General features: G+C 40.7%; 9 protein-coding genes across 15 annotated transcripts in view; 5 read left to right on the top strand and 4 right to left on the bottom strand.

Moving 5' to 3' along the window:
- Positions 1–4579, bottom strand: part of cul4b (cullin 4B) — a 10997-nt gene extending 6418 nt beyond the window's left edge. Inside the window, exons 1-7 of the mRNA XM_023398074.2 lie at positions 3675–4579; positions 2343–2458; positions 2113–2216; positions 1902–1971; positions 868–941; positions 616–778; positions 326–415 (exon numbers count right to left, since the gene is read on the bottom strand). Coding sequence (XP_023253842.1) covers positions 326–415; positions 616–778; positions 868–941; positions 1902–1971; positions 2113–2216; positions 2343–2458; positions 3675–4158 — 1101 coding nt within the window. The 5' untranslated portion in view covers positions 4159–4579. The remainder of the gene's footprint in view (positions 1–325; positions 416–615; positions 779–867; positions 942–1901; positions 1972–2112; positions 2217–2342; positions 2459–3674) is intronic.
- Positions 4580–5271: 692 nt separating this feature from the next.
- On the top strand, positions 5272–8364 carry mcts1 (MCTS1 re-initiation and release factor). Its single transcript, XM_023398114.2, has 6 exons — positions 5272–5455; positions 6536–6688; positions 6788–6885; positions 6968–7101; positions 7932–7999; positions 8098–8364. The coding sequence occupies exons 1-6, from the start codon at positions 5445–5447 to the stop codon at positions 8177–8179; spliced, it is 546 nt and encodes a 181-aa protein (XP_023253882.1). The 5' UTR covers positions 5272–5444; the 3' UTR covers positions 8180–8364.
- A 1444-nt stretch (positions 8365–9808) lies between these two features.
- c1galt1c1 (C1GALT1-specific chaperone 1) lies at positions 9809–13506 on the bottom strand. Of its 2 annotated transcripts, none has more exons than XM_087171720.1 (2): positions 13245–13506; positions 9809–11131 (listed from the first exon to the last, which is right to left on the bottom strand). In XM_087171720.1, exon 2 carries the CDS (start codon positions 11115–11117, stop codon positions 10161–10163), a length of 957 nt encoding a protein of 318 aa, XP_087027846.1. In that variant the 5' UTR covers positions 11118–11131; positions 13245–13506; the 3' UTR covers positions 9809–10160. The 2 variants fall into 2 exon arrangements, with proteins under 2 accessions (XP_087027846.1, XP_023253881.1); XM_023398113.2 differs by having other exon boundaries at positions 13350–13506.
- A 2999-nt stretch (positions 13507–16505) lies between these two features.
- Positions 16506–19289, top strand: urp1 (urotensin-related peptide 1). Its single transcript, XM_087171757.1, has 5 exons — positions 16506–16671; positions 16920–17045; positions 17159–17199; positions 17952–18057; positions 18981–19289. The coding sequence occupies exons 1-5, from the start codon at positions 16569–16571 to the stop codon at positions 19010–19012; spliced, it is 408 nt and encodes a 135-aa protein (XP_087027883.1). The 5' UTR covers positions 16506–16568; the 3' UTR covers positions 19013–19289.
- Positions 19290–19451: 162 nt separating this feature from the next.
- Positions 19452–24007, bottom strand: clic2 (CLIC family member 2). Its single transcript, XM_023398174.2, has 6 exons — positions 23709–24007; positions 22055–22164; positions 21343–21468; positions 21129–21229; positions 20599–20780; positions 19452–20102 (listed from the first exon to the last, which is right to left on the bottom strand). Exons 1-6 carry the CDS (start codon positions 23760–23762, stop codon positions 19941–19943), a joined length of 735 nt encoding a protein of 244 aa, XP_023253942.1. The 5' UTR covers positions 23763–24007; the 3' UTR covers positions 19452–19940.
- A 3731-nt stretch (positions 24008–27738) lies between these two features.
- On the top strand, positions 27739–33283 carry LOC111648321 (protein eva-1 homolog C). 3 transcript variants are annotated; one of them, XM_023398170.2, is made up of 8 exons: positions 27739–28029; positions 29048–29253; positions 29388–29511; positions 30377–30529; positions 30764–30907; positions 30992–31063; positions 31151–31231; positions 32381–33283. In XM_023398170.2, exons 1-8 carry the CDS (start codon positions 27933–27935, stop codon positions 32764–32766), a joined length of 1263 nt encoding a protein of 420 aa, XP_023253938.1. In that variant the 5' UTR covers positions 27739–27932; the 3' UTR covers positions 32767–33283. The 3 variants fall into 3 exon arrangements, with proteins under 3 accessions (XP_023253938.1, XP_023253939.1, XP_087027882.1); XM_087171756.1 differs by lacking the exon at positions 31151–31231 and adding an exon at positions 28173–28226 and having other exon boundaries at positions 27919–28029; XM_023398171.2 differs by lacking the exon at positions 31151–31231.
- Positions 33284–34600: 1317 nt separating this feature from the next.
- On the top strand, positions 34601–53482 carry ocrl (OCRL inositol polyphosphate-5-phosphatase). Of its 4 annotated transcripts, XM_023398016.2 has the most exons (24): positions 34601–35081; positions 35656–35735; positions 38235–38326; positions 38683–38721; positions 39093–39206; positions 40573–40770; positions 40940–41174; positions 41549–41722; positions 41845–41946; positions 42048–42162; positions 42312–42428; positions 42656–42837; positions 43200–43311; positions 43815–43924; positions 44177–44312; positions 44476–44586; positions 44782–44947; positions 45521–45756; positions 46489–46512; positions 48666–48785; positions 49768–49852; positions 50188–50315; positions 50444–50555; positions 51221–53482. In XM_023398016.2, exons 1-24 carry the CDS (start codon positions 35028–35030, stop codon positions 51343–51345), a joined length of 2967 nt encoding a protein of 988 aa, XP_023253784.1. In that variant the 5' UTR covers positions 34601–35027; the 3' UTR covers positions 51346–53482. The 4 variants fall into 4 exon arrangements, with proteins under 4 accessions (XP_023253784.1, XP_087027881.1, XP_087027879.1 ...); XM_087171755.1 differs by lacking the exon at positions 35656–35735 and having other exon boundaries at positions 34604–35033; positions 38686–38721; positions 41582–41722; XM_087171753.1 differs by lacking the exon at positions 35656–35735 and having other exon boundaries at positions 34606–35033; positions 38686–38721.
- An 81-nt stretch (positions 53483–53563) lies between these two features.
- On the top strand, positions 53564–70325 carry vimr2 (vimentin-related 2). The gene is made up of 10 exons (XM_023398019.2): positions 53564–53878; positions 54610–54754; positions 54903–55061; positions 55280–55399; positions 58089–58184; positions 60426–60557; positions 62868–62999; positions 65688–65798; positions 65950–66074; positions 69290–70325. Exons 1-10 carry the CDS (start codon positions 53769–53771, stop codon positions 69330–69332), a joined length of 1173 nt encoding a protein of 390 aa, XP_023253787.1. The 5' UTR covers positions 53564–53768; the 3' UTR covers positions 69333–70325.
- Positions 70326–90086: 19761 nt separating this feature from the next.
- The window catches only part of apln (apelin), a 22139-nt gene continuing 5679 nt past the window's right edge, over positions 90087–106546 (bottom strand). The window contains exons 2-3 of the mRNA XM_087171735.1: positions 97729–97901; positions 90087–94560 (exon numbers count right to left, since the gene is read on the bottom strand). Of these exons, the coding sequence (XP_087027861.1) occupies positions 97735–97901 (167 nt within the window). The 3' untranslated portion in view covers positions 90087–94560; positions 97729–97734. The remainder of the gene's footprint in view (positions 94561–97728; positions 97902–106546) is intronic.

The raw sequence follows: 106546 nt of genomic DNA, 5'->3' as shown, positions 1-106546 counted from the left end.
CCCAGAGTGAACCACTTAGACCAGACAACCAACTGAAGATATTCAGTTTATAATTATATATGACAAAGGAAGGCTTCACATCCTCAGGTTTAAGAGGCTGACACTAGAGAATAGTTGGAATTTCGATTGACGATTGATCGAATCAGAATAGTTGGTGATTCATTTTCTGCTGATCAACTGATCACGTAACTTACAAATTGTTTCAGCTCTAATCACCAGGTAGAACAAAATTGTCTATATTTGACCAGCTAGTCTCTGAAATGAGAAAAAAATTCCACTGACAAAAAACAAACTGTGCCCCGAGTATCAGGGGCAAATAAATCACCTCTCTCTCCTGCATCAGCCTCTGTCCCTCTGCAGCGTACAGGCGATTAGTTTCCTCCAAAAAGCGCTGCTCAAAGGAGTCTTGATAAATCTGGGGAAAGAACACGTTTCATTAAATCCATTTGTCAACAGGAAACTGACAGCTCATCACATCCCTGTGCAGCTGATAATCACCGACAACACAGCTGCCAAAACCACACTGTCCTTTGAAATCCATGTGATGTAGGCTTTCAAATGTACAAATTCATCACTTCATGTCTGGATCATTGTTAAGATAATAATCAAAGTTACCTGAAGGTCAGAGAGCATGCTCAGCAGGCTCCTCAGCAGACTGCGGTCTATCGCCTCTCCATTTCGCTCCCTCTCTATGAGCAGCAGAATCCCATCGATGGTTTTACTCTGGACCTTCAGATCACTGATGATGTAGAACCTGAACAGCTCCAGACCCATGTCCCTGCAGACCAGAGCAGCTTGTTCAACACCCACTTCAACAGAAATCAGCCTCATACTCTTGTACAACAGTTAACATCAGGGATCACTCACCAGATTGATGGCAGCATTGAATTTTGTAAAACATAGGTGCGGTCCAAAAACAAAAATATACTCCTAATCATGATCTGTGAAACAATGACAAACATTCAAAATGAGCAGAAAACACCACTGACATTCTTATTTAACTATTTTCTTTAACCAAGTTTAAGGGGCACTCGACCGATTTCACACGTCAACTTCAGTTTACACGTCAAAGGGAGAACTACTCAGCCTGGGACAATTGTTGTCTTCTGTGTCTCTGAAGGAGCTTTCTGAGAAAACAACCCTGATCTTGAAAATTCAGTTATTTAACAGAAAGCATGTGTTACAAATTGGGGGTGTGGAGCTGCTGATAGACCAAACTACAATCCCAAATTTCACACTGACATTAACATTTTTGTTTGGAGTTTTGGTGGTTTTTTTTGTGTCTTCAAGGGGAAGTTCTTGCATGTCAGTCCACGTCCTACATGTATTTCTCAACCTCTCGTTTCTTGATTATAACACACTGCTGGAGCTGCCCATGGCTACAGGTTGAAGAGGCGAGACACTTGACAATGTCTTTCTTTCTGTCCGTGATGGGGGTATCACTGTCTAACAGATACTGTTGCAATTATTCAACAGTTCAGGGTCCATCTTCTCTCCAGTCATTTCTACTCCCCATTAGTGTTATTGCATTGTTTGATGGGCAGTTTTTGCTGGGATATTCCCGAACGCATTGCACAACCTATCACACTGGCTCGTCAACATCAAAGATGACAGATGCTAGTGAGCTGCGTTATTGGAGGTGTAGGATCCAGCATGTTTTAACTGTACGAGGGATGAAAAGTCAGAATAACTCAGCTTCTGCTGCTATGAGTTTGATCTGTCTTTTATAACATGTCTCTCATAAATCCCCCAACTTTATGGAAGTGAAATAATAAACCGTTGGAATACCCCTTTAAACATGAAAAGTAAATAACAAACAAACTGCATGGAAGGTAACGTTATGTTAAAAGACTTTCAAGGGATATGGCAACTATCACCTGACTTAAGGTTATACAACATACCATTTGTCTGCAGTGATCCTGCCAGCACTTGTCAATTTTCTTGAGGAAAAGCACACTGTCCAGGGCATCCGTGAGAACAACGTTAAGGCAAAAGTGTGAATTCATTCAAGAGATCTGCTTTAAACAGTTTAGCAGTTGGCTAAACTAAATTAAATACCCGTGAAGATTCAGTGACTGGAGCTAGGGATGACACAGAAACTGTAAAGGATATTCTCTGAACTGATCAATCTGCGCCTTGATGTGGTCTTCACACACGGCCCTCAGCTGTTTGTAAAGTTTGGCAGATATCTTATGGGAGCACAGGTTCTCAACAGCCTGAGGGGACATAAAAGTGTAAACAAATTAGTGTTTCTATATCAGTGCAAGGTATGAACATGACTACACAGGAGCAGCTATCCAAAGTGAGCTTCCTCTGAGAAGTCAACAGGCCTGCAATCATACCTGGTAGAGCTCCTCTAGATTGTACTTGATTGAAGTGCTGTTCTGTATGGCCTCCACTGCTTCCTTGAGCTTCTGCCAGGTCTCCTGTGTGTAGTTCTCAGGCAACTTGGGCTTTTCTGCAAGAAAAAACAAGAACACAAAATGTTCTGACAACACTGTCAACTTCTGCAGGCATTGAATGTCTTACGGTGGACTTCTCTGGACCATCATGCTGTGTCACAAGTGTCAGCAGGGCTATTTAAAAACACCTGTGTGTGTTTCTATTTTAAGTACAGCTGGGTGATGTTGACAAAAAGTCAGATATGTGTATTAAGAATGGTACGAGTGTGTCTACCATGAGATGATTTAAATTCATCAATGAAATGCTGCCACACTGTTTATATATTGGCATCTATTCCTGAATGCATTAGAGCCAATCAATATGGCTTTCTTATTTATTTTTAAATAACAGTATTTTATCCGTATTGCCTACTCCTAATCTGTATGCTGTATTGTGTTATTAAGATGTAATGTCACCTGGATTTTTGGTTACTGTAAGATCATATATGACGATTAAAATGTAGTCTTTTGAAGACTGTGCTGGTCAGTTCAGATACAATTTTCAGAAATAATATTATTATGATGAACAAGTAAAGAGAATGAATGAATCACTGCCTCTATTTAACTACTTGGTAATCAATGACAATTTCCCCAAAATAACTCATCTGAATGTTTTGTGACAGCCTGTGAACGTTAGTTGTAGCCCGAGTGTAAATATGTTGTGACAGTTCAAATAGCTCAAAAATTATTGTCACATCATAGATGTGAAAATGATTGGTAAAAAAATATATGCAAGTTTGTCACTTTTGCCCCGATCATTTATGTTCTTTCTGATTTCTTCTTTTCTCTGTTTTATATCACTGTAAACTGAACATCTTTGATTTTTGAACTGGCAGTCAGACAAACTATGACATTAGGTGACAGGCATTTTTCACTATTTCCTGTCATTTGAGTGATAAAATGATTAATACAGAAAATAATCTGATTAATTGATAATGAAAATAACTGATAGTTGCAGCTCTAGCCCTTAGTAATAGATGGAGGGATTTATGATTCATTCACTCATCGAAGTACTTGATATTTTGGCACTGAATTGTATTGCAGCCTTTAGGGCCAAGAAAAGACCATCACAAATACCCTATTTCGTCTTATATAACGGTTTTACAATGCAATGCCAATTAAGGACACCTTCACAGAGCCTGGGGACTTGTTAGAAGTTGAAATTAAGTTGCATATTGTTGCCACTGATAGTTTTGGAGTTTGAATCACATCATCCAACAATGCATCTGCTACCTTTGAAGTTCTTGATGACTAGTTTCTTGGCAGCACCAGGTTTACTGTTGGAGAAGGTGCCGGAGCCTGCGGTTTTCGTCAGTCCGTTTGCATGGTGTCCCACGCCACCGGGCAGGAACACGGCTTTGCTTTTGTTATTAGAGCACGAAGCGGCGGCGGCGGCGGCGGCAGCAGCAGCAGCAGCAGCCTCCTCAGCCATTTTCACATCCAGTCCAATGAAATCCACTGAATCCTCAAACCTCAACTTCTTCTGAATGTGCAGCGGAGTGGGAGAGCAGGAGGAGGAGGAAGAAGAGGAATTCAGGGTCTTGGGAGGCGAGGGGGAGATCGTGTCAGTAGTGTCTTCCCTCTCTGAGCCGTTTATTTTCCTCTTCTTCGGAGATGTGATGTTACCGCTGTCGTTTTTGACATCAGTAGCCGCTGGTCTAGCCTCCTGGGTTGGCGGTGGTGGGGGGTTAGGGGAAGATAAACCTGTTGGAAACATGAAAAAACGGGAATACTAATTCTTAACAGCCAGTCTTCGGATCCGAAACTTCCAGGCTTGCCGGAGAGGGGACGAGTTCAGTGTCCGGGAGCTTTAATCTACCTTAACGCGGAGAGGTTTTACACGAGTCCTTTATCTAGTATAAAACAGACAATAAATTGCAAACTACACAGCTCTACTTGAACCTAGCCTGGTCTCTTTCTTGTTATTGCTGGCAGAAGAAGAAAGATGGTTGGCTATTGCTTCCTCTTTTTGCCTCTCTTGTCTAACCGCGTTGTGCAGTCGTTCAGTTAGAGCCGTTAATTAAAGCGGTCGTTAAAGAAAATTATTTACAGAAGAAATGTAGCTACTGCAAAAAATATCCTCACGTGATAGTAAAACATCCGTAAGTACACACGGGAAAAAAAATCGCTCATAAAAAGCTAGTTCGTGACCTCACCGGAAGTACTTTGTACAAAAGTACTTTTTGCACAAGCGTGTTTTTTTCATTCTTTTTTTAACCGACTACAGTGCTGTAACCGTCCTGGACACAAGATGGCGCCAGACTAACGCCATGTTTGATGATATTTTTTTCTGGTTACGAATTTGCCATACACGAATTAATGATGGAATTCCAGTTTTCAAAGTACTCAGATCGTTTAGGCTACTTTAGTACTAATACTACAATATAAAAAGCATCCCATTACAATTTAGTCCTGCACTCGGAATGTACCAACACCACAAAATAAAAAGGTATCTGCTCCATTTCAACTAAAAATACCTTTATTTATTATATTTACATATTAACTCAAGCACTAGATTGTATTATGACCTCCTCAAATTCAAAATATATTATCCGTTCACCTCGTAGAATATTTCTCAACTTTTTATTTTCTTATGTATCTTTTTATTTTTTTATTTTTTCTATTTTAATGCATCAATTTGATGTGTATGGAATATTTATTATTAGACTCATCATTGACTTGTTTAACTGTCTGAAAGATAAAAACTGAAATCTATGATGACTTTATTTTTTGTAAAGCTAAATATTTCAGGTACAGAGGTTACCTAGGTGACAGTCGAATTCAGCCTGACCTGCCGTGTAACGTCAAAAACTGTCGTGAAATGACACAACACTTACACTGCTGCTGGCCCTCCGCTGCAAAACAGGCGTGGAACTGCTCTAGCATTACTCAACAGATTATTTGTGTTTTGTAATTTGCTTGTGTTTATCATATCCGATCTGGTGCATTAAGTGCGGACAAGTTCATCACTATTGAGGAACACGGTAACGGCGACCACCGAGGATGTTTAAAAAGTAAGTTGCTGAGTATTTCCATGTTGTAGCATTAGCTAACTGCAGCTAGGTGGCTAACGCTAACTGATTAGACATCCTCTTTTTGAGCTTGATGGTTTGTATTCAGTCAGTGAGACAAGTTGACATGAATTATATTTCATGAAATCCCCTGTTATTGTTTTACAATTGGCTTGAGCCAGATCAAAAACTGGACGTTTCTGAACATGACAATACCGCCATAAATCCAAAAATCATAATTAAGTCGTGTCATCTTGAGACAAGTGGAAACATACGGGCACATCTCTCCACCCGCTAAGAGTAATTTCACTTTGAAAATTAGAATCACATAGCTACTTGCATTCATAATCACTCATTTTAATATGTACTATTAAGGTTTCAAAACTGTCTCCTCTGTCAGTGTGTATTGAAAATAAAATTCAGAACTATATTACAGTGGCGGAAGTATTCAGATCCTTTACTTAAGTAAAAGCATCAGGACCACACTGAAAACACTTGAGTAAAAGACCTGAGTTCAAAATTCTACTTGTGTGAAAACACAGAAATATAACCAGCAAAATGTACTTAAAATGTTCAGTGTAAGTACTTATTTTGCAAAAAGTGTTACATTATAGAGCCCTCAAGGTTGTGAAGGTGATATTTTGTCGTCTGAAATAAGATTAAAAACAGTACTTCAGGACTTCAAGAGCAAGATGACTTACAATTTCATCATTTCATTGATGACGTCAGGTAAATCCCAGCAGAGCTTTGCACTACAACCTGAGCAGGTCTGATCAGCCACACACCAGTGTGAGTGTGCAGGGCCTTTAATCCATAGTAATGTACAAGTACTCAAGTAAATGTACTACTTTCAACAACTGCAATATTAAGACTCTGGAATTCAGTTGAAATAGGGACTGTCTGTATAAGATTTAAATAGATCCATAATTGTTTAAAGGATTTATGTATTCATGTATCTGTTACCGTGGGAACAGTAAATAGGCAAATTAACATTAATTAAAGGCCCATTCACTATCTTTTTCCAGATCGCTCAGCTGTATCTCACATCTCTCATGGCCTCATTTTGCATATTGTTTGTTTCAGATTTGATGAGAAGGAAAATGTTTCGAACTGTATCCAGCTGAAAACATCAGTGATCAAAGGCATCAAAAATCAGCTGCTGGAACAGTTTCCTGACATTGAGTCATGGCTCAATCACATAATGCCAAAAAAGGACCCTGTCAAAATAGTGAGATGGTATGATGTGTTATTTAATTTTTCTCATCAGTATCTCATACACAGTGTCATTTTGTGTAGTGGATGTTTTGCATTTCTTTGTTTTTGTTCTTCCTCCAGCCATGAACACATTGAAATCCTGACAGTGAATGGAGAGCTGCTTTTCTTCAGACAGAGAGAAGGACCATTCTACCCAACACTCAGACTGTTGCATAAATGTAAGCTCCACTAAGGCCAACTTGCTGACTGTTGTATTTGAATTGTCTCACACTGATAAGAAACTCCTTTCTCTTTTCATAGATCCTTTCATTCTCCCACACCAGCAAGTAGACAAAGGGGCCATTAAATTTGTCTTAAGTGGAGCCAACATCATGTGTCCTGGGCTGACGTCACCAGGGGCTAAACTCTACACAGCTAAAGCTGACACAGTAGTTGTATCCTTTTATACATGATGCTGGGCAACTACCCAGGGGCCCCAAAAGCCACAAGTTCACTCCATATCATTTCTATCTACATAATTTGATTAATCACAAATTTGTTAGAACTTTGCACCACTGAAGTACAGTTTTGTCTTGTTAGATGGACGCTGTATGAAAATCTAGTTTCAAGACCTTCATTGTTTTAGTTTAGATTGTGGTTGTTTGTTGTAAACTAAAGAGTACTGTAAGGCTACAACCAACACTTACACCATCAAATGATTTAGTGTTTTAGATGTCAGAAAATAGTGAAATATGTTGATCATTATTCCCTGAAGCCCAAGCTAATGTTGTTATTATTTGTTGCTATTTGTTTGTATTGGCTTTTGTTTTCTATCCAACAGTCAAAAACCCAAAAATGATGTATGACAGAAAACTGACAAACTAGCAAATATTCATATTTGAAAAGCTGGTGCCAGTAAATTTTTTGACACTTTTGCTATAAAAAAAAAAAAAAACTTGTCGTTTAATTATCTGTCAATCAATTAATCATTCCAGCTGTAGTAGTACTGATGTGTTTCTGGGTTCATTGGGAAGTTTCTGGGCCCAAATCTCATGTCCTGAGGCCGTCGAGATGGTTAATCCAGCCATGCACGTTGAGGCTGTTTGATTTTTGCACTCTAGTAAATGTGTAAGATTGTTCTCTGCCATAAGAGTTTCTTTCTTTTCTATTTTTACAATACTGAAACATATAATCTTCCAACATATTTAAGAAATATTCTGACATCGCCAGTAGGTACATTTAAATTCAAATTACCAACAAGTTTGTCCTTAACAAGAGGACGCAGGCCATTATGGCAGAGGGAAAACAACATGCACTTTGCGTTGGTGTTATGAAGATGTCTGCAGAAAGCATGTAAGCCTTGTGTACATTTTACAGAAGAAAACATTTCCTGTCTTTGCGTCTGTCATGAAGATGCATGATCTTAATCTGTATCTGTCTTTTGCAAATAGAGAAAAAGTCAACAAGGGAATTGGAATCGAGAATGTTCACTATCTGAATGATGGATTGTGGCACATGAAGACGTATAAATGATGACATCAACACCCGCAACACCCACTGCCCAACCCCCCCACCCCGCCCGGAAAGTGTGGAGCTCTTGACGGTGAGGCATGTGCTGCCAGTCAACCGTTTACACCTGCGGACTTAGCTGCGTAACTTGCTGAAGGCTTTGAATCAGTTGCCATTATGCACAAATAAAAGAAAGATCTCGCTTTAAACATGATTGTCATCTGGTATTTAATGCCCATGTTATTGTGTTGCCTGTGATTATAGAATTTAAATCAAATGATAGATGTGACAAGAAAAGCTAATTCATTACTTCAGGCTTATCTTGATTATCAAGTTTTCATGCATTGAGTTAGTATATTCACCTGTGTCTTCAACAAAACGAAGGGTGTGAGCGTGTTTACACACTGACTGACAGGGTGGCATATTTTCAACTGGTTATTCTGCTCCTCTCTTTACTGAGTACAACTCAACAGTCTGGTTTCTGTCAAGTTAAATTGGCATTCACTCAGTTGGCAGTTTATTAGGTAACTGTATAATAGTTTATAATCTTGCCTGACAGCAGCAAAACGTTATTTTGCAGTATGTGTTAAGATATAAACAGTGGTGGAGGAAGTACTCAGATACTTAAGTAAAAGTAGAAATACCATAGTCTACAAATAGTCCATTACACATAAAAAGTATTCATGCAAGAACGCTCTTTCAGAGTGTAACATTTTTAATAATACGTATTATTGGATACTATAACTTAATGTAGTTTTTCAAAGTGTAGCCAATTTTAGGTACTATATACACTACTGATCAGTTTAACAGCAAAGCACTGCATCATATTTTTTAAATTGAGTGTTTTGCATGTAAAATCTTATTCTGAAAAGTACCTAGTAACTACAGCTACAGATTAATGTAGTGCAGTAAGAAGTCTCACTGAAACGTAGTGGAGTGAAAGTATGAGGTAGCATTAAATTAAAATACTGAAGGTACCTCAGAATTGTATTTATGTACTGGATGTAACAAAAAAAAGGGTTTCCAGTGTAACTAGTAACCAAGGCAGAATAGAAAATAGGGGCCCAGTGTGTGTGTGTGTGTGTATATATATATATATCTATATATATATATACACGGTATATATGAAGCGTTCAGCTTAGCAAAGCAGTCCTTTAATTGTAAAAAAAAAAAAAAGTTACCCTTCAGCAAAAATCATTCACAGTAGGCTAAAGGTAAACCTCATTAACACCTGGAAGCTACTAGCGTTCTTTCATCCTCATTCCCACCCTGCAATAGTCAGTCAGTGATTCATTTTATTTACTTTTATTACCCAAGTGTTTTTTTTCTTTTTCTTTTTCTTTTTAAAAAGGCATCATATGGTGAGTCTGAAGCCAGGTGTTTTTAAAATATCAGTGGAACAATTACACCTCCGTCCTTTTTTTTTTTTTTTATATGTGTGACAAGAAATATACGTTACTCACTCATTAATTAAGCAGTGAAGGCCAATTCGTAATATGTAGAGATAAACAAGCATTACATGACAAGAAATGCACTTAATTTAGAACTGGGTTAGAACATGTTTGATTCAATTCTCAGAGGAAAGAAAAAGTCATTCATAATGTGAAGAGGGCCGAGCAATTTGTTAAACAGTTAAATAATTTCAAAACAGTATCACTCAATAACTAATGCAGCTTTAAGACGACAAAAAGACAAACATTTAAGATACATAACAATATTACAATAACCAAAACTTCCAGGTAATCTTATGTCACAGGCTTGATATATTTCCCAGTCATATCTTCATTCAAAAGGACGGCACTTCCATCAGCTGTGTACCTACACCACAAAGAAATGTGGTGCTGATTGTGCCAAGTGCAAAAGTTACAAATATACATAAAAGTGTTGTTCCCACCCAGGATCAAGTTTTACAAACAGCATAAGAAAACCATCTCCCAATACCGAGTTTTGCCATCACAGACGCAAAATAATTAAAATGCAACATCCAGCTTGAAGGAATAAGTCTCTAGTCATTGTCTGATCCTTCAGGAGGGTAAAATGTTAACGAGTCATGAAAATCGTGCCCGTAAGGTCGGAGTCTGTAAACTCCAAACATCATGACCTGCATTTGATTTGGTGACATCCCGCTGAATGTGACAGCCAAGTCGGAGCAGCAGCCCTCCACCACATTGGTGGGGTTGTCCTTCATGCTGTCTGTTATCAGGCTGTCGACACTCTTGCTGTTGAACAGGCCCTTTCCGTGTGCATCTTCTCCGTTCTCTGCAAACACACCTGTATATTTGAGACACACGGCCAGCTGCTTGTCATCACTCAGCTTCCACAGGGCTCGTCCTCTCTCTGGACATTTGTCTTCGTCCTGAAACACGTGAACCAGCCTTTTCAGAGCTTCATAGCTTAGAACAATGCCACTATCATACGCCACATACTCAAGCTCCCCTGACTTCATAGCATTGCCCAGATAGAAGGGCTCACTGGGATCCTTTGCAAGCACCAGGTATTTGAGGTTCTCAATGATGGCAAAAGTAGTCGGTTGTGCCACAAAGAACCAGCGCAGGTCGCCGGCATTCTCATAAGCATGCTTCAGAGCTTTACGTAACCTTGCCCAGTCATCTTTTTCTTTCAGGTCTATGGCCTCGAGCGCCTTAGAGGACTCTGAGGTGTAAAACACAGCCTTGTCACAGTGTTTGCTCCAGGTGTCCATAGCTGTAGCCCAGTAAACAAGGATCTTTGGCTGTACCATGATGATGCAATAAACCCGGACTTGATTGCTCAACTCCTGCACCTGGCTGTCAGAGAGGCGATTCAACTCGTCTTTACTTGGGGCCTTGACGTGATGATGATGGTGTTGGTCCTCCGTCCTGGACTCTGTGCTGGGGCTGAAACTACCCAGGAGTGACAGCACCAAGCAGAAGAGGCCTCCCATGAGCATCCCCTTCATGAAAGAGCCTCCCTCAGACAACATTTTGGCAGCAGACACTGGAAAAATGGGAAGATACATTATTGCGGCTGTCAGGAAATTCAGTATTAACTTATTTAGAGCTGAAACAATTATTTGATTAATCTAAAATACTGGTGTTTTTGACAATCACTTAATCTTTTAAGTAATCTTTCAAGCAAAGAGGCCAAACGCTACCTAGTTTCAGCTTCTCATTGTGAAGGCTTGCTGCACTTCTATGTTTTATTTGTTTATAAGTTGGACTTTGGAGTATCATCAAACAAAATGACTTGAACTTGAAAACATAACTAACTGCCATGAAAGATTATTTTCTTCAATTATTCTGCTGATTGTTTTCTTGACTAATCTTTCAGTCTATAATATATCAAAAAATTGTCAAAAATGCTTGTTAGTTGATGCCCTTTTCCTATTTGTGGAAAAACACTACACGGCAAGGAACAAAAGGTGACTCAAAATTGAATCAGACTTTGTGTTTTATTTGGCTGGAGACAAATTTCTGTGCACTGAAAATTTATCCACTGCAACTATCAACTACTTTCACAAATAATCAATAAACTGGAATTAAAAGTATCAGAAAATTGTGAAAAATCCCCATCAAAGCCCAGGCTGACACCTTTATATTGTTTGTTTTGTTTGACCAACAGTCTAAAACCCAAAAATATTCAATATACAATCATATTAAACAGAGAAAAACAGTAAATTCTCAGATGTGAGAAACAGTAGCCAACATGTTTTCTGCATTTTTTGCTTAAAGAATAGCTTTAATATTTAATAAATTATCAGATTCATTGTCAATCAAATTATTGATTAATCACCTCAGCTCTGATCTTGATCCCAGAACCTTAAGTGACATGTTGAGATGGTTTGTTTTATTTGAGCCTCAGTCCAAAACCCAGATATCCAGTTTGCTATCATAGAAGACCTTTAAATATTCACATTTCAGAATCTGTAACTAGTGATTATTTGGCACTTTTGCTTAAAATGTGAAATAACTGAAATGATTAATCTATCATCGAAATAGTCGCAGAGTCAAATTCTGTCTGTCGACTTATTGATAAATCGACTTATTGTCTTAGCTTTAACGTAAATACTGCTTTTTGTAGTCTGCCAGATTAATACATTATTTTGTATACAGCATTGTGGTTCTGTGCTTCTTTAGATCTTTAGGTAATATTAAGCCATTAATAGTGGGTGGCACTTGTATTGTTCAACTCTATTCTCCTGAAACTTATTTCATTGCGAGTTAACCAGCTCAGAAAAGTCATTCATAAAATGTAAATCTGTTCGTCTTTTATACAAACATTGCACAAATATTGTGGGCTGGCCTTCTTATTTGATCTCATTACTACTGTGTCATGTGTTACTAAATGTCATTCAATATCAGCCAAGGAAAGTAACTAAGTACATTTACTCACGTTCTTATGTACAATTTTGATGTGCTTGTACTTTACTTTGTATTAGTATTAGTATTTCCATTTTCTGCTGTTGTATACTTCTTCTCTACATTTCAGAGGTAAATCTCGTACTTTTTATTCCACTAGATTCCTTTGATAGCTTCCGTTACCAATTACTTTGCAGATTCAGATGAACACAAAATATAAAGTAAAAATAAAAATAGCCCAATAGCCATGTCAGAAAAATGTCAAAATGTCCATCCTAATCTCCCAAAGATCAACACCATGTCTCCAAATTACTTGTTTGGTTCGATAAACATGTCCAAACGCAAAATATATAAAGTTTCCTATCATAAAAGACTACAGAACCACATTTCCTTAGAAAAAAAAAAATTAAAATGATTAATCAATTATCAAAATAGTTACTGATCACTGTCGGTTCTATCGACTAATCAATAAATCAACTTGTAATAGCCTACTACTATTCTACTTGTATGAGTATTTCTACACTGTGGTGTCGGTACGTTACTTAAAGTAAGTGACAGATGTGAGTTGCTGTTGGGCTTCGTGCAGAAAAATGCCCTGTGACAAGGTAACATTGACATTTCAGGTTGATCTGGTTTAATCCGTCTGTTTGAAGTGTTTTCGCATTTTTAATGTCGACGTTTAATTTCTGAAGGAATAACGCTGAGTTTATATAACTTCCTAAATACCAGCGATTGGGATTAAGTCGCGTTACCTGTGGCTAACCGTTAGCTTTCATCTTCTTATCGTTACGTTTCACGGCTAACTGTGGGGTCTTGTTAGCGACATAAATACAAGAAATAAAGAGTATTTACTCTACCTAGTTAGGTTAAAGCTGCCGCGTCAGGTGCTGCTCCTGCTCTGCTCGTCTTTCAGCTCCCACGTTTCCTGTTCGGTGAGGTGCTCAACGTCAGGCGAGACAATTATTAATCAACTAGGTGGGGGCATGATTCACAACACGACTACAACTTCTTCTGTTTCCTCGTATTTCTTCTTCTGCTCCTCCTCTTCTTCTTTGAGGTGTTAACGGCAGCTGGCAGCCTCGGTGTGGTGTTACTGCCCCCTCCTGGAGTAAACTCGCTCCTACAGGCCGGTTCGTCAGGGCCAGAGACTGTAGGGGCATAAAGTTGGATAATGGAATAAACTGACGCTGAATTTAATTGCACGTCTTCATTTAATGGGACAATAACACACGCAAGGCGTTAACAGCGACCAATGGAGAAAGAGCTCACAAACGTCAACATACATTTGCACTTAGCACAAGAAGGACAACAAAATTAGACAATACCCCCTAAACTGCATTTTTCATTATACAACTTGAACAACTGCAGAAGAATTATATTTCATGCACGGACCCTTGCTTCTTTGTCTACACGTTACCTCAGGGGTGCGCTGATGTATCCAGGCTTCTTTCCTTCATCCTCATCTGACGACCATACATAATTTAATACAAATGTTATTTCAGTAAATATATTCATCTTTGCAAAGTTTGTTACAATCTAAGAGAGACAAGTCCCGGTGCTATTATACCTTATATCAGCATGTCATGGATTGCCTCTCGTCCAATCAAATGAATTCAGAAACTAACTGTTGTATATAATTGTATGTTCTTGCTGAACACTAAATAAATTGTAAGGATTTTTTAAGAATGTAAAATATTGGAGATGTAGGGTTCATCTGTATCACTGGTTGACTATTCCTTCTGTGAGGATTCCTGTGATCAATCAGCCATCTTCTGCCTTGTCAACCTCAACCTCTTAGAGTAATGGAGCTAGAAACAACCTCAGTGGGCCCTTTCCTCTTTAAATACCTCCTCTGTCACGCCCATACAAATAACTATTCAGTAAACATATCCATCTGTATTTAGATCATTATTAATCAGTCACAAATTGTTTAAGACACATATAAAACAGTCTGCACAATTTGAAATCATATTTCATCCCTCTTTTCTCAACCCACTATAATTAAGATTTCACTATGAGGTTTTAAAACATGTTGTGCTCCCTAATGTGTGTTCTCTTTTGGAAAACAAGCGGTGACACAGCAGATGAACTCTTCCTGATTAAACACCACAGCTATTTTAAGAGCCTTCGCTTACAGAAATTGACCGTACTCTCTGTCCGACTGGATTTGAATAATTCACAAGGAAGTGAGGACACACAATTAAGTAATTTGCCCACATTTGTACGTATGCCATGCTCTATTATTTTCTCTAATCTTTCCTCAGATATTCACTATTGGGTATAAACAAATCAGTTCATTTAAAACTCAAGCTTTGTCATAGAGCAAAACAGTCAGTTTGAGTTGTATCAAAACTGTGTGATCTCAGTTTTTGTTTTCAGGTCAACGACAGAGGAAGTCATAATGACTTTAAATACACATTCCCCTTGACCACGATAAACACATCAATATAAATCATGAATGGAATTTTAATTGTGATAGTTTGTTATTGTTTTGTCTTACTGCCCCTCTCTAAATGACTAATGTGTTTATGTGACTGGTATGTCAGTTTTAAGGTGACTGTTTGACCTTAAAGCCAAACTCTGCTGTGCCTCTGCCTCCTCTCGTTGACTGCTCGGCGGCCAGATGAATCAAAAGTTGTTGTTTTCAACAGAGCTGTGGAGACAACCATATAAATCACCTGATGCCACGTACATTCATCTGAAGAGCATTTGTGACCTTTCATTTTGACAAAAAGCCCTTGGGCCTACAGCCTTGTTGAACAGGTAAAACTCCAGACTGCTTTTGATCTTTTATATTTTTGGAATCATTTACTCTTGACTTTGTTCTTACATTTTAAACATTTAGAAGTTAAGTGATACGTTCGTTTTTAAATCTCACATTGTAATTTTCTGTCCTCTCTTGACGCAAAAGTGCAATGTTTTGTGATCAAATTAGCTGTTTTTCAGGTAGAGGTGAATTTTGGATGTAGCACCTGCACATAATAGATGTGTGTTAAGAAAAAGCTTCCTTCCTCAGGCCGTCGGTACAATCTGACCTCCGTATATCCTCTGCCTTCTCTGCCACATCACTGAATCTTTTACACTGCCCTGCACACTGCACATTTGCACTTGTGACACTTATTAGATATTAGATGGTCCGCCATGATATTTGTTACATATCCATAGTGCCCAGATGATGTGTCCTAATGACTTTGGTGATCTTCTTACTTTTCCTCTAGCGCCACCATGAGGCTGAATTTGTGGTCACTGAAATATGGTGCATGCCCCCCTGCAGGATGACTTGCAATAACTTTGGCAAATGCTTAACTTCTCATCCAGCGCCATCATCGCATCAAAGAGCTAATTCGTCCAACACTTTGGTTTATGAGCAAATATATGTAAATGTAATGAATGAATTCCCATCATTCCCAGCTAAGCTACATTAGCATTTAGCTCAAAGCAACACAAGTGCAGCCTCACAGAGCCTCTAGCATGGCTGTAGTCTCTTAGTCTTGTATATTGAGAACAAATGGAACATCTGTACAAAGAAATGAAAGGTTCACGTTTTAACATTTTTTTAAAATCTACATACCCTCTTCCCCCCTTCACCCACCCCTCCAGCATCTTCCCCCTTATAACTGTTTGTACCTTTAGCTCAGGATTACCACAATGTGACCTGTTTGCTCTTTGGACAGTCATAATTAATGACCTCAGAGATGTTAATCGTTCAACTCAAAGTGACGCGGAAACCTACAGTGAGATACTTCCACCAGCTCTGTGATCGCAGACATGAGCAATGACACGAATTGGACATAAACCATCAGAGCTCCGCTGGACAGCCGGTGATTGCTGCTGCGGAGTAAACATTTGTTAGGCCTCTCTGTTCAAGCACAGATAGGCTCCGGCTGAATTGACAGGGTCCCCTAAATTGTGTCTATGACGCCTGATCCATCCCATCCGAACCATTAAGAAGGAGACTGGGTGTGATGATAATGTATTGATCAGGTTGTGATGGATGGCCACTGAGGGTATATAAGTGAAGTTCTCAGTCGGGCTGAGGTATAGTCCAGATCGGGTCATCTAAAGATAGAGGCACCATGCTTTCTGTAGCTCTGTTTTACCTTGTAGCTGTGATTTGTTCTGCAAGACGGACACATGCCCTACCTCTGTACCCTGATACCAACCTGGAGCCACAGCCGGGTAAGACTCTTTCTGAATAGTTTTCTCATTTTTTCTTATATATTCTTTTAATTTTACTGAAAATGTTGGTTTGCTTTAGGTGAATTATACCTTTTAAAACTGACCTCTTGTCATGGGCAACACTGGCAAATTCTTCTGATTTGCTGCATACCAGTGAGGCATGAGTTCAGCTGGGAGAGCAAACTCACTGCAGAGGTATTGACGTCCGAATGGCAGAATGATGAAAGGAAGTTGTTTTATTTCAATAGATTTCATTCAGAAATTAGTGTCAGAGGTCGAGGATGGGTCCAATACTGCCGAGGGGGAGCAGAGAGAGAATAATCTGTATCCTCTACTGATGCAGCGCAACGGAGGCCGAGACTCTTGGAACACAGGTAAAAATAATAACGAATAATAAATAGATATTCGCAGTCCAAAGACAAATGAGTCAAATATGATTTTCAAAATAATGATATTTCAACTTTTACTACTACTTTTTTTCCCACAGGGGCAAAAGGTTCAGCACAACAAGATAAGTTTGCGAACATGGTAAGGCTGATAATATGCATCTGTCCTCACCAGTGCAATATGTAATATAGCACTATATATAAAATATTATCGCACAGCAAATTAACTTAAGTAAAGTTAACTAAAGTGTTTCAAGGAAAAAAGGAAAGAAAAAAAGTAAAATCAAAAAATGAAATCATTAAAATATAAGAAATGATTGGGACAGGACAAAGAAGAAGGTAAATTCGAAGGATTGAATTGGAAGTTTATAAAACTGTTTTACTAGAGATTTAAAGGAAGTCACTGAGGTAGGAAGATGAATTTTTAACAAGAAGGCTGCTCCAGAGTTTGAGGCTTTCGCACAATTGGCAAAATCTTTTAAACCCCTTCTTAAAACTTATCCTTAAAAAAAAAACATTCTAAACTGAATAATATCATTTTATTGTTCATATTTTATCCGCTCTCCGTACTTTTAGTCGCCTGAAACTTTTCAGTTTTATTGTGCTGAATTGTTTTACGTGGATTTTCCTACGCAAAGCGTTTGTAACTGTTTTGAAAAATGTTTTATAAATAAAGTAGATATTAAATATTATTATAAATGCATCTCCTTTAGCTTTAAGCCTAGATCAGAGGGACTGGTAATACAGGTTTGTTGCAGGTACACAGGTGCTTTAAAATTAATATCTGAAAATCAGTTCTAAAATCAACTGGGAGCCAATGCAGAGAGGCTAAAATTGAGACTATGTGATCACCATACATCTACATATATTTGTTGTTGTTGTTGTTGTTTTCAGGTTGAGGACCTCAAAGAAACGGTTTTGAAGCTGGCAGCGGCCGACAAACTTCGCTCTCAGGGTTTCCTCAGATCAGAGCAGAACTTACCAAAAACAAACAAAAGAGGTGAGTGACTGATTCTTTTCTATCAAGCACAAACCACACCTGCTCCTTTTACGCTGTCACTGACGAGGGCTCAGGCATTTAGTCCTGACGTGAGATCACCTAACAATACCTGATGTGATACAGGATCTGGGCTGACGTTATTATAATGCAATGAACTAATCAAAAGGATGTTTAACTAAGGCTTGTTGTGCTTGTGCTATTTAAAGTAGGAAAGGTTATTTACACCTGAACAGGCAGAGACTGAACCAGAACATTCTACTCAAGTAGAATAAGTAAAGTATATAAATATATATATATATATATATATATATATATATATGTATATATATATACATATATATATATATATATTTATTTATTTTTTATTTTTTAAGAGAAATTGAAACCTAATGCTCACGGATGACAGGTGCAATTAAAAGTGTGTTTTAACCAATTTATTGAATGTTTATATTCTGATTATAAATGATGAACAATGGGAAGTAAAATGTTACTAAATATAAAACAGCAGAGGTACAATACCAGCACAGGATGATATGTTATAGGAGTAAAAAATAAATAATAATGTGATTAGTTTCAACAAAATCACAGATTTCCTTCAAAGGGCTTCACAATCTGCACAACATGCAGCATTTACTCTTAGACCCTTGATTTGGATAACGTTACAAAATAAACCCTTTAACAGGGAAAAGGGGAGAAAATTCATGAAGAGCAAGAGAGGAGAGATTATTCTGACAGACATGCAATAGATGCCGTGTACACAGTGTATATGGAATATACACAAGAACCAGAAGTAAAATTACAACATGGTTAAACAGATTAAAAAAAAAACATTAGGTAAATATTAAATGAATATATAAGTGCATAAAGAATGTAAGATATCCTCAGCTTTGTTCCTAATTCTTCACCCTCTGATTTCCTGAAAGCGTGTTTCTGGAAATACTGTGTGACCAACTAGAGCGCAGCAGCAGCAGCAGCAGCAGCAGCGGCAGCGGCGGCGGCGGCGGCAGCAGCAGCGGCAGCGGCAGCAGCGGCAGCGGCAGCGGCAGCAGCAGCACATCTGGTGTGATTCTTGCAGGGCCGGGGCGGAAACGCCTTCACTCTCCATCACCGTTTGTGTTTCCCACCAAACAGTATATTCATCGTCTAAACTGTATCAGCAGAAAATATATTTTTGGAGTTGTAAAATGATCTTTTTCTGTGGCTGAGAATAAAGTTGAATATCTGAAAAGTCATTTATGTGACCTGCTTTCGGTTTTGAATTTTAAGATAAATATTTATGGTTTGAGACGTAAAGAAGGACGATGAAAGTCAGGATTGTTTCTGCATTTTTTCCCACAAGGCAGCATTAAAGCACTAGTCAGCACACACCAAAACCAAGAAAAACAAAACCAAGATTATGATATTATTATTTTATTATTATTGTGACAGTGAGACAATTTAATATCATAATCATTATCAAACTGTATTTGTACAGGGTTAGATACAGAAGTGTATTTCATGTTTTACATTAAAATGAACTGTTTGTGAAGGTGCTGCTCAAACTAATAGAATCATATATATTCTAATGAGGGTGTGTTGATCATAAAAAACTTATATTTATATTTACACTATAAACAAAAATTCTGCTAAATTACATCAACAGTCAATTGCACATTTGGCCTTTTCAATGTGGCATAAAAATACCATTTATCTGTGATCGACTATCAATAAATAGTCAATACATACAACCAATAAAACATTTTGTTTTAGCATGTCCCCAAGTCTTACTACGACATCAGGTCAAGCTTTTTAAGGTGGACTAGTGTCTGATTCATTGCCACAGTTTTAGCGCCCTCTACAGATCATCATACATGGTTACACTTGGGAAAACCAGTTTAAAAAGTTTACTTCCTCTTGTTGACCACACTCAAGTAAGCCTTCTCAATTTCAATGTCTGCCGGACACGTCTGTTTGAACTCCTCTCTCTCGTAGGCGTTCTGAAGGTATCGCCACACACCTGTGAACTGGTCGGGAATGTCAAAGTCGCAGTACTTCTTGGCAGCAATCTGAAATAAATGGAAAGGAAGATCAAAATGAAGCGTTTTGAGAGCGTACCTGCAGGTACAGGAAGGTCAGAAAGTGACAGAAGTACTCAGATCATTTATCTAATTGAAAGTATCAATTCCATGATGTAAAAATACTCCATTACAAGTAAAAGTAAAATGCATATAAAATACATACTGTTCAGCATTATGTTTAATATACAAAAGCATAAAGTAGTTGTTAGTGTTTTATAAAGAAAGCTGCCTTGCCTATTAACAACCCCAAACCCTACTTTTTGTACGGAGTCAGGTTGGGAACCCCAGGTCTAATCTTTCTCTAGCTGTCGGATAAATGCAGTGGAGTACAAAGTAAAACATTTCCATCTGAAATGACAGTTTAAACAACTAACAACCAACAGTTTAAGATCCACTCTATAACCCAGCTGTACAAAAAACCCCAAACTACACTATACCAGAGAAATCCAACAAAATCAACAACACAACTGATGTGATGTCTCACCCTGATGACGTGCAGCTTGGGCAGCAGGTTGCAGTCAGCTAAGGTGAGGCGGTCGCTGTCCAGGAACTTCCTCTTGGAGACGCTGATGGTTTCCGTCGAGTTGTGGTCAATTTCCTCAGGGAGGGGGGAGTTCAGGTAATCATCCAGGCGTTTAAACTCCCGCAGCAGGTTTTTCTCATGGACTGGAGAGTCAGAAACACAGAGACACATTGAAACGTGTGGAAATTAAGTAAATTCACTCAAGTACTATGTTTAGGTATAAGTTTTACTTTACTTTACTACTTTTCACCCCGCTACATTTATTTGACATGTATCTTTAGTTACTAGTTGGGTTAATAGGTTAATCTACAAAACGGTACAAGCTGTTTAACACCCCAGCCAAAGGAAGTGGCTCAGGAACTGGACTAATTTGATTATTATTTATTATTATTTATTATTATTTATTTCTAAATCATTTCAAATTTCAACAACTTTATATACTGTTTATATACTATGACATTATGAGCTGTTATATGTTTAATGAATCTTACAGGCGTTGTTTGGGCTGTTCTTTATGAAAGCAGAGAACTTTGCAAAAATGTCAGCACCCACGTCAAAGGACTCTTTGTTCAGCGGGCTGAGATGAGGATACCTGCAGGGAGGAGAAGAAAGGAGAAGCCTGGGGGTAAACATGTGCAATGAGAATAAGCCATCATCAAATTCATACTTCTTTAATATTTGTACAATGATTAAGCCCTACAGTACCTGGGAGGGGCCAGTGTTTGTTCAAGAAACTCCTCGATTTTGATGAAGTCTGTTTTCAGGGTGCCGTTGTAGAGGAGGAAAGGAGGGTTTGTCCCTGGGGCCAGGTCCTTCAGCTCTGCTGGTTTCCTGGAGAAGACACAGAAAAAGATGGACAGAGAAAAAGGGACAAGGAGGGAGGGGGTTTGACTTGGTTATACATGTCTTCATTCAGTGCTACGATCAGACTGTTATCAAGCATGCGAATCCAGAGAGCCTGTTGGTTATCGAGGCTGTCAGAATCGAATGGGGCACTCTGGATTAATGATTTCAACGTTAGCTGTTGGTTTAGTTATAAAAACACACAGCGCTGGGAGTGGTCGCTGATTTCAGAGGCCCGCTGTGTGTGCGCTCTGAATCATTCAATTATCAGCATCCTTTCAAAGTTTCCTGATCTTATTTGCTCACCGGTAATGACCCTGAGAAAGTCACACAATAAAAGGCTCAATTAAAGAAGGTGTTTGTATGAAAGCCACATAGAGCTCTTTATATTTTTGAGTTTACAGGTTCCACCCTCTTACACCAATTGACAAGTGAGAAATGGGTTGGATTAGTGAAAAAAACTTCTCAATTTCTCCCTCGTTCCGTTTCTTAATAGAGTCCTGTGTGAAAGTCCCCACGACCAGATGCTCAGGAAGTGTTTGTGTCACAGAAGAGGGGGGGGGGGGGGGCTTACTTCCTCATGTCAACAGTGGTCACTGTAAACTTCACTCCTTTCAGCCACAAAACCATGAAGAGCCTTTGGCAGAAGGGGCAGTTCCCCACATTCTCACCATCATGTCCAGCCTGAAAAGCAAAGAAAAAGTTTTGTTAGGACATTTATCTTTATGGTCAAAACGAGCCACAAATGTCCAGCAATCACAATATCTCTCCTCGTCTCCTCTGCTGATAAACAAGTGAGTGAGAGGCATGTCGGGGATATTTAAAGGCAGTTTCCTCCATGTAGAGGAAAAGCAGGCATTGTGTTGTGGCAGAAAACAACAGACGCCAACATTCACACTTCTCCTTCAGCCAACTCAAAACCATGTCAACACTGTCTGGTTAAAGCCCCTCCTGCATTTTTACCAGACTCCAACTTTAAACCATATTGTTGTCAACATGTGGATGTTCAAGAAATAGTATGATATTTTGGGAAATGATTTACCTTCTTCGTGAGAGTTAGATGAGAAGATTGACACTGCTCTCGCTCTCACTCTATGTTTGTACAGTAAACATGAAGGTACAGTCAGCAGCTGGTTAGGTTAGCTTAGCATTAAGGGAAAATAGCTAGCCTGGCTCTGTTCAGAGATAACAAAATCTTCCTTCCAGCACTTTTAAAGCTCATTACATAACAAGTTATCTCTTGTTTGTTTGATCTGTACGAAAACCAAAACAACAACGAAACAATTTGTGCCGGAATGTTTCTTGGCTCGGAGCAGTGCCCGTATCCAACCAAGAAACAGTCCAGCACAACCAACCCCCATGAAACCACGACTTGTTGTTTTCACACTTTGGTTTTTGTACAGAATAAACAAATGTGTGTATAGGTGGATGTTGCTGTCTTCAGACACAGCCAGGCTAGCTGTTTCCCCTCGTTTCCAGTCATTATGCTAAGCTAAGCTAACAGGCTGCTGTAGCTTCCCCAAAATGTAAGTGATTGAATGTTGAATGTTGCCGTCACGAGGAGACACGATGTTCTGTCTGTGTATTTGTTTCTTAGATTCATTTGACCTCGTTTTATATGTTAGAAAAAAACACAGTGTCTGTACTGATACCCACAACTAAAACACATTTGTGTTCAGAGCATGAAAAAAAAGAACACCTGGTGTATAGTTTAGTGTTTGGATAAAAGTGGTATGATATAGCTGACTGTATCTGAATGTGTGCGTAAGTTAAGTGGGTGTGCCAGCTTCATACTTGGGGCCAGTCACCCTGCATGCTCCTCACTCCCTCTGGGTGTACGATGATAAGGTGGACTGTCTGTCTGTGGCCAGAGGTCGCTGATAAAAACATGACGTGACCCTCAGCGAGAATACAAACACTTCAACATCTGTAGCACATGGTATCTGGGGATGGCGCCCATCAAAGTGGGAGTTGTCCTCTGATTGATGCTGCTCATACAGAAACTTATTGTAGATCTCTGCCCTTTTACAATACTGATAAGTGAGAAGCAAATCCTCGTGTGACTCCTTTGTTTGCCTATATATTTTTTCTCTTAGATAACAGTGATATCTAACAATGAGCAGCACATTCTTTTGACAGTGAATTCAGGTGTAATTGGCTTTTGCCTCACAGTTCACAGTGAACTTTCTCTTGCAAGTAATTAGTGAAAATGAACAGAAATGACTGACCTTAATGAACAACTCGATGCTTGGCTCCTTGTCAGAGTTCTGCCGGAGTGCCATCTTGTCCCAAAAAAGTTTTATTCACTTCTTTTTTTTTTTTTTTTAATTCCTTGCTCCAGGCACAGCTTCTGCTTCTGTCAGCGCAGCCTTAAAATATCCACAGAGCTGAGGAGGAAACTGATAATAGTGCCCCTGAACTGCTCTGGTTTCAAGTGCCTTCGTGGTCGTGGATGTCAAGGGGAAAGTGTAACACCTCACAGCTACTGACAGGCTATCGCACTGAACATACTTTACCAGCCAGAGGAGAGGGAGGATCCAGAGAAATGGGCGGTGTACACACTCTTAAATACCCCAAGCCATGATCAATGAGACAAGAGCTCAAAATAGTAGGTCCCTCTAAAAAATTGCAATATACAGGAACTGATAAGAGGATGTAACTCAAAACACATAAATTCGGACAATTCATTTGGGCCAATTACATTCCATCCGTGTTAGATATGGAGGAAATAATAGAGGATGACTCTTCACAGAAAGGCTGTAGTTAAATACAAAACATCCCCTGTGTATCTAGGGACACTGGGAAACAGGAGCAACGACCTAATCTATTTTACTCACAGGAAAGTTGCTTTCAGTCTCACGTCTGTGTGACTTGATAAAGTACAATATATCTGCTTTGGCTACAGGAATGTTCAGAAATACCTGAACATACAAATTATTCACAGTCTTCAAAAGTGTGTTTTTACATTTGATAATGATTGATTATTTGTTTATTTTGCTGCTATTATGAAGTAAAAACAAAAAAAAGGGGTATTGTTACAGTGTGGTATTTTCTTCACCGTTGCTTAACCACAGCGAGTATTTCAATGTCATACCAGTTTCACTTTATGTCAAAGAGATTTATCCTGGTTACTTTTGCTCTTCTACCTTTATATAACCTTTATTTTAGAAACTTATACTAGCATTGTAAGTAAATTAAAATACGCACCAGTCTACATTTTTATTGACATAATGTTTGTATTTTTGTTTAATGCCATTCTTACCATATTTTTTAGTCTTTTGTAACTATTTATTTTTTATTATACATGCCTGTTTGTGTCTTTATTGTGTTTGCCTTCCCACTGAAGGAACACTGTTTCAATCCCCTGTATGCTGAGTACTTTAAATAGGAGGATGACAATAAGTTTTACCTTGACACTGACTTTGAAATGGGTAAAATTAGCTTCACCTTGACCAGCTACAACATTTAAACACTGCTTAAAGTTTCATGCATCAGTAGCAACAATCCAACAACAGAACACGTAGTAATATACTGTAACACAGAGATGGCTAATTCTGATTACTTTTACTTGTCATCCTGTAAATTTAACTGATAATATGTAAATGATTTCACTCAAGTATAACGTTGTGTTATTGCTACTTCAACTGAAGTAAAAGATCTGCATATTCCTCCCACTACAGAGCATAATGTATATTTTGCTTATTGTACGACATTTTCTACTTTACTGTAGCTACAGAGGTCGGTTGAGTCAAACTATTATTGGATATTTCAGGGGTTTTTTTGTGAGTAATGGGGTGGAGTAATGGTGGCGGGAATCCCCCCTTGAGTGTTAAGGGGCATTGAAAGGGCAGAGGTGGTAGTTTGTTTTGATTTCTAACCTGTTTTGCATGAGATACAGAACAAAGAAAGAAACTATTAAAGTCTTGTGCTTTCCAGTCAAAACCATTTGATCATTCCTTCTTTGGAATACAAACATTTTCAGAAGTGGTAATAATAATAAGCAACGGTGTGTAAAGCTGATTTGGTGAAATGAATTAATGTGACAGTTAACTTTCATCTCATGACTACGTCCTGGGCACTGAGGGCTCACTTCAGCATTGGTGCTTCTTGTAATATAGTATCATTTACAGTAAGTAGGGGAAGGGAAAATTTATGACAAATTCCCCAAACTGTGGTGTCGACTTCCCTAAAGAAATACGACCGACAGCTCTGGTAAGATTATGCAATGCATTACAAGGAATTTAGCAACAAATTACTCCAGAAGATACAAGGCTCTGAGCCACGTTCGTGCCTCATTTATCCTGAGAGGATTAGGGGAATTTATATCGCTGAGCGGGAGGATGAAAAACAAACCAATCACACTGAAATTCCAAAGAAAAACATTCAACCATGATAACAAATATACCAGAGGCAGAGAAAGCTGTAGAAAAAAAAAAACATCCTCCTCTCTCTGTTTAAATATTTATAAAATCAGGGAGGTTTTGAAACTATCCTCAGCAGAGAAAGCCAGAGCAGACAGCTTTCACTTCCTATGGGAGGTAAATGGAATTTTACTGGAGTACAAGTGGGAGTGTCACCTGCATGCACACGATTAAAACGTGGGCTTCGCCTTTTGAATGATCAGCCTCCATTATTACTTCCACTCCCCTGCTATTAGAGGGAGTGTTTCGTGGAGCTAGTGTGATAAATGACCGGGAAACTCATTTTGATTCACCACCATCAAGTGGCTGCAATCACTGATACTGTCCCGAGCTCAGCACTGTATTATGTGTCAGTGTTTGGTTGGTATGACAACAGCCATCACAAAGGTGTTGAGAAAGAGAGGATGTGTAAAAGGGAAATTAGGGTTAAAATCATAGCCTTTATAATCAACTGAAACCGAATGATTCTGGCAACACAGAGAGGATCTTTAGTAGGTGAGATTTCCTGAGTATTACTGGAAATAGCTGGCAGCTCTGGAAACACGTGTCACGACAATGATCTTTCGCTTCCTCTACTTCAGACAAAAAGATAGGAAAGCACAACGTCGTGGAGGAAGACACACATATCTCCACTGGCCACACACAGCGGCTGGAAGTGACCTCCTGGAAAAAAGAGCTTTATCTCCATAAACAGGCAACCCTCAGTGTTGACCACTCCATGACAATGAGACTTGACTTTGCCATTACACAAACACGCACACGCACACACATACACACACACACACACACACACACACACACACACACACACACACACATACACACACACACACACAAACACACACACACACACACGTAAGGTCAAGATGTTGTCCTTCAAACTGGATAAAAACATGATGGTGAGCCACTGCTGCTCTGTAATGGATTCAGTTTCTATATAGAAAACACAACTCATGTTGGGGAAATTTGGGATTGCTTATTTGCTTTCTCTCTGAGAGTGAGATGAGAGGACTGATACCACTACCTTGCCCGTGAGGTAAGTACACAGCCGGAGCTGGGAGGTGATTCGCTGGTCGCAGGGGGGAAAACAGTTCGCCCGGCTACCTGGTGGCTTAAGGCTGACGTATACACTGTGACTCTTTTAGTCAAGAAATAGCTCCGACACATACACCAACCACGTCTCACACTACAAACAGGCCCTTATCCTCAGCAGACATTTTGACACTCTCGTAACACGAAAAAGCAAACGTGTTACTATTAACATTTACAATGCCTCCGTTCAATTCAAATGTCACAGTAAGTCATGACAGTGTGACAGTGAGCCAGCATAAACAACGCCCACACCCTGAAACTGAAGCAGCTAAATGGAATTCAGCCATCAGTAATTTTAATATTTACACCTACACCATTTTCCTACTGTGACATGAAGAATACCAAATGTCATTTTTACATTTCTCTTTGTGCCCAGATTAAAAAACACAAGACACAATGTGTTAATCTGGTTTAGCGATATTCACTTTATGTGTTGTGTGTTTTGGACTTTGGACAGAGCCAGGGTAGATTTTTCCCTTGTTTCCAGTCCTCATGCTAAGCCACAGGCTGCAACAACCAAATCAAAAAAGAGTCAAATCACAGGTTGCTGCAGCCTGTGTGGTTCAAGTACGAAGATGATTTATATCGTGAGTTTAATGCCTAGTGAAGATCTATCAAAAATATTGCTTTTTAAATAAACACTGTGCTTTTATATTCACAATTTCTCCTTTGATATTTAATGAAAGTTACAAATTAAATCCAGATACATGTCTGTCAGCATCTGAGGTCATACAACATCATCAGCCAAAGCAGCACTGGAGTTCAGCTGTCAGCTCTGTTCAGTTAACTGTGATTTTTTCTTTCATCGTTAAAGGGGGCTGGCTGTTTCTTGTAAACACAATGGCACCATTGACCTACTGACCGCTCTCTCCCAGTCAGTCAATTGCACAACAACTCATTACAACCAAACCCTGGGGTCTGTCATGCGGGATATGCACGATGACAGTACCATGGAGTTTCTGCCGGTCTTTCCGTCTTCTGCCTCTCCTTCTGGCTCTGAAGATACACACCGCACATGCGGCTCCCGATTTCTCTAGTAAGTGCTTTGTTTTTGACATCAGGAAATGCTTCTGTTGGAGAAAGTAAAAATGCTGACCGGTTAATTTTCAGTTGTGTAGGAAGCTTCACAGAGACATTCAACACTCCCTAATTTATCTGCACATCCTGCTTTCCAAACAGCTGGTGCAGCTCATGCTGAGGGACCAGAATCAGGGTGAAGAGGCTGCGGAACAGGTCCTGAACTAAGATCGTCACAGAATAGGACATGATACTCCCACAGTGATAAATAAACTGCAGTTGACTTGGGTTTATATTGAGCTGTTTTGTTGTTTGGACTGTCTGACTGATAACATTATGTCGTCAACGATGATATATTCAGACAAAGCCAAAGGTAGCTTTTGTCTCAACCACTATCATGAGCATTGGAGGGTATCTCTCTATCTGACCCTGGCAGAGATCTCCATTTGTTTGTGTGGCTGCAGGCTCTGAGGAGCCTCATTGTGAGTGAGTGCCTGGTACTGCCTCACATTTGCTCCACGAGGTTTCAAACCGCCACTCACACACACACACACACACACACACACACACACAGAGCTGAGCACAGGAAGCACACATGGGAGGGGAGGCTTAGTTCAGTGTCTATGTGTCATTGTCATGGATGTTTGTATGTGTGGTCATAGTCCAAATAACGTCTTGGACAGCTACAGCCAGTCACTGAGACAACACCCAGGCGACAGCCAGGACTCAGCTGCAAGGGCTAAATAAAGCTAGTCACACTGCTGACTTGCCAACTATGAACAATGAAGGACCTCAAAATTATGCATTACTTAGTACTGATAACTGAGTCTACCAGTCATTTCAACTTTACTACCATGGAGAGAAAAGCTATTAATAAATCAAATCTCAATCAAACAGGAGTTATAAGTGGGTGACACATTAAACCACTGTGTTTGAGATTAGAAACCAACTTTTGCTTTAATTAGCATCATACTGTGGACTATACCTGCTACTAAAACTAATTTAATGAAATTAGCTTCATCTTATGTTCTCTTTAGTGTATCTTCACAGTATTCTGAAGAACCACACGGCTCATGCATGTGAAGGAGACATGCTCATCATCGAGTGTCCCTCCAGGACGTCTGTGGCAGTCCTATCAGCTTTCTATGGACGGCGTGTTCCTAATCAGCACTTGTGCCCCTCTGCGAACACCAACACAACTGTGGAGGAGGACACGGCGTGCACTTCACCAATTGCCATCGAGGTATCCAAAGCCACAGTGAGACGCATGTGAACTCAGTCTGTGTTTTAGTAAAGCGCTCTGCCTTCTTAAATTGCTGTGATGAGTGACTCACGCTGCAGATGACGGTTAGTCAACATGATTTCTTGCCTCTGCAGAAAGTGCTGTCAGAGTGTCAAGATCGCCGTTCCTGTCACATCCCTGTCCTCAGTCCAGTGTTTGGGCAGGACCCCTGTCCACTCACCAGCAAGTACCTCCTAGTCTCCTACAAGTGCAGACCAGGTAGGCCACTGAGATGTTAAATACGTGGGCAGTGATATCACCAAAGCACTAATGATGAGCGTGCCAACCTATCAGCCGGTGGTTTCGTGGTTTTGTTTATGTTGCTTAATTGACAGTATTAATCAAACAAACTGTGTGTCTTACATGTTTAAATCTATTACTGAATGTCCTTGGATATAGTTTGACAATGTTTCACACTTACTAGTTTTGTCCCAGGCTTTTAACCATGTCACACAGTCTTCAACAGATTTTGCTCAGTTGTCATGGAGATATTCTGTATCTGTAGACATGTGAGCTCAGTAGCTGTTATGATTTCTTCCATCGCACTTCTCGTTCAAGATCATGTGATATCATTGAAAGCTATTGGGAAATCCTATAAGAAGTCCTTGACTTAGTATTTTTCTTTAGACATCCACTAGTTTCTGACCATTTTAGTAAAATATAAAAAGCAAATAACAGATAGGCGAGATAAATCAATCACAGTTCAAGGGTAGGGTCCCAATTTTTAGTCTGTTTTAAAATAAGTACATTGAAATGTTGTGTTTGCCTGCTGTAATGATTCCTCGTTTTTATACTGGCCATTAAAAGAACATTTGGAAAAACAAAATCCGGAGTTACTGTTCTGTGAAAAAAAAAGTATGGCAAAGTTTAGCTGAATACAATACGAGGCCTCTGATATACACACATACCACCCAACAATAACAACTTTGATAGCAATACAAGTAGACATGATTTCCACTGTGCTGGAGCAGCAGAAACAAAATAAACAAATATAAGTAGAAAATGTTCCTGAAGTTGCACTGGTACTGTAAATCCATTTTTTATGTCCTCACTTGTAAACTCATCCGTGTCATCTGTGTTTCAGAGCACCACCGCACAAGACTCGTGTGTGAAAATGAGCGTCTGAGGCTGATGTGTAAAAATGAGACCGTCCTCGCCATCTACTCAGCCACGTTTGGACACCTTCTGCATGGCAGTCCTCACTGTCCTCACGAAGCTGGATCACAAAATGACATGGGTCTGAAACAGGGCGCTTAAGCATCATCGAGTGGAACAAATATCAATTGAATAAACATGGAGGAGAATAATAAATAATTTCTGTGGCCTGTTCATTTATTAGTATACATTAATTTGTTAAATTAATCATTCATAATGTTGCAATATTAGAGATTAGACATGAAATCAGATCATAATATTACAATATTACACTTATTTCTGCATTCTATTCATCATGCATCTCAATTTATTACAGAGTGTCTGTCACCTACGGCCCTGAGGAAGGTGTCCCGCAGGTGTCACGGCAGATCAAACTGCTCAGTCCTGGCCGATACTCAAACCTTTGGGGACCCCTGTTTCCCCGGCACCAGGAAACACCTGCGGGTGTCCTTCACGTGTGGTGAGTGACAAGGGGACGTTACTGCGTGTAACAGATGCGACATGGTTTGCTGCATTATGTAAAAGTCTCTCATTTCCTCTTCAGTTCCCCGGTATCTTCTGGAAGATGTGGGCAGAGGTTCAACCGATCCTTTCATGATTTCGGACTACACACATGGTGAGAGATAAGACTGAATGTTCACAAGTTTTATAGCAAGCAGCAGAGTTTGACTGGTGTCTGAGCCCAGACCCCTCTCACCTGCAGGTGGATGGTACACTGGCCCCACCTACAGGCCTCAAAATGTGCTCTTAACCAACTCTCTGGAGATCATTGAAAAAATTTTGGGTATGTGCACTGATGCCTGTGGACCTCCGGCTGGGGCTACATGTACAGTTCATTGTTGTAGATCATACTTTAAAGGCCCATACAGGTGTTCTTGCACATTATTTTGCACATAAATACTTTGTATTGCTGCTCATAGTTTTCTTTGGCATGCCACAGATTTTTAGGTGGATGAGTGCAATTGATCTTCTTATTGAATCCCTTTCCATTTATTACAATATAAAAACATTTGATTGCACATGACTGAAAGTTGCTTATGATATGTAAATGTTCATAGTGAACATTGAATCCTTTCATTATTGTAGCCTTGTGCATGCAGTTGAAAGCCTGATGTGATATTTACCGTATTTTTATTATATCTTAGGTAATTTTCCACTTCATAATATTGTACAGCTGTTCAGCACCAGGGTACAATGAGCCTGCATTAAAATTAGTTGAGCAATTCAAATATCTTTGAAAGCTGCGTAACTCTACTTCAAGAAAATATAACCTGCACTACAGGCTTTGCCCAATTTTTGTATAATGTTTGTTGAGAGAAGTGTCAGTGTGGGTTGTTTCAGAAAGCACAGCCTCTGTTTTTATGTGGCGGATGAACAAAACATTAAAGTTTAAGCTTGGGCTCCACCAGAACAGAACTTTACAGTTGAACTTAACCTGAAAAATACCATGCAAACAGATGGCAGATAACTGTGAGTAATGCAGGGGTTCACTGGTCCTCTGCGCCCAGTGGTATCTCACAATCCGTCAATGTGGAGACAGTATTAATGTGTGCTTCAATAACACATAAACAGTGTTTTCAACTCTATCACTCAGTACTAATAATGTAACACTTACACAATATATTAAAACAACTCAATGTTCCCTGTGAACACTTACCTATCTTCAGCTGAAGCTTTTGCAAGTTGATTTTCATAAAACACTGATAAGTGAACTCAGCAGCATGCAGACTCATCAATCCGAAATGCCAACTTACTACAAAGTACAGGATATGTGATTGTTGGCTAACACAAGGCAAAAACACCTGTATGGTATTTAAGTGGAAAGTTTGGAGCAGAAGACTGCACCTATAACAGGTGTGCTAATTTGCTGTGTGTAATACCAACATATTTTTGAGCTACTTAAACCCATGATCCTCTCTTGCCTCTCTTCCAGGTCTACCAGAGAAAGTGGCTTTGTATTTCGTCTCCGGCATCTGTGCTGGTCTGATTTTTCTGCTCTGCGTGTTTGGTCTGCGCTCCACACTAGTGAGAGATGTTAAAGATCTGGTTTCTGACCTGAACTATGAGCTGAAAGCATCTCGCAGACAGCGCAAGGAGCTCATGGAGGACCTCTACGATGATGAGATCTCAGACACGTCGTCCTTCTGTCGACTCACGCAGTCCTACCGCACAACTGACATCTTCAGTCCTTCCACGTTGACAGTAGAGATGGTTGATCGTGGAGTTGAGCAGACAAGGGATCTGCCCAATGGAGACATTTGGCCACACCGAGACTCCAGCCCTTATGCCATTCACAAGATTAAAACCTACAACAATTGACAGAAGTCATGTATTAGTGAAGCTACTTTTACAGCATGTTCTGCCATACAATTTAAGTTGCAAACTGACATTATTCTACTTAAATGAACATTTGTTTTACTTTTAAATGAACATAACTGTGCCTCCATATCTGTGTTCTGTCATTCATAAAATGTCATAAAAGATAATGAGTCAAATACATGAAGTCCTAACATACTAGGTGATTAATCATTATTGGGACTGACATCTTTACATTCATTTCAAATGTGATATTATTTTATAAAATAACACAGAGGTCTGAGCTCATATTTAGTAATGGTGTTGTACTGGACTGCACCCCCAACACACCTCACACAGTGTCACCAGGACTGAACTTTATGTGCTTTGTAAAGAGAGATGTTATGGCTGAGCTGTTGTATTGCATTGCAATAGATGCAGGTTTACCTAATAAAGTGGCCACTGAGTATACAGTTTATTGCAGTGTAAGTCCTATTAACCAATAAAGATTGTGTCAGTGGGGTGCGACTGCAGAAAACAATGCCTCTGTTTAATGTCTAGTAGTAAAACTCTGTGCACCACTCTGGATACAATCCATCTTGCTGGACAGTATCTGTCAGACAGGTGAATTCAAGGGTTATCCAGCAGTGTATGTTATAACCTAATGTTAAAACCACATTGTGGACTGTAGATCTAAGAGGAAATTGAAAAATCAACTTGTTGGGAAAACAAGCTCTGCAGAGCATATGAACTCATTTAGAGATGTGTAATTAAGAAGGGTTAACCACAGGTTGCAGAGGAGGATTTGTGACTGGGAGGCCACTTTGGAAGGATGTAACGCCTGGTCTGAACTAAAGTTAAAAATAGCTCCACCTTGAGTTGCTACAACAATAAAAAGCTGCTCACACATTGATGCGCCTGTACTAATAATGAAATTTAAAATAATATATTCGTCACAGGGCCAGTATTTGGCAAAATGAGCACTTTTACTTTTGGTATTTTAAATACATTTTTCTAATAATACTTTTGTTTTCAATTAAAAAGAATTTGAAATACAGGACTTTCACTTATAATGGAGTATTTATTACATTTTTGTATTGATACTTTTACTTAAGTGAAGAATCTGAATGTTTTGAGGCACTTATACTTTAATTGAGTATTTCTATTTTAGGACACTTTATACTTATATTCCACCGCATCTCAGATGGAAATATTGTAATTTTTACTCCACCATAATTATAGTGCAGCCAAAATTAGGTACTTTTTACATACAAAACATATTACGAGCTTATAAAATATGTTCTGTTGTTTTTATCGATTAGTCTACTCAACAGCAAATACAAGTACAGCTGAAATGATTAATTGACTGACCAAAAATGAATACTTCTATGAATTATTATTATTAATTTTTCTTAGAAATGACAAATATTTTATGATTCTAGGTTTTCAAATGTGGTAATTTGGAGGTTTGGTTGGACAAAACAAGCATTGTGACAGTGTCACTCTGGGTTCTGCGGGCATTTGTCACTCTTTACTTAAAATTAAGAAACCAAACAATCAGCTGATAAATGGAGAAAATAGTCAGGTGATGAATCCATAATGAAAACAATCATTATTTGCAGCCTTATATAAGTAGATAAATTCCACCATCAAACATATGTGTCTTAGATGAGCATGACACGCATTAGCTTGAAAGACATTGGTAATTATGAATTTACCACATGATGTTGCAGATGTTCTTTGACGGTGTTTATGGGACAGGACTGAGAAGCTGCAGCCGGTCTCTGGCCAACACTCCGAGGCAGAAGGTGGCGTTATCTTTCCTCATACCACCGTTAAAAATGAAGCCAATGAAACCGAACAGACGAATAACGCGGCAGGGTGAGGGAGGGAAGAAGTGGGCAGTCCACATACCAAACTGTCTCTGCTATCTACGGTGCTGAATCCGCCGCAAACTACCTAGCTATGTAGTCCGACCAACCTGTCTCCTGACACCGAGCTGAACTCAAGAGAAGCCGGATATTTGAAGCTTTCTGCCGGTATGGCGTACACTAACTGGGATATTTCGACTTGTGCCTGTTGAAGATTGTGACCCCATCCAACAGTACCAACAACAGCTGGCTAACAAGCTAACAAGCGTTAGCAACCAACTGCTAAACAGCTGTCACACCGGAAAGGCCGTCGCTGTCGCTGCACCGGGTGGGGATTTAACTTTCCCTGCCCATAACGTTTGGACCGAACCGACAGAAAGTCGCTATAGCCACTGATAAACTGCTATTTATTTTATGTCGGTAAGAATGGATACTTCTTTGGGAATATGCAAGGAGGAGTGCTTGGCAATATCCTTTTTGAATTAAGTTATTAGGAGTCTTTTCAGTTTGCTTTAGCCCTTTGGCTAACGTTAGCCCTCAGTTAACGTTAGCAACTCGGCTAACTTGAAATCATTTGATAACAAGATACGTGAAAGTTAGCTGTATTTTAGTATCTAACAATGAAGCTAATGTGACTTTAACAACCTGATTGTTATATAGTTACAGTTACTATTTGATTCAGCTCACTACTAACTACGCCACCATGACCACCAGTGTCTTCTAATTAAACCCACTTGTTATGAACAGTCACGTTAGCCATGATTTAATTTTAATTTAGCTACAGTAGCTGCCACTGAACTGCTTTCTCTCTTATGTCACATTTGTCACATTAATTTGCCTCCTAATTTTCAATTAGCATGGCTTCTTCTAACAGATATCATCACTTCTGAGTCTCTTCTGACTAACCACACAGATACTAACTCAAAATGATAGTTAATAGCATCTGTATGCGGATAATTAAAATAAACACCTCAGTGCTTGTGATGTGTCCAAGCGCCTTTCTCATTCTCATTCACAATAATTCCTTGATTGTGCTGCTCACACTGTGAGAGGTCAGGAGCTGAGGTCTGGCCAGAAGGAGCCCAGACTACTGTCACTAATTGAGCGCAGTGGAGAGTTTATGTAAGTATCAGAGAACCTGGTGACTGAAAATTAATGTATTTCTGTCAGGCAGTGGGTAAATCCAGTGAGATGTAAATTTTTAAATTTTTTTTCATCTGAAGCATCAGCTTCCTTCAGGTTCTGCTTTATTCTGATGAAATCTAAGTTTTCGACAGCTCTGTGTGTGTTTTGAAGTTAGTTGCTGGCTGTGATAGATCTGAAGTGTCAGCGCAGGCCTCTTTATTTGGGGACTGTTTTATATTTTCAGTAGTCTTCAAATGACATGCACCAAATAGCTGTTCTGGTATTTACTAAGAACTGAAATATTGTGTTCAACATACAAATGAACTTGTGTCATGGTAGTTTCAATAGGGTGTGAACCATGATAAGGGAACACTGAATAATAGACAAGATGATTTAGATTGTACCTTTTGATTATTGTATTTTATGGCTGGTTGTCTAGTCTTATCTAATGAATAGATTTTATAGCAAGTGGCTTTAGATAAGCATTATATTGTTGGAGGCAGTTGTTGTGGCTAAATCAAATATGTAAGGTGTATTAGTAAAATACCAAAAACTGAAACATTTAGTCTTTTTCCAGATGAAAGGGCAAGAATACCTGGCCAAATGCAGCGCCTGTGCACATGAAACAAATGTTGCATCACAGAAATTTGCTGTGTCAGGTGTCCAGTTGCTGAACTGAAAGAAATTTGTTGCTGCAGGAATCATTGAATCTTCATTGACCTCCTCTTCAGAGTCAGTTATGGGATAGTCCTGACCATGGAGCTGTAGTGGTTTAGTTCGGTGTTACATCAACAGGATTTTAACCCAGGCCCTCCAGCTGATGGGGAGGGCTCTCTACACACATCACCCTACTGCCCAATCAGATTTGCTCTCAGCTGGCAGTCATCCGTCAGTCACATGTACAAAACCTGATGCTGTTTTCATGTCAGCTCTAGCATTTTTTCATTTTTGTGAACGAGGATGTTGTGGGTGACAGCAGTGGGTATGTTAAATCATCAGTTTTAGTTCTGTTTGTAACAGGTTGTGGCGTGCACTAAAGCGAGGGAGAAAGCAATTAGTCCCACCAGTAGCCAGCTCACTACCCATTATTCAGAATTCCTCCACTTAGTCCTGGACTGTAATGAGACTCACATGGGCACACAGGCTACGAGCTCAGCTAACTGTGTTAAAACCACACACACTAAACTCAGGAGCAATCCTGACAGGGAAAATAGTCAAGAGTCATGGAACTCAGGTGATATCAGGATTTCAGTTGGTGTGCCACGGATATTATAACATATCTATCATCTTATGAATATTATGTGACATAAGTTGACTGAATTGTGTGGCACAAGACACTTTTGTCTCAGGGTGAACAAAATGATAGAAGAAGCACATTATAATACAAGAGCCCTGTAGTAGATACCAGTGTGAATCTGACAGTGTTTTGTTTTTCCTGAAACTGCCTGAAGTGGTTTTTGAACTCATTTTGCATTTTTGAGCTTGTATATTAGTGTTGTTAATTAAAGATCAGTCAGTGTTGGTGAGGATGTACTTGTACCACCTGTCATCCTTGCCATTGCAGTTTTTCCTGTGTTGGCAGTCATAACAATTTATGATTTTTGAGCAGACTTTGCAGCTAAAGTTATAAACAATAGCCTCAAGAATAAACATCAAGTTGAAGCAACATACCTGAAAGTCTCAGTTAACATGGACACCAATTCTATTTCATTTATTTTATCCACCGTCTTGTGGAAGGGATATCCTCCGTCGTTTGTTGTCATGTAGCTTACAGCATCAGAAGGGCCCTTGCTGATTCTGCGTAACTGTGAGTCCCTCTGACACATTTAGTGCAGCGGAGCTGAATCATTTCCCTCTCAACAGTAATCAGACTTACCGTGCAGTGGACGGGAAATGTGGGCAGTGCCCAGTGTGCTGCTTTGACCCTGGCTGTTAGTCAGCCATTGTTAGAGCGAAATATGACCCTGCCTACATTAACTCACATCACTGATTTGAAGCTAGTTATATCGACTATTTAATGACCCAAAGCTGAGCTCCTCTCAGTTTGCTCCAGGTTCTTACAGTGGACCAAAATTTGACTGAAACAGAACGCCTGCTAGTTCATTTTGTGCCATTGTTTGCTTATTTAACGAAAATAACTGAACTGCTAATTCGACCAAAGGAGACTTTTGCATGTGGGCATGTGCAAGATTTCTGAAAATCTTAAATTCACATTTTAATCACTTGATAATTATGATCTAATCCTAATAGTACTTCCATATTGCATCTCAAATGTTCAGTTTTTCTAATATTTTCACATTGCATGCTGGATGCATGAAACACAGTTTTAATTGCAAGAGAATGGCTGTAATGAGAGAAAAAAAGAGAAATCACTGCTGCTTCTATGTCTGTCTTTGTGTTTTTAGATGTTTTTCTTAATAGTGTTAAATGATACTAAAACATCACAGAGCTGATGTTAAGTGTTGTTAAGTGAGAGTCTATGCTGTTCTCATCCAGATTGGGTGTTTTGGCCACCCCTGAAGCTGTTGTGTCTCGTCCAGTGGCTCAGCTGTCTATACCCATCAATGGTAATTTTGAAATTGTACGAGGTAAGTGACTTTTCTTTTTCTTTTTTTTTTTTACCTGTTTCGGGTATGCTTAGTATAATCAAATATCCATGATATTTGAAGTTGCCAACAGCTACAGACTATTCTCCATTTCTGTGTTTTGGACTGCACATTCTTTGAGCCCTATGTATAGTAGTGTTACTGTTGACTCAGTGTCATTGCACAATGGTTTAAAAGTGGAAGTCCAGGGGGTATTCCCTTTGCACTTGGAAGACAAAATTTTAAAAATCAGCACATGACAACTAGAGCCTGTGTATGACACCACTGTGGTTTACTACCACAACAGACCTTCACACTGCATAGGCACTTTTTAAGTTCTCGTTCCTCTTTCGTTTCAGAAGCTGAAGAAGCTTTTCTTATTGACTTCGCAGTAGATTGTAAGTATATTTTTCTTCTCTCCATATTAGATAATTCCTCTTTCGACTTGCGTTTTCAAAAAGATTACATTTTGGTCTTTCAAGTAAGCTGGAAAAAATAAAAATGTCCTGCATTGTATCAACAAGAGAGCTAAAACATGGCTATTGCAAGACGGCCCCTATTCAACCGTACTACATTTTTAGAGCATGCCCTCAGCTAAAAGTCTTTATTTGGTAGCAGACATGGGTCCTGAGTTACCAAGGCTCACTGAAAGAATGCTGAATTGGCTCATTGTTAAATCACTTTGCTTTGTATTTGAGACAGTCTGTATTTCTAATGTGCAAAGTCTGAATGTGCCCAAGATGTTTGTGTTTTCTGTACCCCTCTAAAGCCTTTGTTAGGATACGAATTAAAGGCGAAAAAGCCCCAGAGCTGCTGTTGGAACTGCAGGATGATGATCGGACTCAGACTTTCTTCGCTCAGGTGAAGAGTGCTCAGCAGCAAGGTAAGGCTCCACTGTCTTTCAACAGACCAAAGCAATTGGATGATTAATTATTTAATCACTCATCTAACATTTATTTACAGAGAGTAGATAACACCACTCGCTGATTCCCTGTGTATTCCTGCCACATTGGTGGAAGGATTAATTTTTCTGCCATTTTTTTTAAAATCAGGTCCATCTTTAAACATTCCAGCCCACCTCTGTGAATAGAGCCAGAAGGGAGTAAAGCTCGCGTCACTATGCTTTCACTATCCCATACTCATCAGTTGAATGAGCAAACTTGCGTAACAGTTTTTTCCCCACACCAAAATAAATTACTAGATGTGGCAGTGAGTCCAGTGTGCAATGACAACATCCCTGCAAAGTAGTGAGAATCTTGTGAGAGCATTTTGAATTAGTTGATGAAAAGAAACATGATATATTGGGCAAGGGTGGTGTTTGTTTTTTTGTATTATTATTTATTTTTTTTTTTGTATGTGCTGCCTTTTTCTTTTTTTAATGGATATTTGATCTATTTATGTGTTCAATATATTCAAGATATTTGGATTTTGAGGTTAAAAGCAATTGCATAGGAAGATTTGCTTCTGTAGCATGCTGAAATAAAGGATTCATTAGTAGTAGTAGTAGCAGCAGCAGCAGTATCCAAAGACAGACATGTTGGTATGAAAAATCTTTGCTAATTAATGACCTAATTAGCTTAATTAGGAGAAAACTGACTTGTGAACCAGCTTGCTCCATACATTTGCATAGTAATGAGGTACAACAGATTTTTGATAACTTTATTTTCGTATTCCTGATGACAAACTACTAGAACATACTGTACATGCTCTTTTGTCATGGAGATCATAGCAGAACATCACTTGGCCATCCAAGTGCCTCTTGTTTATGTGTATGTAAACTGTGGCTAATAATAATATGTTTTGAATCTGGATCATTGAGGGGTACTGAGTTGTAATTACTTCTATACTGAGAACCTGTTCATCCAGTTTCACTGCAACTACTATAATTTGCTGATTCATTAGTTAATAGTAGTAACATCTTGTAGTAATAGTCGTCTTCAGTTGTGTTACCAACCTCTGCTTCCTTAATGACAACATAGCTCTTGTGGGTGTTGGCTCATTTTTATCTGAGCTCATATTTACATTGAGAGAGGTCAGCTGGAACAGGATGTGAATTTACTTAAGTAAAGTCTAAGGTTTCATAATTCATATTAGCTTCATAGTGGCTTTGTTTGTTTTTCTTGAGCAAGCTGTAGCTGTTACACAATTTAAGATAATTCCTGGGATGATGTTCCTACTGTTTGAGTGAAGTTGATTTGAGCCTGGATCATTGTGTGCTTCCCTCTAACAATGTTGTTTAATCTTCTCAGTGGAATCCAAACTCACAAAATCCAAAGCGATGGAGCCCCTTGTTCCAACAACCCCGAGAGGTCCAGTCCCCATCCCACCGCAAAGAGCAAACAAGACTGTTAACTCTGTGGGCTCTGAGGGAGTTAACCCATCCAAATCTGCCAGTGCACTGCCTCCCAAACTCAACAACATCACATCAACAAATCAGACTAACACAGGTAATATACAGATACTGTGTTTCCAGGAAAATCAATCAGTTAAGAAAAAAAGATGCATAAATGATAACAAAGCCCTCACCATAACAGTTTCAGTTATAATTTCTTCCAAATTAATTTCTGTTGCTGTTAGATTGAATCCTCTGTTTTTGAACTTTCTTTTTACTTGAAGATCCAGTTCAGTCGCTTGCCTCAGACTTTGGCTTTGAAGATAACTTCAACCACACTCTCAAAGTGGAGGAAAAGAAGAACCACCAGAATCGAATAGTTGCCTCTAGGGAGCCTCCTCCTGTTCCCCCTCTACCTCCTCGCAAAGCCTCCTACACTCCATCCACTCCTCTGCCTCCTACACCAGTCTCTAAAGAGAGGGCCAAAGACAACTCCTTAATCACCAACACCAAACCAGAGTAAGTTAACCTGTCAGGACAGCAGAAACACTGGAGTCTGATATTTCATTACAAAGTATATTTATATCAGTTTAAATGGTTTAGATTTCATACAGTGGCTTCAGAAAGTATTCAGACCCCATCAATCTTTATTCCATTGTAGATTTCATTTTAAATGGATACAATTTATTAAAAATCAAACACTGAAATCTTTCATTTACAAAAGTATCCAGACCCATTGCTGTGGCACTCCAGCTTGTGGTCAGGTTTATCCTGCTTTAATTTTCCTTGATGTGTCTAGAACTTGATCTGAAGCTGATCTGATCTGTATCCCAAATTGGAATAAGCCCAAAATGTTGCTGGTGTTAAATTATACCAAATTTCTTCCATTCCAGTCATTTTAAGTCAGGGTTTGACCGTGTGGACAGGCCACCATCTTGGTGTGAGAGCCCCACCACAAACAGCATGAGACAGGCCATGTTCTCCAGCCAGGCTGGGCAAAGAGAATACCTCATCAAACACCGCCTGGGGAAGAAGGAAAACGAATATGTCGACATCCAGGACTTTAGGTGAGAGGAGCATATGTTTGATTTTGTATTTATGTGATTATGCAGGGGAACTTGTAATTCAAAAATACTGCAGATTGCTGCTTCTGCCACCACTAACCCTTCACTGTGTGTATTGTCTTTAGGTTTTTCACAGGAACGTGGAATGTGAACGGCCAGCCTCCGGACAGCACCCTTGCGCCGTGGCTCTGCTGTGACACAGAACCTCCTGATCTTTACGCTCTGGGGTCAGTAAGAATGAATTACACCACTTTTCTGACTATGAAGTTGTACAAAGTTGTCTTCTTTTCTTGCTTTAATATCACCATGACTTTGTTTATGACTTTAGTTTTCAAGAATTGGACCTGAGCACTGAAGCTTTCTTCTACATGGACTCGTCCAAGGAGCAGCTGTGGGTGGAAGCTGTGGAGAGAAGTTTGCATCCAAAAGCCAAGTACAAGAGGGTGGGTAGGAGAAATGCCTCCTTAGAATTAAATCAGTACTTTCTAGGACTGTTGGATCTTCGTGTTGATGAAAGCATGATTTGCATGTTAGTAGGACACATGGAAAAGGCACTAACTTGTTTTGTTTTTTTTAATTTGTATTTCTACAGGTTCGGATCATACGACTAGTTGGGATGATGCTTGTTGTCTTTGTCAAAAAGAATCTCAAGAATCACATTAAAGAAGTGGCTGCAGAGCACGTGGGGACAGGAATCATGGGGAAAATGGTTTGTACACATGAAATTTAGACCAACTGCTTCAACTAATAAAATAATAAAAGGTTTTTTTTGCAGTATTTACTGTAAACTGCACTTGACGTCTGTTTGATTTATGTAATATTAAACATGTTTATTCCTGCATTAATTTGCCTAAATTAAAACAAGTGGCTGTTTAGATGTCAAACTGACATCCTGTGTTATTTTTCTTTTATTTAAATATCTTTTTTTCTTTGCAGGGGAACAAAGGAGGTGTGGCAGTGAGGTTTGTTTTCCACAACACTAGTTTCTGCATCGTAAACTCACATCTAGCAGCACATGTGGAAGACTTTGAGCGCCGCAACCAGGACTACAAAGACATATGTGCCCGCATGACCTTCCACTTACTGGAGCACCCCCCTCTCAGTATCGTCAAGCATGAGTGAGTTCCTCCGTCATTCACGTTCAGTGAGAACAGCTCTGGATGAATGTGCAAAGTCTGATTTCACACTCATTGGTTGTATTTGTATCGTCAGTCTGAGGTTATATTCACATCTGACTGTAACTGATTTGTTTTATTATTTTATTTTTTACATACAAAGATGATTTTTTTTCATAATTTCCAGTATTTTGCAAAAGTTCTTATTACTTAAAACACTAACTTAGTCAGTGTTACTGTCTTCACTAGCTTTACAAACATACAGACTACAGTTTTTCTTGACTTGATCTTACTGTTTGTGAGGATAATCATATTCACTATAAAGTTGTGCGTGTATTAATTCTCTGTCTCTTTTTGTGTTTCAGTGTTGTAATCTGGCTTGGGGATTTAAATTATCGTCTGTTCATGTACGATGCGTCTGAAGTCAAACAGCTCATTGCTCAGAACGAGCTAAAGAGGCTTCAGGAGGTTGATCAGGTGAGTCTGTGTTTTCTCTACATTTATTTGTTGTTCACTGACAAGCAACAGCTGAAAGAAGAAACAAGAATTTTGACTGTACTTTTAGCTAAATACAGATGTATTGCCCCTTATTACAGCTTGTGTGTCTATAATTGCCTACAGTTTTAAAAGTGTTGAATAATTTACCACATGAGTGAGTTTGACATAAAATAATTGAGTTTTGGACTTTTGTAAGGCTCTTAGGCTGTAACTCTAGTGTAGCTGCACAGTATAGGAAACTATGGTAAAATATGCTTGTTTGTATCAGTCATCTGCACTTGAGTTTGGAAATACTCTGGTGTGAAATGTTACCTAAGTATTGCAAACATCATTGTTACATGTGTTTAGGATTACTGTAATTTGTTATGATTACCTCATTAACTCAGTTTATTGTGACCGTAATTAAGGATTCAGTAATGAAGGATTTAGTTTTTAGTTTTCAGCAACTAATACTTGACAATGTTGCCACTTTTTATGTGTAGCTGAACATTCAGAGGCAGACAAAGAGAGCCTTCACAGACTTCATGGAGGGAGAGATTAACTTCACTCCCACGTACAAGTATGACCCCAAAACAGATCGATGGGACTCGAGGTAAAAACATATCCCTGTATTGTATCTGTTTTTTTAATGATTGAATACACAACTTACTCCAGGATTTGTACTGCTTTTGCCAACTTGTCCTCGCTTTTTCTTCTTTGGAATCCTGATTACATTTTGCGAGTAAGGAAGCCTTTTCTGGCCTTTTCCGGCTTTATCATTACACTAACAGAGTCAGCAGTACTACATGTGAGTCTGATGTCTGACCCATGACTTTGCCAATGAAAATGCAACTGTTTCCTGCAGTGGGAAGTGCCGTGTTCCGGCGTGGTGTGATAGAATTCTTTGGAGGGGCAACAATGTCAAGCAGCAAAAATACCGAAGTCACATGGAGCTGCAAACAAGTGATCACAAGCCCGTTAGCTCCCTTTTCAGTATAGGGGTAAGACTCTATATTGTCAAATAAAACACCTTAAACTGAAACTTTGGTTAAAACATGCAAGGTTACGATATTAATTGTGAGAATATGTAAGAGTTTGATATAATGAATACTTTTTTATTGATTTAAAATCAATAAATGTGTAACAAATGTGTTTGTGTAACAGGTGAAGGTTGTAAATGAGCAGCGACACAAAAAGGTGTTTGAGGAGATTGTTCGAGCGATGGACAGAATGGAGAATGATTTCCTTCCATCTGTATCTCTGAGCAGGAGGGAGGTAAGAATGAAGTCCTCACATACACATGGGCTGATCATAATAAACATCTGTATTATGTTTCCTCATCCTGATATAAAATCAGACACTAATTACTTTTAAAAAATCAAAAACCAAGTAGTCTATGGTAGTCTGTTTTGTAGGATGAAGTTACTGAGAGTCTGTTATTAATGTTTCTTCTTTTTCCTTGTCCTTCAGTTTACATTTGAGAATGTCAAATTCCGGCAGCTTCAGAAGCAGCGCTTCCTGATAACAAATGACGGGCAGGTCCCCTGTCATTTTGCCTTCATCCCCAAACTCAATGACTCACAATATTGCAAGCCTTGGCTGCGTGCCGAGCCTAGTGATGGATTCTTAGAGCCCAGTAAGTCCTTTTATCTTAATTAGTCCCTTGTGTTTTGGCTTGTTACCTCAAATTGTAGATATCTAATTATGTAATATCTTACTTATTGGAAATGCAAATGGGATATTATAAATTTAGTAGTGTCTTAAGGACATCTTTGTACTGTAGCATGTTTACCACTGAATATTGTGAAAAATCAAACTAGAGTGACTTTTCACAATATTCAAAAAAATTAGGTGTTTTCAAATTGTGGAATTCTCATTTGCAGTATTTTTTCAAATTAATTTACAATGCAAAGGAGTAACAAAGACTAACAGCTTGTCTGATTCCTCAGTGTGCTAATTCCCCTCACATTTGTAAAGTTTTTCTACCCTCATTTGTGAATGTATAACAAGACAACTAGTAGGGAAAAGTGGATGATTAGTGCTCCTGACAATAACAGATAAATAAGGCACAGTTCAAAATATGCATGTTTCCTTGCAAGATGATGTTCCTTTAGTTTGCAATAAAGAAACAGTGCAGAGGCAGCTCCTCTGACAATGTTCTCATTATGCTTCTCACAAAGTTTCTCTGTGAACTTTTCTTCCCGAACAGCTGAGACCCTGGAGATCTATCTGGAAGTTTATGTCAGTAAAGACTCAGTCACACTGCTGAACTCTGCAGAGGACGCCATCGAGGACATTCTGGTGCTCCATCTGGACCGTGGCAAAGACTACTTCATTACCATCTCTGGCAAATACCTGCCCAGCTGCTTTGGCACCTCGCTGGAGACTCTGTGCCGCATGAAGAAGCCCATCAGGGAGATCCCCATCACCAAACTCATTGACCTGGTGAGGGAAAGCTAATACAGTGGTCATGAAGCTAAAAATACAGTCAGAACAATTTAAAGTAGTAGGTTTAGTGAACAAAGGCATATTTTCCTCAGATTAGTTGAAACCCTGATTGTGACACCTAAGCTTTCCTATGCACAGAGGCGTTCAGCTCAGATTGTAATCTGATGGCTGTTCCTCACTCTGGCTTCACCACCTGAAACCTGGGCGGGGACACGTGAGGACTTGTTCATTCCCTTAGGGTAAACTCAGTCACAGAGAGCACCTATATTTGGAGAGCATAAAATGTCTGTATATTTCTGGCCATGAGGGGCCAAGGGAACGAGGAAGTGGCAAAAACATAGGAAGGGAGCTCCTAAAGAACAGGCAAAACTGACTCAGGTTAGACCCACTTTAGCCATTAGACTCCTCTGGTCTTAACATGATCACTTCTGTCTGCTTCTGTAGTGCTATTTTTGACTTAATCTGATTTTTCTTTGGAATATAGTGTTACTATCATTCAGCACTCCTTTATTTCTACTAAACTGTCCCATTTTCATTCTAGCCTGGTGTATTTGATCAAATGATTTATGCAAAAACAATCCATAATCTCTCTACTTTCTTGATTGTGTTTATACATAGCACTTCTATCTACTTTCTTCTTTCTTCTTTTGTTTCCCTTCATCGCCTCTCGTTGCCTTGATCATTCCTTTCCAACTCTTCACTGTGGTTGTGGGCTGACTTCTTGCTCAGGGAGAGGACAGCTACATGGAAAAGGTAAAATATTAACACTGATACTGATCAGGTCAGAACAGGGTCAATGTATCTGTAGACTTCTGAGGTCAGGTATTTGCTTTATGACACTTTATTGACGCCCTCAATTGTTCACATCAAAAAAAGAATCTGGTTCAGGTATTTTTAGAATCAGGCATATAACAACAAACAACTTTGACCTTAAAGATTCAAATACTACAGTACAAATTTTCCTTAAGTCATTGGACCATTAACTTGTTATTCTGTTGCCCAACAAGGTGAAATGAAAAATTTCTTTATTTGCTTTCTGAGAGTTAGATGAGAAGTTTGAAACCAATTTCATGTCTGTATGTTAAGTATGGAGTGAGAGCTGGGAGGTGATTCGGCTAACTTGGCATAAAGACTGAAAATCAGAGGGAAACAGCTAGACACGTCTAAAAGTCATACATATACTTACAACACCTCCAAGTGTGGTTCAGCCTAAAAACGGCCCTGTGGTAAAACAGTGAAAGGGGCTGTGTTGCTTCTGGCACCAGTGAGACAAGATATCCAATACAGGAAGTCTGAGTTACAGGAAGTTTGAGTAACAGATCCATGAATGTGAAGGCTTATCAGATACCAAAACCCTGCAGAGTGGGTTATAGTGCTCTGGCACAGGGTTTTATGACTCTGGAAAGTCGTGTTGGTGGCAGTTATTTAATCTTTCGTCGTGAGTATCGTGACGCAAACAATACAACAGTGTTCACGTTACAAAGTAATCTAAATATTTGATTGCAGTGCCTTGCTGAATGATGTTACAGTGCAGTCTGTGTAAAGCTGAGCCATACTCAACTTTGATAGAATGTCTGTGGACAAACAGAAATACAAGCACAACAATTTGTGATTTTTCAGTGGAGGTATGTGCTTCAACTATTTCTTTGGTAAGTTTTAGAAGTGTTGGTAGGTGTATTTTTGACTGTAGAGAGAGCCAGGCTATTTTCCCCCTGCTTCAAGTCTTTACGCCAAGCTATGCTAACCACCTCCTGGGTTCAGCTCCATACATGAGGTACAGACACAAAAGTGGTATCAAACCTCTCGTCTAATACTCGCAAAGTCAGAAAGGATGTAAGCATATTACCTAAATGTTGAACTATTCTTTTAAGGTACAGTCCTGTTCAGCTACAATATTGCACACTGAAACTTTACTGCTGTTTACAACTGTTACAATGTAGTTGTACAAGCTAATATGAAAACTGAATCAGTGTATACTCACCCTACATTTCAGAAAGCTGACAAGGCTATCACAGACCAGACCAGACCAGTTTAGTTAATCTGTATGTGTGGATCAGTCAGCCATTAAATCTCCCCTCACCCACTTAGAACAGAGTGCACCAGTCCAGTGAAAGTTAGACACACACACACACACTAAATCTCATTTCACAGCAGGTCACCCTGCACAGTTCCTTCATACACATGATTAAAGCTAATGAGAAGTATTAGATTCTGTTCAGCTAAGCTCAGACACTCATTTGAAGCCTGGCGACAAATCTCTTCTTCCATTTGATAACTTGTTACTGAAACAAAATAGCTGCATGAGTGAACACCGAGTCATTCAGAATATATATTTTTCCCCGTTCCTTTACAATGTAGCAGGTTAATAAATTTTATGTAACAGCTTTCTTGGATTTGAACCCCCCCCCCCCCGGAAGTTTCTTCACACTGTAAATATCCTTAAGGATCACAGGAAAAGCTTTTGTGTGTTAAAACATTTTAAAGAATATCATATTAGTTCTGCATGTTCGCATCATCCCCCATTAAAGGCCTACTCCAGTCTCTGCTGCCTTAATGTGCAGCCTCAATAGCTGTGGTTATTTTTGGATGTCTCTCATGAGTCTCGGGGATCCATTTGCAGAGACAAAAAGAATGTGATATCCAGCTCTTAGTAAAATGGCTCTCCTTCAAGTTTCCAGACCCCTGACTGCTGCTCCTACTCCATCACTAATTGATCAGATGTGTAATGTGCAGTCATCCCAGTAGTCACTGTTACACTTGATCAAAGCAGTATGACCCGCATAGTATGGGCAATAATGTCATGTATTCAGATCATTTTTCCGGTATTTTTATTACTGGAAATTACTGGATCTAATGTCTCTGCTACAATTTGTCAATGTAAAACATAGGGATTTTTCTCCTATCAGGAAAAGTCAAAGATGAACTTCCTGATGGTGGATGGTGCGAGTACTGAGGACAAACCTCTAAAGATCCCCAAGGAGGTGTGGATTCTGGTCAACCACCTCTTCACCAAGTCCTGTGATCAGGTGAGAAGCCGCCAACTAATAACACAGTTGTAAAAATGGTAAAACTGCTGAACTGTGAAGGAGAGGGATGTAGTTTTTGGCTGGAATGCAGTGATGTCATGAATTGAAAGTAGTTGTTCACAGCGGTTTTCAACTACGTCCTCAGTTTCACACATTGACCATACACAGCCCACTCATACACTAGGTTTTGACTTAGTCTTCTTTGAGTAATTGTTGTGATGTTAAGTTGACTTTTGTAACTTTTAAGCAAGTGTAGTACCTGTCTGAGCTTTCATGTTTTCTTCAGAGGAGTAATACATGTGAATACCGCCTATTGTGTAATATATTTTTATATTTTCTAGTATTTTTCACACAAGTACTTTTGAGTTCATGCTATGATAATATTTTTAAAATGCCTTTTGGTGCTTTTAGAGTCCAAGAGGTTTAGTGGATAGATGCATTTATTGTTCATTCCACTAAATGACAATGGTCTAATTACTGTAATACTTAAAATCCCGTGTAGTCTAGTCTTATATCATAATACCAGCTTTATAATCCATGTACTTATATTGTGCAACATGTTGTATTATGCACCTTATGTTGTAACACTTGAGGTATGTTCAGGCACAAAAGTGAAGGGAGTTTTTGTTTTGTATCATTCATGCAAATTTGACCACTGGATCATTTGTGCAGCCTGTGGTGATTTGCCCCAAACTGCTGATGTACCGGTTTCCCTCCTGACTCTCATTTTACCTCTTGTCTCTGCATGTTCATGAAGAAGATCAATAAAGGCCTGGAATACAAGGCAATTTTTTTTCACCTGAGTTGATAACATTTTCACACTGCCCTGGGCAAATTTGCATTTAATGGCATTGTTCCATTAACTTTTCATGTAATTGGACCGCCTCTAAAACTCGCCTCACTTCGTGTCTGCACACATGTTAGATGGGTTCTTGTGAGAACTATTTTAAATGTTCCACATTTGTCTTTGTATGTCTCTCAGGAGGACCTGTTCCAGACACCAGGGTTACAGGAAGAGCTGCAGAGCATCATCGACTGTCTGGACACCAGCATCCCAGACACCATCCGTATCCTCGTTTATGAAGCCAGTCACTGGCCCACATTTCACCGAGACCCAGTCTGGCAATCACTGCAAATAAAATTACATCATACATTCATCATACTTACTCAGTTAACACATTGACCCTGTTGTGTCTTGGTCATTAGAGTGAGTTGGTATGACCATGTTGGTGATAACAGTAATAATAATAATGGTCAGGTGACACTGTGATGTCCACATTGAGCGAAAAGGGTTATTTTAGATGACTTTGTTAGGCTTTGAAGATGATCAAATGGAAAATTTGTGGTCCAAGGCACACGTCCAGCCCCATGTTTGCTTATTCTTCCCTAACTCATCACGTAGCTGGTTGTAACCACTCTGTAGCTGAGGCTCTGTTGATCTTCTTGGAGGCCTTGCCGGAGCCAGTGGTGTGTTATGAGCTCTACCAAAGGTGCCTAGACTGCGCTCATGACAGCCGCCTCTGCAAACAGGTACAGTGATCACTAGTTGTTTGTGTTTAGACTGCAAAATATGACGTATAGCAACTTTAGGAAATGTGTGAATTGTGTGAATGCATTTTTCTATATGACTAATCTGTCTGCACTTTGATGAATTACAGTTGATCTCCCAGTTGCCCCGGGCTCACCGCAACGTGTTTCGCTACTTAATGGCCTTTCTAAAGGAGCTTCTCAAGCACTCACACAACAACAACCTAACAGCCAGCCTCATAGGTATGACATAGACAGCTCCTATCTTATGGTTACCATACTTTGCTTAGTAAACAGTTTAGTTAATTAGTTATCAAGTATGTTTAATATTTAAAATATTTAGCCTACAGCCTGACTGTACCAGATTTTTCTTTTAGACTATTCGGATGTGGATGCTGTATAGTTTAAAAATAGTCATCATAATAATAATCAATAATAATAATAATAAAGGCAGCTTTTTGATACAGATTTCTTTTTTAGAGATGTGTGACCATTAAATTTACGTAGCATGACTTTTTACAGTTGAGAAGTTCTGAAATGATGCCCAGCCGCAACTGTCCTCTTCACCTTAAATACATTCACAGGCAAAAGATAATGGAATTTAATTAACCTGCCTTTAAAGGTCACCACTAAATAGTAGCAGCGTTGTGGAAGATACAGTTGGTATTTTAGAGCATTACTTAATCTTATGTTCTGGCAGTCGGGCATTTTACTCGGCATCTTTATGGTAGCCATCCCACTAAATATCCTACTAATGTGACATGAATGTTTACTGAATGTTGAACTGCTTATATCGACTCTACTGATCAGAGAGCATGTGCTATTGTTTTCAGGTGTTTAGCTTGATAGAAGACAAAGTTAAAAAGTCTTTTTATATTTAGTTAAGCATTTTTCTTCTTGTATTTTAGCTACCCTCTTTGCCAGCCTCCTTATCCGTCCACCTCCCAACCTGGTGGGCAGGCAGACATCGCACGAGCGGCAGAAAGCCATCGACTTCATTCTGGGTTTCCTCATGGCGGGAGACGAGGAGTAAGCGAGGTCAAGGGACCCTCATGGCATCAGTCGGGTTCGGAATTTAATTCCCAATCTGGCCCAATTTTGGCACAAGACCTGGACCTCTAGGACACTGTGTAACATGATCCACTTGGTATTTTGTCATCTTTTGGAGACCAATGCAACTGTTCTGCACCCTACCTGTCACAAATTCCCATGATAGAGGTACCCCAGACTTGAATTAGAACTGTGATGATTTTGCCAAGTGTCATATCTTCATTAATAGTATGACCACTCACTGGATTTGGGAGCACTTGGCAGAGGTTTGGACCGATGCCTACGCACTTTCTGATGACCTAAAGGACCTGTGCCTCGAGACTAGAGTTGTCCTCGTCCTCAGCTGACGCTCCTTATTGTAGGTGCTCATGCCAAAATCACCCCTGAACAGTGAGTGGTATGAATGTGAAAACACTATGTATCCGTAGATACTAAGAAAAAGACTCAGTTACACTAAAGAAAAGGAAACTCCTGATGTTTGATGAAGTAGACTGAATACAAGTATACTATTGAAATCATTAAATAGTTTGAAATGGGTTAATCGTTAAAAACTGTCACTAAGAATGTTTAAGCTTAAGATAAATCATGACAATCATTCATTTTGCAGCATTTTAGTTGAGGGGGACAACGTTAAGATATCTGAAAGAATTATTTCTTATGTTCATTGTACTTTAACTGTTATTTATATATTTTTTTTCTTTCAAGTTTGCACCACCTGAACAGTTTTTGTTTCTTATTACCGTACGGTTTATTTTCATTGCATTGTTTTAAAAACGTTTTCATTGGAAATATTCATCAGTTGTTTTTATCATCCTGTTATAGAAAACTCTTTGTCGTGAGTGTGTGCTGTGTTTTTGTGTAACTTCAGCCGTGAGCCTTACATCTCGTTTTGCTAGTTCCTCTTGAGTTACAAAACAAGTCTGTTAACACACTAACTTCCTGGTCAACCAGAATCGAGTGAAGAGTCACCCTCTGTGGTTCTCGATGTCTTAAATGGTGTAAATACTGCAGTGATCGTTACATGGGTATTTGACTGTTGGTATGGTGGTGCAAATCTGTGATGGTGTCTACAGTCTGTCATGTTTGTCATGAAAGTGGTAATGTTAATGTCTGTGTTTGTTTACATGTCTTTTTCCTCACTTCTGCCTCATCTGAAAGCTCATTATTCATCGTTTTACGCCTGTGTGATGCCAAGACACAGCCGTTGTGTTCCTTATAGTAAATCCAGATGAGTAATACTTATTTTAAGTGATGCAGCATTTTCTGGGTGCAAGATTTAATGGCTCATTACTCTGCAGGATACAGCCTGTCTTTGTGCAACTTTCTCATTTGTGCCACAGAGGTTTTATTTTTTTCCCCTAGTCACTGTTGCAAAACCTGTCATGGTTATTGAAATAAGGAACTTCTGTGCTGTGTAGAATGAACAGTATTTCCTATTTAACAGTTTTTCCCAGTAGATGTCAGCATTAGCTTTCACAGTTGACAAGAATATTCACATTTATGAAAGTGATTTACTTTGCTCAGTATTTCCTGCAGTGTAGTAATGCCGGAAAACCCCATAGATTTTCTCCTCAGATGCTCCAGGAACTTCAAAATATTTTATCGTTGGACACGATGTGAGCACATGACATAATGTGACAACACTGACAATCATGGCACTAAAAAGGATAAGCCTGTTGGCCTGAGTTGCTCCTTTCTTGCATAGTTTATTCTGCCTTATTGCCATCGGAGCACTAGATTCTTCTGTTGGCCTTAACTGAAATGAGCTTTGCCAAAATGTGGCTTGGGCCTGAAGGAATAGTTCCTGGTGATTCAGATGTGGGAGAACCATTATACAATAGCATTTAGTTATTCACTTTTGTCTGTAGAAATATTACCCTCATCATGTCAAACAGAAAAATCAGTATAATCAATAACCTCTGATTTTAAGTGTTGTCTTATGCCACCGTACCAACTGATGTATTTGTGTGGATTCATTGTGCTTTTTGTCTTCAGTTTCTGTTCATAAAAATTAAGGTACATTTAAAGGTACGCAAGGAAACACTTGCTCCTGTTTTCAACTTTGCAGATTTTTTGGTACTTTTAATTTATTTAACAGAAATAAAACTATGTATAAAGTTCTTTTGTGTTTCTGTTCAACATAAATTTGTGGGAATCTTGTTTACCTCTTAATTTTAAGAACAACAACAACAACAACAACAACTGTACAATGGATTTCGGGGTTCGTTCCTCATGTGCATGTGAAATTGTTACTGGCTGATGTTCACACTATACTTAGTCTCCTCAGTGGCCGCTGAGAGATCTTTCACCTCAGTGCTACATTCTCATTCCCTGTGAATATAAAACTCCCACCATGGTCCCGCTGTCTCTGTTTGCCTGTAGCCCAGTTTGAAGCTGTCCGAAGTCATGGCCATGCTCAGAGTGTCTTCTTACCGCAAGCTGTTTGAGGATGATAGCCGGAGTCGAAATGGAGGCTTGGGTATGCAGTGTGCAGAGCAGTACCAGGCCTCTGTCAGGTCAGTCTGGGTTTCCGAGGGGCGACTTATTTTGATCTAGACTTAACAAATTTAAGATATTAAGATGTTAGTGACAAGTTCAAGTGTCGTTCCACTTATGGATATATAGATTTTAAGATGTGTTTGACCAGCAGCAAGTCAAGTTCGTGAATCTGGGACGGGTCATGATTCTAAAGGTTTACGTGTACTTAAAGCTGTTTGCTCCTAAAGGGGTCACACTTTGCTTTAACCCAGACACTTTACAGCATACAATCATTTAATACTTTTTTATAACATTATAATGTAGTTGTAAGCTGGTGGAAGTTTCTGTCTGTACCCATAAGTGGGGTATAAAAAGATAATTAATTACAATATAAAAACAGTTGTAATAATAATACGACATATTAATAAACTAAAATGATATTGTGTGCTAAGAGGAACATTAGAAATCACTTAATAGATGTTTAAATAGTACTTATAAATCCTAAGTAGGAGTGGCTAAAGTAAAGTGTTAGCTATGAGCGACCGTTTGAGTGGTGATGACAAATGCCTTTTGTGCTCATGGAAAAAATATGTCATCAATGTGTTCATTTCCTGTCATGGGCAGGGCAGAAATACTTTTTGTTTTAGTTCATTTGTAATGAATGTATGACTCTACTCTGTGTGCATACTTGAAGCTGGGTCAAATAATCTCCTCTAGGGTCCTCCAAAATATTCAGTGCAGTCCTTGGTCCTTTGTGTCCTTCTCTCAGGGGTGCGGCCGCTGATGACTGTGACTGTGACAAGTTAGACTTCGCAGCTGCCAGGTCTCTCAACAAGGAGGGTCTGAGCCGGTTTGCCCAGGACCGCACCATCATCGCTGCCCTTAATGACCGCCTGGTCAGGCTTATTGAACTGGTGAGGACAAACGGTACTCCTGCCAGTGACACATCAGCACTTTATTTCCCCTCTGCTGCGTCATGCCTTTGTTCTTGGTAAATGATGCAGTGAATCTATATATATTTATACATTTACCTGATCTTTTCCTGTTCTCTGTGTCCTGTAGGCCCACTGTTTTGAGAGAGACAATGAGTCTCTTGAATGTCAGATAGTGGAACTAGAGGAGAAGCTGAACAGTCAACAAGCCTCCTCCAGCATCACCTCCGCTGTGGCTCCACCTGACTACAGCCTGGATGCAGTGGTGGAAAGACTGCGCAAGGAGAGGGTAGGGTGCTGCTGCTGCTGCTGCTGCTGCTGCTGCTGCTGGGTGTGTCTGCTGCATGTTCCTCTGTGTGATGACATGCCTAAGTGAAGTTTTCCTAGACAGTCCATTGCACGTCTGGTCCTATCTCATACATTTTGCTTCAGTTTGTACAGTGACAGGCAGCCCTGATTTATAACCTTGTCAAGATCCATCACCGTCTTCACTGCGTCTCCCTGCAGGATGAGATTCTGTGTGACACTGAGGAGCTGCAGAAACAGCTTGAATGTCTGAAGAAAGGCTACGAGGCGGCTGCACAGCAGAGGATCTTCCTCCAGCAAGAACGACAAGATGTTGCTGAGGTAATAGTTGTCAACACAATACCAACCATACCTGGCAGCTTCTTACAAGAAGACAACTCAAATGTTAGTGGAAGCCAGGGCTGGAAGAAAGCTGTGAGGAAGGTAGAAGCAAAGTAACAAAGAATGTTAACAACTTCCAGAGTTTTATACTTTTCGATGTATTGTAAAGTGAAAAACAAAGTGCGACAGGTTTCTCACTTTACAATAAGGATTAACCCTGCAGTTATAGATCATAGGAGGTCAATAGCACTGAACACTTTCTAACTTTCATATTTACTCAAACAATCGAGTTATAAATCATCCTTGGTGATTGTGCTTTCGGTAATAATGGTGGTACAACAAAAAAACAGAGAAGAAATGAAACCCAGGGCCACGAAAAGAAGATTGCCAAGCAGTGGCTTCCGCTCCTTAAGCTTATGTATGTAAAAACTGAAACTCAGATGAGATATCATTGGCCTGTTGTAATTGTAATTAGAACAACAATGTTTTAGTGCAGGTTTGGTTCTTATATGATGAAGTTTAGATATAAAGTTCAAGATGGTGATGTTTAAGTTGAAAATAGACGTGATAGGCGTTATATAAAGTAATTATGATAACAGTGTTAATAAAGATAAATCAATTAGTCAATAAAAAATTAGGTTATTTGTAATAACTTATAACCAGAGGTATGCTTGCACTGTACGTTATCAGACCTTTGCTGTGATAATGTACTTTAAGCACTAGATGGCAGTGTTGTCAAACGTCTCCCTGCTCCTTCTCCCCTCGGCCTCTCAGTGAATCAGCTGAAACTCGGCACAGCTGCTCCTCTGTAGCGCTACCCAATGGGTGTTGATCACCAGCAGTCACACAGTCTGGGCTGGTGGCCCACTGCAACCTGAGCCATCAACTTTTTCAAACCCCCTCCCCTCCCTCGCTCATGCCAGAGGCCATCTCCTCTCGGCTGGACCAGATGCGAGGGAGGCTTTAATTTCTCCCTTACAGATGTAATGCAGGCTGTAATTCGGTGCCGTAATGTTCCTGCTGGCTCAGTTCTCTGGTTCTGAATTGGAAGCAGCTGCAGAGTGACAACACTTGGTGGGGAATCAGTAGGGAGGTAGAGGAACAGCAGAGATGCGGAGGAGAGGAGCGAATACTACACAGCTCAACCCACAACTAGCTGCAGTTCTCTCAACATAATGGTCGACTGACAGTAATGAAACAAGGCACGTTTGGTTTATTTTGAAGCATACTACTGGCTATTGTGTTGCTTTCCTCCTGCCAATTCTTCTCCGTTTTCAGGGCCCACAAATATCCTCTCTTCATTGTCTCACTGTGATTTTCTTACATGGCCAGATGTTGGGGGTTGTGGTAAAACACGCAACAAGTGAACTGAGTTAAACACTTCACCGGAATTGAAATACAAATACAAAAGAGTGGATGAATGAAGAGGCAAGCTATTTTTACATGTATTAAGTGCAGGTCTTGAAGGTGAAAAAAATTGGTCACACACACACAAAAAAAAACTTTTAGGCAGAAAAAAAGGAGAAAGAATAAATGAAAAGCCTTTACTTAGTCAAGCATAATAGTTAAAATGTCGACCAGTTTTAACCTCACAAGGCAGAAAAACAGATGGACACTGGATTTTGAAAAGTTGATGAACCTTAAAGCTGCAGCCATCAATATTTTTGTTAAAAATGAATCAAATGACAAGGTATAGTGCGAAAGGAGTTTTTTATAGTGACGAACCCACAGAGAATTATCATCCAAATCTGCAGCTCCTTTCAGCTCTGTGATGCTTTAAAGCATTGTTCAACTCATCGATTTGGTTTCAACCTGCAGCTCTGACATTTTCCAATGTCACAACGTGGAGCATTTAGCATTTAGCATTTAGCAGCTAAAGAGTCAAATATATCCCTCAGGAGTTGGTGGAAACCAAAACAGAGCTAAAAGGAGAGTATTAAATATTGCACTTACGTTTGAGAGGTGGACAGAAACACGACACCAAATCAATACTAATCTCGCTCTCTGGGATGTTAAAAAATAGGCAACTGTAACAATTTGCTTGCCAAATTAACTTTATAAGGCGTAAACAGCTTGTTCTGTTGTCCCTAAGTAGCCAAAAACTAATACTGCTTTAAAGTTGTACAGAATGTGATTTACAACAAGTTTCTCTCCAGCTGCTGATTGATATTTGAACACAGACAGCAGCAGGGACTTTTGCCTGCTGCTGTCCATCAGGGACCCTGCCACCCTCCCAGCAAGGCTCCACAACTTCACCACCAAACCCTCCCTGTGTGTGTCCAAATGTAAATGCAGGCACCCACAGTAATTGCATCCAATGCCAATTTATCTGGTTCTTTAAAAAGAGTAGATGAGCAGAGAACCCCTGCCGGCGAATGGATTGGTGGACAGGGCTTTTGTGTCTACTTAGCCTCCGTCTCATCTTCCTCCTCCTCCTCCTCCTCCTCCTCCCCCTTCCTCTGCATTGCGGCGTCTTCTTGCTGTTCAGTGAAACAGGGTGAATGTGCTGGTGCTGATAGTTTTTAAAATGGGTGTTCAGGGTGGAAACAAAAGCCTTTTCCACTTTATTTCAACCTGTGGTGTGATTTACTTCCCAAACTGCTTAGTGCTCCTCTCAGACACCTCCACAAATTAAGTTGAACTTCTTTACTTTCAGCCCTGTTCTCTGTTAACTTGATTTTCTTCTCAGGAAGTGGATGCTGTGACAGCAGAGTGTTTGGCGCTGAGGGAGCAAGTGGCTATCTACGAGGAGCAGCTGGCCAACATGGAGGCCCAGCACAAGACGGTGAGAGGGAGAGAAGATATATAGCCGCAGTGTGATGAAACAGGGAACAGTTTATGGCCTTAAAATGACTCTAAATGTAGCACTTAGGTCAAACAGGAGTGTTGGAGAAATGCCCAGACCTGTGGTGACAAACACAACTGTGATGACCCCAGTCACCTTGCTGAAGAGTTGTAGTCGGACGTGTCAACAGGAACATATGGGGAGAGGATTAAAGCACAAAATATAGTAGTAAACCGTGCAACAAGTCAGAATTAAACCCTTTTTAATGTTTGTGTTCAGGTGGGTCCTTATCCCAGTCTCTTAGAGGAGTAGTAAGACATTTGTGGAAGAACTCTTATTTGCTTTCTGACAGAGTTAGATGTGAAGGTCAACACCGCTCTCATGTCTGTGTGCTAAATATGAAGCTACAGCCAGCAGACAGTTAGCTTAGCTTAGCATCAAGACTGGAAACAGGAGAAAAATAGCTAGCCTGGCTCTATCCAAAGGTAATAAAATGTGCGTACTTGCACAATTAGAGCTCACTGAATAACACATTATATCATGTTTGTTTAATTCATACAGGAACTGAGGGGGTTGTGTGCTGGACTATGTCTTGGCTGGAAGTTACTGCTTCCAGCCAAGAAGAAGTCCAACACAGAACCCACCATAAAGCCACAAATGTTTTTAAACTAGGGTTTTTATAAGGATAAAAACAAACAAGGTGTGACATGATCATAACTGAGTTTTAGTTTTGACAGAGCCAGGCCAGCTGTTTCCAGTCTTTATGCTATGCTAATATGGCTGTCTGCAGGAAACAGACAGAATGCTGAGTGAATTTTAGACATGGCGCGAATCCATATGCAGTCAATGAAAAGTTGCAAATTGACAAGAAAATGCGTCCATGCAAGATGAAAATGTTTCAGCTTCGCATGTATCCCAGGGTTTTATGAGGAGACTGGAGGGAAATGATAGGAAGAACCACAGTTTCTGGTTTTGAAGTTCGGTTGTGAACTGAACACCGAACACAGACACACTCCCACAGACATGGCTGGTGTATCTAGTTAGCTCATAGCTAACGTTTGTACAATTTGTACATTTGCTTTTTGGCTTGACTTATTACAAATAGCCCAGCGGTCAAATTCATGGGAATGACACAAGGCAAAAAATTTGCTTCACTTTATGTCTGAACAAGCATTTACATTACAGTACGGCAGTGGTATCAATACTCGCATCAAACTCTTGGCAAGAAAGCAAATGAGCGTGTTCCCAAAATGTGGAACTACTCCTTTAAAACAGGCACATGTTTGCAACTATATACAACAGAATCACAGCCTATATCGTATCCACACACACCCTGCCCTCCCCTCCTCCTTCTACAGTGTTCTCCACATCACCAGGAGATGACAGACGCGCCCCAGTATCAGATCTAGAGGCTGTAGGCAGAGAGAGAGAGAGAGAGAGAGGCAGCTGACGCTGGAGCAGCTCCATCACTCTGTGTTTTTCTCTGCAAAGCCAGGCCGCCCGGCGTTTAACACACTCCCTCTGGGACACGCTCGATAACTCACAGTCCGGGAAATGCAGCTGAATACCAAATGAAAACAGAAGTTCCCTTTGTTTTATTAACTGTTGTTATTATCAGCACCTCCAGGTACCCCGTGTTCCCCTGACAAATCGGCAGCCATGTCGTTATTTAGGTGGAGGAAAAGGAGAAAAACGTCAGACTGCCACTGCAGCTCTGTAACAGTTCATTTTCTCTGTAATGGATGTGATGTTTTTGTTTAACTACATATTAGAAGCTGTAGACATACATGATGAAGTCTTCAGTGTATGTGTAAATACATGAAAATGTACCGTGTGTTTGCATTTGCAGTGGAACAAGGTTACAAGCCACTCAAGCGCTGTATTTTATATTTGAGGTACTTGTACTTGGGTGTTTCAATTTTATGCCACTTCTCTGCTCCACTACGTTTATGTGACAGCTTTAGTAACTGGTTACGTTACAATGTAAGATAAACTTAATTAAGATATATTTATAATTTAGTAAGTGTTCACATGTTTTGTATGTAAATCTGAAGTAATTACAGCTGTTAAGTAATTGGAGTAGAAATATACAATAGCATAAAATGGAAATACTCAAGTAAAGTCCAAGTACCTAAAACTGCACTCAGGTACAGTACTTGACTAAATGTCCTTTACCACTGAGTAAAACATAGGAATACTTCTTCACCACTGTGTATTTGGATGTGTGGCATGTGTGAGCAGGAAGTGGAGAGTCTGATGTATCCAGCTGACGCGACTACAGGAGCGGTGGCAGCTATTAGATTTAGCAGCCCTGACATCACCCCGGCCTTGGATGTAAAGGAGTACTACTGCCAGCTGGCTGAGAGCCTCCAGGTACGACACACTGTAGCAGAAAACACATAAACATGTCATGAATTGGAAGCCTTTGTGTGCTGAATGCTTTACAGCAGCATGCCTGTGTACGGTTTTAGAATCATAGTCCTATTTCTGGCTTACGATACGCTCACACGAGTGGACTCAGACAAAACCTCATACACTCCAGTAGTGGAAAGTAAGTATTTGCTTGAGTACAGTTTTAAGGTACTTGTACATTGAGTATTTCCATTTTGTGCTACTTTATACACCTACTCCGCTAGATTTCAGAGGCAAATATTTTATCTGTTAGCTGACAGCTATATATACTAGTTACTTTTCAGATGAAGGTTTTGAATTAAAAAAAATGTGATAAGATAATAAAATACATGTTAAAGATTAAACCAGCGGTCAGCTTGTCACGTTTCAAATGTCTGTATTCAGGTTTCCATCCAAATGTAGCTCAAATTTTGACTGAACTTCCACAAAGCAAAAGAAAAATGGGAATGTGCATTTACATCCACTAGTGTTGCAGATATTCAGAGTTGAGTGCAACAACATCAACAGCTGTTGGTATTAACTTTCCAGTCGGATGCCATTAAACTATTTCTGAGGAAAAGGGCACAATGAAATTACGTAATTAGAAGTGCTAGTCAAACCCCAGATGGTGGAAAACAATGCAGAAAACAAGGTGGAAATATGAGATTTATGTTTGTTTCATGTTTTAAAGTCACACAGATCTGATTTTTTTGTCTGCTGCTATTAAGTTGCTCCAGTAGATGTTTACGTCAAATGTGTATCAGGCTTAATTTGCTAACTCTTTTTATATTGCACTTGCAATTTTGTTGCAACATTTGGACTTTTATCTGACATTTCCACTCAGGTGTTTTAAACACAAATTAAAATTGTATGAAAGCCGGTGGATGAAAACGCACATGAGCTGTTAGTTGCACCAAATATGGTTCCATAACTTTTTAAATTATTCAATATTTCACAAAAAAATAAGATTAGAGAAAAATCAGAAAAATCAATACGATACAATTTGTGTAGCAGAACTTTTCTTTTTCTTCTTTTTTCTCCCATTAATCCTCCAACGAGCCCTTAGATTTATGTTGTGACTCTTTGGAAGGGAATCTAACCCTTAGACTGAGAACCACTGGACTACACTTTCACATTTGCTCCGCCTCCACTAGTTAAAACAATAACATTTCACTTACACGTGGATGCATCAGTATTAAGAAACCAATAATGTAACATACTGTATGATAATATATCAGTCGCACGAGTACTTTAAGTTTATTTGTACCTAAAATAATCTGAGTACTTCTTCCACCACTGATACACACTATCCAGAGCTGCCATCTTCATCCTCCTACTGACCACTTGATCTCTCCTATTTTCACCACGTCACCCTCTCTCTCCCTCTGAAATGTCCCGGTCGGCTCCAGACGTAAATCTCATCTTTCACAAATCACACAACGATACTCCCACTTGTTTTCTTTCCCTCTTAACACAACACCAGGGAAGAACTTGAGAATCAGAGCTGCAGTTATGAACCTGAACAAAATACTTTTGTCTACCTGTGTGTGTGTGTGTGTGTGTGTGTGTGTGTGTGTGTGTGTGTGCGCGTTACAAGCGCAGAGGTGCTGCATTGGGGTCAGACTATAGCTCCGTCGGGTCACACCCCCTCTGGGGCGAGGATGTCTGTCCGGTCCAGAGGTCAGGGTTGTAATCAGACTGCTGGCCGCCTTCCCAGGCTCCTCTGCAGCAGTGGAGTGGACTGTGTGTGTGTGTGTGTGTGTGTGTGTGTCCGTCCCCTTCATTTGGAGTCATGGCAGCAGGGCGTATTTATATATTTGTGCGTCTGTCTAGATACATAGGTGTGTTTCTTGTTCCCCCTGAACCCAGTCTATTTACTCTCTCTCCCTCTGTCTCACTCCCACTCTGTCTCTTCTCTCGCCAGCTGGACACCGTCCTGTCTGTGCCTTGCCTCGATTATGAGACGCAATTGTCTTGATGCTAAAATGATTGCTATTGGGTTTGAACAGTAATGGTGATTGCTGGCTGACTCCCACACACCTGTGCACCCTCATGTTGCTCATTTCAGCTACACTTGTTCCATCTAATCAGGAATGTGGCGTACACAAGGAGAGGTTTAACCATCAGCCGGTATGAGAGTCTCTGATTGTTCTTTGCTCCCCTGCCGAAGTGCACTTCACTGCCCAAAAGAGAGCTCTATCCCCCATGGTCTTTTGCAGACTGAAAATGAAAGGTTTTTATACCTACCAACTTTTCATGAATGCACTGACTCCTCACCGTCTGTCTTTGCAGTACAAGTGTGGTGCAGCCTCCTCTGCTGTGGCTCTCAGCGGTGACGGAAAACAACTGGAAGTGGGGGAAGCTGTAGGGGCAGCAGACAAAGACTTACCAAAGACCAAGAACATCAGTGAGATGAAGGTGCAGGTGAGTGGACGTGGACGATGTTTTAATCACTGTTTAAAGGCTCAGTTCACGCAAATTACGCTTACATCACATTAAGGCAGATTTAGGTTTTGGTTTTATTTGCCAAGATATTGAGGTGATTTCTTTTTCACACACCTTCCATATCCCAACAATATGTCAGAAGAGAGAAGGAAGAAAAAGAAACCAGCCCTAAATGTCGTGCAAGTTGTGTGTACAAGCAGCTGGTTAGCTTAGCTTAACACAAAGACTGGAAACCAGTGAGAAGCAGCTAACTAAGTTCTGTCAACCTACCAGCACCTCTACTTCTCACTAAATAACACATTATAAGTTGTTTGTTTAAGCCATCCAAAAAAAAAACATGATGTAAAAACAACAAGTTGTGGTTTAATTTATGTTAAGTTAGCTAGCTGCTAGTAGCTTTATATTTACTGAACAGACATGAGAGTGGATGATCTAATCCAGCTCTCTGCTAGATAAGCAAATAAAGCTAACAAGTCAAATAAGTCCATGTCAAATTATTGCTTGAAGACACACTGTAGTCCTTAAAAACCACTGACCTGTGAAGTTGTAAGTGTTATGAAGTTTATTCAGAGAAGTTAGGATGATGTGCCTTGAAAGAAATGTAATTTAATTGTTTAGATGTAATTTCTCAATGCTATGAGCACCACAAACAAAATTACTGTTGGAAGTATAAATCTAATCAAATGAAAACAAAATCGTCTGCATGGCTATTTACCGCTACTGCTAAGTGACCCCTTAAGCCTCACGTTTATACGTCATTTAAATCCCTCAGTTGCTACCTACTGATTCAGATCTTCCCATAATACGTCTCCCACCTCTTTACTGACAAAGAAAAGAGGAGTCTTGCAGCCCACAACTGGCTCTGTGTCTGCCATCAGCTCTTAAATCAGACATAATGGTGCAAATGAATGGTTTCCCACAGTAGGCCAGGGGAGTGGAGAGCAGATGAGTGACAGCAGAGCAACAGTGTGGGAGATCCTGCTGACCAGAGTGTTTACTCTGTGGACACTTTCAGCAGGAGATGTGAAGGGCTCGACTTCAGCTCAGACAGGATTTATTGCCCTCCGTGTCCTCAGTTATTAAGTACAGTCTTTCAGAGCAGCTGCAGCATCATAAAAGTCTTAAAACTTCACACACACACACTGACTGGAGACTTCCTCTGCAAATGGAGGAGAGGAAATAAACCTTCATCGGATATTTCTCATCCAGCCAGGAGAAAAATGCCTTGAAAGCAACTGGGCTTTGAACAAAGGACACAGCAAAGTGAAGCACCAGGAAATTATGACTCAGGTAAAATCACAGAGTGACTCCAGTAAACAGAAACTACCTCCTCTTCACATTCGTCTCCTGAACATCCATCAGTGGTCAGACCGCAGCTGACACCTAACCACATCTGTAACAAACATGGTGGTTTGGTTCTCATTACTGTGGCTGCGGCTCTACCTCCAGCTCTTTAAATAAACAGTGAGCCTCTGTAGCAGAACTCTCCCAACATCATCTACCTTTCTCTAACATGCAGCACACGAGCCCCAGCTCTGCTCAATCCAGCCTGACGGATGGACAGCACGGCTTGATCTGCTCTGTTTCCTCTCTCGCCTGTGATGGATGCCTCGGGTCTGGTTTCTCACTGAGACACAACATGGCCAAACAAACAGACTGCGGTGAAATCAGCCCTGACGCAAAAAATGTATATAATGGGGCAGGCACCGATGGGGTTTTATGCCACCACTCCCCTACACAAACACACACACATACACACATGGCCAAGCCTCACTTATCATGCCATTGAGAACGGAGGAGTGTGTGACTCGACCAGGTTAGGGAGTCGTCATCAGCCTGCGAGTGGTAACTGGCCGGCTCGCTGAATGACGAGCAGGACCGCCTGGATCCCCATCTGGCTGTGACAGCTAATTGTTGAATCTCTGTGATTCCTGTAATTACTCACGGCAGGACACCACAGCCTCGGACCCCGGGGAGGGAGGCTCCTCAGTTAGCTTGTGGTAGAAGTTAAGTAACCTGAGCTCAATATCTCTTGCTTTTGTCTATATAATATTGATAAAATCACTTTGTGATCATCACCTGATTTTGCAGTTCCACTTTCTTTGTTCGCCTCTTTTAGTTAATTGTTTTTGGTTTTACAGCCCAGAAATTCTGCTCTTATCATCCATGTTCCCAGCAAAATGAGTTAGGCAGCTGTTAGCGAATAACAGTGAGGAAAAAACCAAATATCTGGCAGCTAACTCTAACCCTAATATCTAGCTAAATGAAAAGTAAACATGGGAATTACAGTTGCCAGGTGGCCTGAAACATGACTGAAATGAACACTGCTCCGTGTCTGCTAATATGTTCGCTATCACCACAACAAGTTGAACCTTGTCAGATGTTGGGGTTTTCAATTATCAGCCGCTGCAGAAATCAGGTTTATGGACAAGTCTATTGTTAAACCGGAGTGCCAAGGTTCATGCACTCTTGAGCAGGAACCCTGAACGCCTGCCAACTCCAGGGCTGCTGCTCTGAATACGACCACGAAGGGATCGATTTTATAGTCTGGCATCTTTACATTATTACTAACAAGATAATTAAGCAGAGATGTTTTCTGTGAGTCAGTTTCAGGCAGTGGTGGGTATATTTTAAAAGAATTACCTCTCTTGTCATGTGTTTCTGTAGATTTCAGAGCTGGAAAAGGAGCTTGCAGAGCTCGAGAAGTGTAATGAGGAGCTGGAGGACGAGATTGAGATGAAGAAGGCTGCATACATGGATGAGATTGCTGAGTTGGAGGTATGAGAGTGGACTGATTAATGTAATCATAGGCTGTAATGGACCAGTGGTTTGGACTAATAATGTCATTTAATCTCATCTACTGTGTGTGTGTGTGTGTGTGTGTGTGTGTGTGTGTGTGTGTGTGTGTGTGTGTGTGTGTGTTATTCAGTGTACTATAGATGAAATGCAGCACCAGGAGGCCGACCTCGAAGCGCAGATGAAGGAGCAGTGTGAAGACTACAAGGAGCTGCTCAGTGAGAAGATGGCCAGAGACATGGAGATTGTTGCCTACAGGTTAGAGACTCTGACAGTCTTTCCTGTTTGACTGAAGCTGCTCTGAATTATAGATGTTCTGGTCTTCACAACTCAAAAAACTCAAAAACTACACACACAATCAGATACGCTTGCAAACATCAAAAGTGAAGTGCAATTCTGAGGTACTTTTGTACTTTTTACTGCTATACAGTATTTACAGTATCTGATGGCTGCAGTTACTAGTTACTTTTCTGATTAAGATTTTATAAGAGCTTATAAGATATGATGCAATGCTTAAATATTAAACTAACCAGTAGTGTATAAAATACCTAAAATTGGCTTCATATTGACAATTTACAGCATTTAATATTAGTATTCAATGATTTAATGTATTAATAATATTATAACACACTGAAAGATGTGTTTCTGCACAATGAGTACTTTTACTTTAGCTACTGTGGGTACTTTTTGCAGGAAATACTGTTTTTACTTTTACTGGAGAAACATTTTGAGTGCAGGATATTGTGCAGTATTGGAATATTTTTAGATGATAGTATTTCCACTTTAACTTAAATAAAGGGTCTGAGTAATTTGAGTAAAAAAAAAAACTGCAGAAATTAAAAAATTGGATTATTACATCTGACTATATTACCTAAAATATACTGCGCTGCTCTTTGTTGATGTAGGTTGGTGTGCAACATCATGTCTCTTAGATACTGTAAATTGTTTAACGATGGGAAGATATAATTGATTCTTACCTCCCGGGACTAACTTTATGACCATAATTACATTTTAATTTAAAGACCTAATATGCAATAATAGACCATGATGTATTGGTCACTTCTCTTTTGCACATCTTGTAATAAAGAGCCGCCATAAATGCAGCCATTACAGTGATTACTCCATCATCATCTTAATTTAGCTGCAGGTTGTTTTTCTTAAATGAGACCCCTAAAATTTAAGCACACACCTTATGCTTTGTACAATACGATATAATAATACCAGAGACATGAGAAGACTTTGGGCAAATGAGGTCTAATTTGTAGTGAGGCTGTCGGTCAACAGGATGACCTGAACCAGCACTCTGGGGTGGGGATGCTCAACCTTGTCTGATGGACAACATGGAGGTTTTCATTCCAACAAAAACACTAAACTAACTGACTTCAGTGATTAGTTTTTCTTCTCCTGTTAAAGGTGCTGTCATTTCTGATTGCAATTAAAACCTATAGACTCTGAGCCTTCCCTGACATACTGTATATTGTAGATTCCCATCTTTGCAGTAGGGGGTGAAATGAAAACAGACGTCCCCTACGGTGCTCGATAAAGTGCCAGACATTATTTAAACCTGTCGAGGAGAATGAGCTGTCAGGGGCGAAGCACGTAATAATCCTGGGATGATTTCATTAGATTGAAATCAGCTTGATGCTCTGTTTACGTTTTGACATTCTTTACATATGAGCTAATCTTAAAGCGCACAAGAAAACACAGGTGGAAATGTGCAAATGACGTGTTCACTGTCACCGTCCGTCCTCCATCATCAACAAGAAGTCTCTACAAAAGCATCACTGTGAATAATACGAGGAGTATTTCCGCAAGAGCCTGTGTATAAGCCCAGTATTGTCCAAGCATCTCATATAGTGTCACCTGGACATCCGCAGTGTCTGTAATGAGGTATTTCTGCAGACAAAGGGCTGACATCAGGGGTCAGAGGAAACAGCTTCTGAATCTGATGCAGTTTCCTGTATTTGACCTTGAAGATGTTTCATGCCATTCCCTCTGTTCACTGAGGTTGTTTAACCATCTGCCATCCTGGTATGTGGAGTGACGCACTTCAGCCGTCTCAGCCCGCTGCTGCGGACTTCCTCCTGCGGGCCTCCATCGCCCATCCGACTGCATGTGACCCCCCAGGGGGCCCTGCTGCAGGCCCGAGCTCAGACCCTCACAATGCCTCATTAGAATGGGCAAAGAGGACCTCACACTGTCAGCGCTGTGTGCTGGGCCTCTGCCAGCTCTTCTCCACGCCAGCCTGTTAATGTCAGCACCCCCCTCAGTTACACACATTTCCAAATTCGCCACAGTTTTAATTCCCTCTCGTTACCCAACAGACTGTCCCAAAGACATTTAAGGCGCAGGAAAGGCACACAGTCAGTGCCAACTTTTTTTCCTCCCTCTCTTCATTTACCGGGTGTTTTGTCATCTGTGATTAAAACCATGAATAAGAAATGAAAATGGTGGTTGTTTATTCTCTCCGTGCCGTGGCAAACTGTCTGCACAACAGACCCTAATGACCCCAGGCTGCCATTACCGGGTGGCTTATGGCCTGTGAAAGCATCTCAGAGCAGTTTGTGCAGATGCGCGCTGCTTTTGTTCACCGCTAATGTGAACCATATTACACTGTAATTCATTCAGTGGGGTCTGCATGACACAGCAACAAGTAGCTCAGCTGAAGACAAGATCCATTTTAGTTAAGTGTACATTTAGCAGTGGATGACTGTCGGGCCTGTTTTAAAGCTGTTATACTCAAACGTTTTTTAAAAAATGAGCTTTGTATGAACTTTCAGCTCATTATTTTTGTTTTTCTGGCCTCTCACCACCGGTTCACTCTCACTGCTCTCATTACTAGTGTTTCCAGATGCAGCAGGCAGATGTTTTCTGTGAAATTGCTTTAAAAACCTGCTGTGTTGGACTTCCGGATAGCATAACAGCAGCATAAAAAGAGAGCTCCCTGACACTGAGATGTAAAAGCCCTCTGCAATCAATAGTTTAACAAGGATGGGATGTTGTAAAATTTTATTTGAAAGGGCATTGATTATGACGAGAGGAAAACAAAAGAAACTGACTGAAAAAGTGGTGTTAATTGCCCAGGAAGACGGTTTGCAAACTAAGCTAGCGACAGAGCCGACTAAGCTAGTGGCAAACCTGGAAACAATTTTACAGCAGATGAGGGTAGAGACTGTGGAAGAGAATATTGATAACCAGTGAATTATTTGAGTTATTCCTGAAGCACAACGTGTTTCTTTGTCTTATATGGTAGTAGTTTTTTTTCATTTTTCCCAGTTTTACGGACCAACAGACCATTAACTTTGTTAATGAAGTGATTAATTGAGAGAATGATCTGCAGATTCATTGATACTGAAATAGCTAATTGCTGTTTGCAATAAACCTCAACAATGTTCTGTCTCTCAGGTAATCCTGGACCACAGCTACTACCTGCTCACCTGTACTTTGTGTGTTTATTTATTTCTGTGGTTCAGGAGTCTGGTGGAGGAAGAGGAGGAGAGGCTGTGCAACCTGTGAAATGAGGCTGAAGAGTCAGACTGGCCGGCCGGGGTTTGGCTGGATGCTCCCCTCCCACACATGGATTAGAAAAGCAGACAAAAGAAAAGCATGAAAACCAGACCCAAATCAGCACTAGGATGAAGCTTAAGGTACCAACGCAACAATTTGAGCAGATGTAAACTTATCATGACAGATTAATGCTGTCTGGAGGCCTGAGCCGGGCCATTGATAACAGGTCACTGGCGGACGACCCCGAGACTCTCAAGAACGATGGAGCTGTCTAAAACTGGGAGGGAGGTGGGAGGATGAGGGCTCCGCAATGAGTGTGTATCCATTCAGTGTCTGGCAGTGATATTTCCTTAAGTGGGTTTTTATCTTCACCAGCTCACTGATATGTTTCATAAATGTTGTCCCCTCTTTGTCGAACAAGTCTCAACACACTAACACACACGCAGACACGCAGACACGCAGACACACACACACACACACACACACACACACACACACACAGACACACACACAAGCTAACGTGTGCGGCTCCGTCAAGTCATTCTCCCTCTGATACCACCTCGTCCATCACCCAAACTTTGTCTGATTACCAGCTCTTAACCCTTGACCCCGTCACTGTTAACAAACATATTGATATCCTCTCCTCACTAACTAAAAGTGTCTCACCGTCCTTTTGCTTTTACAGTCGTGCGTTCATGTTGGTTTTACATAAAACTGTGTTTGCTTTTCAAATGGTTCATGAAGTTGTTTTTCTGCAGCTCTTACAAACCGAGCACCTGGATCTTTCTACAAGAAAAGCTTGTGTGATTCATTATTCCTTCTTTGAAAAGCAATGTCCCAATTTGCTGTCATTTGAGAAATAAGCTTTTGGTATTACAGTCCTTCGTAATCTTTTCCTTATTTTCTACGATCTGTCTGTGATAAATCATTTCTGCTTCCTGCCTCTGCACAAGTGTCAGAATGTGCTTCAGATTTAAATTAAATAAAACTAGTTGCATGAGAGATCACCTCATACTGTGCGATTTCTTTTCTCAGTTTCATGAGAACGGCTTGTGAATCCTAGAGCTTTAAGACTTTCCCCACGCTTTAAAACGATGCACAGAGCGGAGTGATTTATGTTCAGTGATCCTTCTTTCACTCATCTTCATGCTTAACTTGAGATTTGAACATTCCTAGCTATTTAATGATCTCAAAGGCTTGTTAGCTCTGCCGTAAAGATGAAAAATGCTGCTAATAACGGATCAGATAAGATTAGCCACACTCAGTGAACTTGTGGTGATGAGGAGTTAGCCTCTGTAATAATTGAGTTCAGTGTCTGGAGAAGGGGCTGGGGCTCGGTGGTCGCATGTGACTTGTTTAATTGTCCCGACATGAAACATGGCCGGCTCAGCAGGAAGCCGCTGTGTCTGTTTTCTCAGGACTGCGGAGCTCAATCAAGACCTCAGAGGAGAGGAGCTGGAGGACGTTGTTTTCCCTCAGCGCTTAACTCTGTATCTCTCAAATCAAAAGCCAACAGACCACATGGTGTTCCTGATCCCATGTGGCGGCACCGTCTTTACCTTGTGGCAAATATGATGAACATGAAATATCTTACGAAAATATCTTAACAAAAAAAAGAATAAGAGAAAGGAGAGTAAATGTCTTGCAATAAGAGTTGTGTTTTCCTGGTTAATTCTCTGTACTAGAATAAATAAAAAAACACCTAAATATAAAATAATATTCTCAAAAAATACAAAGCAGTGAAGTAAGTAATGTATTGGAAATCACACAATATCTATAGAAACATTCATTCTCCTAAATTAGACCAATATAACAGTGAACACCCACAGTACAACATAGCATGACAAAAAGCTCATGATAACCTAATTTAACACGGGATAAATAAACGGCCTATCAGGGTGTCAAGATCGAGACTCTCATAAAAGCAGAAACTTAGATGTTGAATGACTTGTGTTTGGCTTTGGAGCGTTGGTATTTCCAGCTTCTTTTATAACACAATTGAGTATTTCAAAGACTCTTGATATTTGCGAGTGTGGTGACCCCTGCGCTCCTCTGTGTTCCTTTGCCCCCATCACACGTCCTTGACAACTGAGAAAAATGCGCGTTAACCCCTCAAAGCTGGCCGGTGACATTGAGTGGCCCGGGGCAGGACTGTGGCACCTTCGCTCCTTGAAGCTGGACAATTTGATTTGAGGGTGGAGATTTTCAAAGCTGAGTCATGCATCAGTGGTCAGCCAGCGCTTTGGCTTTTCATCCCACTTTTTTTCTTTTCTTTTTTTTGCCTTGATGGTTTCTGTGGAAGAAAGGTGGCGTTGAGAAAGCTGCAAAAAAAACCAAAAAAACTGACCAACAGCAACAAACAAAGAAGTCACTGCTGGGATTAAGTGAGAGTTTGGTGCCTTTGGTGTGAGATTGATTGTTTCAGTATTCAGTTCACTGTTGCTGAAAGAAAACCATTTTTACACGACATATGCTGTGGACATAACATCCCATTAACTTCACATGGTGCAGGAATGTCCTTACATTAAGAGTGGCAGGGTCAGGCTGATAAATTATGACATCTGAGCTCATTGTATCATTCGACATATCTTCAATCTGAAGCAGTGGAATCTGATTAAGGCCTGAGGTAATGCTAACCCAGGTCAGCTTGCACGGCCCAGCTCACATAGTTATACCTAAAATACTCTTATCCCAGCAGGTTCACTCAGACAAATAAACACTGCCTTCAATGAGGACAAAAGTAATTTTTTAAAGTCTCTTCATGACAGCTTGCATGTAACGAACCAAGCTGGTGTTTAGAAAGCAAATAAATAAGAGAGGACGGGGTTGAATCAAGGAAGAAAATAAGAACAGTGAAAATATACAAAGGAGAAAGAGCTATTGAGAAAGTATTTCCTTAACAAGAGGGGAACAAATAATAAATTATGGGGCCCCTCTCCCTTGAGGCAGGACTGGCACGCCTGAGGGTAGCAGGAAGTGGGCATCCCTCTCTCTTTATAGGGGTCACGGACAGACTTCAACTGTGGGAGCATCACAGGAGACAGAGCCCGAGTCCTGAGAGAAAACTGCTTAACGAAATGTTTACACACACACACACACACACACACACACACACACACACACACACACACAGTTTATATGCTTTGCAATGCTGAATGAAGATGGTGGTAGTGTGACCGTATAACCCCCAGGTCCCCCATCATGTCATCGCAGTAGTTTTCTGCCCTTCTCATATCTGTAGTCCCACTTGGTCTGTATAACTGAGAGTCTGCTGACAGCCATGACCCCACATTCACCCCGCGCTCCCCCTCACGTCAGTCCCAAAGCAGGTGGCAAGCACCACCAACACGAGACTCCTCATCTTGATCCGCCATCTATGTGAATTTGTGATACCTTTATTTCTTGGCAAACACTTCACTACCTTGTCTTGTGATCAGGAGATAAAGCAAGGCAGCTTTTTTTTAATTTCCCCAAACTCCACACAGTGTGTTAGTCACGGCCAAAGTTGATAAAAGTTTCCCTTTTGTCCCAAAGTGTTCAATTAATCAACTTCACAGGGTGTGCTGGATGGAAGCGGATAAAAGTCTGGGCTACAGGGAACAGGAGAAAAAAATAGCCAGCATTTGTATTCTGCTGCAGTGGCTTTCATACCCATTAAAGGATGTTAGCATTTTTTGAACATAGTGACTTTATTGTCAGCTTAGGGCTTACACAGATCCAACCATTTGCTGTATTGGATTTTTGGCAGAAGGCCTGCGTGGATCTTGGCCACCCTTGAATTTAGTTCTCATGTTAAGCTTCACCTTGTCAGAAATGGGCTGCTCCCTGCACTTACCAGACATATAGGAACATATGCTTTGGTTGTAATGTTTGTTATCAGTTAGACAAAAATCATATCGCACGGTTGCTGCAAGAGGTCTTCCCCACTGCTGTAGCACTTATACTGATGATTCCTCTGGAATTTCTCTGCTGATGGATGTTATACTTATATTATAAGATAGTAGACTTTAAGTGCATTTTCAGACCACCAGACTAGCCCTCAATTTGACATAATGTACTGCAATATACTTGTATGTAGATAAAATTTGGCCAAAACATTTATTTTATTTATCTGCATTAACAGAGGTTTTGGCCACTCGGGAGCAGCGGTACAGAGTGTAAACGCTGACATTATCAACTTGTTATGCTGAACATGTGTTTCTGTTCATCTGATGAATATAAAGTACGTCCAGTATTCACTCTCACGCCAACTCCTGAAGAGAATATCTGGAAGTATCTTCAGCTGCTAAACGCTAGTGCTAATGTGTCGCTAACTTTGTGGTGCTGGGTAGGTAGCGTAGTGTACAGCGGGTTTATCAGTGGGTTTTCACTGAAAACAGCTGTTCAAAGCAGTGAGACTGAACTAAAATAATAAAGTTGCGGTTCCACAAAACCAAAACAACAAACTGAAAGAGGCTGCAATGCTCCAAAGAGCTGAAGGGAACTGCAGATAATTATCTATTCATCACCACAAGCAACAGCTTTCACATAACACATAGACATTTGACCCCATTCTTCATATAGAAATATTGATAAGTGCAGCTTCATATCATTAAAAGCTCTCCTGTTTGGATTGAAAATGCTTTGTTTCTCTTGTGAAATTTCAGAGTTGATGAAAACATTATTTCTGTTACCATCCATTGATTCATTTCAGCCGACAACCAATTCCTCTTCCTGTGGCTCAGAGGACCTGGAGCCAGAGCACCAGTAGTCCAAACTATCATAATTTGTGCTGGGAATAAGAAATCACATGTGCCACAGTTTAAGTCTGCAGTCGTAGCCTGGAGCAATGGCTGGTTTAGAATTTGGAACAAACTACGAAATCATTTTCTTTTTGCACCAGTCATTCATCTTTTTCCCAGACACCCAGACATCTCAGGCCTGCTTCCTCTCAAACTGACATTACCTGCAGGTAAGCAACATTTTCCATTCTTGGATCACATGTAGGTTTTTTTTTTTTTTACCTTGTATTTCAACATACATTAAAATGTAATCTGCTTGTATGTTGACATGAGTTCCAGATTTCGAATTGAAACTTGTCTTATTTGACAAAAACCTTTCAGTGTCATGTAAAGGACAACAGCATATAGGCACAATTGAGATTACTTTATGATGTTAAGTTTGATTCTGCAACATTATTTGCAATGGGTGTGACACCTCAAATAAATACTCCTTATCTTTGTTGTATTCCAATTTAAAGTAGACTCTTTGCTCAGCTTGTCTCCTGAAACCTTTCTTCATAAGTGACCATTAAATGGATGGGTGAGTGTTCAGCCACCAGTGAGCCTCGGTAGAGCTACCACAGGGCTATATTGCCCTTGTGGCGTTTCACCTTAGAGGCTCACCAGAGAACCTGTCAGGCCTGCGATGTTTTACAGCTCAGTTTGCAGACAAAACACTTCACAACCAAATCCCCTCAGCAACATCTGCTGCCAATTTAGCTGTGGCATTCCTGCAGTCTGTGCTGTTTAATATTCACAGGGGTTAGGATCTGCCGGGACAGGGTTGGATGGGGATGGTGGGGAGGGGCAACCAGTTTCTACAATCCTTTGGTCCGTGGTCCAGACATGGTGAAAAATGAGGGGTTAACAAAGAGTGAACTGGAGCAGGAGCGGGTTAACTGGGCTAATTTGCAGGGATAATAATGGTGTTCATGCAAGGCCTTTTGGGAGTAGCGGTGTGGAACACAGACCTGACGGTGCAACCACACAGGAAGTTTACAACATGGCCCGGCAAATCAGAATGTATTTAATCATCAAACAAGCAGTGAGGAGCTGGCAGCAAGGCCAGGGCCAGCAGCCATCCTGACGATGAAGACAAATGTTTGGAGAGGGGACTAGACAGAGAGTGCCAGATCTCAAAGATTTCATGGCGCTGAAACCCCTTGATTTTATTGGCACAACATTTACTTTGCCCACTAGCCTTGAGCGTGATATTAACATCGTATGTGTTTTTAATTATCCTCATGTGAGTACCTGAAAATATGTTATTGTACTATGAAATAAACAATAAACCTGGATGCATTGCAACTTTGAGAGGAAATTACTTGTGAATGGTAGGACTAAAAAAAGTTTTTTTATTAGCAGTAATCAAAGTATACTGCATACATAACAGCACATGTGCTGCCTGACTTGGCTAAGGGAGAACAATAACCCAGTAAAATTGATAATTAGAGCCCTGGCCTCCTTAAAAATGACCACACAACATCCTCATGAATTTTTATGGATCTATCCCAGACACTGCTAACTTTAGAAACAAAGGAAATTCAAACCAGTTTCCTCCTTTTAGTCCAAGTTTATCTGTTTATATTTATTTCTGTGAGAAAATGTATTTTTGGTGTATATTATGTTTTAGGATATACAATACCTCACAGAGAAGGAAACCTTAATATGCACATACTGAAGTTCAACTGTATTTGTTTCAGTGGGATGTAGTCCTCATTTGTGGGAATATTTACTTTTCATCATGTGCAGAAGCTATCAATATCTCCCTTGATGTTTTGGGGTGAAATGGCAATTTATGTGAAAATAAATTCTGTCTATATTTTGCAGCAAGTGACGTTGTTCTCAAATGACTGCGCCCACCCTGTTGAGAGGTTGGTATTTCAGTGGTGGACGCAACCGGGGCTGTCTAATAACCCTCTGAAAGGGTGAAGAGCATCGTGCGACACCTCTGCTGCTCCCTCACAAAAGGACACCCCTTGCCATGGCAACTGCATAAACATCTGTCTGCCTGTTCGAGGGAGCATCGTGAGGGAAAATACAAGACTGCAGTTTTTATATATAAGAAGAGACTCAGTATACTCAGTGTATATGTCCATATGGCTCCTCAGTGGTGGAGCTACATGTTAGAACAATGATCTAATATTTATGCAGGCTTCAGTGTGTTTTGTGGACAGTGTTGCACATGTGTGACATGGACGTGTGAAATTTGATGGCAGGTGGTGGGAACCCATACATAATGTCCTGTTAAAGGATCGATACCAGTCTCATATTGGTATGGTTAATATCAAGCTACAGTCAGCAGCTTAGCTTAGCATAAAGACTGGAAACAGTGGGAAACAGCTAGCCTGGCTCTGTCCTAAAATAACAAAAAACCGTCAGCCAGCACCTCCTGAACTCACCATTTAACACGTTTTATCTTGTTTGTTTCATCCGTCATCATCATAATTTATCATTATTAAGAACAAGTTTTGGGTTGTTAATCATGCAGAGATCCATCCAATGGACTGTTTGACTCGTAAACACTGGAGAAGTGCTGCAGAGAATCGTATTTGCATTAAAAAGACTTGAGTCATTGTTTGAATGCTTTATTAATTACTTACATTGCACACAACTAAATAACTTTTATTGATGGCTTATTTGAAAGTGGGAAACACTTTGACCAATTATTACTGAGTTTATTAAGATTTAATGAACTTAACATTTGTAAATACATAATTGATGTTTATTACTCTAATGCCTTACTAACAGTTATAATTACAGACCTGATGGTTCATTAAGGGAAAACTCTTGAGCCTTTATTAATGACTTAGGCAATAATGATTTGAGTGTTCACGACCAAACAGCATTGATATCACAACCTGCTAACCAAAAGGTTCTTCTTGTTAATGGTTCATAACTGATCTTCAGACTTATAGTAACTGATTTATTAAAGCCATTAGTCACAACTTAAATGATGACTTATTAGAAACTGCACCCCAAGCAGCCATTTCTCATTTCAAACTTCATACAACACTCATGATTCTGTCTTTCCTTCATCTTGTAGTTGTGTCAAAACACATTTCGGGGATCTGTTGATGCATGGCATCCAAGACTCATTCACGCCCTTTAACATGTTTTACATTCCCACCTCATGCCTCGCATTACACCGAGGAGCAATTGGCTTGATGCTGACAGAGTCCCTAAACATTCAGTGTATAAGGAAGAGTTTACTGAAATGACCTCAGGGTGACTGGTATGCATGCAGTGACCTCATTTAAAAATGTTTAAGCTAATTTATGACAACATGATTTATGGCCAAACAACATTAACTATGTAAGTTGTGCAACTGAAGTACCGGAGTTTCAAATGAGTACTTCTTGTCCTAAAAATATTTATGGTACACAAGAGCATTGTTTGTTGCACAGTAATGGGATACTGATTCACATAACTTAGTTCATATGAAAATTACCAAGAGAATTGACCTTTCAAAGACAATCCGAGTACTTAGTTTTTGCTGGGAAGTCTTTTTTAACTATTAATATATATTTTATGCTGAGTCCTGCAGACAAAGGCACAACAATCTGAAAAATACATTAACTATTTTTCTAACCCTAAACAGAAAATAATTTTGATTGTCTGTCAGCGCAAAAAACTTATACTAAAGTTATAAGTTACCATTAATAGGCTGAAAAACAAGTAATCCATATCCAAGAGCAGCCGATCTCTATCTCTACGCCTCAGTTGTGTCTGGCTTTTGCTTTCATATATTGTCTGGACTGTAAATGAAGCAAATCTAATGGGATAATAACCTGTCAAATATCCACGTAGAGCACAGAGCTGTTTTTCAGGAGTTGGTGAGTGTGTGAAAGAGCCAGAGGTTTGTTCGGGTGTCTCTTTTGTATCCTTTTGAGTTGTGTTGCTGGCACATGGTGAAAGGTCTATGGAGAGCTGCCAGCGGCTGAGGTCATTATAGTGTGAGTTTCTAGTAAACTGTGACCATGAAGTTACTTTCCCTGAAGCAGACACTGCAAACAAACATGCAGCCAGGACTCTGCTGTATGTGGTTTGGATTGGAGTCATTACTACAGTTTGAAAAGTTATTAGCAGCAGCTAAGAGAGATTGTCCTTTGAACCCAGAACCATAGATGTGGTTTCAAAACCCTGTCCCATGCTGAGTATCTTTGAGCACAAGTCTTCCTCCTGCAAATGGTCTTTTCTGTATGACTCATTTTTTTCCCTACTGACTATTATTAGACCCCCCCACCACCACCTTCTAGCGCCACCATCAGGTCAAAATTTCAATTTCTTTGATACTTTAATTTAAAACAAAAACACCAGCAAAACTAATGACATCCCCATCAACCATCACTCATTCTAATTTTAGCCTCATTTTCTATCAAATTTGGTTCAGAAATGAAAGGGTTACTGTCCTAAAACCCATGAAAATAGAAAATAGTTATCCAATCAGATTTTTCAAAAAGGTGCGCTCACTGTCCCCACCCGATCCTCCCGCGGTAAGAACTCAACAGAACTTCGTATTTAGCATACTAATTAAACATACCCAAAGTCCCCCGGCCGGAAGTTGAAAAAATTGGAAGAAGTGAAGGAGAAGAAGTCGCTCGACTGTCTGCAAAGGAGTTCAGATGATGATATGCACAACTTGGGATACTTTCGTTAAAGCTTTTGATCAGCGGATACGGACTAAACATAGGAGGAATGGACAGACAATCGGACCGCTTCAAAGTTCAGGAGTTGTCCGGGTACTTTGCATGAACTATAAACTGGTCGCCAGTGAACAGGTGGGTTGTTTGACGGCTTAGCCCCCTCACTTGTATTTTTGGCTGTGTCTGTTTAAGCTTCATGTAGAAAATAGTAAAAACAACTAAATTTGTGGCCAAAATACTGAAACCCTTTGTCTGTTTGGGTAGTGGGACATGAAAGTCATGTCCTTCAGTTTCCTATTGTGGGATGATCCCGTGTGTTCGGGGCGTTGGCAACCATAGCCTCAGCATTTCACTCAAGGCATCGTTGTTCCTGCAAGTAGAAGCCCACATAGCCACTCAAGGCTTATTTTATAATGAGGAAACCTTTATAATAAACAAAATCACAATGATCATACAGAACATCATCATTCGCAGACAACATAGCCTTTGTTATTTTCCCCTTCAGTATACAGTATAAGATTAGTCACAGAGCAGTTGGCTAAATTAGGGAAAGACTGTTCTTTGCTAAATACTGAAAAGATCAAAACTGACTTAAACCATGATATACAACATGTTTACTTTTTCAATATTTAACCAAAAACAGAATCTGTCTGTAACAAAAGTGTTTATGTTGCCTAAACCCTAACCTCGTGTGGGACCCTGGATTTGAACCCTAGTCTTTGGTGCCAAAGTCCTGCACCTCTTGAGTCTCTTCCTTACAACTTTTGTGCAGTTCAAGAGCAGAGCATCTCCTCCACTTGAAACAAAAAAACAAACAAAACATTGCCAGGGAACATAATCCATACAGCAGTTACATTTCCTTGAAAAATTGGCAAAACAAATTAGTAGTATAATAAAAGTAATTTCGAGGGGACAGGGGTTTGCATGCTGTACTCTATGTATCGTTCAACTTATGAATCTCTCCTTGTTTTAAAATTTCAAAACTTAATGCTGCCAGCCTTACTTGAAATTAGCTGCTCTGCCACAGAACAATAATTCTCTGAATAAAACGACATGAATGTGACAATTAAGTTTGTGAGCTGACATGTGATTGAGGGATTATTTCCTTGAGGCGGCTTCCATCGCTTCCAGTGGCTGCCAGGTGACTGACAGAGAGAGAAGTGTAGAATAACACACATTCTGACACAAAAACAGTCATCTCATTCATAGTGAAATAATAATAAAAAAAAAAGTTAATCTTTTCTCTGTGATGGATTACAGTGCTTGAGATATTTTGTCAGTGTCATGTCAGTGTTGTTTTTATGCTGCAGTATAATGAATAAAAGCAGATGTCTTCTCTTTAAGGTGTGCCGACATCAGTAGGAATAATGTAAAGAGACACACCAGTATTATCCATTAAGAGAAGCCTTGCTTCGGTAGATATTGCTCAGTGGAACATGACAGGAAATTCGGGAAGGAAACAGATGATGTCTAGCAGGGGTCTTGAGCTGGTTTTGAACCTGTGATGACAGGAACACATGGCGTTCACCTCCTGCCCGCCACACAGAGCCACACAGACCTATGATTTATCTTTAAACCAAAGTCGAGAATGTGCCACAGAATTTTCTCTCTCTATCTCCGCTAAGCCATGTGTTTGGTGCACACATACTCGGGGATTTTCAAAGTGCCTGGTCTGGTTTTATGGAGAGTCCCCTTGGACTGAGATTACTTTTAGAATTTTTCTGGCTGTTGTTAGTCTAACAGAGGTCATGTTTACATGAGTGAAGATGCTGTTGAAGGGATGGCCCCATGTGGGCCATCTCTGCTGGGCTACAAGGCAAGTCTGGGCCTTTTAATGGTCAAATGGATGTACATTTTTCTTTCATCACATTCTCTGAGGTCATTGAATGTAACTCCTCTGTGTTTAAGTTAAAAAATTACTGCTAAATTACCCAGTTGTGATATATAGCACGATATCTGGTGGAATGTGATTTTCTTCAGTGTTTGTGGGTTAGTTTACTCCTGCACATCTGAACTTTTTAGATGTGAGTCATCTCAAATCATCTCTAATCCGGTGTCAGCCTTATCAGCCCATGTGTACACTCACTGGATACTCAGTGCCTTCCCCCCACTGTGTTTTTCTGACAGGTGATTGGCTGGCTGCGGGTAGATCCACAGGGGTTTTTCGTCTAATGTTTACCTGTTGCAGGCAGATGTTCTCCAGGAAAAGTAGGAACACATTCTGTGCTCGTGTCAGTGCTCTGTGTACTCCCACAGACAATGATGTAGTGTAGCTGAACTACCTAAACTCATGTCATTGAGTGTAAACCGTGGGTTGGTTCAGTTTGGATTTTCAAAGTTGTTTAGTAGGGTAGATGAATTATATGCAGGAGTCCTGTACACTACAAGAAAGGTGTGGACACAGGATGACATGTTGTTTATAAACATGATTTGGAACATCACAACTCATGAGACCAAGTCTGTTTCCTTCTGGATCAGTTGGTGGGATGCTCACTAATAATGATCTATATTCAGCTCCTTGTATGATTAATAATCATTAAAAAATATAAAATCTTTTCGTTTGTCAGCTACTGTATGGTGATAAGGAAATTTCCCTGGATTTGTCATGAATGATCCATACGTTGCAAGTCAGTTCTGTGCGTGCCGCAGTCTGGATTTGAGTGTACAGTAGTTGATGTAAAGTAACAATAACTCTGGACTTCTTGTAGTGTGGTTTTTGGCACTTCTGGCCATCATTTTTGTTTGGATCAGGAAATAGATTCACAAGTTTGGAAACAAGTTAATAAGTGTTTTTTTTTTAAATCATGGACAGGATTTGTTTTCCTTATTCTCTCCAAGTGGTTGGAAGAGTCTGAGTGTTTTGGAATTTGGATCTCTTGTATCTCTTCTGAGATTTTCCAAGTCTTTCAGGAATTTGTCTTTAAGAAGAGTGCATGCCCAGCTCTGTGACCAAAACACATTGATAATACATGAGAGAGCCAAACAGGCGGCAGACTGTAACAACATCCACGACATGGCTATTGTCAATTGGCTTGAACCTTAAACTGAAGAGGACCGCCCACTGTGTTTTTTGGGGGGGGAAGTTGCATAAGACTAAAGTATAAAAATGACATGACATTGTTATATTACCTGCACTCAACCGCCAGTGCACCTCATATTAAAGCAATGTGTGCTCTTTTCAGCATGAACCTGCCGGGTTGATCATTTTCTCCACCCTCCGGCCTCCTGACTCATCTCCACTGTGTCTCCCTGTGGCATCCACGGTCAGTGTGCTTTGTATATTGCTGATGTCTGTGCTTACTAGTCTTACATGCAATGTTAGCCAGAGATGTCACCTACCCACACACACACACACACACACACACACACACACACACACACAAAGCTCCTGTGCTCATGTACATATACACAACTATATGTGCAGAAACAGAGAACACAGAAGCGAAGGAAAGAAAAGTCTTCAGGCTTTGTGTTTGATAAACAATTCAGTGAAGATAATTAGTTGATAAGACATCACTTTGATTTACTGTGGGGACTCGACTGTATCTGTTGCCTGCGAGCTGAGCCTCACTCACAAGCTTTGTATTACCATATGTTGAATTTTTAATCAATTATTATCCTGAAGGAGAAATGGGGAAAGTGCAGATTCGCTCCAGTGGGAATGTATGGGCAAGGACAATTCTGTGATATTTGCATACGGCTCATGCTTGCACTCTTATGTACAGTTCGAATGTGTGCTCCTATATGGCTTGAGCAGCTATCGAAAAAAACTGCTGTCCGCCGCTTCTTAAGTAATCTGTAGCTCTGACCGCGCAGACAGCCGGCCAGTTAAACGTGCTTGTGGCTGCTGCTGCTGCTTGATGTGTGTTGGGCTTCACACAGAGGTGTAGATGGGAGGACAAACTCATCAGGGGAAGAGATGCCAGGAAAGCTTGGCTGTGTCTAAGAGTGCTGTGTCTGTGTGCTTCTCAGCTGGCTGTGCGAGCAGATAAGAAAGGAGGCAGGAGGAGAGCTGCTGATTCTGGGTTTATACCCCCCCACCCCCCCCACTTCTCCCAGTCTGCCTTTCTCTATGCAGCTGCAGGTCTGGGAGCTGACCTGCATTAAGACATCAGAAACTGCCTGACGGGCTAATAGGAACGGTTTTCTAGAACATCTTCAAAAGCTTGTTAAACTGTGGCGTTTTGGCAGTGATTTAAGGAAATCTGCTATTATGGTTTAGATAGAGTTCACGTAATCTGTGCTGGCAGATGAGAAATGCCTGGACATCAACCAAATGCTTCCTTGATAATACTGATGTCTCTGTCTCCACACTAATGTATTTATTAGATGTGTAGAATGAAACCCACAAGCCAACATTTCTTTAGCCCCATTATTTTTCATGTAATATGTTAATTTTCAATGCACTCGAGACTGTCATTACTGGATAGAGCAGCATTGTGTCAAGATTTCATCTCATTTCTAACACACTTTGTTCCTCTAAGACTTACACTTCTTTTTTATTGAAACTCGCCTAAAGGATCCCTCCTGTTTTACTGTAACCATTTTGGTTTTTATTGTTTTCTGTAAACCCTCTGATGCTGATGGGAAAATAGCTCTGGCTTGGAGTGGTCTCGCCAGTGGGCATCTGACAGCGATTTGCTGATCCTGTGCAATTGCATGATGGCTCTCATCCTCTAAGGCCACAGGGCCCTATAAGCCAGCCAATCACTGCCCCTCAGCACTCTAATGTTGGCAATTATAGGTCAGTGTGTGTCACGACATCATTGTCTTCCCTTTGAATGGCTCAGTCCCAGCTCCCACTGCAATCAGTTATGTTTTTCTCTTTGCTATTTAAACTGGAACTGAAATCCAGTAAGAACATGACCGCCATTGTCTGAATCATTGTTGTTTGGGGTGTTTGAGAATGCCAAGTTCCAGGCGGAGTTAACGCAGTAATGAAACTTTGCTTCTTTTCTACTTGATTAACTTGAGAATTTTTATGGGAAAGAGCTGAGAGATGCAAACCTGCAGCCTGTTGTACCAGCTGAATGTAAGTTTGACCATAAATTGGAGTGTGAAGTTAACACTAACCGCTATGTTTTAACAACTTGGTTTCACAGTAAACTCACCACTTTGATCATTTACATCATCTATAGCCCTAAATTTAACTAAAGCAACATTAAAAAACATTGACACAGACTGTGATGTTTCATCTAATGCATCGCTTGGATGAGAGAGAGAATCATTTGTGCAATCACGTGCGCACTAACAAGGTGTTTTTGTCCGTTGCATCATCACCAAAACACCAAAGCAAATTCCTCTTAAGCTACTAGGCAATAAACCGGATTCTGATTCTGATCGTTATTAATCAAGTGTTTATTCACTGATCACTTACGCTGTAGTTTTGTTTGTTGTTTTTTTCCCCACTAATGCGTGGATCATGGTGTCATACATAAAGATGGTTGTAAGTTATAAAATCACAAACAAATAATAAAAACACAAATAATAAAAACACAAATAAAAATTCTGCCAAAATCAACATCTAAACAGTTCCAGGTTTTTGTTACAAGAAACCTTGTGTGTCATTGTTTCCCATCTCCAGGAGATGCAGCTTGAAATCCCAGTATACAGCAGAAAAGCAAGCGTGCACATCAGTGTCATCATAAACGTAAAGAGACGTCGTCTGTCTCCGGCACTCTGCTCCCGGTGTAAGTCTCTCATCCATCTGCCTTTACAGCAGATTATAAGGAATGACTGGCACCTTCTTTGGGAGGTTTACAGTTTAATAACTAACTTGTATGAAGCAGCTCGTCAGTACCCAGTTATAGCGCAGCTCCCACACAGTGAGCCTTATCTGAACATAAATATAGCAACAGCCTCCTGTAGTGACATTCAATGCCTGTCATGTCTTCACAACTGCATTGTCTAATTTTGGCTTCTACATATTTATGTAAATATTAATTTAGTAGTATTGGTATTTTTATATACATTTTCACGTCTAAATAATATCTTTCTAAATATCGTCTGCAGGCTCAGACAAAAACATTCAACATCTCTCAGCAGTCTTGACTCCTTGGAGACAGATCTGGGAAATACCTCGGGGGTAGTGAAGTGACTCATGTAGCTGTCTGTCTTTGAGTGAGTGTTTATCTCTTTGAGTGTCCATGTGGCAAAGAAGTTTGGACCGTTAACGCCTCTGTGGTTGCTTGGCAGCCCACGAAGCAAAGTGACGCCTTCCTGACAGGGTCGGCTCAGCCCTCAGAGACACGGCCTCTTAACTGGCCTTAACAAGATAATAACGCGGCACGGCTCCCCTCATCAGAAGCAAATTGTTTCTTTAAATGCTTTTGGTTAGGGGCAAAGAGGAGTGAGCTACTGATGTGATCTTGAATGGAACTCATCAACAATCTCTGTAAAGTCCAGGATGTGCTATCAGATAATCAGTGCCCTGCACACAGCTGATAAACAAGTCGTTTTGGGTGACACCCATATGATCTGCTCACTCACTTCCTGGCTCTAAGCACGCTATGTGTACATGTGTATGTAGAGTGGTTAAAGATAGGGCTATCAAAGAAATCTTGAAGGACAACTGGACTCTTTCGATTTTCGTTTGAACCTGTTTACATCCTTATGTTGTTAAAAATATAACTTGTAGGAAGGCATGAGGAAGTGTTAATGTTGCAAGTGTCTGAACAATAGAAAACATTCCTGTCAAAAGTCAGTGGTCAATGAAGTTTTAGGTTCGTTTTTAATATGACAGCTCAACACAAAGGCTTTACAATGTCACATAAATTCCCTAAGGATTTTTTGTTTACCACCTCATATATGGCCGTAAAGATTTCACTAGTGTCCCCAGACCTCCACATGGACAACTCGCCTTCATGCTCGTGTAAGTACGATTCACAAAGAATGGTTGGGAGGCGGGTGCCAACATTTCTCTGTCTAATAGGAAAGGAAGTGTCCTCTTGGCCCCAAAAGAGGACACTTGAGGAAGGGCTTAAGGAAGCCTTACAGTTTATATCCTAAGTCCATCCGTCATCAATGGGTAGCATTCTAATGATGGGAAAGTTATGACCCTGATTATATTAGCCTATGGGCCGGTGCACTTGCTTTGTTCCTGGCCTGTGAGCTAAAGCAAATGTGGCTAAGCTGCACAGTGTATAGAATAATCCTGAAGGAAGTCTTGGCTCACCGACAAGAGACTCAAGTTCAGGGAAAGGTGCAAATGAACCAAACGCCATCGTCATGTTTCCATATTGTTGTTTTTAAAAGTGCAGCGGAAGTTCAAAATTACAGTAAATTCCAGACACATTTGAACAGTCGAGGGGAAACTCTTGGTAACTCATGCAGCTACTAGCTCCTTTCTCTATACGTCACCCCCATCCAGGTTCTGCATTTGTCTACCAGCTGCCCCCCCCCTCCTGTGTTTGCACTGGCTTTGTTTTTATGACCACTCCAGTGATCCATCGCCACTGCAGAGCTGCTGGTGTTAACACAGCTGAGGTGCATTACACAAACTGTTGTTCCTGCCTCTTACCTGGCTCCAGGCTCTGTTTGCAGTCAGGGGTTTTTGTTTATGTTCACTTCAGAAGCAGATGCAGACTTGTGCATGCACTTTCTCTCAGACGCGCATATACAGGATGTGAGCCACAGTACACTATTACTGCAATGACACTCACTCACATAAAATGTCCTGTCATTACAACCTGCCTGGACCCAGCTGTCCACCATGAAGTCAAATGCAGAATCAACGATCAACCAAAGGTGGTTTGTTAAAAAGAGAAACGCCACTCTGCTGTTTTGATTTTCAAAAAGTTGGCGAGGGTATTTATTTTTTTATTTTTTTGCTGTTGAAAAAGCCAAAAGAGTGATGAGTCTGTTGGTCAGTAAATGATCTACAACTAGGCCCGTTATTTTCCGGCTCTGTACATAGTTTATTGACTGCTTACATAATAGATAACACTTGCACAAATAATAATAGTCTGAATCCCTCAGTTAAACTTTAGAGCTGAGCAGCAGTTTGTCCTGTGTGTCAGGCTGTGACATTAGCACAGCAGCTGAAGGAGACACTAGTGTCAGCAGGATCAGTGTAGGTGATATCTGACATCTTCAGCATTAATTTTCACGCATGATTTACCAGTTGTTTGTCATTATTATCACAACTAAGCAGTTACCACCAAGTATAATTCCACTTTTGAATGTACTGATTAGAATAATGAGAAACTGGTCTGTCCGGGTCGCCTACTGCTGCGTCTCCAGTTTGTGTTCCCATCTCTCTCTCTCTCTCTCTCTCTCCCCTCATTTCCTGTCATGTCCCTACTGTTGGCTAATCTAATAAAAGGTATAGACTGTGCCAAAAATAACTAAATACTAAAAAAGATTACGAGTGAAAAAGTTCTTTAAAAGATCACAGTAATGTTTTCAGTAAATGTGAACAATAGTAGATTGAAGTTCTTTAAACTCGACTTAAAATCCAAGCTGAAATGATTTGATTAATCAATTTGTTGATCAACAGAAAATAAACTTGATAATTAAATAAACTTTATCTTTCTAATTAACTGACATTTTTTAAGCAAAAATGGGAAAAAAAATTCATCATTGTGACGGTAAATTGAATATTTTGGTGAACGTACCATGTTGTGATGGGATCACACGAGCTGCGACGCCCATCGACATGTTGATGTTCCGACTCATGAGCAAACACACCCATATCTGAGGTCGGCCTACATTTTGATCTCAACCACACACCTGCAGAGTTTCGTGACTGTACTTTGCACGGCTGTGACTGTATCGCGCTGACAAAATCTCTCCACAGAAGAGACAGACAGACATATAAACACCTGCCAGAGTCAAAGCCGCCTCGGTGGCTGGTTCCTGCTGCAGTAGGTGTCTCCAGGACCACATTTTACCATGATACACACACACACACACACACACACACACACTCACACACACACACACTCACAAGGTGAAAACAATACCAGCCACACTGCGTTAAAAAATGTTATCAAAACACCTGCTCGTTGCATGTGTGCTTAATTTGCAATCACAGTCCGCACATTGTGTATAATTAGAGTCCATGGAGACCAGGTGGTTGAGCGACAGCAGTGAGCTGGGTAACATCAATCAGCGTGGGTTTGTCAGCGGTTCTGTGGGCTTTGTTGGTGGTATTGTGGGAGAGCCAACTGCAGTAAAGGTTTTTATGATGTGGCAGAAGTTGATTCTGGGACTCTGTGCCAGGAGCAAACCAGATGTTAGTCCCTGCAGTCTGTTTCTGTTTCTGTGTGAACCTACATACATACGTACGCACGTATGTATGTATGTAGGTTCACAGGCATGTATGTAGTTCCAGGCACTGGAGGCGCAGAGCAGCAACATACTTCCAGTGTGTAAATCCCACTGCTTCTCTTCTTTCTCTGGCTGAAGACATTGTTCCAATAATTTCAAGAAGCTTGTGAGAGTTAGAAACTGTGTCTGATGCACATTATCAACAGTAACTCGCTCATCATCCTGAAAGTTTTATTTTTTCCCTCACAACAAACCCAATATACCCAACGTCTCCTTCACCCTCCCCCGCTCTGCCAGCAGTGCTCTGGTGGCCGGCAGGCAGTGACACACATTCCAGCAGTGACAGTGAACAGGGCTGGAGCCACTTTCGCAGATGGACCTTGAACTCTTTTAAAGGGACGTCTGGCCTTGCAGTTATGCCCCACCGGCAGCCCTTGCTGCCCGGCTACAAACTGTAACTCTATAGCCTCATTGTCACGCTCCATATCCTCTCAGTGACCCCGAGCCCAATTATACAGCTGACCCAGGCTTGATGATATAACCTTGGGTGTCTTTTGGGGGCTGCTGGGGCTCAGGGGTGCACCTCTTGTCTATCATGACATGTCAACTTGGCGCGTTAACCAGACACTTCCCTGAGTGGTCCCAGTGGGAGATTTGGAGGAAGAGTGGCTCCCATGCAAAGCCCAGGACATTTCAGCACATTGCCTCACTGAGGCTCTTTCAGATAAACAATGTAATGAGAAAGTAACATATGTGACGTCAAATGTACAATTTCTTGTGTAACTTCTTTAAAATGCTTCCTTGAATATTAAGCATTCACACCATATACTTTATTGGTAAACACAGGAATCTACACATATTTAATCGAAAAGGAATTAGAGATTCTTGGACAGTTTTATTTATTAAACATCCCAAAAAAATAAAGATTTGTTTTCTGATTATTCAGCAGTAATGACTGGAGGAGCCTCCATTGTATGTAGATGTGACATGTATGCACGCATCTCATCTATAGATGCATCCAGAGTCTGCATGCGTGCTCAGCAGCTGGGATGCATTAATATGTAGCATGCTTAGTATGCACTATAAGCTCTAGGAAGGCTACCTGTCACTGGTGGAGTGTTCCTTAATGGATGAGGAGTTTATTTACATTTCCAAAGGCATGCGCATATTGCAACGGATGAATTTCTCTACGAGACTCGACTGAAGGTAAAGGTTAATGGCCGTGGCATTCAGGTAAACATGTTGCTCTTTTCTGTCCATCTCTCGTTGAGTTTCAGGTCGGGTCCAGCGACAGCAACGTTAAAAACACAAACAACTGGGCTGACTTGAAGTAAAATAAGCACTTCTGTTGAGTAATGTGAAGGCTGATGTTTTGTGATTAGAGCATCCCATTTGAATTGAACAATCGTGAGTTGGCTTGTTGATGTTACTAGGCTGTGTCACTTCCTGCACTGAACAGAGAGGATGACAAATGTCTCTGCCAAGTGCAATTTCACTAAATGTCAACAGTACATTTCACTCCATTATCACATTTATACTGTTCATTATCTCACCCCTGTCTGTTGTTTTTAATAATGACTGCTGGAGCCTCAATATAAAGTACATTTACATTTAGTGGCTTTATGGTAATGTCTGAAATGCCACGACATCTATTTAAGTATTTCCATTAAATTTAATACCTATTGCCCAGAGCATGAATCCTAATGACTTGGGTGATCATCTGACTTGTCATCTAGCACACGCAGTAGGTCAAAACTGTCAGGTATCCAGCTGGATATCTCCACCTCTACAAGATTGGAAAGCACAAACCATTGTACAGATATTCATGGTTTCCAGAGGATGAATCCTAATGATGGCGGTGATCCCCTGACTTTTCCCGTTGCATTAGGTTGACATTTTGTGTTTTTGAGGGAGATGTCTCTAAAAGTGTTGGATGGACTGACATGAAGTTCGGTGCAGAAATCCATGTTTCCCTCAGGATGAATCCTGATAACTTCACCACCATTATCATGTCATGTCAGCATGTAAAAGCATGGTAAACACTATCTGCTTTTTCATTTGCCAAAAAAAAAAAACATGACACGGTGTTTTCTTAAAATAAGATTTTTAATATTACTTATTATCATAAAGATATATTTACACACTTTACAGAAATAGAAAATAAAAACACAAAGCTACGCATGAAAGGAAAAAATAAAATAAGTACTCCAAGAGCTAAAGCTTATCTTTTATAAATTAGAAACCAAAAGTTCAAATATGTACACAGTATTTCAACCATTTCTGATACACTTGTTTTATTTATTTATTTATGTCATTTATTTTTGCCCAGTTCAACATCAAAACAGAGACAGGGACTGTACATTTGGCCTGGTGAGTAATATGAGCACACACCATAAACAGAATATACGTTTCAGGAGTAATACATTGTCTTTCAAATGGTATCTGCTTGAGACCTAGTAACACTGTTGCGATGGTGTGTAAGCCTACAGACTGCATCTCTCCTCAGATTGCTCTGAATGTAGCTGATCTTGGACACAGTGGTTAGATAGATGGAGAACGACGTGTCGCAATCAAGGCAGGAGGGGCCTGTGCTATTCTGGGTATGGAAGTCTCATTTTGAGGCTCCAGGATAATGACAGATCATAGTCATTTCCCATGGGAGATAAAATCTAGTTATCCTTTGGATTGCCCAGCCGGTGGAAACGTGTGAATGCATTGGATTGAATATCAGCCACTTGATCCTGCAGACACCCACTCTGAAGGCCAACATGATACAGTTTGATGGGCTTAGAGATTCACAAGGTAAAATCATGGAATGTGTTGCGTGCCAACTCTGTTTCCATTTTCTCAATGAATGAAACGTTTGGTGCAGTGTCATTTTAGAGAAACTGTGTCTGGTAGAGAACTGAGTATAGAATGACGATAGGATGAAAAAAAAAAAGAAAAACTAAAAACCTTGTGTTTTTCTGTGAAGTTTTTGTGTCTATAGCTATTGGGAAACAGAGCTCAATGGCTAAGCTAATATTTTAAAACCTTCTGCTAGCTTATTCTCATCTCCATGAGTAACACATATCTACCTCCCGGCTCACCCCTACTCCTTACACACTCCCAGCCAAATGCATTTGGACAAGAAGAACTAAACACAATGGGGCAAGTTCTCAGCACAAACATTTTTCTACCAGGAAAACATGCTAACAAGTGCATAGGAACATTACTCAGGCCTTGTGATGGTCACAGAGAAGAGGAACTGGAGAGGAAACATTGAGAGGATAGGAATCGTTTCTCTTGTGTAAGCCTTGCTGGAAAAGACCATTAAGGAAAATGGTTTTGCTCCCCGAGCATAATGTATTGGTTTACCATTTCAGTTTGAGCCTGGACGTGCTTGTCCTTCCACACCACAAGGCCCATTAACCTGATGTGCAGGGGAGGGCTGTGGGCTATGATCTACAAGAAAAGAATGCCTGAAAGCTTTCACGTGTCCACGACATATTGTGCTGCAGACTACTTTTCTATTTTGTTACATCCACAAAAGATACAGCTTGTCACACTGTATTCAAAAAAGTAAGCTTTGGACAACCAGCTAGACAAGAATCAGACAAAAAAATTGTCACAATACACTGGAAAACCATTCCATATCAAGAGACTCTTGTTTTCAGGGTGTATTTTTCCAGCAGCATAATGGAATTGCAAAAGTGCAGCCTTGCGAACCCATACAGAGAAGTCTTGGAGCAAAGCCACGTCTATTTGTTGGGACTTGTTGACACTGGAGGCTTTGGATCAGTGGGATATTTGGCTTTTGGTTTTTGGATTCAACTGATAACCAGACCAAGATTAAAAAGGGTACTCGACATAAACATTGGTTTGCTCTGGTCTCTGAAAGGGCAGCATGGCTGGTGCAGATGGTGAGGATACATTCATGAAGAACAGTGCGGATACAGACGTTGCTCGGCTCCGTAACAAAAACTTCTGAGATGGGGGAAATATTGATTTGAACCCCTTGTCATGACCTAGTCGACTTCCAGCATCCCAACTCCTGCGGCTTTGAACTTCCATCCCCAGCTCATATCTTCCTACTATCTTCCCCAATAATACATGAGACATCCTGAGCAAAGCTGTCTCACTCCCGAGGAGCATTAATGAAATCTACATCTCTGTCTAAGCGGATATGAAAAAAAAAAATGGTGGAACTGAAATTATTACTCTTCACAGTGCCCTAGGATTTAATACATTTTTAATCAAGGTGAGCTTGGCTGGGTGGATTACCCATTGGATCTTAATAAAAGCTTCTCATGCTGGGACTGAGAAGACTCTGCATTTTATTTTAATATTTGCATGAGACATGGCGAGAGGGAAAAGGTGTTGGAAATCTAGGTTAACCTGCCAGTTGCTTATTTGGTCAAAACCGACTGACGGCGTAAAGTGTTTGATGATTGAATCGCAGCGGATTGAAATCAGATTTTCACCTAAAATCTGAATGGGGGGAAAAAAAACCCAAAACAAACAATATAATTAGGAAGTCGCTCCGCACACCTAATACACAACCAACGATTGCAAGGTGGCTGCTCTACAGGTTACAATCCTAATATGTTACATGGTTACACACTGAATCAGCAGGGGTTTTGGGACTGGGAAGGGGGAAGGGTGTGGTTTCAGTCTAAGCCAATTTAACAATGAGCTCAGACTAAGTGGCCCCGGCCAGCCTTGGGGAGATCCATCTGAGAAAGATTAACTCTAGGATTTAATGAGCGTAATGATCAAAGCCACGACCACCTGTGCTGTGGAAGGGCAGACTAGAAAGGCAACTGTACCCAACATAGTGTAGGGAACGGATCATGACTAGAAAGGACTGAATCTGGATACATGGCTATATCGGTGAATACATACATGGGAGAGTAAAGATACAGTATACGAAAATATGCTCATATAAGCTTTAAATGTACTGTATGTTTGTGTTTTGTTAAATAAATGCACAAAATAGACTGCTCTAGTACAAGCCTCTATCACAGCACCCTGAGAAAAAAGAAATAAAACTACTTAAACACAGAAATAAACATAAACAGTAATATATTCCAGTATGATGGAAAGGCATAGCATTTTGTCAGTGAAAGATATCGGTCAAGGGGTCAAACCAGCCTTATGCTGAATATTAAAACAGCCAGAGCCTGAGTGTCAGGCTGATCACTGTGGCGTATTAACTGAGCTGTTGTTTGCTTTGAAACCGTTTCCTGTTTTTTTTTTTTCTTTTTTCTTTTTTTTCTTTTTGGTCTAATTTAACTCGTCCTCCTCGCTAACATTATCTCACGTGGGATTTCTGTTTGCAGAAATTTAAAATGCATAATGTGTCAGTGTATCAAGACTTCAAACAAGAGGTAATGTGTTTCTCCCTAACCTTTCATTCCTTTGTTCCTGGCAGCATTGTGGAGAAGGTTATTATTTGGCACTTCATTAAAAGGCAAGGCGGCCTGTCGGTGGAGCAGACCGCCACTGCCAGTTAACAGTCGTGTAGAGCGGCTGCGCGGGGCAGCAGTGTGGTGCGAAGGCTGGGGATTGGGGACAGGATTGGGATTGGGATTTGGGGTCAAAGGACTCATCCAAGGTGGGGCATGTTACAGTAACCTTGAGCGTGTCAGTAAACCCCTCCCTAAGGTGTTAATGAGTTCAGAAACACCAGAATAGCTTTGGATTAAAGAATCTCCTAAACGAAGGAATTATTCTGTCACTTAAATAGATTGTTTTGACAATATGTGCTCTCTTTTCAGTCCAACTTTACTTTGCACGTGGACGTACTGTCATTAGGAGGTACAAAGCACCGTTAATGATGATAATTAAGTGATGGTTTATCATGACGTTCAGATGTGACGCTCTTGCTCTTCCATTTTAAACACCAAAACCTTGGATCCCTTTACGCAGCGGACATCCAGAGTATCATAAGTGAACTTAATATTTGCTATTGTCAACTATTAAAACTGACACTGCCCTTCTGCATGTTCAGCGCCCTCTCCCGCAAGTAAAGCTGTTAAGTAGCTACACAGCAAAGAAATCAGCGGCTGCAGTAACCTTGAATCTGAGAGATGGGAATACCACATCATGGAGAAGTGACAGATGCTTTAAGACTCAGATTGTTTTGACCGGGCTCCCTCTCCACCACATGTCATGCAAAGTGTGTGAGACACTCAGGTAGATCGCTATGATTGGGCTCTATTAAGCAAATGATAGGAAAATTGAAAAAAAACAAAAACAAAAAAAAAAACACTTGGGAGAAGACAGAGATAGATAAGTAGTGAGGGAGTGAGAGAAAGAGAAAGAGAGAGACAGAGAAATAGAGTCTGATAGCTCGGGCTCAATACCCCCCACCCCCCTTCCCTGCCCCCAATTCCTCCTAGAGCTGAGGGTGAGCGGCTTGTCCTGATTTTTTTGTGGACAGAGTTGCTTGAAGAACCAGCAGGTGCTATGGACATCACTCTTCAGGCTGGGCAAGCGTAGGCCCTTCGTTGCAAGGCCCCCCAAGGCAAAGGAAGAGCATAGAAATCAGAACCTGGGGGAGGGCGCTCAAAGCAGTGCCTGCAAGACAGAGAAAAATAACAGAGAAGAGGCACCATCAGTGTGTGTTTATTTTCTTTGTATTCCTAAAAATCATTTCATGAGTCATGCAGACATTTCAATTTCCTCTCCAATAAGGCCCCCCCCCCCCCCCCCCCGCAGGGAGTTTCTACTAGAGCTTTCTCTGTGTTTTACCTTTTGTTATCTTGCTCTTAAAAGAAGAAAAGGTTCGGACATGTTCCAACCAGATTTCACGGTCTTTGATAGAAGAGTGCAGCAGGGAGTAAGAAAAACAATTGTATATCTCACTGTGGAACACAAGCCCAACCTTATACTGTGCTGGGGGCGCTGGATCGCTCCTTCACAATGAGGAAATCTTTTATCTTCCCTCGCCCTTTATCTTCTCCTGTCCTGTGATAATCTACCAAGATTTCAGGCGCTGTAAGCTTTGTTGCATGACAACAAGGTTCATTCAGTAATAAGAGCCTGCTCTTGTTTCAAGATGGCATATTTCCATGGTCATGTAAGGCCTCAAGGACTGATGTACGCTATATCTAATCTCTATTGAGTTGTATTGTTGTTTGTTGTCATCCTTTGTACTGTGTGGGTCCACAGTATGATGTCAGTGCCTTGAAGTCATACTGCATCACAGAGTGAGTGTATGGGAGGAGTTGCAGACCTGCTCTACTTTTTTTTTTTGATGGAAAACTCTTCAGAAGACTCATTCACCGAGCTTTCTCACACTCGGGTCTCAAAGGGTTTTTCGTAAATTGCTTGCGGCTTTAAATCTGTAATATCCTGTCGTCTTTTAGACTGTCACTGGCATGGCTTAGATCCAAGAGTTGTAATAGCACGTTTGGATCTGAGTCTACTCAGATGCTCAAAGAGGAATGACCCGGGTCGCCATCTTTCTTCTCAGTGGCGTTCACATCTGGATTGTGTAATGATGAAAAGTCAAACTTTGCCTCAGGTGTCTTAGAGAATAAAAGATGAGCTGCTTTTGACACTGAAATGGGGAGACGTCACTAAAAAGGATAGGGCTGGAGGACGGACACTGTCAAGTCGATCCTTGTTCTTAATCTTTATTTAAGAACACAGCTCAGTTAAATTAAGTTTAGGGCTGTAATGACATCTCCACATACACTCTGTCTGCCTGCAAGTCTCAGCAGCCCTCAGCTGGACGTCTCCATTGAACTCTAGCTTTGATCAAACAAAATGCATCTCCAGCTGCTTCAGGAGGTGTTTTTCTCATCATCAGCTCAAACTGAAGGAGGACGCAGGATGAACAGAGCTTTTCAAGCTAAAGTGTGTGAAGACTGGCTCGTTTTCTGGATTCATGCTTCTCGTGAAGGCTTAATTCCTCCGGTGAGACGGTGAACAAACTGGGACTGAACTGTGAAGAAGACTTGTAACTCCTTGGATCATTTAGTCTGTGACAGTTGGTAGCGTTATCTGTGAAATGCAGCTAATGGGCAGCCTGATTCCCACTCTGGTCAGGTTGGGCTAAATTGGCACGGCATGCAGAGAAATCCTTGAATGAGGTGAACTATGAACTTTGTAAGAATGAGAGGAGCTGGAGTGGGAAGCGAGCAAAAAAAAAAGAAAAGAAGGAAATCTTCAGCGTGTTGTGGTTTAAGTGGTGTTTGCAGAGACAGCTTTGTGACTCACTGAGCCGTTCACTTTTAAAGAGCTTCACAACTTCCTGAAGCTCCCGGTATTGTGTGGCCAGCTCTCTGGCACTGAACACAAACTCTGACCGCTGAGGATTCTCACATTTTATTGGCAGGCTGAGGAAAAGTTGGACGACCTGTGTTGTCCTTTAAGTGCACACTGACCTCACTTATTGTTTTCAACCTAGTTGTGAGACTCTAGAGTCTCGTATAGAAAGCAGGACTGAAAGAACTCTGACCTTGACCATAAATAAAAAAAAAAAAGAATAAATAATGATCCATAATTCGCCATAGATTGTAAAACTCATCTGGCAGTTTTAGAGAATAGAGCTTTCTACTTGTATGGCTTTGATCCCTTTTCCTGAAAACTGATTAACCATGCCTCGACACTCTCTGGCTGCAGCCGCCTCTCACTACGGCGTTAATTTATGGCGGACCTCTGCAGGTCAATGTTGTATGGTCAGCACCTCCTGCAGGGATATTGTGTTTTGTCAAGTTTCCCTGTCTCTCACAGCGTCTGGGAGAGACATGTGAATGGGTCCCGTGCTTCTTAATGCAGGAACATGATTGTACTGCTGTTGCTTTCTATTCACAGAGATGTGTAAACATTAGCAAGCGCAAAGAGAGTTTTAATCTGTATATACTGTAAATCTGATAATGTTGTTTAATTAACTCTATATGCTTTTGTTTCTCAATGAAGCTTGATATGTTTCTGTAGACATACAGAGAGTTTGTTTTGGTTGAGAAAAGAAAATCAAACTGCGAAAAAGGTGATAAGTAAAATATTATCTCTGATTTTGGATGAAAGAGTTTCCACACAAAACCTTGTTTTACTTGACAGCTAGTTAAACATTCCTGGGAGGAAAAGCATTACAGCCAGGAAACCCAACTCTCCAAAGTATTATTTTTGGAAAACGGGTTTTAATTGACTTAATCAGGTGGAGAGAAAAGATTTATGCTAGTTGAATTGATTCAAAGGTTAGGTTTCTAAGAATAACCGTCTCCCATATGAGGAAATAAATGACGTACCCTCAGAAACAGTCTCTCCTACTACAGAGGCATTCAAGCTGGTAGGCTAAAGTCCAATAAGCTGTTAAGACATGCACTTTTCTCAGTGCCAACAATAACATCCTTGTGTTGGAGCTGAGTCTGGCTGCGATGGTCATTAACAGTTTCAAGTGGTCCTGTAAGAGTTTGAGTTTCCCATTCGTCATCGAAAACATCCAAACTGATTCTGCCAATAAAGTATAGAGGACTCAACATCATATTCCTGGTAAAGATTCCTCATAGAAATGGTTTCCTCACTAGTCAGCAGTTATGATTTAATATATCGAGAAGTGCTTTTGCTCTTATTTTCTTGAGAAACGTAGCTCTTACTTGAAAGTTGGACAGGGGCAAACACAGCGCAGCAGGCACATGCTTATTCATGAGAATCCAATGTGGGCAGAAAGACTTTTACCGTGTGACACTGACCGTTTTATCACGAGCGTCTTGTCTCCCCTGACTGCTACAAACTCACCTTGCTCTAGAACGGCATGGGCCCCTTGTGGGAAAGACGGGGCCGTGGGCGTCTCCTCTTCCAGCCGGCTGGTCTGTGGGTCTGACCGCCCCTCGCAGGGCTTTGCTGGACCATTTTTCTCACTGTAGAGGCCTCTTCCAGCTCTCTGCCATGCTCCATGGAGGCCATGGGACCTGGAGGACACGCAAACACACAGAGGACGGACCAATTAGATTCGACTTCACAACCTCCTCTCACCAAAAGTATCACATTTGACTTGATTATGGAAAATGTGTAGCAAGACCCAAAGAGGGATCGCAGTGGTAATGGATGAGGAAACCAGAGACATGTATAGATAAGTGTGTGTGTGTGTGTGTGTGTGTGTGTGTGTGTGTGTGGGCCTGTTTAAGCCCACCCAGTGTTGTAGTTCATCAAGTCAGCGTTGTGGAACCAAAGCTCAGCAGATAGACATAGCCCAAAACCCTCGTGTCTCATGTCTCTCGCACTTTCCCTCAAGATTACAAACACCACACAGCACCAGACCTTGTGGAGGTGCATCCTGTCGCAGTGTTTGATCCAAGATTAGAGATGAGTTTAATAGCATAGTGTGTCTCTCAGAGAATGTGTGTGAAAGTCTTAGGTGTGTGTGTGTGTGTGAGAGAGAATGTGTGTGTTTGAGAGTGATCCCAGATGTTCTCAGTCATCTCTCAATAAGTGTGGCCTGATCCCCTTAAGCCCCTCTTTTCTAAATGGTTAGGTCCACCTCAAGTGTCTCTGTGACCTTTTAACATCACCTCCTCTCTGAAATCCAGGGATTTTTCTTTTTACATTTTGCAGCAGATCTTTAGTTGCAAAGGGGATTTTTAGTGCAAGTGATCTTTCACACTACACCCGGATTTTTAGTCCAATAAAATTTGAGTCACAGCAGAGCAGGTCTTTTTATTTGGACACATCGATGTGGTTAGATTTCTCAGCGATCACACGCTGTATGTATTTATAGAGCAGTTCGTTTTTTAATTCTAATAACCTTTGAATAATCTCATCAGAATGTAAGTTACTGAATTGGAGCTGTAAAGATGTAGTTGACTTGGAGCACTCACAAGAGACACATTGGAAAAACAAAAGTGAAGCAGCGGAGGCCGAGATATATCACGACTTTCAGCCCCTACATGGCTCAAACTCTGCAAACACTGGACCCTACATTCCTCATAATTTAATTCAATAGCGTCTGTCATTAGATCCTCCCTGTCTCCTAAATAACATCAATCTTTACATCTCTACTTTGTAGTGCAGACTTTAATGTAGTCTCAAGCCCAAACTGGGATAACCCTAAAGAAACCATCAGGGTTATTTTTTTCAAACTTTAGAAAGCTGCCTTTAGAGCCAGAACATATTGTGTGACAGATTTCACAAGTCAAGTAACAAAACTTTAACAATGCACTTTTCTCACTCTTCTAAATTAATGTCATCTTTCCTGATCTCTTCTGCGCTTCTCCAACCTCCTCGGAGCCAAACTACCTCCTTTTCTCAAAAGAAACTACAAATCCCCATTGAGTATTTCCCATCAAAAAGCTGATTGACATCACTCACACAGGGTCATGACATTCCTGTGTCCTCTCCTCAGAGACACTGGCACCATTTTCAGAATTCCCAAGAGAAAGACCTTCCTTAGGTTTACGGGGGGTGAGGGGGTGAGGACACAGCTTAAGATGAAATCGGCCGGTCGACTGCAGAGGTTTGGAAAAGCAGCGAGAAAATACTGAGGACAGCGGTTGAGCAGCTTACAAAAGCCGTGATAATGTTAAATTTCCTGGATCCTTAAGATTCTCTTCATCAGTCAGAGTATTTAGTTGTGCTGAGTGGTGATATTACAGGCTGTTATATGAACAAGGCACAGCTGTGACCCTGAGGACGTCGCCTGATTGAAGCATTCTCTACGAGAAAACTGTCTCTAAAACCTGCCTATGGCATTCAAAACACTCAGGCTCATCTAATAGCCGCGATCAGTTAGCTTGAATAGAGGGTGGCTTTCTTCAAGAGCAGAATTCAAGACGCCATTAGAGGGAAGGCATAGTCTTAATTAATGACCAGCTGTGGCATATTGAACGTCTTTAAAAGAACTTAAGAGGAAAATAGAGAAGGGTTTTTAGCTTTCAGGTTTAAACAATACTGAACTGCATGATTGAGCCAGACAGCTTGTTGAATGTTTTCAATGTATATCCCTGAAACGCCAGACATCTCAAGTTCCATTTCCACACTAATCTTCTTCTGCAAGCACATTACACACTATATTTGTGGGCGAACAGTAGGCTAATTCATTTGCAGCGGAGGGGTGGGGTTGGGGGGAGGGAGTCTCTGTTGCATATTTCCGCATCTAAAGCCCATCTTTGCCCCCAGGAGCACTAATCTGCGCATTATCCCGTTGTTATTGTTCCAGAGACGCAGCGAATGAGGGACGTTCACACATTCTGGAGGCTCATTCAGCTCATTTCTTTCAAATCCAGGGTGGTTGAATGTTAGTGCACTCAGTGTCTGAGTAGATTTTTGGGGCTAACAGAAGTATTATTTGCCCCTGATACACCCTCAGCAAGCCCAGGCTGTAGTCTTCGATATTTAAGGTGTCCGTGCTCGAAGCAAACGTTTTCCTCAGAAGACAGAAGCTGTTTTACTGACGTCATAGAAAGGAGTTATACTATAATTGTTCAAACGAGGGTAATGGTGCGTATTTCTGATCAGAATCTCTTCACAGATTTTCATAATGCTGCACTTTGTGGTGAGAATGAAAAAAGCGCCAGAAGGAACTGTGTGAAAAATGACAAAAATCATGACACTTTAAATGTCTCAATGATACCTGCAGTAACTACAGTGCCACACTACGCCCAACTGCAGCTCAAGTTTGAGCAGCAGGCTAGTTTAACAGGTGCTGCAAACACACGCACGGAGTCGCGCTCAGTTGCTACGCGCACACACAGATACATACACGCACTGCAATTCAAGATGGTAAAGTAATTGTACCTCGGCTCACACAGCTCATCCGCCGTTCCTCTAAGGGTGGCTCAGGCTGTCATAACCCCTGGTCCATAATGAGACAATTTAGATGTCTCCTGCCATGGCAAGCTGTCAGCCACTGTTCGGCACCGGGGTTTGAAGGGAGAACATCTCGTGATTTTCCTGACAAATATCAACCCGTCCAATCTGGCTACAGGATAGAAAAGTGTAATGAAAGCTGCTAAAAATAACCCAGGCCCCAGTGATAACGCTGGTGGTATAGATTAACTCTTGCGGTCTGTAGAGAAAGCGTCGCGGTGTGACAGATATGACATACAGCAACAGCTAGTTTTGTATCTCTACCCATCTGTAGTGGAATACATGCGGACCGAACGTGGCAGCGTGTGTTACGGTGGATAAGACCTTTTGATTGTTTCCATGGCAGACCCATCATTGGATAATGCATGTTTCTTCTCCATAAACAAAGATATCTCGGATATCTTATTGCTCTGAAATTGGATCCAGTCTCTGTGGTATCCCATTTGATCTTTTCCCATGAGAGATTTCCATGTTTATGTTGAGCTGGTAAAACAGTAAAATGGCAGGATAACATATGTCTCATAGCACTAAGCGCCTTATCTCTACTTCTGATGACCTTGGAGCCCTGGTTTCGCCCTCTTTCCACCAAATCTCAACACTTCTGCCCCCACTTGGTAATTCCCTAATTAAAGTTTAATAAAGGGGGAATGTCAGGAATGCCTGGTTATCGCTGCTACTGCTGCTTGCATCACCACCCAAGCCTCCTTAAAAAAAGGAGCAGGGTGGAAGAGGAGAGGTAGAGGTGGTCAGGCAGGGAAGAGAGAGTAGTTGACAGCGTCAGAAACTGGCCAGTCTCCAGACTAATGATGAATAGCTGGTTGGCTGCTCCCTAATTCCCCGCCCTAGTTTCACCACTACCTCCTAAGGTGATATCTGTTATGTTGTCTTTTTCAAATGGCTGGCTCTCCGTCTTGTAATGGCCCAGTGGAAAGTGGAAAACTGACAGCTTATCCCTGTTGATTCTGCAACAGTCCATCAGTGGAGCCTGAAGAGATATACATCTTCCATTTGTCCATCCAGTCAGTTAGGAGAAATGACTGTCCTCTGGTTTAATGCCAAGTTCATCAGCTGCCCTCGTGGCTGGCAAGAGCAAACTGTATATCACAGTGCTGTGTGTCAGTGCAGGAACACAGACAGCATGGCAAATGGGGCCTGAGCTGCTTATTAATAGCCGTAAAGCTGATTTGTGTGTATCGACTGCCAAAACGGCAACATAACAAATGTTTGCACTTGTAAATGTTGCAACAGCATAATGGTTTTTCTGCCACTAGGACATAAGAGATTAAACTATGGCGGCCTGTGAGACTAACTGTAGCAACAAGTACGCTGAGGGCTGTGTTCCTGCTTTAGAAACTGTTGTATTAAATGTAAACATGCACGATCAAGCGTGGCCTCCAAAATGTAATCCTTGCTGCGTTTAATTTTCTCTGTGTCACTGCAAATTGATTTGCTGTCCTCTTGAATCTTATCTGTTTGTTTACTTGTCCTGCTCATCACTCACAGTCACACTGATTATGAATCAGTTATGTGCCATCTCATTGATCTATTTTCACACTTGGCTGAGCTTCTCAAGAACATTACATTTCTCCTCCTCGTTTTTTTTTTTTTTTTTTTTTTTTTACATTTCCTACATCACTTATCTGACACCTCTGTGCCATGAATCCCGCTCAGTGCCGTTTGTACAGATGTATCTTGGTGTGTAAACAAACATTGGGGTCGGTGCTGGAATAAGTCTTGTGCAAACATTCATGGTGCCCACAGAATGAATCCTGCGGACTTTAATGAACCTCTTTAGCACCATGATCAGGACAAAATTTAAATGTGCCTAATGCTTTGGTTTATGGGCAGATATCTGCTCGACTGATGACATCCCCATCAGCCTCACCTGTACTTGGCATCTAGTGTTAAATAGCAAATGCCTACACACTAAACTAAAATAGTGATTGTGGTAAACATTATACCTGCTGAACATTAGCATGCTAGCATCAAGTACAACTGATTCCCTTCCTGTTAACATTGTGATCGGACTAAATCATAGACCCATCTGAAGCTCTCTCCATCTTTTCACAATAACACATCATTTTAACATGCTATAATCACTATTAATACAATAACATTCCTTAACAAGATATTCGGATGTAATGACGGATTGGGTTTCTGTTGCATAAATAAACCAGTGACTACCATTACAGCATTTTCCAGACATGCACAGTAATATAAAGACAGCAGCATTATTTGTGTCTACTGTATATGGGAGGTGGATGTAGCTTATTAAATGTGTGTGTAATCCTTATGGGCAGCAGAACAATATTTGTGTTAGTGGGAGAGAGGAAAGAATAAATACCCTGGTGTGTGTAGCCATGGTTATTACCATGACGGTGGAGGAGCAGGCCTGCTGTCTCCGTTGTATGCCTCCCTCCTTCATTCACTAAAAGGAGAGGAGTAGCTTTAGCTAATGAATCCCTCTATAGCATGCCATTACCACAGACATACTAACCCACACAGCCAGACAGAGACATGTCATGGGCAGAGATGCTTCCCACTGCATAAGCACATTAGGGGATCAGGATTATTTAGCCATGGATGGGATGTGTTAATTGTGCCAGATACAAGCCAAACATTCTTTTAACCTAGAATAAGTCCCAGCACTGCTGCAGCATCGTACTGGGGATTTGCTAGCTGCCTGATAGCCTCACACATTCATCCTGCACATATGGAACGATGCCTAACTAAGGCGGATGTCCCTTGTTCAGGTTTCACAATCCAACATTTAGCGTCGGAAATGCTGCTTATCGCAAGCCTACCAGTAAGTCCGGGCCTTGGCAGAAACTGGTACCAATTGCTTGCCGACTTTCAGACCATGTTACCATGGCAGCCACCATGAAAGGCGCTCAGTTTGGAGCAAAAAGAATGACATTGTCAGCTGAAAACGACCAGGTTCTCAATTTAAAAATTTCACTGAATCCACGATCAGCCCTCTGACTGTGTGCCTGCATGTTTTTAACGTCCCCTGTGGATCACTGCACTTGGCTTCTGAGTGTTCCTCTCAGGGGGTGGGGGGTGTGTGTGTGTGGGGGGGGGTTTGTTTTGGTCGTGAGCACTTTCTTTTGACTGTTTGATATTCAGCATTGTTGTACTGTGATAATGCTAGGCTTGTGGCCGAGCTGAAGGCTGGCTTTGTCTATACAAACTCCGCTGAGGAAACCAAAGTGCATGAAAAGTTGCTCCTATTACTGCAGCTTTTAAACTTAACCCCCTGTCCTCCCTGCTCAGAAATCAACCCCCCCACTGTCACTAAAGGTTCAGGACGAATTAAGAACAAACTGTCCAGCCCTCTAGTTTCTGGCTTTCTGCAGATGGCCCTTTGAGTTAGTCAGCCGCCTGTGAAGTGTGGCGCTATATATGCTCCTGAATTAGAGAGTGTATGAAATGATGAGGTGTGAGACTGCGTCCTCTGCTATGATCAGAGCGCTGTGAGTTCAAAGGGCCGGCAGCAGCATTGAGCCAGCTAACGAAGCCGCTGACTCCCCTCACCACTTGACTGCCTGTTAGTTTATTCACAATGCCATTCCAGCTGAAGGGGTGAATTTGTGGCTATAAGGTTACTGCAGGTTGGAGCCTATTGAACATGAGAAGTCAGGGAAGCAAATGTAAAATAACTACAAGGGGAGATTTCTTTTCACAACTTCCTACTCCTGTAGGTGTATCAAAACGGCGGAGGGCAGGGGAAGGAGAGATGCTGCTGCTGCTGCTGTTTCCGTTAACAGCAGCGGGCTAACTCTATGCGCATGGCAGGTACAGTAGGTAGGTAAGGCTACCAACCATTGCCCTAATCTCCAGAGATTGCATGTCAAGGGCAAAGGGATCCTCCAACCATCCGTTTCCATGGGCACGCTAATCAGATGTGAAACACAGCCCCTCCCTCTCCGATGTCCCCCCCCCCCCCCACGCTGTGTGAACCTGCGTTCCTTCTCCCATTTGAGATGTGGGAGAAACAGAAAGAGGCAGAGAAACGTCACAGCGCAGGGTTCACTGCAGCTTTTAATGCCTGAGGGGACATCGCCTCTCCCCACAGCACATACAGTACTATTAAAGGAAAATAGCACCAACATTGCATCAGACTGTGTTATCTCTCATCCACACCAAAGAATACAAAACAATGGCTCTGACGCTCAGAGCCACTGTGGATACACAATAAATGACACTGTAGGACTGGGATAAAAATACCTCTAGTAATAATTGTTAAATAATAATAATAATAAGTGTTGCTGTTTGGATGGTCCACTAGTCTTGGTTTAACTTGCACCACCTTTAAATATGTCCAATGAATAGTGTCGCCTATAACATAGTTTTATTATTGACATACTGAGCGTAGGTTGTGCAGAAAAGAAGCCCTTTGGTTAAAGGCTATGCAGTGAAACTTGGTAAGCAATTTCGTCACACATATTAAGTGAAGGAATAAAAATCATAAAGACTTTTACTGACAGGCTCAGCTGTGCAGTGCTGCAGGTGAGCTGCAGATCAGTGTTTATTGGTCCTCGGCGGCGTCCTCTGTTTTCACCGGCTGTCAGGATAAACTGTTTGCCTGATGTGGATGCATGTTTATGAATTCCATATATTGTTTTGCTTTTTCTATTTTTCTTTACAAATATTTGTTTATACTCAGGGGCCCTGACGGCCGGGTAGCCCAAGTGAATGAGACAGAGCGAGGGGCCCTGTCCCGATGCAGGAAACAGTCTGAGGGGAGATCCACGCTATTAGTCAGTGGCAGATCATTAGATTGACCAATGTTTACGTATGTGTGAAATAGTCTCCCAGGGACAATAACGTTTGTGATCAAAGACAGAGCAGTTGTGTTGAATAATACATGATTTCTAAAATGAATGATTTCTGTGTTGTCACAGAGGGGACCCTGTTGTGTGGAAGATGGAAGAGATCTTACAATTTCCATTTTCAAGCATTTCATTTAAGGCAACAACATAAGGTGCATGACGGTTTGAAACCTCATGAGATGCACCACCACATCCTGTAATACGCTGAGAATAGAGGAGACGTGCACATCCTGTTGCCTGAGGCTTGGAGTTTAGACAGATCCCAATGGGGGCGTCACTAAATGAACCCCAAATCTACTAAGTCCCTCTCCACCATCCGCAGCCCCAATCCGCACTGTGATCTTCACAGCAATGAAATCCCTTGTCTGACTTAGAGCAGCCTAACAACAGCCAGCTGTGCAGCACTTTTAGCTACATATGAAATCTCACTGATCCATTATAGCGCCTATAGAGGTTTGACGTTAATGGCGACAATACCCTAAACCATATTTATTTGATTCTCCAAAGTATTTCACTTCTACATGCGTTTTTAGCTGCTGAAGTATGAATTTCTACCACAAATGACATTTCTAAAGCAATACACAGAAGCCATATTTTTCCATTCTGGGTTCCTACAAATTGAGAACGAAAGTAATTAAAGCACCTGCATTCCTAAAGACCGCAATATTTATTCTGCGGTCTGACAGCCCGTTAATAAAAATGTCCACTCAGATCTTGATCAGGAATCTGATCTGTTGGGACAACCGCTATAAATGTAACACTTAATGTTCAAAAAGAGAGTCATAAATCACTTTAATATTGGATACTGGTGGAAAACAGAGCAGTTTTTGAAAATATCTGGCTCTAATTAAGTTGTAAGGAGCGCCCCGGGCTTGAGGATAGGGTCTGGTGATCACATGAGGCCTCGCTAATACAGGACA

This window comes from Seriola lalandi, unplaced genomic scaffold, assembly GCF_002814215.2.
Source record: "Seriola lalandi dorsalis isolate HSWRI2012SDOR001 ecotype SW California unplaced genomic scaffold, Sedor1 jcf7180002054972, whole genome shotgun sequence".
In the NCBI taxonomy this organism is placed as follows: Eukaryota; Metazoa; Chordata; class Actinopteri; order Carangiformes; family Carangidae; genus Seriola; species Seriola lalandi.
Note: the sequence above shows the minus strand (reverse complement) of the source record. Positions and strands in the feature narration are given on the sequence as shown.

Excerpts from the sequence above, each read along its gene's own strand:
- c1galt1c1 (XM_087171720.1), bottom strand. The coding sequence starts at position 11,117 with ATGTTGTCTGAGGGAGGCTCTTTCATGAAGGGGATGCTCATGGGAGGC.
- ocrl (XM_023398016.2), top strand. The coding sequence starts at position 35,028 with ATGTCGGTAAGAATGGATACTTCTTTGGGAATATGCAAGGAGGAGTGC. Across the intron at positions 45,757-46,488 it reads TCACCAAACTCATTGACCTG|GGAGAGGACAGCTACATGGA; the intron begins GTGAGGGAAAGC and ends CTTCTTGCTCAG. Across the intron at positions 50,316-50,443 it reads ACAGCCGCCTCTGCAAACAG|TTGATCTCCCAGTTGCCCCG; the intron begins GTACAGTGATCA and ends GATGAATTACAG.
- urp1 (XM_087171757.1), top strand. The coding sequence starts at position 16,569 with ATGCTTTCTGTAGCTCTGTTTTACCTTGTAGCTGTGATTTGTTCTGCA. Across the intron at positions 16,672-16,919 it reads CAACCTGGAGCCACAGCCGG|ATTTCATTCAGAAATTAGTG; the intron begins GTAAGACTCTTT and ends TTATTTCAATAG. Across the intron at positions 17,046-17,158 it reads CCGAGACTCTTGGAACACAG|GGGCAAAAGGTTCAGCACAA; the intron begins GTAAAAATAATA and ends TTTTTCCCACAG.
- mcts1 (XM_023398114.2), top strand. Across the intron at positions 6,886-6,967 it reads ACTCAGACTGTTGCATAAAT|ATCCTTTCATTCTCCCACAC; the intron begins GTAAGCTCCACT and ends CTCTTTTCATAG. Across the intron at positions 8,000-8,097 it reads AAGATGTCTGCAGAAAGCAT|AGAAAAAGTCAACAAGGGAA; the intron begins GTAAGCCTTGTG and ends TTTTGCAAATAG.
- vimr2 (XM_023398019.2), top strand. The coding sequence starts at position 53,769 with ATGGCCATGCTCAGAGTGTCTTCTTACCGCAAGCTGTTTGAGGATGAT. Across the intron at positions 58,185-60,425 it reads TGGAGGCCCAGCACAAGACG|GAAGTGGAGAGTCTGATGTA; the intron begins GTGAGAGGGAGA and ends ATGTGTGAGCAG. Across the intron at positions 63,000-65,687 it reads TCAGTGAGATGAAGGTGCAG|ATTTCAGAGCTGGAAAAGGA; the intron begins GTGAGTGGACGT and ends GTGTTTCTGTAG.
- LOC111648321 (XM_023398170.2), top strand. The coding sequence starts at position 27,933 with ATGACAGTACCATGGAGTTTCTGCCGGTCTTTCCGTCTTCTGCCTCTC. Across the intron at positions 29,254-29,387 it reads CTTCACCAATTGCCATCGAG|AAAGTGCTGTCAGAGTGTCA; the intron begins GTATCCAAAGCC and ends TTGCCTCTGCAG. Across the intron at positions 30,908-30,991 it reads GCGGGTGTCCTTCACGTGTG|TTCCCCGGTATCTTCTGGAA; the intron begins GTGAGTGACAAG and ends TTTCCTCTTCAG.
- clic2 (XM_023398174.2), bottom strand. The coding sequence starts at position 23,762 with ATGGCACTCCGGCAGAACTCTGACAAGGAGCCAAGCATCGAGTTGTTC. Across the intron at positions 22,165-23,708 it reads GCATCGAGTTGTTCATTAAG|GCTGGACATGATGGTGAGAA; the intron begins GTCAGTCATTTC and ends TTTGCTTTTCAG. Across the intron at positions 20,781-21,128 it reads GAACAGCCCAAACAACGCCT|TCCATGAGAAAAACCTGCTG; the intron begins GTAAGATTCATT and ends CTGACTCTCCAG.